Genomic DNA, 144,179 nt, shown 5'->3' with positions numbered 1-144,179 from the left:
ACTCGGTCTTGGTATGGTCTTTATAAATTGTTTATTTGTCTGTTGATAACTAAGTAAGAAAAACAATCATATTAATGCAGGAGGAAAAAAATACCGTGATACCCAGTGGTGTTACCAGGTTGCCAAGTGTGGGTGGGCATTAGTCTTATCTGGGGGTTGGGGGTGGGTGCAAAAAAAAAAGCTACAATGCTCAAGTAGGTCGAAATCCAGCGTAGGGCTACTGCACCTTAAAACATGTTTTGTTTTCTCCTTGAGATAACTGTTGTTGTGATTTGGTCGAAACAAATAAAGGTTGATTTGATTTTATTTGACTTAGAACACCTCCATAACTGAATGGACATGCAGGTGACAATGTTTTCTTTAGGCAACTTATTGTGGTTCCTCGGTTTTATTATTATTATTAATATTATCATTATTATAGTTATTCTTTGTTCCGCAGCCCCTTTAAGCTCAATTTGACCCCCTTAGAATGCTTCAAAATCAGAGGTGAAAGTGGTTAGAATTTCTTGCCGGAACTCCCCGACGTGAAGGTCGCCACGGTGCCAGAAATTGTATTTATTTATTTATTTTGGGGTAAAACTACTGAAATGCAAAGAAAACACTTTTTTGGTCAGTTATTGCTCTAACACATACAAAAACTGATTTTCATTCAAAATTGTATTTTTTCAATGATTTGCGAAATAAAAGTTAACAAAAATAGCTATAACCCCAGCCTCCATCTCTTAATTTTTATTTTCCCTCATTTCCCCTCATACTAAATGCCAAATCTCAATGTTAACTACTAAGGAACATAGGATGTATATTAAAATTAAAGATAATGTAAACATTTACTTTTTTTTTTTTTTTTTTTTTTTAAATAATAAAGATATAAGTAACATACATTCAGAAAAATAAGTACAAATGACTTGTATTATGCGGAGTGAAATGGAATATATTTTGAAGATCGTGCAAAAATTGACTTTTTTAAATCCAAAGGAAATGAATAAGTAGCCTAACATAAATGAACAAATATAAGTCCAAAGTGCACATTGACAGCTAAGATGTTCTGAAGTTCCCCATCAGAGCAAATAAAACTAAATATGATAAATAAGCCACCTTAACGCTTTCCTTGCTCTTAAAGATTTGATCCATTTTCTGTTGCATTGCCCTTTTTTTTTTTTTTTTTGCTGTTTCAGAAAACATGCACATTTGAACCAATCAGAGCTAACTATCGCTGGTGATCACATGTCAGTATGTCAGCCAATTGAACGGATAAATGACGTGATACATTAACGTGACTCGTCATCGTCAAACTGAGATAACTGCAGTAGCTGGGGAAACCTCCATGCTGTCCGTGGAATAAAATAAATAATCAATATCGGTGGAAACGGCTTACGCTACGCAAGCACTTTATTATGCTTGTTGTTAACACTTGTGTATGTAAATCTGATTGCTGTAGATTGTTTTCTTCTTGGAGATTAAATGCATGTGTAGCAACTTTGTATTTATTTGTTTTCTTTACATAGCGTTTTGATAGTTGCCGTCATATTTTCCGAATCAAAGCACCGTATACCGGAACGACGTTCCGGCCCTGAATCTTGTACCGGAAATGCGTTCCAGCACTGAATCTTATACCGGAACAATTCAATTCAGTTTTATTTGTATAGCCCTTGATCACAACAAAGTTGTCTCAAAGGGCTTTGCAAAGGCAATATGACACACAATCAGAAACAGCAAATGAAGCAACAAGGATGAATAAATTAATTCAAGTCCTGGGTACAGCGTTCCTGACCGTTCACGCCCACTTTCACCCCTGTTGAAAATGCAGCAAAATCGGCAGGCAGGTCAAGACGGGCAATCTTTGATAAAGTTTAAAGACAAATTCCAACTACACTATGTAGCGCCCTCTAGCAGTCATTCTTTGTCCTGCCGACGCTTTGAGCCCTACTTTGACCCCCTCAGAAAGCATCAAAACTCACCAAACTCAATAGCCAGGTGAACACTGGTGCAAACTTTGATAAAATGTAAAAAAAAAAAAAAAAAAAAAAAAAAAAAATCAATATGCGTAAATGTGTGTAGCGCCCCCTAGGAACAAAACCAACATTTCCTTTCATTTTTTTTTTAAGGTGAAAGAGGAAGTAACAATGCAAAGGATAAAACTTAGAACACATCAGTATTATATGAATGGGATACCATACGCAGTGACCAGACTGCCATTAGTACTACATCCAGTTTTCTTTGGGTGGGCAGAGCGTGTCTGTAGGTGGGCACTGCGCCCCCCCGGTAACGCCCCTGGTTGTACCTCAACATACACAGTTAATCTGTTCCAGGACCTTGTTTGTAAGTCGAAATGGTCGTATGTTAAACAGGATTTTCCCATAAGAATACGGTAATTCCATTCCATATGATAATTCTATTCATTTGTTCCACAGCTCAAAACATACACTAAATCATTAATAAATACTGCTACTATTACAAATGGCAATAACACATAGCAAAAGAAATATATTATTAATACAAACCGGAATACGAAAATAGTAATAATAATTCTTGTAATAATGTAATTAATCAGGTTCTAATGTGATGGAAGTGTTTTGCGTGCTGTACCTGAACGCACCGCGTCGCTGACGTGACAGAGGGAGAGGTGCAGTTGAGATTTTACTTTCTCTTTTAATGTTTTGTTGAGAACACCGTCAACTGCGGCGGACAGTAGGCGTGTTGTGTTGCACAAGTTCTGAAAGAAATTATTAAAAACCTGATGAAGCTGGCAATTTCTTTGGTGATGTTACCACAATAATAATTGTCACCTTGACTTATAAAGACTGGCGAACAGAGGTCGGAGGAGGACCGTGGAGATTGTAGACATTTACTGTCGTATTGTTGAGCCAGTTCACGGATGCGCACCCTACGCTCATATTTTTCTGTCATTTCCATCTTCATTTCAATGGTAAGTGTAACCATTTTGTTTCACCACCTGTACTGACCTTTTTAGAATCTGTGTTGTTTTCTCTCACAAGAAAATCCACCGTGAGTCCATCTGCGGCACTGTCATGTCGTCGGATGTAGAAACAAATGATGAGTCAAATTTCACGTCGGATGTCGAAAAGATTGTGTGTCGAAGCGATCGTATGTGGAGGTACCACTGTATTTTTTAATAGTCATCAGTTAAAATAACACTAGATAACTTTTCAGTTTTGGTCAATTTTAGTGATGCAAAAAAAGTGGTAGTGTTTTGCCTTACAGTGCGTATGACAGGAGAAAAAAAATCTTAAAAAGGATTATTATATGAATTAGAATCATATTTTGAGACGATTCGACTATATACAAAAATCTAGCAAAGCGCAGATGACGAGAAATTAGTCTTTTAGTCTGCCGGTTAGCCACGCCTACCATTATAGGGCTCTAGCGTCCCCAACATTTGGTTGATGTCAGCGGAGTCACGATTTCATCTGATTTAGTATGCAGCCCACTGAGGGGGAATTATTCGCAACGAGGAAAACGCGACAAAGAGAGCCGCAAAATGTCATTGTTTCAGTCTCTCTACTCCAATATTTTTACAGGATATTCTTTTTATCCAAGTATTTTTCCCCAATAACTAAATAAATAGCATGGTCATGACAAATAATAGTCTTGTGCTAAATTGAATATGAAATAATAAAAATGCATTTATTCAGGACGACATGACAAAATTACTCCATAATGGTCAAAACTGTCGACTTCGCCTTTACTGTCGCACCTCCCGAACGATATTTAATGCCACCTAAATTAGGCTTATGTCATTTCCCTTCCCCGACTTCGGAGAATGTAAACAAACCAAGAGGTGTGACAGATAGCCGACATGCTAACCCGAACCGAGTGATGTTTCAAAGTCTCCGAAGCGTAAAATCACACATAACTAGCCCAGATCATTTCACATGACGACTGGGTTGTCGATTGTCTTCGCCGATCGGCAAACCATCCGGCGGAGAGCAATTTACAGCTCGTTCCCCTGCTACTACAGACAGGAGAGCTCACCGGGAAAGCAGCTGGACAACAAACTGGACGACGTCGGAGGAGCGTGTCGCTGCCAAATGGTCAACACGAATATGGCAAAATAATAAAGTCGTAAACAGTCGAGGAGGGCGGCTGCAGTTGTTGTGTAGCTAACGTGCAGCTAATGTGTATGAGGAGAGCTTTTTACATGCTCATCCATGATCAAACGTAAGTAGTCCTTTATTTAAATAAAGTTTGTAGTGTTTACTCTGTAATCGCTGTATTCGCGGCTATTTTTAACTCAAAGTTGCAATTTCTGATCGGTCGAAAAATAAGCCATGTATAGCCACCGGTCGTCGGCTAAGGGGACAAAGAGCATGTCAGCCGCAAAATGCAAGCCACCTACATATTAAAATCATCCCAGTATTTGACATAATACAAAACACGATGTTTACCCACTTCCTCGTAAGTCCCATGGTCCCACAGTAGTAGGGCTTGTTTTGGCCAATATCCACCGGTGAATGGGAACCTTTTGAAACCGAAAAAGGCGCACACGCCTCTCCCTCTACAGCAAGATTTTTCTGCAGCCGTTTGGCTGGCGTGATGCGAAAAATAAACGTATTAATCCGCAAAATCAGCTGAATCCTTAGTCCTTCTCATACAACAGTACGGCTGTATAGTGAAGAGGACTCCTTCCTCCGTACACGTCACAGCGCCCTCTTTCTCAACTCGAGACTGTTGCCGGAAGTCACAAATTTTCATGGCCGGGATTCAAAAAACTAAATAAATACAGCGATCGCTTCCACACACATCCAAGCAGTCCATTTCATTCAGGGGCATAAAAAAACGCGTGTATTATGAAATAAACATGCTTTTTCGTGTCACAGGCACTTTAAGGAAGACGTTTCCAATGAGGACCAGTGCACACCCGCACAGTGTCATAAAATCATGATCTCTCTGTCGCCTACAGATGGAATAAATGATACTTCTGTTCCCAGCTGCTGTGTTAAGGATGAATAGTAATAGGGTAATGAATCCAGTTGTAGCAAAACAATAGCATATGGCGGTTAGCAACTGTGTGGCTTAGTGTGGCTAAACCACTCACCCCACCCGAACTTGTCAGCGTTGCCGACTTTGGATGAGGGAGGGGCGTCACGCCAGTGAGTGAAAGCCAGGCCAATTTTTATTCTTGAAGATCCTGGTAGCCTCCCTTTTTTTCCTCTTCTCAGACAAAACTTTGTGTCCCTTTTATTGCTCTGCCATCAATGCAGGATTCATGCGGAAGCATTCGCATCAACTTCCGTCTTTATAATTAATGAGGAAAGGGGGAAATGACATATGCTGTGAAGCAGCCAGCACATTTGTAGTTTTTGTGTGTGGCAGGGTTCCTGCCAGCCTCCTCAAAGTTAATAAGTGCTGGTGAAAGTGATACAGACCCCCTCAAAATATAAAAAGGTGTCATTCAACTAGCTGTCAGTTGACATTTAATCACAAATGTCAAAATGTTTTATAAAGGTAGAAAGGTTACCTAGTATTGCTTTATCTCATTGCTTGCCAATGACAACAGTAGACGTCCAAATTCATTTACACTTGGAAAACTGGCTGTGAATGCTCATGCTTCAGCGTCAATGATCAGGCTTAGACATTGACTGTCTGGGAGAGCTTGCAGCGATCATCCTCTGACAGTCAAAATACAGTGGATGTCTAGCAACGTTAAAGACAGCCAACGAGTTAATTTTAGTTTTATTTTATTTCTATAGTTGATAGTTATGACTGCATCAGTCTCAGACATTTTTAATGGTGTGGCCGTAGGAAACATGAATACTAAAAATGACAGAATTAAGTTTCCATCAATACTCCAAAAGTACAATTCCAAAATATTTTATGCACCGTCCATGCTCACACAAATCCTGAAGAAAACAAATGAAACAATATATAACAAGAATGAAAGGAGAGAGATGTGAGATGAGACAAATTAAAGTCCCCTGAAAGCTAAATACGTAAAATCTGACTAAGCAGATATCACTTGGCTTCAATGTGACTACGGTGGGAGACGAGGAACGACCGTTATGTTTACAGAGCTGAAAGGTAAGATAAACATGTTAATTATTTCTTCTTGCAAACCGTTCTTTGTATGGTTTTAGCTATGTTTGAGTGAGCAACACTGACAGTATAATTTTGGCCTAAAATGAAATGATAGCCAATGAAGCTCGCCCGGAGGCCTCCAGACACAAATCAAAGGGAAACAGATTGTGCAATTTAAAGTGTCTCATAAGTCATTCACCACTGTAAAAAAAATAAAATAAAATAAAAATAATAATAATAATAAACTGACTTTTTGTGTTTTTCTGCAGTCTGGATGTGTTGTGCCCCGATACTGTCTCTTACAAAACTGAACCCCAGTTGAAGAGGGAATGATAAACGGCATCGTCCCCACATGTGGGTCACAGTATAAAAAAGATTTACAATATTCTCTACCATGATTTTCAGAAACATAAAAATAATTTAAAAACCACGAAAATCTACCATGAATTTTACAGTAACCAAAGCGCTATACAGTTTTTATATGTATTTCACGGCATTCCCATTTTTATGGTAAAATTCAGGGAACTGGCTGTCAGTATGTTACCCCGTTATCATTATTATTTTTTACAGCGTTTGTTAATAAGCTGAAAACCTGTGTGATTATCCTACTTTTAGAATCAATCCCAGGGGCTACTTGTGGTTCCTTAGACCATACCTGTTGTTATGGTTTCTATCAGAGGACCATCATCACTATGAAACAAATTTTTACATATAACCCAAAAAAATAAATGATACCTCTAATGATATGATACGAATGATACCTTGCGAAATCAGAAATCAAATGTTGCATTTGACAATTGACCCCGAGCACTTCCACATCATAATGCGTCATAGGATGGGTAGCTGCATGCGCCCCTCCTTTCGCCTTGTTTTCACTTTTCCACTTAAGAACTCATGCCGTTAGCAATATAAACTGATGGTCTGCCTGGATTTGCTATTTTAGTAAGAAACATGGATTTATTTAATTTGCATTTGCGGGCCACACAAAATGACCCTGCAGGCCAGAGCTAACCCCCGGGCCTCGAGTTTGATTCCAGTGCCTTATACCTATAAGCCGTTTTTTTTTTTTTTAGCTTATGAAATTAGAAGGCTAACAACCCTGTGTAATTATATTGCATGTACACACACACACACAGGCTGTGGGCCTTGGCAAATGCCACATAGTTTTTTAATTGTCTGCACCCTGAGAGATCTGCAGGGTGGAAGGCAACATAAATAGTCTGAAATATCAACAAATCTTAGCTGCCTCTTACATTCCTAACCATAAAAAGGGACAAATTCTGCAGCAGGATGGTGCTCCATCGCATACTTCAATCTCTACCTCAAAGTTCCTCAAGGCAAAGAAGATCAAGATCCTCCAGGACTGGCCAGCCCAGTCACCAGACATGAACATCATTGAGCATGTCTGGGGTAAGATGAAAGAGGAAGCATGGAAGATGAAACCCAAGAATGTTGACGAATTCTGGCAGGCATGCAAGACTGCTTTCTTTGATGTTCCTGATGACTTCATCAATAAATTGTATGAATCCTTGGCGAACCGCATGGATGCAGTCCTTCAAGCCCATGGAATTCATACAAAACATTACATTTGGATCTCACAGCACCACTAGTTCATTCGCTTATGTTATGTAACATATTTTTGTATTTGAAGTACATTTTTTTTTTCCATTTTCACACTACTTTCCGTCGGCAACAAAACTTTTGTATTGCCAAAATTTGCCCTTTATGTCTTCATTAAAGGATACATCTTTTTTCAGTGAATCAAATGTATTTTTGTACATTCAACATCATTTGGGAGGGTCTTAGCTTTCATATGAGCCATTTCTGAAACCAATTGAATAAATAAAAGTCAAGTTATTAGCCATTGTTTCTACAAAATGGATAAGCACTTGGACTAAAATGGACAAGACTTTTGTCAGGGACTGTATATATGCATATATGCTGAGGGGATCCTTAAACAATAGGTTGGTGCGGATGTCATGGGGTATTCTCTAACTAATTATATGTTTAAGCACTTATCCATCCTAGTGTGGATGTAGCCTGAGGATACACGCAATAATGTATGGGGACTTTGACATAGTGAATTAGGAGGAATGCAAGGGAATGGCAGGGGGGCGGTTAGATGCGTGCAGAGGAAAGGCAAGCATGAAAGCTCCTCTGGTCCCACACGTGAGTGTGGGGGGGGGGGGGGGGGGGGAGCAGATGTGCACAACATCTGGATTAACAGAGAATGAGAAATAGAGCTAAACGTGCACATACGCACACATTGTAATCACTGTACAGTGCCCCAGCAACAAGCATGTTTTCACATCCGAACACCACCGCGCATGCACCTGCCTCCAACACCTAAGCACCATGTGCTAAACACACTGTGCCTGTGGCTCTGCATGCTCGCCCACATAATCGCTGCTCTATTTGCTCTATTTGGTACTGTTAGTGTGAAGGATTTTTCGCAACAAATATGAAAGTGACTTCCGTTGCAGCCAAATATGATTTTTTATTTTATTTTATTTATCATTTTTTGTTTGTTTGTTTGGGTTATATGCAAGATTACATTGTCAATCTAAGTGATATGTACAATTTCGGCACAAATTGTAATTACATAGTGAATTTAAGATTAACGGGAGCTGATGGGCACTAGTATAATAGCGATGGTCACCTGACTGCCCCACTTCCACCAGCAGTTTGGTTACGTAATGCGCTTCTAAAACGTGACCGCATGATAATTCTCTCCGAGTGTGAGGGAGTAGGCGTCTTTGGTGCACAGAAGTCCAGGTTTTGCGTGTCAAGTTGCGCATCTGAGGGTTTTCGTGCAAAGCTCGCGCCAGCTCTCGTGTGCACACGCGAGCAAGGATGAGACAGATGGGTGGAGAGTTTCGCCTCCCTTGAAGTTGGACTGTATCTGAAGGGTTCTTAATCGCACTGATTTTTATTACAAACATCGCAATTATTGGTCCGTTGATTATTCAACGTTAACATTTCAAGTAGCGTGCTGTGCACAATCTGAGAAGTGCATATGCGTAAAAAAAATACAACAACAAGGACACATTTGCTGATTATTGCGAGCCCTATGTTATCTCAAAAGGAAATGCAATATCCTGTTCGCTGTTGATACCATCTAGTGGTTCATCCCGAAAGCCTCTACTGCACCGCATACATGAGTATGAGTCATCAGCAGAGACGCTGGTGTCATGGCTGCATAGGGAGGCACACTTCGCCCCCGTCTGGTGAAAAAAAAAATGCCTTAGAATATGTTTATGAATGAAACGCAGGTGCTTTACAAATTTGCACGTTCTTTACTCGTCAACGTTAAATTGTTGCTACCGTCTCTGACATAAGACACACTTCCTAAACATGTATGGGTACTGGAAAGTAATTTCCCTGAGGGATATCTCACAAGCGATAAATAAAGTTTATTGAATTTCTAACAGTTTAACGTTACAGTAGAAAACACAAACAGAAGGGCAATTATCTCTACGCAGTTTCCTACTCGAGTTTTGCTCGTTAGCAAGTTCACACAGTTTAATGTTACGCTAACTCTGATGCAGGTCTGACTTTTGAAGGAATTCACCCCCCCCCCCCCCCAAGCAGCGGAAACGGCGACAGCCGAACTAAGTGCCGCCCTGCTGATGCCGCTTCCGGAAGCCAACCGGGAGGTCCGCCATTCCACGTGTTCCCTTCCTGTGTTAACCCTTTGTACTGACTCAATGTTCCAAAAGTTCGAAGAAGACTCACCGAAAACAAGTTGACAATTTATTCGTCGACAATGGTCAAAAAACAAGGCAAAAACAGACGATGGAGGGACAATTCTGGATCCAGGGTCGTCAAAACAACAGCTACATAGCAATATTTCCGAGCAGTGAAAAACATTTGTTATCTCAGTGTCCAGTCTTTTTGAAGTCTGCGGTGGAGTGGGCCGGGCCGAAGGTGTGGCTGGGTGTTGTTTTGGGATCATCCCTCTGTGGCCGGTTTTGGGCGGTTAGGTTCATGAGTCCTCCGTTGAGGCTGGAACGTGGTTGCCACAGCGACCGACGCCAGTCTTGACGTCCCAAGCGCCCGCTATCAACTTGTTATCCGGGCTGGGCGAGACGCTAGTTGTTTTAGGACAGAGCGCCCTGCTGGCCGGGAGAACTGATTGCAAGAGTTGGTGCGTCAATCTTGCTCGTGACGCACACGTTAGGCTTCTGTGATAAGATGGCGTTATGTATCCATTCTGCTTCTTTTCATTAAACTTGGTGTGCTATTTATTTTAGGTGTGTTAGAGTAGTACAAACAATCCTACAGTACATATGAGAAACGGTACTATTCCCTGATTGATTATATTAAGTGTGTTAGAGTAATGCAAACAGTTATATGGCGTGTGCGAGAAAGGTACAGACATGAAAATGGGTCAGGGGTCAAAAAGGTGTGGAGGAAATACGTTCCGGCGTTCTGCCAAAATGTCCTTCGTCGGCGAAACGTCCTACATGTGGTGAATTTGACAATTTTAATTTTTCACATAAGGCTTAATATTCGAGGTAGCGGGGGTTTAATTAGTTGAAGGAGTTGATTTCAACCACCATTGACTCGCGCTAGCTTAGCATCTCCGGAGCCCTGAAACTAACAAATAACTGGCAAACTGCACAGAATTTGTTCAAATCAACTCCAACGACTAATTAAACCCCGGCTAACTCAAAGATTAATCCTAATGTAAAAAATTCTGAACTTCCCCTTTAAAATAAAGACCATTGAATATGGCCATTAAAATGTTGTCTATAAAAGTTTTAGAGCAATAAAACAAACAACAAAAATGAATGAAATGGACAAGAATCCTTCAAAGTATTTCATAAGGGGTCCAAACTATTTTTCGAACAGATCATGTGACTATAGCACCTTAGAGACAGCCGTTTGCATTGCTTAGCCAAAACTACAGCTAAGGAGGCAAGATGGATATTTAGAATTTCTTTAAACCTAAGCTTTCAAAACCTTCAACAACAACTGAGCTTGAACCGAGGATTGAGCACGAGCAGTATCAAAAAGTCCTGGCTGTTGTGTTACCTGTTGTGCTGTAATTCCAAGTGGTGCTTGAATTGGATGCTTATAGCGGTCGACAGTCTTTTTGAGCCAGCGCAAAGTTCGCAGCACACGGAGATATTTTGGTCATTTTCATTAGACAAAAATGTGAAGTAATGGCTGTGTTTTCAGTGTGCAAATGCAGCCATTTGTAGTATATCTCCTGCCCATTTCATTGCATCCTGGCGAGGCAGCAAGGCTATGTTGTTTGGCCGCAAACTCCCAGCGCTCACGGCTCACGAATCATGGTAATACACGTGACCCGTTTTTTTTCCATCCCCGATTAGAAAATGTGACATGTGATGTCACTCCCATAACTACAGTATTCTTCAGTCTACATACATTATGGGGCAATAACAAAATAGTAACGCACAGGCATCAAGGAAAGTAATTTTAATCAGATTACTGATTTAGAAAAATGAACGCGTTAGATTGTTCTTCACTGAAAGACAGTAATCAAACTACAGTTACGCATTACTCACATAACGCTTTACTGACAACACTGCTTTTATATTACCGTTAAATACACAAGCTTAACGCTACCTTAACGGGAGCTATTTTTTCACCGGACGCTCTGGCAGTGTTCAACGCAAGCTGCAACGAACAGCAGTAACTTTGTCATACCGCAAAATATGAAAAAGATCCATTACTCACCAAATTTAATATGCTGGCAAATGCATTAATCTAAAAAAAATTGGGAGTGAGACCTCACCTCGTCCAGCGAACGTGAATTTGTGCATAGGACAACATCATCTGTCGCTATTAGCTATCTTTGAAGCTCTTTTTTTTTTCCTCCCCGCATACAAACTTGTTTCTCTCTCAGCGGCTGTGATTAACCTCAATGAAGTTGCTCTCCTAGCTAAGCCTTGTCTATCATTCGTCTTTGTAAGTTTTTAGTAACTTTGTGTATTGAATTTGAAAGGAAAATGTGTGTTTTGTTTTTGCCGAACTTTTTCATGAAGCTAAACTGTTGAAGCTACTCACACGGGGAAAAATACGATTGTACAACGTTTTAAATGTATTCATTTGGTATATTTCAGTTACCACGATTTGAGAGATCAATAAATTGAAGAATTTATGCCTTGTGTTTGGAGTGTTTGTATTTGGGTTTGCTGGAATAGCGTCACCGACACACGCAGCATCAAACAGGGGTAGGGGTAAGCGCTGCCGCGCCAAGCCACTTCTGGCTGCATTTTCGACATATGAAAAAGAAGGGATACGTACTACTGTATGACGGAAAATTTTAGTGGTTTTGTAACTGCGACGTTTTCATAGCATGGTAAACCGTGAAGGCAACCGGCACATGGCTACACCCGACACCCCCACCTCCCTCAAAAAAAATTTCTCCTCGGATCTATAATTTCTCCTCGGATCTACACGATTCACGTAGGTCATTTTGACTTCAAAACGGCAAATTTCGCCGAAAGGTGAGAGATTTTCATGCCTAAAGGTAACTATTCCCTTCACTTTCAGTAGCATAATTAGTGGTGTTTCCCCCACCTCCACAACATTGACGTCTTTGTAAATTACTTACAGTAGCTGTTGCTGGTCAAAAAAAAACTTCTAACATCCGTTCTCTTCGAAGGGGGGCGGAGGAGGAGCATGCGTGTGTCGGGGTTGGGTCAAGTCATCAGCCAATCAAACACATGTTTGAGGGGGAAAAAAATGGACCGGCACATTCAGCACGTGAAAAGGGGTGAATGTAAGTTTGAACATAATGAAAATAATTCACTTAATAATGGTAGGGTCAAGTCTATCCTTGCAAACATATGGGAAGACATTCTAAATGACCTATATAACTGAACTCATTATATCATGCATACCCGTATAAGGTTGCTTAAAAGTTGGTGGGGACAATTTGAGCATCCTGAAAAGTTGGTCGTGTCGTGTCCCTACCTTCCCTATGTGAACCTATGCCCTTGATTTGAACTGTACCTCTAGTGGATTTAAAAAAAAAGTTGATGTCAGTCAGTGTTTTGCGTACAATGAAAGGAAGCCCGCATAGTTAGTACTTAAACCATTGCTTTAATGCAAATCGTCTGAGCATTAGCGACCTGATTGTCTGTCAAGACATGCTCAACACAGGTATAACATCTGTAACTGATTCAGAGTGTTTATTCAGATACAATTAAAAAAAAGTAGACTTATGAGAAAAAGTAGAAATTGGTGGAGAATAGCCTACCGCCAACCTCTAATGACTGAGGCCATTGAAGTAGGATTTCTCCCGCTCACTCATCACATCGAAGTGAAGAGGCTGCTGACAAAAGTTACACTCGGCTGACAAGTGTGGCTGCAACTCCAAGCCCACTTCTTTCCAAGTTTTTACTAGACAGTCTAAGGAGAACAATCAGACAATGAGCACCAATTTTCGCACATTATTAAGCATGAAATAATACTGCATATGCAGTTCTTAATTTTAACAATTATACTACTACTGTATACTAAATAGACATACGTAAATATGCAGGGCTACATACACCAATGTGCACATACCAACAAAGTAGCGCATCATTTCGGGCGTGTGGTGTGGCGTGGGGGCAATGCGGAGAAGTTCCTCCCCTTTAGCCACTGTGGGCCAGTTGATTGCCTGAACATAGATGTTATAACGGGACATCATGATGTCACAAATCTCTGTATTCTTTTCTGCATCTGCCACCTGCACAGCCATGTGTCACAATCAACTTACAAACGATCGGGTGATTGGGAGTCATTGCATCTTTCAAAGTTGTCCATTACATTTTTTATCTGACTATGAAAGGATTTAATACACCGTGTCAACATTACAAAAGAACCAAAATCTTTTTAGTGTGGTACATTAGTGAAAATTTGTTCATGTATCCCTTGGCAAATATACGATCATGAAAAAATATTAGACTACCCTTTTTTTGTTCATTTTAAATGCTAAGTACAACGAAAGGTAACATTGTTTTTAGACAAATACAATGACAGTAAACATAGCTCATGAAATTTTACTTCAGAGCTAATATCCAGTTTTTTTTAAATAAATTTTTTTATCTGATCTTAAGTTTGAAGGTTGAGGTTAATGCAGGGATTCTACAGGTATCAGCAAATCACATTTAATACTTTTTAATGGCACTTTTAACTAATTTAATGCCCATGCCCAAATGCATTTAGCTTCACTCACACAAACTGCAAATAGAGTTGTCCGATAATGACTTTTTAACTGATAACCGATATCCCGATATTATTCAACTCCAAAAATCCAATACCAATATCAAACCGATACCAGTATATACGGTCGTGGACTTAACATATTACTGCTAATTGAATTGTGGTGCCCCACTGGATGCTTTAATAATGATAAATGTAACAACTTCTAAGTTTTCCAATTACAATTCTATGAAAAATAAGAGAACTTCAACTGACGTTATGGAAAAATTCCTTATATTGCACCGCTATATTTATTATTGAAATCAAAATAGTGCAAACATCAGCTTTTTGGATCCAGTGCAAAGTTCTAATAAGGCATTGGCATATCTCATATGGCTCACACAGTGCTTCTGGCTCAAAATGACAAAGGCACACAGCTTCAGTACAGTGAATGACATACGTAATGAGGTTCTTTTTCATTCTTTTTCTATGCCGCTTTTCCTTACGAGGGTCGCGGAGGTGCTGGAGCCTATCCCAGCTAACTACGGGCAATAGGCAGGGTACACCCTGGTTGCCAGCCAATCACAGGGCACAATAAGACAAACAACCATTCATGCACACACTCACGCCTATGGACAATTTAGTGTTCAATCAGCCTACCACGCATGTTTTTGGGATGTGGGAGCAAACCAGAGTCCCCAGAGAAAACCCACGCAGGCACGGGGAGAACACGCAAACTCCACACAGGAAGGCCGGAGCCCGGGACTGAACCCTTGAGCTCAGAACTGTGACGGGGATGTGCTAACCACCGCCTGTTTCTAATTCTAATTCCCCCCAAAAAATAATAATAAAATACATTATAAAAAATTATTTTTCAACCATTTATTGTTCATTTAATTCTTGTACCATAAAGGCTTCTACATTTAGGTTAGAGGCAATATGCATATTGGCCTAAAACCGATAATGAAAAACCAATGTCGATATTTATAGGGTATCAGCTCTCTTATCCCGTAATGATCTTATGTTCTAATATCCCGTCGAGTGGATAATATCAGGCTATAATAACTCTAACAGATAATGTTTTTTTTTTCAACTAATGCCTCAAACATTTTGTTTAATGCTTTTTAAGGCCTAAATTTTGACAAAATCCATGTAATGACTTTTAATGGTTTTAAGTGAGCCGCATCAACCCTGTAATGATTATTTCAGGAACTTTTATTTCTTCATACCTGCACGGGAATGATGTGGCTTGGGCAGTGGACCACAGGAAGGCCAGAGTCCATCAGTAATTGTCGCAGCAGCTTGACGCTTATCTGGTGTTTCCTTCTGAGTATCTGGCCCTCCTCACTTTTAAGAATCTTGATGGACTTTGTGGCCCCAGCCAGTAGCATGGGAGGCAGTGAAGTAGTGAAAATGAAGCCTGCAGAGAAGCTACGCACTGTGTCCACCAAAGAATTGGTGCTGGCAATATATCCACCCATGCAGCCAAATGCCTTGCCTGAAAGATATCAACAAAATACGAAATATCCAACTCGAAAGGGGAGGCTTCCCCTCACAGTAGTTGGTGAACTTACCAAGAGTACCAGAGATTATGTCCATCTTGTGCATGACTCTGTCTCTATCTCCGATCCCTCCTCCTCTGGCCCCATATAGGCCGACTGCGTGCACCTCATCCACAAAGGTGATGGCCCCAAATTTGTGGGCAACATCACACATTTGCTCCAGTGGACAAACTGCCCCTGTTAAGAACACAAACAACTGGGGGCTCTACACTCACTAATAATGCAACCTGGTGAGCTCTACTTTGAGAAGAAACAAAAAGTCTTAAAAGCTAACCATCCACTGAATGCACAGTCTCAAAGCCCACAATCTTTGGTTTGGAGGGGTCAGACCTCTCTAACAGCTCTTGCAGGTGACTGACATCATTATGACGGAAAACAAACTTCCTGACACAGCTGTTTCGTACACCTTGAATCATTGAGGCATGGTTGCCTGCGTCAGAGTAAATTTCACAACCTGGTGAGGACCACAATAAAGTGTGTTAAACTGATCAGTGTAAACACAAGCAATGATTTCAATACAATTTAAAAAAATATTCACCATACCTGGTAAAACTTTGGCCAAAGTGAACAATGTGGAGTCATTAGCTACAAAACAGGAAGTGAAGAGCAGTGCGGCATCTTTGCTGTGCAAGTCAGCAAGCTCATATTCCAGATCCATGTGGATTTTACTGGTCCCTGAAATGTTTCTTGTGCCTCCAGAACCAGCACCATGTTTTTTCAAAGTATCCCTTAGAGATGAATTAACAGACTCAGTATTTGATTGCCTTTTAATACTTATTTTGTGACTCTTAAATTTTCTAAAAGCAGTTCAGAAGACTCACAGGATAGCATTGGTGACTTTGGGGTGACGACTCATGCCGAGATAGTCATTGCTGCACCATACTGATACATCTCTTTTCACATCACAGGGATCTGAGTAGATGTCCGCCATTGGGAAAGAAACTGCATTTCGGTTGACGGTCTTAAAAATTCTGTAGCTGTGATCCCTTTTTTTGCTTTCAATTTTGTCCTCAAAAAATTCATCATACTTAAAGGCTACATCTAGTGGAAAATAGAAGCTGTGTTAAAAATCTTTGCAAAGAGTGTTGTTAAGTTAAAGAAAAGAGGATTTCTAACCTTCTGGAAGATTGTCATTCAGAAGGTGTGATACATTGGAAGACGTGTCAAAATGTGCCTCCATAGTGGCTGTGGTCGACACATCCAGGTCAGGTTTTTATGTTTAACAACAATAAGCACAGCTGAAAAGCTACAGTTTATAAATAAACTTTTAGCACAGTCTCACCAGTTTGAATTGTGACATCCTCCCGCATTTCCCTGCTGGCCTCCATCACTACTTTACTGTTTTTCTGTACCAACTCTGAATCCAAGAAAGGGCACCTGGAGATAGCGGTCCGGCCAGTCGGTACGATAACATGACCTGGAATTGATTTTAACTCATATTTGGAGTCTGATGAAAACATGTATTAAAGAATGCTTACTACTTATAATCACACAAATGGTGCATTTGAATATTTAGCTTGCACTCACCAAGATGTTTGTTGTTGCACAAGAAGGTTGAAGAGGACGGAGCTTGGTCAGAAGGACCCGTCATCACAGAACACTTTAGGGCAATATTTAGCAGTGATGACTTCCCGTTTAAAAAACAACTAGGAGCAAAAGAGAGGATGGGGCACCGGCGAAACACTGCTTCCATATGAGATACTCTCAACCTAAACAGAAAAAACATAGAAGGCATAAGTTTGACCATTCAAATAAGTGTTACACCACATTTGCTGTGCAATTTCATGTATGTATATCCCTTTACTCCCACTGTAAAATAATGACATTACAACAATTAAAGACATAGAAAGATCGATTCCTTTTGGGTCACACTTCCATTTTTACCTGAGAACATCCCAGTCCACTTTCAAGTTAGAGGTGAAAAAACCCTTCCAAAACATGACCATACTCTGCCAAGACTGGACTGTGACTGAAAAAGGATGCTGGAACCACTAACGTTTGTTTACTTGGCAGCAGTCAGCTGGTCATGACAAGCAGTAAGGGGAAGGCTTCTCAAGGACTTACCATCCTATTAAAGCTCTATCATGGTCTTAAAGACATCCCCATCATTATACACATTATAAAACAAAATGGTCTTTAAAAAAAAAAGTCTTGAGTGGACCTACCATGAATGGGTGTACTTTGTGGCTGTAATCAGTCAACCATATGATTTGTATTATAGGTAAATGTACAGGGGGAAAAAAAGTGAATATGATTTATTTTATTTAATGATAACATTTGAAAACAAAGGAAGAGGGATCCATTCACTTTTAACATATTTTTAAACGAAACTGGATAACGCTTTTACAGATATAATCTGTAAATTGTAACAATCCACAAGATTGCATGTTTAACTTTACCACACCTTTTCCAACGAAATAACGATTTTGTTTTTGGTTTTAGGTAATTCGTCAATGCAAAGGAAATAAACGACGTGTATTCTATCAGCAACGGTCAAACAGATCGGTTAAACATGGGGTTTTCCATTTTTTGTCACTTAGTATTTTATTCCGCTAGGTGGCAGCATTGTGCTCATAGCCAGCCCCCATAGCGTAGCTTGTTGGGCAGGTAGATGTTGGTGAGAAAGTCTGGACCAATGGCTGTCAGCGACTGTATTTCTGCTTTGAGTTTATTCTTCTGCATTAACTCCATCTATAAGAACGGGGGGAAAAGGCTTGGATCAAAGTCCTTGTCCTTGAGTCACATGGGTAACGCATCAAAATTAATTATAATATCATAGAACAATATAGAATAATATGAAAGAAATTACAACAGTTTGAATGTCAATGATCCTTTTCCTCACTTTCTGTGATAAAAGTGCTAATGTGCCAAAGTCAATGTAAAAACAGTTCAGTTTTATAGTATATCTGTTTTGTCCTTCACCATCAACGGCAGCCAATGTCTTTTTTGCTTTCTGACCTCTTTAAGCCACTCTGGTTGATCCATTACATAGGGCCTTTTAAGCAGGCTCTTGAGTTTGTTTTCGTCAGTCTTGGTGAGGGGGATCAGAGCATTCCTGGGAACCTGCAGCCTGTAGAATAAAAAAGGTTGTTTTACCCTAAGCCTGTTTTTTAGCGTGTGTAACAAAATATGATAGCATTTTTAAAACAAACAAAAAAATATTTCTTAAAAGCTGACAAACTGAAGACAGATTTCGGCAAATGTTTTAAGCTGAAAAGTATTTTTCCGAAGGGGGAAAATATGAAGATATATACATACAGTGGGGCAAATAAGTATTTAGTCAACCACCAACTGTGCAAGTTCTCCTCCTTGAAAAGATTAGCGAGGCCTGTAATTGTCAACATGGGTAAACCTCAACCATGAGAGACAGAATGTGGAGAAAAAAAACCAGAACATCACATTGTTTGATTTTTAAAGAATTTATTTCCAAATTAGAGTGCAAAATAAGTATTTGTTCACCTACAAACAAGCAAGATTTCTGGCTGTCAAAGAGGTCTAACTTCTTCTAACGAGGTCTAACGAGGCTCCACTCGTTACCTATATTATTGGCACCTGATTTAACTCATTATCGGTATAAAAGACACCTGTCCACAACTCAGTCAGTCAAACTCCAAACTCCACTATGGCCAAGACCAAAGAGGTGTCGAAGGACACCAGAGAAAAAATTGTGGACCTGCAGCAGGCTGGGAAGACTGAATCTGCAATAGGTAAAACGCTTGGTGTAAAGAAATCAACTGTGGGAGCAATTATTAGAAAATGGAAGACATACAAGACTGATAATCTCCCTCGATCTGGGGCTCCATGCAAGATCTCACCCCGTGGCGTCAAAATGATAACAAGAATGGTGAGCAAAAATCCCAGAACCACACGGGGGGACCGAGTGAATGACCTAGAGAGAGCTGGGAGCACAGTAACAAAGGCTACTATCAGTAACACAATGCGCCACCAGGCACTCAAATCCTGCACTGCCAGACGTGTCCCTCTGCTGAAGCCACTACACGTTCAGGCCCGTCTACGGTTCGCTCGAGAGCATTTGGATGATCCAGAAGAGGACTGGGAGAATGTGTTATGGTCAGATGAAACCAAAATAGAACTTTTTGGTAGAAACACAGGTTCTCGTGTTTGGAGGAGAAAGAATACTGAATTGCATCCGAAGAACACCATACCCACTGTGAAGCTGGGGGGTGGAAATATCATGCTTTGGGGCTGTTTTTCTGCAAAGGGACCAGGACAACTGATCAGTGTAAAGGAAAGAATGAATGGGGCCATGTATCGAGAGATTTTGAGTGAAAATCTCCTTCCATCAGCAAGGGCATTGAAGATGAGACGTGGCTGGGTCTTTCAGCATGACAATGATCCCAAACACACAGCCAGGGCAACAAAGGATTGGCTTCGTAATAAGGACTTCAAGGTCCTGGAGTGGCCTAGCCAGTCTCCAGAGCTCAACCCCATAGAAAATCTGTGGAGGGAGTTGAAAGTCCGTGTTGCCCAACAACAGTCCCAAAACATCACTGCTCTAGTGGAGATCTGCACAGAGGAATGGGCCAAATTACCAGCAACAGTGTGTGAAAAGCTTGTGAAGAGTTACAGAAAACGTTTGGCCTCCGTTATTGCCAACAAAGGGTACATAACAAAGTATTGAGATGAACTTTTGGTATTGACCAAATACTTATTTTCCACCATGATTTGCAAATAAATTCTTTAAAAAAAAAAAAAAAAATTGACCCCCCCCCACACACACACACATTCTGTCTCTCATGGTTGAGGTTTACCCATGTTGACAATTACAGGCCTCTCTAATATTTTCAAGTGGGAGAACTTGCACAATTAGTGGTTGACTAAATACTTATTTGCCTCACTGTACATACAGTATATACATGCACCCATGCAATTCTGTCAAATAATGCTCAATTTCTCCCAGAAAATGATTGCAAATACAAATGCTTTGGTAGTAATATCTTCATTTATTTTGCTTGCAATGAAAAAACACAAAAGGCAATGAAAAAAATATTAAATCATGATCATTTTACACAAAACTCCAAAAATAGGTCGGACAAAAGTATTGGCACACTTCGAGAAATCATGTGATGCTTCAGTAATTTGTGTGATTAACAGCACCTGTTACATACCAGTGGCACATAACAGGTGGTGCAACAACTAAATCACACTCGCAGCCAGTTAAAATCGATTAAAGTTGACTAAACCTCTGCCCTGTGTCCTTGTGTGTACCACATTGAGCATGGAGAAAAGAAAAAAAGATCAAAGCACTGTCTGAGGACTTGAGAAGCAAAGTTGTGAGGAAGCATTGACAATCTCAAGGCTACAAGTGCATCTCCAAAGACCTGAATGTTCCTCTGTCTACCATGCGCAGTGTCATCAATAAGTGTCTCCCTCAGAGGTCATGGGTCTTCCAGCAGGACAATGAACCAAAACAAACTTCATAAAGCACTAGAAAATGGTTTGAGAGAAAGCACTGGAGACTTCTAGGGTGGCCAGCAATGAGTCCAGACCTGAATCCCATAGAACACCTGTGGAGGGATCTGAAAATGGCAGCTTGGAGAAGGCACCCTTTAAATTTCAGAGACCTGGAGCAGTTGGCCAAAGAAGAATGGTCTAAAATTCCAGCAGAGCATTGTAAGAATGTCATAGATGGATACCGGAAGTGGTTGTTCACAGTTATTTTGTCTACCAAGTATTAGGCTGTGGGTGCCAATACTTTTGTCTGGGCCATTTTTGGAGTTTTGTGTAAAATGATCATGATTTAATTTTTTTTCATTCTCTTTTTTGTTTTTATTGCAAGCAAAATAAATGAAGATATTACTACCAAAGCATTTGTAATTGCAATCATTTTCTGGGAGAAATTGAGCATTATCTGGCAGAATTGCAGAGGTGCCAATACTACCTGGGTGTGATGAGCATACAGTATACAGGCCCCTCAAGACGATGGTCCGGTGTGTCTGTGTGTGTCGGGGGGTCAGGTAGAAATCTTTTTGCTGACCCCTCTAGACAACCGGCCAAGTGGGCAAATATACAGTATTTTAACACTTAAAACACTATATTACAGCTCTGCACATCATCTTACCTTTCTGCTTTACCTTCCCCTTGCCCAACCACGCCCACTTTACGCCCGCAAACCAATCCCCTTAGAGGCCCAGGCCCGCCTGCTATCGCACCCCCAGAACCCCCCTAAATTCCACCCCTGTATATACATACATACATACATTACAAAGTAACGGAAATTCAACTAAATAGGGAAATGTGGCATGAGAGTTGATGTGAGTCCATACCTCTCGAGGTCTGAAGGGAGGAGGCCTAACCAAAGGACACTGGGGATGGTCATGTTTTGGGCCTCAAATGACATGGCCTATCAAAGAAGTCACAGGAACAAATGTATCCATACATTGGATTATTAGCTAAACCCTGTTACTGAATTCTGTATTATCTCAGTCAATGTCCATGTCGTGGAAAAAAGCAAGCATCCTCAGCTGTTACATACATTTCACATCAGTTTAAATCTTTTAGTGTGGATGATTGGTCTTTTAATTAAATGGTCAAAAATTGGAAGCTGTCAGTTTATTGACATCACCATCATGGTGGGGTCAAAAAGGTTTTTAAGTGATTGTTTGATAATGTAAATGAAGAGATTAGTAGAAATCAAGTTTTTCCACATTGATATTATTATTGAGAAATTATTAACATGATTGGTGACTTTACATAGAAGAAAACATTAATCCGTTATATGCTCAATGTCACATGACCAGAACTGAAAACAGGTAAGCAATTAGGAGAAGCATAAAAAAGGGGTTTCTGACATGATGGTTTAAAGCCCAAATTGCCAAAATGATTTTTTTCTTAATGGCCTGTGTACATAAATCAGGCATGAAAATGGGTCAGGGGTTAAAAAGGTGAGAAGGGTGTGGAGGAAATATGTTCCAGTACACTGTATTGTACACCCCAACAAAATATTGAGCTCTGTCGACCCACACTGTGTTTCAGCAGGGCCATGCAGAGACCGGTGGAGGGGTGGGTGCTCGTAGATCAAAAGGGGCACATGAACAAGTATTTAATACACCTTAAAACAACATAACTTAAATTTTAACCAGCTTTAGATAATAATTGGCTGCGACTGTGACATACTTTAATTGGGAGGGGGCAACAGTGAATGGAAATCAAAACTGTCATCAACACTTTCTGGCTGTGACTCAGTCAGTCTGCCTCTTTTCTTCCTTCAACCTCTGCATCAAAACTTCCTTCCTCAACTTGTTCATCTGAGAACAAACCACATCAGATGGTCACTGAGCCACCAACAGCACAGTTTTCTTAAAACTATTATTTCATTATTATCCATACTTAACAACTCTAGCACCTAATGATTAATAAAGCAATGACATAAAAATAACATTGTAATTGTGTTTATAATTGGATTTAATACCCGACTATCCTTGCAAAGTTGTTCTTACCAGGTCTGCTATTCACCCAGCTGATGAGGTATCCACTGCCTTTAGCAGCCTCATCTAACTCCTTTTTTTATCCCTCAATCTCCCTTCCCTACGACGGATGTCTATGTAATGAAATATAAATATTTAAAAAAACAAACAGACTCCCCGGTGGCTTTTAGTTTTAAAGCTTTCTTAATTTCTTTCTCACTCAGTAACGATAGAGTTAGATTTGTGTTTTTATTATTCAATCAAAAAACAAAGTTACTTCTATCAAAAACAAAGTTGCTTCAATCAAAATACAGTATATACTTTTAATCCCAAAAAGTAGCTTCAATAAAAAAAAATGTTTTTGATTGCAACAATAAATTTGAGACAAAAAAAGCATTTGAAAACTATTTTTCTTGATTCGCGGTTTTCACTTATTGCGGCGGGTTCCGGTCCCCATTAACCGCGAAAAACGAGGGGTCCCTGTATTTCTGAAAAGCTTTAAGAAGCAGGACTCATTCCCACCACTCGTCGGGCCGGTGTTGTGCCGACACCGGCCGTCAGCTCAAATCCAAGCCGAAAATAACGCGTCTCCGGCGGACGACGGGAGCGATGTGAGGCGCCCCCTCCATCCGAGAGCATGCCGCTTAATTTGACTCAACAGTGTGTTTCTTCGTTTATATTACCGCTAAATACACAAGCTTGACGCCAATTTAACGGGAGCTATTTTTTTTCATGGGAGATTTGGCTAGCTCTGGCAGTGTTCAACGCAAGCTGCAACGAATGGCAGTAACTTTTTTATATCGCAAAATGTGAAAACGATTGAAACCATTACTCACCAAATTCAATCTGCTGGCAAATACAGGCAAGTGTGTATGCTGCGCTCTGGTCTGCCCCGGTGTGGATAAGGCCTGCTTTTTGTTTTCGCAGCTTTGCAATGCAAACAAAGGCTCTCCGAGCACTCCATTTACAGTAAGGAGTGCGTGCGTTTGGAATAATGGAACGCAGCTTGGGCCGATGATTGGTTCTCGTCAGCGAAGCATCTAGAAGGATTTGCTGACTGTGTTCTTAAGTGCTCAGTTTACGTACTAAGTTAATCACATGATGATAATTATAATAATAATTAAATAAAACCTCCCGACCCCCCCCTCCGCCTCCCAAAAAGAATTTCTCCTCGGATCTACGCAATTCACGTAGGTCGCCCTTTTTGACTTCAAAACGGCGAATTTCGCCGAAAGGTGAGAGATTTTCATGCCTGATAAATGAACAAAACCTTGGTTGCTCTGTGGTAACATATTGGGCTATTTTCCTGTTCAGACTTGCGCAATGTCGCACTTGCCGAGTAGGTGTGAAAGTCTTGGTTTTAGTAATTTGGCAGACGCATGGAGATAAAATAAATAAAACACTGGGTATTTTCAGCCCAAGCAGCCAGCTTTATATTCCCTTTAGTGGTGCATCGATTGTAATTGACATGTTCAAAAATAAGCAAAGCTGGTAAACAACAGGCCTTATCACTAGAGCCAGAATGGTGCTGTACTTGGCGAAATAAGACTCACCACTGATCCATACTTGTAGATGCACATGATCTCAATGCCTGGCAAAATCAGACAGAACAAGCCACGATAAGCAACATACCAGAGCAATTACCCTAAAAGATGTGCAGCAGAGCTAACAGCAAAGTAAAGCACTGATACATGTTTTTGGCACGCAACAGAAAAAGGGACAAATGTCTGGTTAGGATTACACCAAGTGGACATTTAGCTGGAAAAGATGCCCTGAGGCAACGAACAAGCGGGTGCTTTGAGTCACAAACTCTTTAGTAGTATGAGATGTAAAATTGGGTTGCACTCAAGCAGATTTACCATGTGGGTCAGCATCCACCAGAGTGAAGACTGGGACTTGCAGCACATCCCAGAGCTTTCTCACCATCAACCTGCTGTTCACATCTGGAAAGCCTTTACCCTTAAATGAAGAAAAAAACATGTGTTTGCTCTCAAGAAAAAAAAGAACAGCTGTGCTTTGAGGACATTAAGATGAGAAGGTTATTATCTAAGTGAGGTTGAACATAAAAAGAAACTTTGACATACTGTGATCATGATACATGGAGAAAGAGTGGTGCATAAGCCATCTTGAAGAAGCCGCTGAAATGTAGCATCCTTCTCAACTACTAGGATAAACCTGGCAGATGATACAATATCTGTACATGATTAAGGCAAAACAGTCCCTGTAGCAAATTAGCAAAATTCCCATACAGTCAAGTACAAACATGAACAGTAACAATCTCAAAGGATACTTCGGATGCCTGCAATGTTTGATGAAACCGCAACAGCCTAAAACAAACACATGTAACTTTAGTGGCAAAATTAATGTGTCATACTAAAAAAAATGTATACTTGTGTCTGATGTAACCACAGATATTGTCATAATATCCATCCAATTTTGTCTATTATTTTTGCTTCGACTTCAATATCCCAACTGCATCACAATGAAGAAAATGGAAAGTTTAAACCATAGAGTCAAAGGAACTTACAGTGGAACTTGAATTACAGTTGATCCTTGTACCGTCCTCCTCCATGTAACAAAGATCACCTGAGATTAAACCTTTGGACGTGGCCAACTGTTGATGTGAATATTAAAACTTTGCGAAATCAGACGAATTTCGATGCAAGTACACCAACCATATGTTCTTGAAATTTTCCTTATTTCAGGTTAGGGGTTAGAAATTAATTTAAAATGGGTGAGGTCATATTTTCCGAATTGTGAAAAATTATAGTTGTTATTAAAAATATGAATTGGTGCCTTTAGAGCAGAAACAAAACAAAGGTGAGTTAAATATTCTGTGCAATGAAAAGTTTTCTGAATCTGCAATCACATACTGGGCAAATTTTTCAGTATCCCTCCTCCCCATATGGTCATCATGAATTTCCTTAAAATATTGCAATATAATTTGCAGGCTATATTGGCACCATTTCTAACATAGGTGTAATGTTATCAGTCCGTGTATAAATGTTCATGGATAAGGACGCACTCACCACGTGTAGAGCTCTTCGAGGCATCTTTAGCATGCACGACACATCATCCACTATTTGATCAACTGTTTTCTGTGAGCCAAACAGCTGCGGATGGTTGTAATAGATGTCTCTGTGGAAGGAAATTTAGGGAAATAAAAAGCAGACAAGTTGTTTGAGGATTTGGAGCCTATTAGAAAAACGTTATGCTGAAACGATGACCTTTTTGTGGCATACGAGTTGCTCTGCACGAGTGTATAAATGACAGAAAGGAGCTTGAGAATCTGGGCTTCAGGGGAGAAACAACGTTCAGTATGGAAAAACTGGGAAAAGAAAAAACTTGAATGATTTTTTATAAGAATGCAAGCCATCTTACAAAAGTATTGAGCAGTTTTTGGGCAGTCACTTCGGATTGCCTTGACAGCATTTGTTGAACTCATCTGAAGCCCAACGGCACTGTCAAAACTTAAAGAGGTATTGAGCTTAAGTTATCAAGAACAGATTAATGGTTTAAGAAATTTAAAAAACTTTCAGTAAAGTACAATATTGTGCAATATTGATTTAAATAACTTTTCTTGCATTGAAAAATCTGCTCTACCACATGTAAGCCATCAAGAAATCTCCACAGCCTGAAGGATACATGAGGGTGCGAAGACCCCCCCCCCCCCCCACCCACCACCACCACCACCACCATCATACACACATACACAGTGTGTGTACACAGAGTGTGCTTTGCTGAACAGCTTAGCCACATTAGGCTCTGTGTGTTTTTTAATCACTCAGTCATCTTTTAAGCAGCAGGAAGTTATTTCAGCCCCAGTCTTTGTGTTACAAAGCACATTTTTTCCACTGCTAACGCCTTTATTTTGAACTTTCTGCGTAAATTCTGACAAGGCAGTTTTTTCCTTCTACAAATGAAAATTCACCAACTAACTGGCCATCTTGTGTGGCCCAACTGCCTGGAAAAATAACAAGAAGTAAATGTTGATTCTTCAGCACATCATTTTTATATTGGGTTATTTTATATGGACTTCTCATAGTATGGGGTACGTGCCAGGTGCGGGATGCCAATCTATTTAAATGAAGTCACCTGACATTGTCCCAGCTGGATCTGTTAGGGAGCAATAGGGTTGGTGCCTCATTCTTCGACAGACGAGTCACTATTTCCAGGATTACTCTTTCAATGCTGTTCAAAACTTCCCTAGATATCCAAGAACAATTGATCATGAATGCAATCAAACAAATTTACCAACAGATGTTTTGTTTAGAATTGTTTTGAATTGTCTACAGGAACTTAAATAGAGATTATGAATGTTTTTCTACCGTCATTTTGACTCATTGCCTGCCATTGGCATCGATGGACATCAAATCTATTTCAACTCGAACGTTGGGCAATGACTGACCATGTTTTGGTGACATTGATGGCGACAGACGTCCAATCCATTTGGATTGGGAGGGTTCGCAGTGATTATTAATGGCAGCCAGTGCTACTTTCTGAAATTAAAATCATTATAGCTGTGAGTGGTAATAAGCCATTGTTACTAAACTGTTATTTTTTAAACCAACTCTGATTCGTCTATCACTGTCAATGACAGCCAATGAATTGTATATATACACGCAGGCCAGGATGTCCCAAAAACATGTGCTGTAATTTTCACATTATAAGGCGTACCTGATTATAAGCCCTCACCCACCAAATCTGACATGAAAATGGCATTTGTTCATAGATAAGCCGCACTGGACTATAAACCGCAGCTGTCCTCACTGTATTATGGGATATTTACACCAAAAAATTTTAACTAATAACATTTTATTTGACAGTGGCACCATACGACTATCATAAGACCAAATCAACCACCATGAAACTTTGGACCAATTGACTGCAAAGCTTCTTTGCTTCAAGAAGCTTCATTAGGCAATAACTGTTCTCTTGGGGAAGACAATCAACCTCTGCTGCCACCTCCTGTCAACACGGTTGTCGCCCAACATTCGTTTCAGTGCTAAATATGTAAATGACAATCAAAATTCATGTTCTGTGCTAATTTTTTCTTCAGTTACTGTTCTATTTGTTTTATTAATAGCTAGTTATGGAATTTTTAAACAATTTATTTGACAGTGGTGCCATAAGACGGTCATAAGACAATTATAATTATGACATGACACTGGCATGAGCATTAATGAATGCTTATGCATAGACTTGCTTATGACAGACATCATTTTGTGTCATCTGGCAAATGATTTCACTTTTGAATGAATGTAGTAAAAGATCCGAGCTGGACATAAATTGAGTTATTGACATAATTTACCGGATAACACTTAATGACATCTGTCATAAGCATTCATTAATGCCCATGATAATGTCATGTCATAACTATCTTATGGCAGTCTTGTGAAGCCGCTGTCAAATAAAGTGTGACCTATTAACCCAAATAAATCAACAAATAAGCCGCACTGGACTATTAGCCGCAGGATTAAAAAGAGGGGGAAAAAGTAACGGCTTATAGTCTGAAAATTATGGTATATACTGTCTATGGATGTATTTGAAGATTAAACCCATTGAATCAATGATAGCAGCCAGAGTAAACTTTGAAGAAAGGAAAATCATTCTGAACACACACACATACATATATATATATATTAGGGCTGCAGTTATTGATTATTTTAGTAGTCAATTAATCGATTAACTAGTTTGTTCGAGTAATCGAGTAATCGGATAAGGAACATGAAAAATTGAAATACCTGAGCTGAGCCTCAAACAGCATAAAAAATAACTAAATAAGGATCTATGTACAACAAAAGAACAATTGGCTAACTTACATAGCAACAGTCAGCTAGCTTAAATGCTATAAAACGCAAAAAAAAAAAAAAAAAAAAAAATCTTATTGACAACGCTCTTAACAAATGGTTCAGACACATATTCCCACAAAAAACAGCTAAATATACCTATAAAATAAATTACAAATGCATTAAAAAAAAAAAACAGTTCAAACAAAAACTTATCTTATGTTGGTCTTAACATGGAGCAGCTGGATTCAGCCATGTGAAATGAGGCAGACTAGAAGGCAGTGTATCCACCCAAATCAATAAAACTAAATGCAAACACTTTCAAAATAAACCATTACAAAGCCACACGCCACTTTAATTAAACAAATACTTGAATCTTTTTTTTCAAATCGAATACTCGAGTTAATGGATTAATCGTTGCAGCACTAATATATATATATATATATATATATATATATATATATATATATATAATGTATATACACACAATGCAATGTTGAAAGTAAGGATGAATTCGTCAAGTGTTTTCTCATTTGTTATTTCCAAAGCTGCAATTCATATTAACTCAAATAATCCACACATGAAAATAAATCATAACATATGAGTCCATAAATAATGATTATCTGGAATTAAAAGCAAAAACACAAGAAAAAAAGGATTGAACACACCTTGGAAAGGCCGTATACGCACGAGGGCTAGGAAGTGCCACCTGAAATCTATTAGTAATTATTATTTCTACATCCAGTCTGTGCAAACCAACATTAGCGATTATGAATTTCAGTTGAGTTAGGTTTAAAATGAACTGTAATGAAAAAATAGTTGACGCGCTCAATACTTATTTTGATTTTCACCTTATATATATACACACTCAGTATGACTGATCTTGATCTCAATCACATAATAAACGTCGTGTCTAATAATACAGCACAGTAAAACCTACAGAGAGCACATAGCATCAAGCTCAGCGACCCGAGAAAGATTGATACGCACAATATCTCTATTTCTCTATGTCATAAATGTAGGTTTGAAGCCAATACCATACTGACAATGTCTTCTAATAGGTGCGCGAGTGAGCACGTTTGTCTTACAAACTACTTTCGAAATCTTCACGTTGGTGGTCAGCCATGGCGCTGCGTTATACATGCACGAAATGGCATGAAATTTAGTGGAAAAATCTGCTTCAAAAGACCGCAAATTCACGTTTCCCGCTAGAGTGAGTCAAATGGTAGGGAACATTTAGCCCTCAATTCTGTCTCCCAGGTATGACTGCACGTTGGTTGTCTTGTTTTATTGTTTTTATTCGCTTTCGATTTAAGATGTGCTCTTTTACAGTTGAAGAAAATGGTGTTATTGTGGAACGCTTTGCAAAGCTCCGTTGGTATTTATTATTTTACCATTGGTATTTATTAAATTTGATTAAAAAAATTTTTTTTTTTAAATCCTCGAATTGCCTTAAATTTAAAAGGAAGTCCTCCAAATAGTAAATGAAATGACGTCACAAAGCCCAAGATGTACAGAAGTGAGCCCTGGTCTGAAGTTAACAAGGAAGTGACCCAAAATTAGAACCATTAACAACCATTTTTTGTATATTTGTTTGCTTCTTTAAGTGTTTTATCATGTGTTTAGTGTACTCCCATTGTTATTATTTTATTTATTAGGAGAAAGCAGAGGACAGAAAATGGTTTTAAGGGAACTGAGAGAAAGAACAAACAAACAAACAAATGCATGCTACCTATTATAGCAGTGCCACCATGATCTGACTGTAGTTAGCAAAGGAAACCATTGCATTATAATCGAAGGATAAGAAGAGGGAAGATAGGTCAGATGGGGGTGTGATTGCACAAGCAATGCCAGTAATATGGGGACCCAGTTTCATCTATGAGTATAAATGAGTCAACATCCTACTTTTTGCTATCTAATATCTAGTCCTGGCAATATAGGCATGTGCTGGACTGGTATGAGATTCTGACAGTATGATGACCTTAAAGTGCCTGTGACACGAAAAAGCATGTTTATTTCATAATACACGCGGTATTTTATGCTCCTGAATGATATGGACCGCTTGGATGTGTGTGGAGGCGATCGCTATATTTATTTAGTTTTTTGAATCCCGCGCCAGGAAAATGAGTGACTTCCGGCTTCGGTCTTGCATTGAGGAGGAGGGCGCTGTGACGTGTACGGTAGAAGACGTCCTCTTCACTATACAGCGTACTGTTGTGTATGGGGACGAATGATTCAGCTGATTTTGCGGATTAATACGTTTATTTTTCGCATCACGCCAGCCAAACGGCTGCAGAAAAATCATTCTGTATGAGGGAGAGGCGTATGCGCCTTTTTGGAGTTTCAAAAGGTTCCCATTCACCGTGGATATTTACTGTGGGACCATTGGACTTACGAAGAAGTGAGTAAACATCTTGTTTTGTATTATGTCAAATACGAATACAGCGATTACAAAGTAAACACTACAAACTTCCTTTAAATGAAGGACTACTTACGTTTGATCATTGATAGGCATGTAAAAAGCTGTCCTAATGGTCATTAGCAGCAGCCCGTTAGCTGCACAACAACTCCAGCCACCCTCCTCCGGGGAACGAACTGTAAATTGCTCTCCGCCGGGCGGTTTGCCGATCCGCAACGACAATAGACAACCGGGTCGTCATGTCAAATAATCCAGGATAGTTATGTGTGATTTTCCGCTTTGAAGACTTTGAAACATCACTCGGTTCGGGTTAGCATGTCGGCTAGCTGTCACGCCTTCTGGTTTGTTTACATTCTCCGAAGCCGGGGAAGGGAAATGACATATGTCCGATTTAGGTGTCATAAAATATAGTTCGGGAGGTGCGACAGTAAAGGTGAAGTCGACAGTTTTGACCATTATGGAGTAATTTTGCCATGTCGTCCTGAATAAATGCATTTTTATTATTTCATATTCCATTCAGCACAAGACTGTTATTTGTCATGACCATGCCATTTATTTAGCAATTGGGGAAAATACTTGGATAAAAAGAATATCCTGTAAAAATATTGAAGTAAAGAGACAGAAACAATGACATTTTGCCGCTCTCTTCGTCGCATTTTCCTCATTGTGAATAGTTCCCCCTCGACGGGCTGACTGGTACTTCTCAAGCCATTTATATAGCTATTGGGGAAAAATACTTGGATAAAAAGAATATCCTGTAAAAATATTGGAGTAGAGAGACTGAAACAATGACATTTGGCGGCTTTCTTCGTCGCGTTTTCCTCGTTCTGAATAATTCCCCCTCAATGGGCTGAATAGTAAAATTGATGAGACCAGTCTACCGCTGACGTCATCCCCCTGTTGGGGACGCTAAAGCCCTATAATGGTAGGCGTGGCTAACTGGAAGATTAAAAGGCTAATTTCTCGTCATCTGTGCTTTGCTAAATTGTTGTATATAGTCGAATCGTCTCAAAATATGATTCTAATTCACATAATAATGCCATTTAAGACTTTTTTTCTCGTGTCGTATGCTCTTTAAGCTAAAATATCACAGTTTCACAGTATTGCTATTACAGCTCTAAAATGTGTTACTTTGAGATATCTGGGTTTAAAAACCAACAAACGTTTTTTCCTTTGAAAAGGATTTCTATTTTTCAAAACATATTAGCAAACTGGAACATAAGTATAATGTTAAGTTAGAATAAATACAAAAATAACTGAAATATTCTACCGTAATTTTCAGACTATAAGCCGCTACTTTTTTTCCCTCATTTTGAGTCCTGCGGCTAATAGTCCAGTGCGGCTTATTTGTTGGTTTATTGGGTTAATAGGTAACATTTTATTTGACAGCGGCGTCATAAGACCGTCATCATTATAACATGAAACTATCATGGGCTTTAATGAATGCTTATGACCGATGGATCTATTACATCCATTCAAAAGTAAGATAATTTGCTGAATGACACAAAATGACATCTGCCATGAGCATTCATTAATTCTCATGGCAGTGTCACGTAATAATCATGATAGTCTTATTATAGTCTGATGACGCTAATGTCAAATAAAGTGTTACCAAATACCATTACTAGCAATTAATGAAACAACTGGAAAAGTAACTGAAGAAATAATTAGCACATTCATTAGGGCCCGAGCACTAAGCGTGCGAAGGCCCTATTGTTTTGCAAAGGATTATTTTTATTTATTTTATTTTTTTTTTTCAGGGCAAATGAAAACTGCCAATTTGGAGGCCTGAACATGCATGAAAAGTCACCAAAATTTGCACATACGTGCGGAAAATTGTAAATTTCGATAATTTTTCAACGTTGCAAAAAAATATAACAAAATGGCTCAGTGGCGCCCCCTTGGAATTTTAAAATTGGCCTATAACATTAGGGTCTGTCAGCGTAGAGCAATGAAATTTGGGGGGTCTATACCTTGTCCAAAACCACTCCAAAAAAGCATTTACACCCATATTCCAAACCCAACAGGAAATAGGTTATTTTGGATCAAATATGAAATTTTTATCGATTTACAGGGTACACATTTGAGACCTTTTCGCCGAGGGAGTTAGTTGGATCATCTTCAAAATTGGTGAGACTGTTCAGGAGACATATGAGATCTTAAGTTTTTAAAATGGTGTGTTTTCATTCACGGGTCTGACCTGGGCGTGGTGCCAAAATCGGCCATTTTTTTCGGCAAAATGACAAATTCAGTAAATGACTAATAGTTCCTTGACACAACGTTCAATCTTTTTCATATTTGGCATGTATGTGCGGTATCCCACCCTTAACACGAGTGCATTGAAATATTACCCATTAGAACTAGCGCCCTCTAGTGAGAACAGGAAATGCCTTTTTTTACGAGACAGGTTCCTCCTCCAAGGGAAAAAAATCTGTTGACCTCAAACCTGCATAAGGGGAGCCTTAAGACCTGTGTTCAGGTGCCTGATGAAAAATATTGAGGTTTCGTTGAGGCGGAGGGGTCCAGACAGGAAAGTGAAAATGACCGTCAACAATTTGTCACGCAAAAAACTTTGAACAGTCATAACTCAGCAGATAAACAACATATCTGCGCCAAACTTCCCGTGCTTGTTGAGAGTCATACCCTGAAGGGTCTTGTAGGGATCATTTGCATCAACTCTACAGTGCCAACTAGTGGCGACCAGTGTTGTTAATAACGGCGTTACAATATAACGGCGTTATTTTTTTCAGTAGTGGGTAATCTAATTAATTACTTTTCTCATCTTGGCAACGCCGTTACCGTTACCGTTACTGAGGACGGAAAGGCATGCATTACTATGCGTTACTATATTGGTCGAAAAGTCTGAGGGAGAAGGACTCACCGAGACGACAGAGCAGAGCAGGAGTAGGGAGGAGACAAGAAAGTTGTGACGCCGAGCAAATGCGATGCTAGGTAGCTCCAATAATACATGTTGTAGCCGATAGCTAGTACAAACTATGCCCGCGTGTTATGGTAGATATGGTAGACATGGTAGATATCACATGCACTGTACATAGATATAACTAGATGCAAAATGACAGACATGGCACTAAATGAGTTAGTGGACAGCCGCCATCTTAAAGCAGTAGACTTTTTAGGACGGCTCTCTTGTAGAGATATGGTTGTAATGTGGCTGTGAACAAAATGTAAACAGGACAAGAGTTGTTGGAGAGATGCTACTTTGCTTATTTGCTATCTTCTAGAGTTCCTGACAAAAGTCTTGTCGCTTATCCATTTTGTAGAAACAATTGCTGATAACCTGACTTTTAATTATTCAATTGGTCTCAGAAATGGAACATATGAAAGATAAGACCCTCCCAAATTATGTTGAATGTACAAAAATATATTTGTTTCACTGGAAATAGATTTATCATTCAATGAAGACATAAAGGTCAAATTTTGGCAAGACAAAAGTTTTGTCGCCTACAAAAAGTAGTGTGAAAATTGAACAAAAAATGTACTTCAAATTAGGGCTGTCAACAATAACGCATTAACGACCATGATTAATCTGGAAATATTAACGCATTAAGAAAAAATAACGCAATTTACGGCTCACACTAAGTTTGGCCACAACTGCCTCCCGTAGTCCCACACGGTTATGTTTACATTCACCGCGCGGCAATGCAGGACAAAATACAGCCAGCCACGATGACTGAGGATGATGACCCAGGACTCCTTCATGGCAAATTCCGTTTTAAAAAGCTGCCTAATGGAAATCTACATAAAACAAAAGTTGTGTGCACATACTGCTGTGATGAACTGTCCTTCCATCGAAGCACAACCAGCCTAAAGTACCACCTTCGGGCAAAGCATACCTTCGCTAGTGTTAGCAATGACGCTAACACCGCAAACACAAGCCGCAGTCATCAAGCTACACTGGCAGAGTGCGGACTCGGACTTGTCAACAAAAGGACAACAGGTAGGTTGACTACTTCTATCGCTAGATGGGTAACCAGAGACTGTAGACCCATTAAGTTAGTCGAAGACAAGGGCCTTGAAAATCTCATCCAGATAGCATCGGTCGACCCAACATACAGAACACTTTCACGGGCAACTATTGTCACAAAAATTCATGAACTTTTTGAAAATGAAAAGGCAACGGAGGTGGAGCAACTAGCCAGAGTTACGTTTGTTGCACTGACAGGAGACCACTGGACAAAAAAAAGGGTATGACTGGCTAACTTAAGCAGTGTTTCTAAACACCTTTACACACATTTTAGTGTAATGTTTTTTAGTTAAGTGTGTGAAAATTGACAAATTCTTATTATTTTTCTAAATCTCACACAGCTTTCAGGCCATTTAGTGTAAAACTGCAAATGCTGCATTTATTTGTGTGAAATGCTTAATTTAACAGACACGTGTTTTACACACATACAAAACCCGTGTCAACCCGCTAACAATCGGCTTTTGGTGGCAGTGGGAAAGGTGCAGCGACCCGCTTCGACCCGTGTCAATCGACCCGCCAAGTGACCCGCGTTAAAATCACCTCGGGTCTGATCGCCATGCAGTGTGAAAGCAAAACCCCGGTCAACAGTCAACACGCTAATCTACGTGGTGACGTAGGCTAGTACGTGATGCGTTATAACAAAAAACAAAAACCATGTGCTCTAGCCCGGATCCACATACAGCGAACAGTCGGTGTAGCAGCGTTAACAATAACCATAACAGATGAAACAAAGGCTCTTCTCCTCCTTCTGTGACGTACACGACTCCTTTCAATTTCAAGCCAAAATTCACATCGCCTACGTTGCCTCAGCACAAGCAGAGTGTTGATCCTTTGCTGCATTTCGACCATTTTGAGGGCAGTAAAAAGCATGAAAACAGAGAACAAAAACGGAAAGGAGGCTTCTGTGTTGCTTTGCATTGTTTACTTCCTTGAACTGAATGAATTCGGTCGTACTTGTCGAAGCGCATCTTAGCGTGGTGACGTCACGAACCTTACGCACGGATGAGGAGGGGTGGGGGGGTTAGATGGGTGAAAAAAAAAAAAGACACGGCTTTTTTTGTCAGTGGGAAAGGTGCCAAATGCCAATTGCTAGTGGGTTGCATCGGCTTGGAAAAACGCGCGTTGACCCACTAGTTTCAGTGGGAAAGGGGCATTATAGTATTTTCCTAGATTTTTTTTTCTCCTGAAGAGTAACTTTATTCATCCCGAGGGAAATGTGATTAATCATGATTAATCACACAGTTGACATATGATTAACTAGATTAAAAAATTATTCATTTGACAGCACTACTTCTAATACAAAAATACTGTATGTTACATAACAAGCGAATTAGGTATAGGTGCTGTGAGGTGGACTTGATGGACTGCATTCATGCGGTTCGACAAGGATTCGTACAAGTCATCAGGAACATCAAAGAAAGCAGTCTTGCATGTCTCCCAGAGTTCATCAACATTTTTGGGTTTTGTCTTCCATGCTTCTTTGCATCCTGACCTTCTTTGCCTTGAGGAAGTTTGAGGTAGAGATTGAAATATGCGATGGAGCACCCTCCTGCTGCAGATTTTGTCCCTTTTTATGGTTAGGAATGTAAAAGGCAGCTAAGATTTGTTGATATTTCAGACCATTTATGCTGCCTTCCACCCTGCAGATCACTCGCACACCATCATACTGGATATAACCCCAGACCATTATTTTGCCACCCCCAAACTTTACTGTTTTGTGGCAAAAGGTGGATTTTTCAGATGAATCTTCCATTGAATTACACCACAGTCGCCGCAAATGTTGCAGGAGACCTACTGGAGCCTGCATGGATCCGAGATTCACTCAGAAAACAGTAGGCGACAAAACTTTTGTCTTGCCAAAATTTGACCTTTATGTCTTCTTTAAATGATAAATCTTTTTTCAGTGAAACAAATATATTTTTGTACATTCAACATAATTTGGGAGGGTCTTAGCTTTCATATGAGCCATTTCTGAACCCAATTGAATAACTAAAAGTCAGGTTATTAGCTATTGTTTCTACAAAATGGATAAGCAACAAGACTTTTGTCAGGGACTGTATGTGCCCATATAGCAAGGCAACATCCCCAGCATCCCCCCGAGGTGCAATGCTCTGTGGGTGTCCCTTACACTGTGACATTTCTCTTGCATGCTTTCTTAGGATGTGATTTTGTTCTATGTTCCTGGTGTGCAGAGCAAAATTTATAGAGACTTTTAAGATGAGGATGATGAATAATATGATTTGAAAAGATTAAGGGGCCGTTTACATAGTGACTCTACGAGAATACGAAAAATTTCATATTTGCATTTGCGTCTCCATTTGAACAATGTCGCAATTCCGCATGAAAACGATGTAGTATTCATGCCAGGCCCTAGGGGGCAGTGCAGATTTACAGGGTGACAGAGAATGATGCACTTTGACCCCACCAAGCTCCCTCAGCCCAGAAAAAAAGATGCACGCCCACTCAAAGCAATGGTATTTTTCTTTTTTTCAAAAAGGCACAAAAATTGAAACATTCAACATATTTAATTAAAAAATATTATCAAAACAGTAAATTAAAGCCGACATTCCGCCATATTTGCTGTTTTTAATGTTTAGTAGCACCGCTGCGCACGCCCAATGTGACTTGTACGAGTGCTAACGTTAACGTCGCGGTCTCGCGCCGCGGGAGCCTTTAATATGCATAAACTGCCCCTAAATTTGAGGCTACAGTACTCCTGAAAACTTCACACTACTTTATTGACAAACTTTATTTGGTCCCCTGATGGACCATTCCTGTTACAATACTTAAATATTAATACCATCGTGTTAAAATATGTCAGCTTGCTTTGCATTCACAGTGCCACTGCAGTCCATCTTTCAAAGTGTGAAGGCCTTGACAGTGTGTGAGAGCCTGTGTCCCTGACCTGACCCTGAATATCTCCTAATGTGCACCCTTACAAATAGAACCCGTTAACTCTGAGTGCCTTTGACAAGCAGCTTCCGTAGTAATGGTTCTTAATTTCTGAGTAATTGCTATCTCTAAGTGATGAGGGACAACCTCCTCACCCAAGCTGGGAAAAAATCGTGAATGTGAACGACCTCAGGTTGTGGGGGTTCTTTTTCATGAGCTGCAGAAAGACTGAGCCCCCTGCTGTTTCCTTTGCCCAGGAGAGATTTGTGTCGAGTGCTAGGCTCTAACCTGAGGAGACAGAGTGCAACGAGTCATGTGCTTGTCTCGGGATGAGTGTTTGTACTGGGCAGGAGTGAGAGGGGCACAGGGGAAGTATAGGGGGAAGTTGAGGGGTGCAGGGTCAGAGGAAAAGAGAAGAAGGAGGGGGTGCACTCATTGCAGGTGAGGGGGATTAACTGCAGCTTGGCCTGGAGAAACTAAATACAAATCTGTCAACCTAATCCTCACAAATAGAAAACAGAGCTGCCCTCCATTCAGAACCTCCGCAGTTCACCAAATCTACCTCCCACTCCCCCATCTAACCCCCTACCTTTCTCCTTCGGGCTCTCTGGATGCTCTGTTTCTCATCATCTTTTGGACAGTCTGACGATGCCGCCTCAACACTAATGGCTTCTTGGTCCCGTATCCCCTAAAGAGGGTCTGACTGGTCACCAGAGGACCTCCCTGATTGACAGGCTTAGGGAGTGATAAAAGAAAGGGTGCAAGGCCTTCCAGGGAAGAGAAAAGAATCTAAATGGGGCCACTGCCCATAGACGTCCATGTGAATGGACAGACCTTTATCAGGAACTGACACCTAAGTAAAGCCTACCGATAAGCACGAGGCTGGGTGTGGAGATCAGCCCGGTGTCAAACTGATGACACAGGTGCCTGAATGATAACATCCTGTTATGGCTAAAGCTAAGTCTGGCATTAAGAGAAAGCTGAGAACGATACCACAGACTCTCAGTGACAATAGATAACAAATCCATGAATCCAATTATTGCTGTGTTCCTGCATGACATATTAAACTGCAGGTGAATGTACTAACAAAACAACTGACAGAAATAAACCACAAAATGGCTTCAATTGCAACTTTTCCAAAAAGATAATCATGCTATCATGGAACTCATTTGTCACAGTGATGCAAACTTAGCCATTGTGGAAATCCTGTAAAGAAGGGGATAAAGCCTCAGTTTGATCCCAAACGGAAATTGAGAATTCCCCAAAACTATCAGCAGTTTGTTTTCATTCCGTCTAGTTTGCTTGAGCCGTTAAGTCTTTGAACCATAAGAGGCAGATATTAAAGTTTGATAGAAAAGACAATGCCATGTAGGCTTCTGGATTTTAAAACCATGCTAAATTATATCAAATACCAGGACCAGCATGCATGAAACGTTAAACCTAAATGGATATTAAAAGTGTTCTATATTCCCACCCCCTTTCGTTTGCTTGCATAACAGCTGTGTTTCATATGTTCATAGGGCCCCTGGAAGTGCAACACACTAGTGGAAGCATTTACTGCTGCAGAGTATTGTTTCACTTAAGAGTTAAGGGAACAGAGACAAACAACAGGTTAGTTCTTTGTAAAAAAAAAAAAAAAAAAAAACTGTTTCCCACTATTCTTTCTCCTGGATTAGGCTCGTATTTAGGGTTCAGTTTAGACCGAATAAAGTTTTACTGTATTTACAGCGGGTCTCCTTGCTTGTTGAAACCCCCACTCCCCCTTCTTCCACCCACCTTAATGGACCTCATCCACCTCCTTCGGTCCAATGGTCTTCAAAGGACTCCCACCTGCTGTTCTCTAAGGCAACACATGAAATAAATATTAATCTTGCCTCTGATCATACGCTCCAAGTCTCTCAATGGGCGCAATACACAAATGGGCAGTGTATCATCAATGGTGGGATTTAAAAAATAATATTATTATTGTCTCCTATTTGCTGCCTTTATTGTGTGTTCTTTAAATTAAAAACAGTAGATAAATTACTACAGAAAAGACACCAGCATCCAACGTTTCATCTATCCGCAAATTACATCTGTTACCATGTGTTACTTTCTACGCGCAACCGTCCCACATTTTCTCATGTGATTGCACAGTAGTGGCTTTACAGGGAGTGGCATTACTAGTTTAATTGCTTGTATTAATAGCTTTCCAGTGGTGAATCTTCTTTTATGGCCACAAAATGTGGTAGCATTCAGAGGAGCTACATTTCTCAAGACAATTCAAAACCTTAAAAGAGCATACGACAGGAGAAAAAAAGTCTTAAATAGCATTATTATGTGAATTAGAATCATATTTTGAGACGATTCGACTATATACAACAATTTAGCAAAGCGCAGATGACGAGAAATTAGTCTTTTAATCTGCCGGTTAGCCACGCCTACCATTATAGGGCTCTAGCGTCCCCAACAGGTGGATGACGTCAGCGAGTGACTGGGCTCATCGGTTTTACTATTCAGCCCATTGAGGGGGAATTATTCAGAACGAGGAAAACGCGACGAAGAGAGCCGCAAAATGTCATTGTTTCAGTCTCTCTACTCCAATATTTTTACAGGATATTCTTTTTATCCAAGTATTTTTCCCCAATAGCTAAATAAATGGCTTGAGAAGGACCAGTCAGCCCGTCGAGGGGGAATTATTCACAACGAGGAAAACGTGACGAAGAGAGCTGCAAAATGTCATTGTTTCTGTCTCTCTACTTCAATATTTTTACAGGATATTCTTTTTATCAAGGAATTTTCCCCAATTGCTAAATAAATGTCATGGTCATGACAAATAACAGACTTGTGCTAAATGGAATATGAAATAATAAAAATGCACTCATTAAGGATGTCATGGCAAAATTACTCCATAATGGTCAAAACTGTCGACTTCACCTTTACTGTCGCACCTCCCGAACGATATTTTATGACACCTAAATCGGACATATGTCGTTTCCCTTCCCCGGCTTCGGAGAATGTAAACAAACCAAGAGGCGTGACAGCTAGCCGACATGCTAACCCGAACCGAGTGATGTTTCAAAGTCTTCGAAGCGGAAAACCACACATAACTAGCCCGGATTATTTGACATGACGACTGGGTTGTCGATTGTCTTTGCGGATCGGCAAACCGCCCGGCGGAGAGCAATTTACAGTTCGTTCCCCGGAGGAGGGTTGTTGTTGTGCAGCTAACGTGCTGCTGCTAATGAGCATTAGGAGAGCTTTTTACATGCCTATCAATGATCAAACGTAAGTAGTTCTTTATTTAAAGAAAGTTTGTTGTGTTTACTTTGTAATCGCTGTATTCGTATTTGACATAATACAAAACAAGATGTTTACTCACTTCCTCGTAAGTCCAATGGTCCCACAGTAGTAGGGCTTGTTTTGGCCAATATCCACGGTGAATGGGAACCTTTTGAAACTCCAAAACGGCGCACACGCCTTTCCCTCATAAAGCAAGATTTTTCTGCAGCCGTTTGGCTGGCATGATGCGAAAAATAAACGTATTAATCCACAAAATTAGCGGAATCCTTCGTCCTCATACACAACAGTACCGCTGTTTAGTGAAGAGGACGCCATCACCCGTACACGTCACAGCGCCCTCCTCCTCAATGCAAGACCGAAGCCGGAAGTCACTCATTTTCATGGCGCGGGATTAAAAAAACTAAATAAATATAACGATCGCTTCCACACACATCCAAGCGGTCCATATCATTCAGGAGCATAAAATATCACGTGTATTATGAAATAAACATGCTTTTTCGTGTCACATGCACTTTAAATGTGCTTCTGCCGTTTGACATCAGTGTAAGGCAAGATGCCGGTGACTTGTCAGATAATATGGAGACACCAGCAACGCTAAAAGAGGAGACATAGATGTGTAATAAAAAAAATCTAAATATGTATTATAAAAGAATTACATGGAGTATATAATAGCCTGCAAGAGACAGTGTGTTTTGAGTAAATTGTGGTAAATATGAGGTCAAACAAGTAAATTTTAGAATGGTAAAACACTCACAGTTAAGGCCGAGTTATGCTTCCACATTAGACCTGCGCCATCAGGGAAGACCCGATTTACAACCATGCACCGTAGCCTGACATGTTCCTATTGAATTTTCAAACCCTAGCGTCGCGTCGACGTATATGACGTGGCGGAAGTGGACTGTGATCGGTCCCCTCAGGCTGTTGTTTCCAGTTCAGCGCGAACTCTCCGCCATTGTAGAATAGAATCAAACATTATTTTTCTACAAGTAAAAATGGACCAAGCCTACAGGAGTATCATCGAAGAGCAAGTCTTGTCAAGACATCATAAAGATTGCCAGATGGCAAGGTCAGCGATTGAATTAAAAAAAAAAAAAATGGAAGAACAACCGAGACGTGTGTGTTCGGAATCGAGTGGCCACAAGAAGCGGTGACCCAGTCGGCCAAAAACTGCCAGCTTTTTATCAGTTTTTTATGTCATATTTTTGGTTGGTGCACTTCATCATTTATTGTGTACATATGTTTGCTGTCAGTCTGTGACTTATTTACGAGTCACAATTCAAATATCTGAAGTATAAAGCACAAAGAGTTGTTTTGATATTTAATTTTCAACAACAGACAGTTCACACACGATACATCATCACTGATTGAGAGTGCCTCGGTGCTTTTATGATAACGTTAACATCAAGGTTTTCAAAGCAGGTTGGGAAGTTCCATAGACCCAGAAATCTGCTATGGCTTCCCACTGGCTGGTTGTAGAACCCGGCAAACAAATCGGGCCGTAGGGCTTTGCAGACCTCGCACAAAACACTGGACGCAGTGCTCGATGCCAGTTTGAAGCTAACCGCCACAGCTAGCTGGTCTCCTCCCGAGTCTAGAACTCTCTGTGCAGCACCAAAAGTCGTCCAGACCGCCTCGAAACTTTCTTCTGCATCGCCTGCCGCTCAACATTTGTATGATCAACATTTATTCAATGTTGATGAGCTGAAGATTTACACTCAAGCGATCTTGCATTGTTTATTTTTTCTCCGTTAAACTAGACTAGCGGAAGTCAGCAAGCATGGCCCAAAACCGCACAAACATAACGCCACACCCCTCTAGTGGCTTGGCGGTGAATTACAGCGCAACGTGTTCCCTCAATGCAGAACTATCGAATGCTCATTGACGCCGTAGTCACTTCGCCGTCACCGCAACGCAGGAGCATAACTCAGGCTTTACTGTACACGTGCTTGTTGCATGAGCATGTGTACAACATCCAGCCTGCAGCCTGTCATTTCTATACAACTCTCTGCTGATGAATAATATGAGATAACATCAGCTCTGTGAGTGAAATGATGACTGGCTGAAAATGAACGTGTCTGTGTTCAATTTGTGTGCTGTCTTGCCCGATAATCTGCCCACAGCCGAAAAGATAATTTGTGACAGAGGACAGTCCAGTTTGTAATGCAGCCCTACCCAGTGTTTTGAGGGTTGTTGATAGAAGCTTCAGATGCAGTTTCCTCTGCTTTTCTGCTTTCTGTCCCCCTGTCAAGGACCTCTCAGTGAGTCTCACTCACTCTAGCATGAGCCTTGTGCCCACTGTTTACTGTGAATGTCACCAGGCTTGGTGAGTTGCAAACAAAGGGAGGTCTGTTCTTTTTGTCCTGTCCGTGATTGTCATCGCCAGGCTTGGCTAAAACTAAGCCAGAGACTGGAGTAGTTAAAGGTTTACTCTCAACAAGCCAACACGAGAAGGAATAAGAGAGAATTCAAGAATAAATGAGAACGCGATTGAACCAAAGATGTATAACAGACCCTTGTTGTACTGTTTGTACTCTATAAACATCTTTAGCAATTCCGTGGTAATGGATACAAGTGTTTATCCATGGTATGCTACTTCTGAATAACTATTTGAATTAAATTGAAAGGCCATTACAAGCACACAATGAGTGAGGATGATCTATAAGACAGCTATTCTAAATTCTGGCTAGGAAAGGACATGCAAATACTTTTGCATAGAGAACAAAAAGACACATATTGAGATGTTGGGAAGGTGAGCCAAGTGGACAGGACTCTAAGACCCTCTTTGCCTGCCCTCTCTGTTTACAATCATAGCTAAAGCTGTCTGGCAGCCCCGCTTGCTGTGCGATTGAAGTTCTAATTTTATTGTTATAAAAATCTTCTGGCGAGCAGCAGCCCTAAAACATCTCTAGAGGAGCCTTTGAAACTCCACTCTTAAATGTTTTAGGAGTTTAGTCCTGTAAGAGCCATCTGAAATATATTCAACTGTGTCAGTGAGAACAGAACTCACGAGAGGGTCAGCGGTGCTCCTTAAAGTTTGGTGTTTAAGAGGTGCTGGGGCACTGGGGGGAGATGGAGCGTGGAAGCAGCTGCCAAACATCTGCAACCCTCCTTTGTAATCTGTGGCTGTTCGCCACTCCCTTTGTCACTAACTTATTGTCACAGTTTCGAAGAAAGTGTGGAAGTGGTAAAAAAAAAAGTATTTCATTGTAATTTTTTAAAAAAGAAATTCCAAGTAGACTATTGTTAATATTATTATTTTGAAAAACATTACTGCCCTTGTCAGCAAAAGCAGTCCAATCCATAGAAGCTGCATGGCACCGAACAGTTGCTGCAAGCCCTCCCAGTCAAAATGAATTGGACATCTATCACTGACAATGGCTGCCAGTGAGTTAAAAAGGAGAGACTACAATTTTGTTATGACAATTGTAAAAAGTGAAATTCAATCAGTAATGTCAATGACAAGAGTGTTTTGGGCATCTGATTATTTTGTTGATAAAAAAAAACTTTAAACCCTTTAACATTTTTACATTTGATACACAAATGTGACCTATATGACCCAAAATGTGATGTCCACATACAGTATGTGGGCACCAGGTCTCAATTATAATTATTTTAAAATTTGTAGTAATTATTCTTGTAGAAAATTTTATGAATGAATACATTTATAAGTTAACACAATTTTTAATAACTACAAAATTTACAATACAAAAGATTTAATTTAAAACAAACAAAAAATATATATATGTTAGGCTGTTGTTAATGGTGATAGAATATACATTTTGAATAGAACTTATTTTTCTATTTTCACATTTATAATAATAACAATAACTCAATGGCCTCCATTGACGCGCTAAGTCAGTAAGTCAGTAAAAAAAACTACTGCTTTTGTCCATAAACACAGCTAAACTCAACAACAACAAAAAAAAAAAAGAAAAAAAAAAAAAAAAAAGAAAGCTCCTTTGGGCTGCTTTAAGACCAATTTACGTAAAATAAAAATGAAAACTGGGGAGAAGGGGGTTAACCTTGGTTCACTAAATTTCTTACAGCTGAGCAGAGTTTATTATATTTCTCACAGTTTAATTAAAGTTAACATATTAGAAAACACGTACAGGAGGACACTTCTCCTATAGCAGCTTCCCCAGGTTAGCAAGTTCACACAGTTTAATGTAATGGTATTGCTAACTCTGATGCAGGTCGGACTTTCAGTAGGAAATTTATTGGTGCGTTTTCCACCTTCCCAACAATGACTTTTTACATTACTTACAGTGGCTGCTGGAAAAAAACAAAAACAAAAACAAAAAAACTTCAATTATCTCTCCTCTTCGAAGCGGGTGGAGGAGGCGGCATGTGGACATGTAATGTCATTCAGTGCTGTGAGAGTGTGTACGTGTGTGTGTTTGGGTGGGTGGGTGGATTGTCAGAGTCATCAGCCAGTCAAACGTGTGTTTGAGGAAAAAACACAGGATTGCACATTCAGCAAGTGATAAAAAGGGATAAATGTAAGTCTTAACACAATAAAAATAATTCACTTAATAATGGTAGGGTCAATTCTATCGTTACAACGTATAGGAAGACAATCTACGGAACACATTATATAATGCAAATAAGGTTGCTTAAAAGCTGGTGGGGACAATTTGAGCATCCTGAAAAGCTGGTAGTGTTTTGTCCCTACCGTCCCAATGCAAACCTACGCCCTTGCCCACAACCCTTGCAAGGATAAGCGGTATGGATGTGAATGGACGAATAATAATAATAAAATATATATTTTTTATCATGTATATAATAACTCATTTGTTTGGCTACACTTTTTTCAATATTTATTCAATAAATTCACGTTTTAAAAAAAATAGTTAGAATGGATTGGACGTCTAGCGCCGTCAATGGCAGCCGATGAGTAACATGAGTGTGCTATTAAGGGTTAATGTCAGGACTGTTTATACCAACTGTTACTCATGTGCAATGATCAGAACGTTGTTTGTGAACGAATTTCCCATGTCTTCATTCATCCACCACCCTCTTTATCTCTCTCTCCTGCTCCTCCCCTCTACTTAAGTAGTACTCTCCTGCTTAAAGGCACCAGCTTCCACTTTGCACTTGTAGTCAGCGGCAAAGTAGTCACAGAGGTGGTGTGCCCCCCTCAGCTTGTGAGGAGGACGAGCGACAGATGACCACACGCGCATGGTAAAACGGACAAAGAGTCGATCGTCGATGATCGGGAGATTTTCCCTCAACGTGATGGCGGCTGATTCAGGATATTGAACAGGGTTGCAAAAGGTGCTTTTAAAGTTTGGACGGTTTGGCAGCCGCGTGGAAGACTTTTACGCACGGCATTGTTTGCGATGGCACCGTTTTTGGATAGACGCGCTCCCGCTTTGCTCTTGATCTGGAGTTACTGCGTCGTAGCCGACGCGACTTTTACAAACTTTTCCGTGGACAACGAGTTTCATTCCAGTTTCATCCACCGTCGGCTGAGGAGCCAGGAGCGCAGGGAGATGCAGCGGGAGATTCTATCCATCTTGGGGTTGCCGCACCGGCCGCGACCGCATCTTCACGGCAAGCACAACTCTGCCCCCATGTTTATGTTGGACCTGTACAATGCCATGTCAACAGAGGGGGACGACGACAGGTACTCCTATCCATACAAGCCCATCTTCACCACGCAGGCACCCCCCATCGCCAGCTTGCAAGACAACAACTTCCTGAATGATGCAGACATGGTCATGAGCTTTGTAAATCTAGGTAGGATGTCTTTTGGTTTATTTATAAAACAGTTATCTGCATATTATACACATTCTAGTGATGGCCAACCTCGAGGCCACCAATTGTGTCACTTCTGAATCCACAAGCACATGACTCACAAGTAGGGTGGCCATTTCCACAACACCAAAAAGGATAACATTTTGTGGTATTTAGTGAAGAAAAATATATGACAACATCCAACTTAAGCATACTCCCAAAAATGAAATTTTTGACATGAAAAAATTAATTCCTTCATTCTCTATGCCACTTATCTTCACAAAGGTCACGGGGGTGCTGGAGTCTTTCCCTTCTGACTAAATTGGTCGGCAGTCAGTCACATAACAGTGGTATCATAATTCATTCTTAAGATACGTTGTCTGTCTCAAGACAGTTTCTGTATGATATAGTGCATCATGATGTAGGCCTATGCATAACAGAAAAAGGGGAAAAAAATGAAGGCGGATTTCATTTGTTGACAATGTTTTTGTTTTTGCGAATTCATCCCTCTTGCTAAGTGCAGTGCCATAAAACAGAACATTTATGGATTGCAACGAGCACTCGCAAACACTGGAGTGTAGTGTGTTCAGATGCAACTCCAAAAAGAGGACAGAGCTGCACAGGACAGAGCATTTAATGTGCTTGCGACAGCATAAAAAAAAATCTTAAATAGCATTATTATGTGAATTGGAATCATAGTTTGAGACGATTCGATTACATACAACAATTTGGCAAAGCGCAGGTGACGAGAAATTAGTCTTTTAATTTGCTGTTTAACCCTGCCTGTCATTATAGTGCTCTAGCGTTCCCAGCTGGAGGATGATGTCGGCAGGGTCACGATTTCATCTGATTCAGAATTCAGCCCATTGAGGGGGAATCATTCAGAATGAGGAAAATGCGACAAAGAGAGCATCAATATATCATTGTTTCAATCTCCAATATTTTTACAGGATATTCTTTTTATCAAAGTATTTTTCTCCAATTACTAAATGAATGGTATGGTCATGACAAATAACAGTCTTGTGCTAAATGGAATATGAAATATTAAAATGCATTTATTCAGTACGACATGGCAAAATTACTCCATAATGGTCAAAACTGTTGACTTCTTGCACCTCCTGAATGATATTTTATGCCACAAAAGTTAGTCTGGCTTTTGTCATTTCCCTGCCCCGGCTTTGGAGAGCGTAAACAAACCAAGAGGCGCGACAGCTAGCTGACATGCTAACTCGAACCGAGTGGCATTTCAAAGTCTTATTCTCGCCTTTTGAAGCAAAAAATCACGCAAAACTACCCCGGATCATTTCACACGGCAGCGGAGTAGTCAGCAAGGGTGGTGAGCAAGCTAGAGCTTGTCGTTCCCCTGCTGCGGGCAGGAGAGCTCGTTTGCCGGGGAAGCAGTTGGAGATTGACCAGCGGACAAACCAGTCGACGTCGGAGGAGCGCGTAGCTGCCCGAGTCCAACCTGAGGATAGTGGTCTATTACCGGGCACAGGAAGAGGGCAGAAGGGGCTGGAAGTCTGGACGATATGGCGAACCGCACGAGCATAAGCCAAGTATAAAGGTCTCCCGGCAGGCTCGCGAAGAGGACCGAAGCTGGTGTGCGACAAGCTGCCGGTTGTCGGCCAAGTGGCATCCTCGGTGGTCAAAGAGCATTGTCAGCCACAAAATGCAAGCCACCTCCGTATTAAAACGTGTGCATGATCACAGTTTTTGACATAACACAAAACACGATGTTTACTCTCTTCTAGGGCTGCAGCTATCGATTATTTTAGTCGTCGATTAATCGATGAACCAATAGTTCGAATAATCGAGTAATCGGATAAGGAACATGAAAAATTAAATTACCTAAGCTGAGCCTCAAACGGTATAATAAATGAGGATCTATGTACAACAAAAGAACAATTGGCTAACTTACATAGCAAAAGTCCGCTAGTGTAAATGTTATTAACTTTTTTTTTACAGTGCTATTAACAAATACTTCAGACACATTCCCACAAAAACAGGCTAAATATACCTATAAACTAAATTACGAATGTATTTAAAAAAAAAAAAAAAAAATAGCTCAAACAAAAACTTAGCTTATGTTGGTCTTAACAGGGAGCAATTGGGTTCAGCCATGTGAAATGAGGCAGACTAGAAGGCAGTGTATCCACCCAAATCAATAAAACTAAATGCAAACACTTTCAAAATAAACCATTACAACGCCACTTAAATTAAACGAATACTCGAAGCAGCAAAATCGAATACTCGAGTTAATCGATTAATCATTGCAGCACTACTCTCTTCCTCGTAAGTCCAATGGTCCCACAGTTGTCGGACTTGTTTTGGCCAATCTCGGTGGGGGTTTTTGAAACCCAAAAAGGCTCACACGTCTCTCCCCAGTGGAGCAATAAAACCCTGCAGCACATTTGGCTGGCGTGATGCGAAAAATAAACAAATTAATCCACAAAATCAGCTGAATTCGCCGTCCATCTGCAGGCTATAAAGCAATGCTGTATTGTGAGAGGCTGACCTGGATGGCGTCACATTCTCATTCCTTCTCAAAACAGGAAGTTATTCATTTTCATGGCGCGGGATTCAAAAAATTGAATATATAATCGCTTCCGGTCCATGTCATTCAGGAGCATAAAATACCGCGTGAAATATGAAAAAAACATGTTTTTTGCTGTCATAGGCACTTTAAATGAAGACTGTCCTGCATGAAGCAAGACGCATGATCATCCCACCTGCAAGTCTGCATGCAGCTTGCCATTTATCTCAAGTTGACTGATCACTATCTTCGTGCTACCATTCAAACTTATTTTTTAAGTGGTGTACACTGGAGGAGAGCAGAATCACTATCACAAAATGCAGTTAAGCTTTGCCGCATCAGCTAATGTTTAGGTGCTGGCGCGCCGCTATGGATGTTGAAGCAGGTCTCTTCTATGTCCAGCATGGATTTTCTGAAGAATGAGAGAGTCAAAGCAAAATGGGATCAAAGTGCAGCGGGTGCTCCCTTTAAAATCCGATTCAGAGGCGCCCCAATGAGTACCCTAGCAGCAGAACAATGGGCATTCAGTTATGAGCCATGCTTAATTGAGTCAGATGCAGTTGGTCACACAATGAGTCTGTATGCTAAGAGGATACATTTCTAACTCAATTAGAACTTCAGTGCATTTCTATAACATTTCTAAGTCAACATAAACTAATTGAAGCGCAATTGAGAGTTTTACACTCCTGGAAAGAATCATTGTTGGAGCGTCTTGGCAGGAAAGAGGGAGGTGACACTGGCTCCTCTGCTGCACTGTGCAATTACTGTGGGAGCTGCTGCATTGTGACTATTTTCGACAGGCTGCAACACAGATGGATTTGACCACAAAGACTCCGAAAGTCAAAAGGCCTCGCAAAGTGTGCAGCCAAGGGCGAATGCAGCAAGATGACGAGGAAGAAGGAAACTTTTGTTGGAGAGAAATAGACGCAGGGGTGAAAGTGGGCTGGAACGGTCAGGAACGCAGTTGCGGTATAAGATTCAGGGCGTGAACGCAGTTCCGGTATAAGATTCAGGGCTGAAACGCTGTTCCGGTATACGTTGCTTTGATTCCGAAAATATGACGGCAACTCTCCAAAACGCTATGTAAAAAAAAAAAAATACAAAGCTGCCACACATGCATTTCATCTCCAAGAAGAAAACAATCTAGCAACATCAAATTGACAGACACAAGTGTTAACAACAAGCATAATAAAGTGCTTGTGTAGCGTAACCCGTTTCCACCGATATTTATTATTTATTTTATTCCACGGACGGCATGGAGGTTTCCCGAACTGCTGCAGTTATCAGAGTCTGACGATGACGAGTCACGTCACTGTGCGAATGCACACAGCAAAGCAACATGCCTGGACTCATTTATCCATTCAGTTGGCTGACATAATGACATGTGATCACCCGAGATAGTTAGCTCTGATTGGTTCAAATGGGCATGTTTTCTGAAACAGCTAAAGAAAAAAAATGGCAATGCAACAGAAAATTGATCAAATCTTTAAGAGGAAGGAAAGAGTTAGGGTGGCTTATCTATCATATTTAGTTTTATTTGCTCTGATGGGAAAGTTCAGAACATCTATATTTGTTCATTTATGTTAGGCCACTTATTCATTTCCTTATGATTTAAAAAAGTCAATGTTTGCGCGATCTTCAAAATATATTCCATTTCACTCTGCATAATATGTCATTTGTACTTATTTTTCTGAATGTATGTTACTTATATCTTTATTATTAAAAAAAAAAAAAAAAAAAAAAAAAAGTAAATGTTCACATTATCTTCAATTTTAATAATCATCCTATGTTCTTAAGTAGTTAAAATTGAGATTTGGCATTTAGTATTTGAGGAAATGAGGGAAAATAAAAAATAGGAGATGGAGGTTGGGGTTATAGCTGTTTTTGTTAACTTTTATTTTACAAATCATTGAAAAAATACAATTAGAATGAAAATCAGTTTTTGTATGTGTTATAGAAATAACTGACCAAAACAGTTTTCTTTGCATTTCAGTAGTTTTGACACCGCCCAAATAAATAAATCAATAAATAAAATCACGTCGGGGAGTTCCAGCAAGAAATTCAAAACACTTTCACCCCTGAATAGACGTGAGAAGTGTCATGAACAACGTGCATTGGTCACATTCACCTTTCATTCAGATATTAAAGCAACGCTTGGTAGCTTTTCAACCCTCATGAAATATTTTCATAACATTTGTGGTGATATGTCGACTGACAACTAGTTGAATGACACCTCTTTTATACAGTGCCCTCCATAATTATTGGATTCAAAATAATTATGTGTTTTTTAGCTTATATTTTTTCTAAATAATATCGGACCTTAATGGAAAAAAAGAGAAAAATCCAATCTTCAATACAAGTGCATTTATTCAGTGGGGAAAAAAATCCCACATAAAGAAATCATTATTTGACATCAAATAATGTTGTCACATTTATTAGCACCCCTGGTGTTAATACTTTGTACAAACCCCTTTTGCCAATAAGACAGCACCTAATCTTCTCCTATAATGTTTCACAAGATGGGAAAAGACAGAAAGAGGGATCTTCAGCCATTCCTCTTTGCAGAATCTCTCTAAATCATCCAGAGACCTGGGTCCTCTCCTCTGTACTCTCCTCATCAGCTCACCCCACAGGTTTTCAATGGGGTTGAGGTCTGGGGACTGAGATGGCCATGGGAGGAGCTTGATTTTGTGTCTGGTGAACCATTTCTGTGTAGATTTGGCCATATGTTTAGGGTCATTGTCTTGCTGAAAGACCCAATGACGACCCATCTTCAGCTTTCGGGCAACAGATTTTGATTTAAAATGTCCTGGTATTTCAAAGCATTCATGATGCCATGCACCCTAACAAGGTTCTCAGGGCCTTTGGAAGCGAAACAGCCCCACATCATCACTGACCCACCCCCATACTTCACAGTGGGTATGAGGTGCTTTTCAGCATGCGCATATTTCGTGGCACGCCAGACCCACTTAGAGTGTTTGTTGCCAAAAAGCTCAATCTTGGTCTCATCTGACCAAAGCACACGGTCCCAGTTGAAGCCCCAATACCACTAGGCGAACGCCAGACGTTTGCGTTTATGATTGTGAGTGAGGAAAGCTTTTCTCCGTGCATGCCTCTCAAACAGCTTGTTGGCGTGTAGACAGCACCTCATACCCACTGTGAAGTATGGGGGTGGGTCAGTGATGATGTAGGGCTGTTTCGCTTCCAAAGGCCCTGGGAACCTTGTTAGGGTGCATGGCATGATGAATGCTTTGAAATACCAGGACATTTTAAATCAAAATCTGTTGCCCGAAAGCTGAAGATCGGTCGTCACTGGGTCTTTCAGCAAGACAATGACCCTAAACATATGGCCAAATCTACACAGAAATGGTTCACCAGACACAAACTCAAGCTCCTCCCATGGCCATCTCAGTCCCCAGACCTCAACCCCATTGAAAACCTGTGGGGTGAGCTGAAGAGGAGAGTACAGAGGAGAGGACCCAGGTCTCTGGATGATTTAGAGAGATTCTGCAAAGAGGAATGGCTGAAGATCCCTCTTTTTGTCTTTTCCCATCTTGTGAAACATTATAGGAAACGATTAGGTGCTGTTTTGTTGGCAAAAGGGGGTTGTACAAAGTATTAACACCAGGGGTGCTAATAATTGTGACACACATTATTTGATGTCAAATAATGATTTCTTTATGTGGGATTTTTTCCCCACTGAATAAATGCACTTGTATTGAAGGTTGGATTTTTCTCTTTTTTTCCATTAAGGTCCCATATTATTTTGAAGAAAAAAAATTTTAGAAGCTAAAAAACACATAATTATGATAAATCCAATAATTATGGGGGGCACTGTATCTCGAGGGGGTTTGTATCGCTTTCACCAGCACTTATTAACTTTGATGAGGGTGGCAGGAACCCTGCAACACAAACAAACTACAAATGTGTTGACTGACTAGGGCTTACTGACACTATTCTTCAGTGGTTCACATCCTATTTACATGATAGGGATTTCTTTGTGTCAATCGGAAATTATCAGTCAGAACGAACCAAATTCACTTGTGGAGTCCCTCAAGGGTCAATTCTTGGACCACTCTTATTTAACATCTATATGCTTCCGTTAGCTCAGATAATGGAACAGTATGACATCTCCTATCACGCCTATGCAGATGACACACAACTGTACATTTCTGTGTCCCCACATGATTATAGTCCCTTAGTCTCCCTGAGTAAATGCATTCATCAAATCAATGAATGGATGTGCCAGAATTTTCTCCAGTTAAATGTGGAGAAAACAGAGGTGATCATTTTTGGGCCAAAAAAGGAAAGGTCAAAGATAAGCAGCCATCTTAGCACAATGTCACTTACAGCTACAAATCAAGTCAGAAACCTTGGCGTAATTATTGACTCAGATCTAAAATTTGATAGCCATCTAAAGTCCGTCACTAAATCCGCTTATTACCACCTAAAAAATATAACCAGAATTAAGGGGCTTCTGACTCAACAAGACATGGAAAAACTTATGCATGCATTCGTTTTCAGCAGATTGGACTACTGCAACGTATATTTACAGGTCTTGATAAAAAATCAGTCAGGAAGCTGCAGCTAGTACAGAATGCTGCAGCCAGAGTCCTCACAAATACAAGGAAGCTGGACCACATTACACCGGTTTTGAAATCGCTACACTGGCTTCCAGTGAGTCAAAGGATAGACTATAAAATACTACTGCTCGTCTACAAAACACTTAATGGCCTTGGACCAAAATACATGCTTGACTTGTTAGATTCCTATGAGACATCTAGACCCCTAAGGTAGTCTGGAACGGGTCTTCTGCTTGTTCCAAGAACAAGAACCAAGCAGGGTGAGGCAGCATTTAGTTATTATGCTCCTCACCTCTGGAACAAGTTACCCGAACGTCTGAAGTATGCTCAAACTGTTAGCTCCTTTAAATCAGGGCTAAAAACGCTTTTGTTTAGCACTGCATATCCATAACTGTCTATATATTTCAATCTACCTGCCTTCTATTCCTCTTGTGCTTATCTCCATTGCTGATTTCAATGATTATTAGTAGTAGTAGTTTTTGCTTTATTTCTATTTTTGTTTTATTTTTATTTATTTATTTTTATTCTGTGATTAAATGCGATCTTTTGTCTTGGTTTTTACGTTGTGTTGATTTAAATGTGATTTTTATGGTTTTCATGTGATGTAAAGCACTTTGAATTGCCTTGTGTTGAATTGTGCTATATAAATAAATTTGCCTTGCCTTGCCTTGCTTTACGGCATATGTCACTTCCCTCTTTCCCCATGCGATGCAAACGCTGGCAGAGCAAAAAAAGAGACAAAAAGTTTTGGAGGGCCAGTGGGAGAATACGGTACAAAATCAAACATTTCTATTTTCAACCCTATAACCCTATATGCTATTGTTTAGCCACAACTGGATTCATTACCTCATTACTATTCATCCTTTACACAGCCGCTGGAAACAAAAATGTTGTTTAATCCATCTGCAGGCGACCGGTAGATCAGGATTTTATGATGCGCTGGTCCTAATGGGAAACGCAGTCTTCCTGAGGCAAAACATTACTACTTTCGTCCACCTGTGTTGCTAAAATCAACCAAAACTGAAAAATTACCTTGTGTTGCTTTAAGGTGTAATTGAGTAGAAGTCAATATAGAACCCCTGAAACCGTCTGGCTGTGACGTGATCATTTAGGAACAAATTATGTACTCCCTAATATATAACATCTGCCAACAGAGCTCTGTTGCCACTTGTGATAGCATCAGTTTCCTGACAGCTTGATCAGAAGCAGCAGGTATACTTTGTTTCTTTGCCTTCGCATAAGCGCAGAGGAGAATCAGATGGATTGTCCATTTCCTCTCCAAATTCCTTCCTTTCCACATTTGCTCATTGTGGTTTTTATTTTTATTTAGGTCGCCTGAGAATAGATTTAGTGTGGCTTTTGTTTAAAAACAGTCCCCTGGTTCTCTGCAAGTCTCTGGGGCCTCTGTGCCAAGGTGCATTAACCTATTATTTCCTTAAAGGCCTTTTTTAAATACGTTGGTTTATATAAATGTTAGTGATATTAATGTTAATTCACAATTGATGATACCAAATAAACAGAATTTGTAGTTATTCATTTATTTATTTTCACAATATGTTGAAGTGTACTGCACAAAATCCTTCTCATTCTTCCTTATCAATTTCAGTTGTCACCCAGAGGAGTTAGAATTCTTTCTAGTCCGCTTGCGTGAGAGGCCAGCCAGGGTTGGTGCGGGCTTTGGGAGAGACCCCCCATCCAGGGACGTCCTCTCGCTGAGTCACCCCCGTTTCAAAGGCCAGCTGTGTAAATGGCTTACAGCATACGTTTAGAATGCGCAACGCTATGCACGCAGCCCGGGCCACCCAAACACGTCGTGCATGTTGCACATGAAACTAAACGAGGGCACTTTGAAAAGCATACCTCTGCTGTGTCAGATACAGAGACATACAATGGGTCAAATAAGTTTTTAGTCAACCACTAATTGTGCAAGTTCTCCCACTTGAAAATATTAGAGAGGCATGTAATTGTCAGCATGGGTAAACATCAACCATGAGAGACAGAATGTGGAAAAAACCCAGAAAATCACATTGTTTGATTTTTAAAGAATTTATTCGCTAATCATGGTGGAAAATAAGTATTTGGTCAATACCAAAAGTTCATGTCAATACTTTGTTACTTACCCTTTGTTGGCAATAACGGAGGCCAAACGTTTTCTGTAACTCCTCACAAGCTTTTCACACACTGTTGCTGGTATTTTGGCCCATTCCTCCATGCCTCCTCTAGAGCAGTGATGTTTTGGGGCTGCCGTTGGGCAACAAGGACTTTCAAGCCCCTCCACGGATTTTCTATGGGGTTGAGATCTGGAGACTGGCTAGGCCACTCCAGGACCTTGAAATGCTTCTTACAAAGCCACTCCTTTGTTGTGTGTTTGGGATCATTGTCATGCTGAAAGACCCAGCCACATCTCATCTCCAATGCCCTTGCTGATGGAAGGAGATTTTCACTCAAAAATCTCTCGATACATGGCACCATTCATTCTTTCCTTTACACAGATCAGTCGTCCTGGTCCCTTTGCAGAAAAACAGTCCCAAAGCATGATGTTGCCACCCCCATGCTTCACAGTGGGTATTGTGTTCTTCGGATGCAATTCAGTATTCTCTCTCCTCCAAACACAAGGACCTGTGTTTCTACCAAAAACTTCTATTTTGGTTTCATCTGACCATAACACATTCTCCCAGTCCTCTTCTGGATCATCCAAATGCTCTCTAGCGAACCGCAGACGGGCCTGGACGTGTAGTGGCTTCAGCAGGGGGACACGTCTGGCAGGGCAGGATTTGAGTCCCTGGCGGTGCATTGTGTTACTGATAGTAGCCTTTGTTACTGTTGTCCCAGCTTTTTGTAGGTCATTCACTTGGTCCCCCGTGTGGTTCTGGGATTTTCTTGTTATCATTTTGATGCCACAGGGTGAGATCTTGCATGGAGCCCCAGATCGAGGGAGATTATCAGTCTTGTATGTCTTCCATTTTCTAATAATTGCTCCCACAGTTGATTTCTTTACACCAAGCGCACACCTATTGCAGATTCAGTCTTCCCAGCCTGGTGCACGTGTACAATTTTGTCTCTGGTGTCCTTCGACAGCTCTTTGGTCTTGGCCATAGTGAGGTTTGGAGTGAGACTGACTGAGATTGTGGACAGGTGTCTTTTATACCGATATCGAGTTAAAACAGGTGCCATTAATACAGGTAACGAGTGGAGCCTTGGTAGACCTTGTTAGACCTCGTTAGAAGAAGTTTGACCTCTTTGACAGCCAGAAATCTTGCTTGTTTGTAGGTGACCAAGTACTTATTTTCCACTGTAATTTGGAAATAACTTCTTTAAAAAGCAAACAAATTCATTTTCTGTTTTTTTTCCCACATTCTGTCTCTCATGGTTGAGGTTTACCCATGTTGACAATTACAGGCCTCTCTAATCTTTTCAAGTAGGAGAACTTGCACAATTGGTGGTTGACTAAATACTTATTTGCACCACTGTAACTGCAGCAGGACGTACTCGCTATGTTTACATGGACAAAATTTCTTAAAATCGATCATCGTTCGTATGCCCTGTTTTCATGGACACTTTGGCATCACACTTTTGGTCGGAACAACTTATTTTGACAAGCGCAGATTGACCAAATATACCGGAAATACAGTGCCTTGCAAAAGTATTCGGCCCCCTTGAACCTTGCAACCTTTCGCCACATTTCAGGCTTCAAACATAAAGATATAAAATTTTAATTTTTTGTCAAGAATCAACAACAAGTGGGACACAATCGTGAAGTGGAACAAAATTTATTGGATAATTTAAACTTTTTTAACAAATAAAAAACTGAAAAGTGGGGCGTGCAATATTATTCGGCCCCCTTGCGTTAATACTTTGTAGCGCCACCTTTTGCTCCAATTACAGTCGCTTGGGGTATGTTTCTATCAGTTTTGTACATCGAGAGACTGACATTCTTGCCCATTCTTCCTTGCAAAACAGCTCGAGCTCAGTGAGGTTGGATGGAGAGTGTTTGTGAACAGCAGTCTTCAGGTCTTTCCACAGATTCTCGATTGGATTCAGGTCTGGACTTTGACTTGGCCATTCTAACACCTGGATACGTTTATTTTTATACCATTCCATTGTAGATTTGGCTTTATGTTTTGGATCATTGTCCTGTTGGAAGATAAATCTCCGTCCCAGTCTCAGGTCTTGTGCAGATACCAACAGGTTTTCTTCCAGAATGTTCCTGTATTTGGCTGCATCCATCTTCCCATCAATTTTAACCATCTTCCCTGTCCCTGCTGAAGAAAAGCAGGCCCAAACCATGATGCTGCCACCACCATGTTTGACAGTGGGGATGGTGTGTTCAGGGTGATGAGCTGTGTTGCTTTTACGCCAAACATATCGTTTTGCATTGTGGCCAAAAAGTTCAGTTTTGGTTTCATCTGACCAAAGCACCTTCTTCCACATGTTTGGTGTGTCTCCCAGGTGGCTCGTGGCAAACTTTAAACGAGACTTTTTATGGATATCTTTGAGATATGGCTTTCTTCTTGCCACTCTTCCATAAAGGCCAGATTTGTGCAGTGTACGACTGATTGTTGTCCTATGGACATACTCTCCCACCTCAGCTGTGGATCTCTGCAGTTCATCCAGAGTGATCATGGGCCTCTTGGCTGCATCTCTGATCAGTTTTCTCCTTGTTTGAGAAGAAAGTTTGGAAGGACGGCCGGGTCTTGGTAGATTTGCAGTGGTCTGATGCTCCTTCCATTTCAATATGATGGCTTGCACAGTGCTCCTTGAGATGTTTAAAGCTTGGGAAATCTTTTTGTATCCAAATCCGGCTTTAAACTTCTCCACAACAGTATCTCGGACCTGCCTGGTGTGTTCCTTGGTTTTCATAATGCTCTCTGCACTTTAAACAGAACCCTGAGACTATCACAGAGCAGGTGCATTTATACGGAGACTTGATTACACACAGGTGGATTCTATTTATCATCATCGGTCATTTAGGACAACATTGGATCATTCAGAGATCCTCACTGAACTTCTGGAGTGAGTTTGCTGCACTGAAAGTAAAGGGGCCGAATAATATTGCACGCCCCACTTTTCAGTTCTTTATTTGTTAAAAAAGTTTAAATTATCCAATAAATGTTGTTCCACTTCACGATTATGTCCCACTTGTTGATTCTTGACAAAAAAATTAAATTTAATATCTTTATGTTTGAAGCCTGAAATGTGGCGAAAGGTTGCAAGATTCAAGGGGGCCGAATACTTTTGCAAGGCACTGTAGTAGCAGAAGAAGAAGCCGGAGCGACTTCCGTGTCAACTAAAACATCAATCTGTCCATTTCAGCTTTAAAGCTTTAGCATCAACGATATCTCGGTTAGCCCCGCCGCCCGCTCCTCTCGGAGGGCTCCGGTTGTACTCATCGCATACGGGCCCTGATCAGATTTATTCTGTCAATGCTCTGGAGTATAAGTCTCACCCCTTTCCAAAGTATGAAAAAAAAAACTGTGATTCATAGTCTGAAAAATACAGTAACTTCGTATGATTGCCTAAATGTGGCAGCATTAGAGCTAACTTCACTGTACAAGTATTAAAGTATTGAAAAAGTATTTCCTCCATCACAAATCTCAGCTTTGGCTGTTTAGACAGTTCACTGAATTGGAGTCAGGCTAAGCTAAATTAGACTAAGCTCAGATTTTGAATGCCCAGCTACAGTACCAAATACGTATGTGCAGAGTTACAGTTTTGTCATCTGACTTTGGTGTCGGATTTTTGCATCTTGGATGACTGAAACAGAACCAAAATGATTGTGTCTTAGAGGGGAGTGACAAATATCATAGATTTTTACTACGGGACATTAACATTTAGTCACAGCTGTCATGTAAAATTAATGCGGAATTGTGGTAACATGCCTAGTAGGAGCGGGAACCTCTTGGTACCTCACGATACGATACAATTTGCGATACAAAGCTCACGATAACGATGATCTGAAGATATGATGATACAACAATTATCGATACATTGGTCAGGAAATCATTCTAGGATATTCTACAAAGAACTAATAAACAGAAAAACAAGCTTCTGCTGTGAATTGGAATGAGTTCATCACTAGCAGACGTCCAATCCATGTGAACTGGGAGGATTGAACATCTATGGACGTCAGTGGCAGCCATGTCAGGCAATGAGGTAATTTTGGGCCATTTAAGGTCATTTACCTGTTGATTTTCAGTAACTTCCTGTTGATTTTGGGGTATTTTATGGGTCACTTCCTGTTTATTTTGAGTTACAGAACAGGAAGTGACCAGGGAATCACCCAAATGAATAGGCAAACTCAACAGGAAATGACCTTTAAATGCCCTAAAATGAACAGCAAGTGACCTGTTAATGCTCCGAAAATCGGACCGAATGACTGTGAATGCTCTGGTTTTGAATGGACGAACGTTCCCAGTCCAAATGGATTAGGCGTCGAGCACAGTCACTGGCAGCCTTAGAGTAACTGCGACACTATTATGGTGGAAGATTTTGGTAGCAACTTGATGGTTCTTTTAAAAAAAAAAAAAAAATTTTTTTTTTTTAAAACATTGACACCTCTATAAAAAGATATCTCGATTCTTGACAGGAGCATATCGATAACCTTTTGGGATAAAAACTATGACGATATATCACCATTTCGATATTTTGTCACGCCCCTAATGCCTAGTCACTAATCATCTTTGTCATCATTCGCCATTAAATTTCTGAAGTAATGTAATATTTTGGTTATGAAGTTTTTCAGAAGTAAAGCCCAACTAACCACAAACTCTCCTTTGCATTATGTACATCTCTGAATTTAAATTCAATAATGTGTCATGTAGATTTATTTTGTTACGGTCGCTAATGTTTTTGTGTGCGGCTGTGCTCGTATGTGTCTTTGTGTTTGGGATCTAGACAAACAAAGCGGCGTGTGTGTCTGCACTCTCAGCGGGTGATTTGTTTTCCAGAACAAGCTTTTTAAAAGTTCTTCATCATTGATCATGTCATCACACTATAAACAGGAACAAGTGGTATTTCTATGTTGTATTGCTGTAATCAATGCCAGATGTGATATAGAAAGCAGCTGAAAAATGATTTAAATGCACTTCTCTGTTGTTATCGCAAAGAGCTAATTTGCATTGATGAATTTGTCTGGAATGACGTGAGTGTGTTGTGACAGAGAGGAAATGCGCAACTTCTGCTCACCTGGTAATTATGTTTTGACGTTACCTAGGTGACTTAATAGGGCACCACCTGGCAATACTATAACACTCTCTTGGATGTCGGTCTTCCTTTTATTCCTTTAGCATAAAGCTGTTAAGAACCATGCAAAAACAATTCATAACTAGTGACTTTGTTGAGATTACATCAAGGTTTTGGGCCTTCCGTCATTATTGTGTCACCAGTGCAAAGAGCTGCACACTCCAATCATACCAGAGTCATGTATTCATCCACTCTCTCCCCACCTATGTGCCTATTTCTCCTTGCATTCCTCCGCAGTGGGCTGCACGTGGAGCAGAGGTTAATATAGATGTTTCCCACTGTCTGCAGGCCAAAGCAGCTGTGCAGAGAAACTGGATATTTTCTGAGTCCCTCACTGCAACCTCCTCTATCATGTTTGGCCCTGTCTCCAATTCATCCCGCACGCAAGACTATATGACACCGCATCTCCCTTGTTTTCTTCCTGAAAATGCAATATTGATTATCAGCACTGGCTCAGTCAGTTAATACAGTATATGAAGTCTCCGATGGGATTTGTTGTATTTAGTCTCTGGCCGTCATCAGGTTTAAGTCTCTTGTGCGCTCAGATGTAAAACATTTCAAGACTTTCTTTTGTGTGTTTTTCCACTCCCCACCTTTTTTTCTGGACACATCGACACACCTTCTCAGAACCCAAACATACACACCCTTGATTTTTCACTTTCCCACCCTCATAAACACCAACATATTTCAGTTGATCTAGTTATCCAAATGTTCTTCCCTGGGTTCAACTCTAGGTTGGCTCTCCTAATGAAATGCACACTCACACACAAACACACAAAATATGCCGAAGGATCGCCATTCAATATTGAGTGTACCTGACAGTAATAGTGGCTTTTCTTCAGTTCAAGAAAATGGTTGGAAACCTCTTCAAATTAAGCTAAAAGTAACATTTTTTTCCCAGACTGCAAGGCATAGTTTGGCTGGGCCTGCGGGTTATACTTGAGTGCAACTTAAAATATATGCAATTCAATTCAATTTTATTTTATTTGTATAGCCCTGGATCACAACAAGGTTGTCTCAAAGGGCTTTGCAGAGGCAATATGATACACAATCAGAAACAGCAAATGAAGCAACAAAGATGAATAAATAAAGTTCAAGTCCTGGGTATCCCCCATCCTTAGACCCTCCATGTCGGCAAGGAAAAACTCCAAAAATTCCAGAGTCTTTGGGAGAAAATGAGAAACCTTGGGGAGTACCACAGTCAGGAGAGATCCACTCCCAGGACGGATAGACAGGAAGCCCCAGGACTGCTAATGGGAATTAGCAGGTGAAGTTACAGTCCGTAAAGATGCAGTGGAGTAAAGGAACAAGTAGAGGTCCATCTAGCCCAGTGCTTCTTAATTATTTTCTGTTACGCCCCCCCAAGGAAGACCTAAATGTTTCGCGCCCCCCCAAACTCTGCCGCCACTGTAAATAGTATCATTTGTCTATAATATTACTATTATAAGTACGCCTCTGCCTAACATTGTCATTTTTTTTCTATTACAGAAAATAACAGAGATCAACTTATAAAGTATAACTTTATCAACATTGTTTTTGTTTGTAACAGAAAAGACTTAACGCACATCAATTTGCCTGAATTTAAAAAAAAAAAAAAAAAAAAAAGTCACACCCAAACTGTAAAAATACTCAAGGTACATTTTTAACATTTGATACTGAAAAATAAAATCAGTAAATAATAACAAATTCAAATTGATTAGAAACATTAACTCATGAGGACAATGTGCCAAAAAATTTGACCGAAAAAACAAAACCGAATAGAAGGGAAAAAGAGTGTCTTCGGACAAAAAGACAGTTTTTATTTTCGCTGCTCGCCGCTCACAGTATCACCTCCAGTTTGCAATAGCGTGGGGTTATTTTCCACTGAGCATGCTAACAGTGCTCACAGGTTTACTTATATAACACTGACAAAGCGGGACGATTATTGGCAATATTCGGCCCGTTTTCGCTGAAAAACAACCAAGCGGCTTATCATTGAGATTGGGGTCTAATGTCTTTAAGTGGCGTCTTAATTGATTTGGCTTCCGGCTGTCCGCTATAATCATTTTTAGACACAGTAAACAGTGGTCTTTCCTCACCTACCACTGTATTAAATGTCAAAGCCAAAAGGCAAACGGCCCGAAAAAAGCGCATACTCGGCGGCCGAGGGAGAACCGTGGGTGACGGCGGTCGTCGTGACGATCCCAAGCCGAAAATGGCACGTCTCGGGCGGACACGTGAGAACCGGAGAAGACAGTGGGTCGCTGCGTGTATCCGGCCGGAAAACGGCTTTCGAAAACGGCGCAAAGCTCTTCATATCTCTCGTCTGTGTGCTGTTGCTTACTTAAAAAATACTGCGTGCACTTTAAAAATGAGAGCGCCACTGCCACCCCACTGAGTGGATGTGCAAGTACACTTCATTCTAGTATGGCAAAAAAAGAAAAAAAAAAGCATGTTCCCCAAGGTCACACACGCCACCCCTGGCATCGCTCTGCGCCCCCCTGGGGGGGCGCGCCCCACTATTTGAGAAGTACTGATCTAGCCAGATGAGACGGGGGTAGCAACGAGGACGTCCATTCAGCCAGGGGTCCGGACAGTCAGGAGGCTGCAGCTGAAAAATAGCCCCTCCCGAGGGGAGGGGGAAAAGGGGAAACCGGGTGACTAGTGATGAAGAGACTAGACAACTAGATATTAACATTGGAAAATAGAAATAAAGTAAGACAAGTGGTAGGTAGAGTGAGAAAAAGGCGATAGAACTCAGTGGCTGTACTTCCCCCAGCATTATAGCTTCTAGTTCACCTTAGACTAAACTGTGAGTCTACTCCGACTTCAACTAGCCTGACCATAAACTTTGTCGAATAGGAACGTTTTTAATCTGATCTTAATTGTGCAGACTGTCTCGGCTTCTTTAATATTAGCTGGAAGCTGATTCCATAAAACAGGGGCTTGGTGGCTAAAGGCTCTAGCTTAGAAACCCTGGGAGCTACCAGTAGACCTGCATTCTGAGAGCGGAGTGTTCTGTTGGGGCGGTATGGAACCAGAGCATTGGTGAGATAAGATAGCCCCAACCCATTAATGGTCTTAAATGTAAGAAGGAGGATTTTAAATTTAATTCTAAACTCGACTGGAAACCAGTGAAGGTCCTGGAGCACAGGGGTGATGTGCTCTCTTCTATTGGTTCCTGTTAAAAGTCTTGCTGCTGCGTTTTGGACTAGCTGAGGACCTTTTAGAGAACTTTTAGGACAAGCTGCAAGTAGGGAGTTACAGTAATCCAATCTCGATGTAACAAACGCGTAAATTCATTTTTCTGCATCGCTTTTAGATAAAATATTTCTAATTTTGGCTATGTTGCGCAGGTGAAAGAAGGCCGTTCTGCAGGTTTGTTTAATGTGAGCTTTAAACGAGAAGTCAGGGTCGAATAAAACTCCTAGGTTTTTAACTGTGGTGCTGGAGGCTACACTTACATTGTCCAGAGTGACTATCTGTGCAGCTAAAGAGTCTCTCAAACTTTTCGGGCCTATTATAAGGACTTAAGGGTTAAGTAGAAGATAGTTAGTGCTCATCCAGGTATTTATATCTCGGACGCAGGTGCTTAGTTTGTTCACTTGCCTGCTCTGCTCAGGTTTAATTGATAAATACAGTTGTGTGTCGTCAGCAAAACAATTAAAGTTAATGCTATGTTTTCTGATGATATTACCTAGCGGAAGCATATACAGTGTAAACAAGATGGGCCCGAGGACCGATCCTTGCGGCACACCATAACTAACTCTAGAGTACGGTGATGATTGCTGGTTTACATTGACAAACTGGTACCTATTCAATAAATATGATTTAAACCAGCAGAGGGCTGCTCCTCTAATGCCTATGTCACATTCTAGTCTCTGCAATACGATATTATGGTCGATTGTGTACAGTACAGTCCCTGACAAAAGTCTTGTCGCTTACCCATTTTGTAGAAACAATTGCTAATAACATGACTTTTAATTATTCAATTGGTTTCAGAAATAGCTCATATGAAAGCTAAGACCCTCCTTAATGATGTTGAATGTACAAAAATATATTTGTTTCACTGAAAAAAATGTTAATCATTTAATGAAGACAGAAAGGTCAAATTTTGGCAAGACAAAAGTTTTGTCGCCTACAGAAAGTAGTGTGAAAATTGAACAAAAAAATGTACTTCAAATACAAAAATAGGTTACATAACATAAGCAAAATAAGTAGTGGTGCTGTGAGATCCAAATTTAATATTTTGTATGACTTCCATGGGCTTCGGCAAGGATTCATACAATTTATTGATGAAGTCATCAGGAACATCAAAGAAAGCAGTCTTGCATGCCTCCCAGAGTTCATCAACATTCTTGGGTTTCGTCTTCCATGCTTCCTCTTTCATCCTACCCCAGACATGCTCAAAGATGTTCATGTCTGGAGACTGGGCTGGCCAGTCCTGGAATAACTTGATCTTCTTTGCCTTGAGGAACTTTGAGGTAGAAATTGAAGTATGCGATGGAGCACCATCCTGCTGCAGAATTTGTCCCTTTTTATGGTTAGGAATGTAAGAGGCAGCTAAGATTTGTTGATATTTCTGACTATTTATCTCTCAGGGTGCAGAAAATTAAAAAAACGTGTGGCATTTGCCAAGGCCCTCAGCCTGTCCAAAGGATGAACGCTAGAAAAGTGGCAAAAGTGGATTTTTCAGATGAATCTTCCATTGAATTACACCATAGTCACCACAAATATTGCAGGAGACCTACTGGAGCCCGCATGGATCCGAGATTCACTCAGAAAACAGTGAAGTTTGGTGGTTACATCATTACCAAAATCATGGTCTGGGGTTACATCCAGTATGGGGTTGTGCGAGAGATCTGCAGGGTGGAAGGCAACATAAATAGTCTGAAATATCAACAAATCTTAGCTGCCTCTTACATTCTTACCATAAAAAGGGACAAATTCTGCAGCAGGATGGTGCTCCATTGCATACTTCAATCAAGATCCTCCAGGACTGGCCAGCCCAGTAACCAGACATGAACATCAATGAGCATGTCTGGGTCCGATGAAAGAGGAAGCATGGAAGACGAAACCCAGGTGATGAAAGAACACCTTATTCAAAGAAAAACCTACAGAAAAATTTGGCGGCGGATCCATCATGCTGTGTGGCTGTGCAGCCAGTCCTGTGCCAGTACTGTGAACCTTGTTCAAATTGGGGGTTGCATGGATTCCACTCAGTATTAACAGATTCTTGACAATAATGTTCAACAAACAGTCTCAATATTGAAGTTACACAAGGGCTAGATATTTCAGCAGTGACACACAACATTGCTCAAAATCTACTCTTGTATTCATGTTCTAGGTGGGCCATCCCAGTCCCCAGCCCTGAATATTGTTGAAAATCTTTGGGTTGATTTGGAGTGGGGTGTTAACTCAATGGGAGGAAAGGTCCCAGATAACTCCATACAGTATCCAGAAACTCATTGGAAAATATAGAAGCTGTTATTTTGACAAAGCAAGATCTATAGAATATTAATTGATTTTTTTCTGTCGAGGTGCCCAAATCTTGATATCCTGCATATTGCCCATCTTCCATCAGTTCGACTTCTGAAATATTACTCTGTCCATCAGTATATACAGTCCCTGACAAAAGTCTTGTCGCTTATCCATTTTGTAGAAACAATTGCTAAGAAACTGACTTTTAATTATTCAATTGGTTTCAGAAATGGCTCATATGAAGCACCAAACCTCACTGTTTTGTGGCAAAAGGTGGATTTTTCAGATCAATCTTCCATTGAATTACACCACAGTCGCCGCAAATATTGCAGGAGACCGACTGGAGCCTGCATGGATACGAGATTCACTCAGAAAACAGTGAAGTTTGGTGGTGGCAAATTATGGGCTGGGGTTACATCCAGTATGGAGGTGTGCGAGATATCTGCAGGGTGGATGACAACATAAATAGTCTGATATATCATCAAATCTTAGCTGCCTCTTCCATTCTTAACCATAAAAAGGGACAAATTCTGCAGCAGGATGGTGCTCCATCGCATACTTCAATCTCTACCTCAAAGTTCCTCAAGGCAAAGAAGATCAAGATCCTCCAGGACTGGCCAGCCCAGTCACCAGACATGAACATCATTGAGCATGTCTGGGGTAGCATGAAAGAGAAAGCATGGAAGACGAAACCCAATAATGTTGATGAACTCTGGGAGGCAATCAAGACTGCTTTCTTTGATGTTCCTGATGACTTCAACAATACATTGTATGAATCCTTGTCGAACCGCATGGATGCAGTCCTTCAAGCCCATGGAAGTCATACAAAATATTTAAATTTGGATCTCACAGCACCACTACTTAATTCGCTTATGTTATGTAACATTTTTGTATTTGAAGTACATTTTTTGTTCAATTTTCACACTACTTTCTGTAGGCGACAAAACTTTTGTCTTGTCAAAATTTGACCTTTATGTCTTCATGAAATGATAAATCTTTTTTCAGTGAAACAAATATATTTTTGTACATTCAACATCATTTGGGAGGGGCTTAGCTTTCATATGAGCCATTTCTGAAAGCAGTTGAATAATTAAAAGTCAGGGTATTAGCAATTGTTTCTACAAAATGGATGAGCGACAAGACTATTGTCAGGGACTGTATACTCAATTGCGGCCTATAATCCGAAAAATACTATATATGCGTTAAAGTCTGCGCTTGGAAAAAACATGCTTGCACTTTTCGGATGCCCAAAAGGAATGTTCCTGGAGCTAATTAGTGTTATTCAGTCCATGTTTTACTGCCTTGTGAAGAGCAAGGGAGTGAGTAGATGCAGTGGAATGTTACAGTTGGTAGAGATAGCCATGCCTTCCTGTCAGGTCATTCCTTTTAATGCCCGCCATGATTTGATTTATTATACGGTGGGCTGGAAGATAAATGAATACCAGAAACAAAGAAAAATAATCTTGCATATCTGACAGCTTCCAAAATAGTTCCAGGAAAAACTCTGCACTGGAAATCTGAGATTCACCTGCTGAACCCAGGAGTTGGAAGTAAGCAGCAGCTTCTATGCACTTTTGGCCATGCTATGGCACTCGCTGGGAAGAATGATGAAACACTTGGGTAGGTGGGAGTTTACAATAGGGCAAGGTGTCCAAAAGCCCGGATGCACGAAGCAGTGGGTGTTCTGGCTTCACCGCTGTGATGGTCATAGCTTGTTCATTGCCAGGAATTTTGTGCTCATTTTGATTATATTGCTGTTCTGCAGCACTCATTTTGCAATAAACTGTAAAGTTTGTATTTCCAGAATTTGTGAGCTTCATTTTTATTTTATGTTTGCAATAAATATTTATTTAGACCTGTTTTGCCGCATTTCTTTCGTCTGGGTTACTCTGGCCTTGTCTTATCAGCGACTAGCAGCACATCACCCTCCCCTGTGCTTCAATGAGTACTAAAACTGATAGAGGAGCTCTTAGATGGCAGCGAGGATTGGGGTGGGTAAAAAACCAGCAGACGTATCAGAAAAAAATAGCAATTGTGTTCTTTCAAAGCAAATCAGGCCCTGTTTGAATCCCCATTCCTTGTGGGAACAGGATGTGCTTTTGCATTTATGTGTTTGTGCATAGTAAAACGCTATTTCAGAGCCACTTTCCCTGGCCAGTCACTCACATTGTGTGATGTGTGTTTGAGCTCCTAGCAGAGCACTGCCTCAGCGGAAACCCTATAATACCAACCAGACTCTGTTGGCCAGATCAAAGGTTGCAAAAGCAGCAGCAAGTGTTTTTATTGTATGGCGAGGAAACATTTGGTTTGGGAGGAAGTATGCACAATAATTTAGAAAACAACTAAATACATATCACAATGATCCTCATTCCCATGTATCTTAATATACGTTGTGAGTAAACTGAAAATTACCAGGACTGAATTCAGTTGAACTGTTGTGTTGCATTTTATTCAAAATCATTTGGGTTCTTTCTCAGGGTTGAATAAAGTATGTATTTGGATTAGGGGTGTCAAACGATTAAAATTTTTAATCGAGTTAATTACAGCTTAAAAATTAATTAATCGTAATTAATCGCAATTCAAACCATCTATAAAATATGCCATATTTTTCTGTAAATTATTGTTGGAATGGAAAGATAAGACACAAGATGGATATATACATTCAACATACGGTACAAAAGTACTGTATTTCTTTATTATAACAATAAATCAACAAGATGGCATTACCATTATTAACATTCTGTTAAAGTGATCCATGGATAGAAAGACTTGTAGTTCTTAAAAGATAAATGTTAGTACAAGTTATAGAAAGTTTATATTAAAACCCCTCTTCATGTTTTCGTTTTAATAAAATTTGTAAACTTTTCAATCAAAAAATAAACTAGTAGCCCGCCATTGTTGATGTCAATAATTACTTACACAATGATCATGGGTGCTGAAGCCTATAAAATCAGTCGCACCCAAGCGCCAGCAGAGGGCGGCAAAACTCCGAAAAACACAACAAGTACACCTTTCACTGTGCTGACATTTTAATAAGCGGGGCATTTGTGCGTTAATTGCGTCAAATATTTTAACGGGATTAATTTAAAAAATTAGTTACCGCTCGTTAACGCAATAATTTTGACAGCCCTAATTTGCATAAATGAAAAGAGGAAGAGTTGGCTACAAGTATAAGAGGTAGCGAACATGAATGAAATGTATCCATCTGTACATTGCAGTACATTGTAAAATATGATCGGTTGACTTTACTTTAAAAAATGCGAACTTGCTACCTTGGAAAACCTATTTTATGTTACTTACATTAATTAGATTCAATTTACTTAATTATTTTAAGATTTAAAGTGCCTGCGCGGTATTTTATGGTCCTGAATGAAATGGACCGCTTGGATGTGTGTGGAAGTGATCACTATATTTATTTAGTTTTTTTAATCCTGCGCCATGAAAATGAGTGACTTCCGGCAACAGTCTCGAGTTGAGAAAGAGGGCGCTGTGACGTGAACGGAAGAAGGAGTCCTCCTTACGAAACAGCCATACTGTCGTATGAGGACTAAGGATTCAGCTGATTTTGCGGATTAATACGTTTATTTTTCGCATCACGCCAGCCAAACGGCTGCAGCAAAATCTTGCTGTAGGAGGGAGAGGCGTGTGTGCCTTTTTGGGGTTTCAAAAGGTTCCCATTCACCGGCGGATATTGGCCAAAACAAGCCCGACTACTGTAGGACCATGGGACTTACAAGGACGTGAGTAAACATCGTGTTTTGTATTATGTCAAATACTGGGATAATTTTAATATGTAAGTGGCTTGCATTTTGTGACATGCTCCTTGTCCCCTCGGCTGACGACCGGCGGCTTTTTGCTGCCCCCCCGCCCCGTCTTCATGTGCCCGGTGTTCTGTCAAATTTTCCAACCGATAAGAAATTGCCACTTTGTGTTAAAAATTGCCGCGAATACAGCGATGACAAAGTAAACACTACAAACTTTCTTTAAATAAATGATTGCTTACGTTTGATCATGGATTGGCATGTAAAAAGCTCTCCTCATGCACATTAGCTGCACATGTTAGCAGCACAACAACTGCAACCGCCCTCCTCCACGGAGTCTCTCGCTGTTTGACTTCGCCGTGTAGTAAAGCATTATTTTGCCATATTCGTGTTGACCGGCTACACTCTCCTCCGACGTCGGCCGGTTTGTTCAGCGGTCATTGTCCAGCTGCCTCCCCGGAGAGCTCCCCTGTCCGTAGTAGCTAGGAACTAGCTGTAAATTGCTCGATTGAAGACAATCGACAACCCAGTCATCATGTGAAATAATCCGGGCTAGTTATGTGTAATTTTCCGCTTCGAAGACTTTGAAACATCACTCGGTTCGGGTTAGCATGTCAGCTAGCTGTCACGCCTCTTGGTTTGTTTACATTCTCCGAAGCCGGGGAAGGGAAATGACATAAGCCCGATTTAGGTGGCATAAAGTATGGTTCGGGAGGTGCGACAGTAAAGGTGAAGTCGACAGTTTTGACCATTATGGAGTAATTTTGCCATGTCGTCTTGAATAAATGGATTTTTATTATTTCATATTCCATTTAGCACAAGACTGTGATTTGTCATGACCATGCCATTTATTTAGCATTTGGGGAAAAATACTTGGATAAAAAAATAATATCCTGTAAAAATATTGGAGTAGAGATACTGAAACAATGTCATTTTGCAGCTCTCTTCGTCGTGTTTTCCTCGTTGTGAATAATTACCCCTCATTGGGCTGCATACTAAATCAGATGAAATCGTGACTCTGCTGACGTCATCCACCTGTTGGGGACGCTACAGTCCTATAATGGTAGGCATGGCTAACCAGCAGATTAAAAGACTAATTTCTCGTTATCTGCGCTTTGCTAAATTGTTGTATATAGTCGAATCGTCTCAAAATATGATTCTAATTCACATAATAATCCTATTTAAGACTTTTTTTCTTTTATTTTTTACCTGAAATAATTCTGGAATATAAACTGCACATGCTAATTTCATTACAAACACATTTTCAAACATTAATTACCCTGCCCCCAAATAAATGGAGGGAGAACATTCAATGGATTAAATCAGGGGAATTAAACTATTTTAAAATGCTCAACAATACATTTAAGACACAAGAGACATTAGCTCTTGACACGCTGCTGCATGTTTTGCTAATGCTTGGTGTGACATGAACAATCAGTGGGCATTAGTCTTACTTGGGGGGGGGGGGGGGGGGCAAAAAAAAAAAAAAAGCTACAATGCTCAAGTAGGTCGAAATCCAGCGTAGGGCTACTGCACCTTCAAACATGTTTTGTTTTGTCCTTGATATAACTGTTGTTGTGATTTGGTCTAAACAAATAAAAGTTGATTTGATTTTATTTGACTTAGAACACATCCATGACTGAACAGTATGGGCATGCAGGTGACAATGTTTTTTTTTTTAGGTAACCTATTGTGGTTCCTAGGTTTTATTATTATTATTATAGTTTATTCTTTGTTCCGCAGCCCCTTTGAGCTCAATTTGACCCCCTTAGAATGCTTCAAAATGCACCAAAATCGTCAGACAGGACAACACCGGTGCAATCTTTGATACCGTGTAAAGACAAATTCCAAATACATTTTGTAGCGCCCCCTAGCAGTCATTCTTTGCCCCGCCGACGCTTTGAGCCCTACTTTGACCCCCTCAGAATGCTTCAAAACTCACCAAACTCAACAGCCAGGTGAACACTGGTGAAAACTTTGACAAAATGTAAAAAAAAGAAAAAAGAAATCCAAATATGCGTAAATGTTTGTAGCGCCCCCTAGGAACAAAACCAACATTTCATTTAATTTTTTAAATTTTTTATTTATTTATTTTTAAATAAGGTGAAAGAGGAGGTAACAATGCAAAGATTAAAACTTAGAAGACATCAGTACTATATGAATGGGATAGGATACGCGGTGCCCAGACTGCCGTTAGTACTACATCCAGTTTTCTTTGGGTGGGCAGAGCGTGTCTGTGGGTGGGCACTGCCCACCCCTTTCCCCCCTGGTAACTCCTCTGGTGCTCATTGTTTTTTGCTCCAAGATCTACTTTTCAAGAGACAACGTCCTGCAATCTACCTGAGCAGCGGGCTGTGTCTATTTAAAAAAAAAAAAATAAATGGACAAAGTTGATTATATGAGGTTATGTTGCTGACACAACACTATATCTATGTGCATTTAATAAAAATAAAAAATAAAAAAAAAATAAAAAAGATTTTGTGGAGTGGAAGAAATGCCGCGAGCTAATCACACTAGCGTCGAGACCGACATAATGGGCACCAGCATAAACAGAGCTCTCTTCAGCACCTTCACTTAATTCACATCAATTTGGTAAGTGAATATTGTGGCCAGTGATGTGGAAGAGAATGACTGAGACTGACTTTTGTTTTTAATACTCTTCCCCCATACATTGAATGACTCCAAGAAACAACACACTTTATTAAACAGAACATACATGACATAACAACAGCAATCACTACTCTCAGTCGTGGTTGTCACAACTCCACATTATCCATTGCGGCGGGACGGACAAATAACAGTCGTGACAATAGTTTCTTCTTTTTAAAAGAGTAAAATATTTCCTTAGCAAGTCGATGTGAAGTAAGTGAAGGTACTGAAGAGAGCTCTGGTTGACGGTTTGGTTCACTGTGGATGTGTGCGTGAATGTTTTTGCGTCAGAAAAGTAGATCTGCGCATGTCTGAAAGAACTCTCAAAGAACACTGCGTACGAAAAAAATATTTTTTCTAATTTGGGTTAGCTGAGATACATCAAGTTAGGTATGTTTTTCAGCCCCAAATTACTACTTATTTATTAAAAAATAGTGCTCACACCAGGTTGATAAAAATGAGTTCACGCATCATAATTAATTGTATATTAGCATTTACAGTGTAGGGGAGTGTGTGGTGAGTTGTGTTAGTTTATATTTAAACTGTCTTTAACAATAGTATGACAGTAATGGCTCCAACTGAAATAGGTACATTGAGTTTAGAATGTGGTGTATTCTTTGAAACAATCACATTGAATCTTGAATAAACAGTAAGTGAAGTATAGCTTTAGAAAAAGTAAAAAAAAAAAAATTGGTCTTGTGGCACTTTTCCCCATTGTAGTGTGAGGTAAGTTGTGCTATTGAGAGAAATACACTGGTGTGAGTTGTGCCATTGATTATTAAAGCAAAGCAGATAATTTTAATCTCAGAAATGGTAGTGATCTATTTAATCAAGATTAAATTGAACATTACTTCGAATGACTTTGCAATTGATCTCATCACCCTTAACGCTCTTCACCATTCCAAAATAGTCATAGGATTTGTTTCTAAATGCAAACTTCACAATGTCAAAGTCACAAGTAGACATTTCCTTGTCAACCTGGCACAACGTACCGCAGGCCCTGTGGCACAAGCTCGCATCATGTTAACTGTATGGACCCATAGTGTAGCTAACTAAAGCATTAAAACATATGTGGATTGCTTGACTTAAATTGTTAAAATATGGCAATAAAAAAAATATTGATCATACTAATTTTATTTTGAAAAACCAAAATTAAAAAAAAAAATTAAAAAATGAACAAACATATATTAAACTTAGATGGGCTTACCTCTCATAACTCCCGTCTTTGCAGGAAAAATAAAACGAGTTTCCCTCTCAAAAATGGGATCACACCAACTTGACACACATATTCTATGGTTTTATGAATAGCAGCAGTGGCACTACTTTCCCTCCTGGCCCAACCCACCCCACTTTCCTATTCTTTAACATGTGAAAGTGATTCAATGAATGTGCGTGGACCAGTTGATTTATGTATAGCATGTCTTTGTGGGGCATTTTCTGTCACCTTGCTGACTGACTGAGTTGCGTCCGACCATTCATTTTCTTTACTTCTCATCCTGTTTCGGGTTACGGGGAGCTGGGGCCTATTCCAGCTAACTTGATAGACAGACCATCCTATAGTGTTTACCAGTCAATTACAGGGTAAAACTGTATAGAAAACACAGAATTTATTACAATGCTTCCGAATGCTGCCTACACGAAAGTCAGTTGAATCATGAACCACTGCACCACCAGTTAAATAACTGAGGAAATTAACATGTTGATCTGATTTTTCATCGAACCGAATATGTTGCAATCTGGTGTAAAGTTCTTAGAATGTTGTGTTTCATGGTGAACCACCAACAGCTTTGCTCACATTTTATGCGTCGAACCACAGACTATTTGCTTTGTAAAATAATGTTGCCCATTTGTTGAACATTTAGGTACAATTGGAAACATTGCTCACATTGCGTCATAGGGGTTAACATATGGCTCCTGGAGTTTTCCCAAAACAATGACGGATGTTGGTCACCAGCAACTTAATGTGACAGGTCGGTAAGGGGAGGTGTGGTTGAACAAGTGGTGGGTGATGCCGTGCTGCTGCTAAACTGACTGAGAAAAGTGTTGTGTTCCACTTTGAAGAAAGTTGGTTCGTTCATCTTCACCGCTCTAGGATATTTCCGTCTAACTGGTAGTGCATGACAAGATAAGCATGCGCAAACAATGTCATGACACAAAATCGTGTCATTCTACTTGTTGTAAATTTTTACTCACTTTCTTGGAAATCTCTCTATCCGTCTATTTAAAAATTTTTTTTACTGCTAACATTAAAAGACGATATTCAAGTCTTTAGCCTGAGCTATGCTCCCGCGTTCGACATTCGATGGTTCTCCGGCCAGGTGAAGCATTGCTCCGTAATTCACCGCCAAACCACTAGAGGGATGTGGCATTATGTTTGTACGGTTTTGGGGCATGCTTGTTGACTTCCTCTGGTCTAGTTTAACGGAGAAAAAAATAAATAAACAATGCAAGATGGAACGCTTGAATGTGGATCATCAGCTCATCAACATTGAATAAATGTTGATCATACAAATGTTGAGGCGCAGACGACGCAGAAGACTGTTTCGAGGTGGTCCGTCTAACTTTTGATGCCGCATAGAGAGTTCTAGCTTCGGGTGGAAACCAGCTAACTGTGGTGGCTAGCTTCAAACTGGCATTGAGCACTGTGTCTATTGTTTTGTCCAAGATCTGCAAAACACTTCAGCCCGATTTGTTTGCTGTATCCTACAACCAGCCAGTGGGAAGCCATAGCAGATTTCTGCCGTCTATGGAACTTCCCAAACTGTGTTGAAAGCCTTGATGTTAACGTTATCATAAAAGCACCAAGGCACTCTCAATCAGTGATGATGTATCGTGTGTGAACTGTCTGTAGTTGAAAATTCATTAATTCACATCAAAACAACTCTTTTGACACCAAACCTATGCTTTATTCTTCATAAATTTGAAGTGTGACAGGTAAATAAGTCACAGACTCACAGCAAACATATGTACACAGTAAATGATGAAGTGCACCAACCAAAAATACGACATAAAGTGATAAAAAGCTGGCAGTTTTTGGCCGACTGGGTCACCGCTTCGTGTGGCCACTCGATTCCGAACACACACATACTTGTCTCGTGGTTCTTCCATTTTTGTTTTTTCAATCGCTGGCTGACCTCCAGGCCCGTATTTTCAGCAATCTCCTCCCACGAATTGCTTGCCATTTGGCAATCTTTATAATGTCTTGACGAGACATTGTAGAAGTTGTCGTACTTACTCGTCGTTGATACTCTCGTTGGCTTGGTCCATTTTTGCGTGTAGAAAAATAATGTTTGACAATGCCGGTCATTTCACGCTGAACCGGAAACAACAGTCTGAGCGGACCAATCATAGTCCATTTCCAACACGTCACACGCGTTGGCGCGACGCGAAGTGAGGAAAAAAGGAAGGAGCCAGCGAGGCTACGGTGGAGGGTCGTAAATTGAGTCTTCCTTGACAGCGCAGGTCTGACGCAGAAGCATAACTCGGCCTTTTCAATGCAGTAACGAAGCCACTGATTTCAATCACATTTCAAAAGTATTTTGGATTGTTTTTTGCTGTGTATTTTGCAGCAAAAACTATATCTTGAATCACTGGTGTGCACACAGAGATGCCAGGAGGTGCTCTTAACTGTGCAAGTGCCTTATCAAGGTTATTAAGTCATGATAATTATTATGTTAGTAATGCGTGGGCCCCCCAAGCGCCACAGCCTCTGTACTCCAAACATGGAAACACGCCACAGCACAGTACTAAAGCTTCCATCCACGCCCTCTCCTCGCCTGCAGCCCCTACGCAAGAAATAATTTGTATGTGCCTTTATACCTGTCAAGTTGTACGGTTTCGGCGTAATTTGCACACGTGAGCACTGATTTTTAAATGTGTACGCCGTACGTTCAAAATCTGTACGTTTTTCGTGCATTACGTTTTTTTTTTCTCCGTTCGGATTTTGTCACCGTTTCGGCAACGAGACAATGTGCGTTACTATGCGTTACATTGGTTGAATGACGCGAGAAAAGTCAGAGACACGGAGAGAAAAGAGTGTTTGTTGTGACGATGTAGCAAGCGCGATGCTAGGCTAGGTGGCTCCAATATTTCCTGACTGTAGCCGACAGCCTACAACTTACGCCTAGATATCACATGCATATAGAACTACATGCGAAATGACAGACTCGGCGGCGTTGGTAAACAGCCGCCATTTTAAAGCAGTAGACTTCTCAGAAGGGCTCTGTTGTAGTGAACCTTCCTAGCTAACCTAAGTAACTTTTTATCTAAAATACTCCTAAATCGGCAAAATCTTGAATCTATCTTTAAATGATGAAACAGTTTTAAAACTTTCATATGTCGAAAGTAGACAGAAGGGAACCAATGCAAAAACGGGAGCAAATTTAACAACTTTAACGGTTGATTCACAATGTTAAATGACTTCCCAACATAGCAAAGGTTACTATGTTTTTTTGTTTTGTTTTTCGTCTGTATTTTGAAAAATGAAAAAACAAAACAAAAAAAAAACATGAAAGGTACCGTATTTTTCGGACTATGAGTCACAGTTTTTTTCATAGTTTGGCTGGAGGTGCGACTTATACTCTGGAGCGACTTATGTGTGAAATTATTAACACATGATTATATCATTTCACATGTTATTTTGGTGTTTTGGAGTGACACTGATGGTTTGGTAAACTTGTCCGGGAAATTACGGTAATTCAGAATTTTGAAATATCTTTCGTCAAAAAAAACCTAATGCATCTGCATGTTCCATGAGAAAAAAAAAACAGGATTTAGCAAGGGCTATAGATATTAGAGGGCTTATTACACATATTATTATTTTTTTCTTTTTTACAAATTTGAAAAAAAGGTTTCATTAAGACCTTATTTTTAAAATTTTGTGATTCTCTGACAATTGCTTCATATTTCAGGCATTTAGGGGTTTAAAAAAAAAAAAAAAAAAAAAAAAAGGATCAACAGGAAGTAACTGAAAATCAACAGGTAAATGACCTTAATGGCCCAAAATTTACCTCATTGCCTGGCATTGGCTGCCACTACCGGCCAAAGACGTTCAATCCGTTTGAAGTGGGAGGGATGGCAGCGAATGAACCCTCCCAGTTCAAATGGATTGGGCGTCTACTAGTGATAAACTCATTCCATTTCACAACAGAAGCTTGTTTTTCTGTTTATTAGTTGTTTGTAGAATATCCTAGAAAATTTCCTGACCAATATATCAATAATCGTTGTATCGCCATATTGTCAGATCATCGTTATCGTGAGCGTTGTATCTAGCGCTGCAACGATTAATCGATTAACTCGAGTATTCGATTAGAAAAAAAGATTCGAATTAAATTTTGCTGCTTCGAGTATTCGTTTAATTAAAGTGGCGTTGCAATGGTTTGTTTTTGAAAGTGTTTGCATTTAGTTTTATTGATTTGGGTGGATACACTGCCCTCTAGTCTGCCTCATTTTACATGGCTGAATCCAGCTGCTCCCTGTTAAGACCAACATAAGCTAGGTTTTTGTTTGAGCTAGTTTTTTTTCAATGCATTCGTAATTTAGTTTAAAGGTATATTTAGCCAATTTTTGTGGGAATATGTGTCTGAACCATTTGTTAAGATCGTTGTGGAAAAAAAAAAACGTTAGTATTTTATACTATTTAGACTTTTGCTGTGTAAGTTAGCCAATTTTTCTTTTGTTGTACATAGATCTTTTATTTTTTATACCGTTTGAGGCTCAGTTCAGGTATTTTATTTTTTTTATGTTCCGTATCCGATTACTCGATTATTCGAACTAGCTAGTTCATCGATTAATCGACTACTAAAATAATCGATAGCTGCAGCCCTAGTTGTATCGCAAGTTGTATCATATCGTGAGGTAACAAGAGGTTCCCACTCCTAATGTGGAGTATAGACCCTACTCACGTGACGTCACAGCCACGCCCCCGCGCCATGTTGTCCGTATACTCGTCATGTTAATGCATTACCGCTTCGTAAATTCCTCCTATTATGGCGTGTTTTTCTGCTCGTTAACATTAATAATCAAAATGGTGAAGGCGTGTGTGGCGGTCGGTTGCAAAAACAGAGAAGATAGACGGAGAGACTTGGAAGTTTTACCGTATTCCGAGAGACCAGGGGAGTAGAGCGAGATGGACTGCTGCAATTCGACGAGAAAACTGGGCTCCAAACGACTACCACAGATTATGTAGTAGTCATTTTATATCTGGTAAGATGCATTTAATCTATATTTAGAGGGTTTGGGGCTGACAACCACAATTAAGATCCTTGCTAGGCTAATCACCGACAACATACAGTTTCAAATTCAAGATGCTTATTTGTTCCACCATCTTTATTTTTTGAATAATATTTAGTTGGTAACAAGTGAAAGAAGCTTGCCTCGTCTACGGATCATCGGTTAAACAGGGGTGTTCAAACGTTTTGCAAAGGGGGCCTGATTTGGTGTGGTAAAAATGTGGGGGGCTACCTGGGCTGATTTACGTAGAACAATACATTTAAAGAAATGTTAGCAAGCCCTTCTGTGTGTCACATTTGCTTTATTATTATTTTTTTTAAATACATAATTTCAACAGTCTCGTCTTTGTGGCGTTCTCTTTCGACACTCGGGCTCTTGCGAAATACTGCTGCTTTGCTAGCTTCAAGTTGCTATAATTTCTCGCTGCGTATCTTTCCTGTAATGTTGTCGTACATGTCAGCGTGTCTTTTTATTATCGCGCACATCAAACTCTTTGAAAACAGCGACTGTCTCTTTGCAAATGAGGCAGACACCGTTGTTGCGTGTTTTATTGAAGAAATAGTCCAATATCCACCTATCCTTGCTTGAAGCGTCGGCCATCGCAGTCAACTTTTTTCTTTTTTTGATTGTCGCCATTTTAGAAATCACACAGGGTAATGTTGCTTAGAGTGCTGCTCTTAATGTTTTTCAAAGTTTCGTGAGAATAGGCCGAGTTTCTGTGGAAAAGATAGTTGTAGATATCAGGCTAGCAGATGTCAGGCAGAGAGGGCGAAGACAGCGGGTCGAAAAATATCGATTTAGGCATCAAATACGGATCTGGCGAATGGATAAACTGAAGCTTTTCCACGTAACGCCTTTTATGCAACGCATCCAATGAGTTTACGGCGTCAGATCACACCGGGGCTTCCATGAATTGCTGTATAACTTGCACGACTAATTGAAAACAATGAGAATAGGTCTAAAAAATAGGTACAATATGGCGGCCGGATACAGCGACACGTCGTTTTGTGACGTAGGTGAGTAGGGTTTATACCATACTGTAAATCATTAGGTGGAATCGAGTGCTATGCCTTATGGCTGCAGAGGGAAAGCATGTTTTGACTGCACTGACAGACAAGAAAGGGCAAGACCTGTGATCTACAGACAGCCTGCAGGCTTAAGAACTCATAAAGGTTTGGTTTGACCACAAGTAAAGGACTCTTCTTCCTGTGGTTACTGCTTCAACTTGCTCATATGCAGTCTGAGTGGCACATGCGCACCCTTAGGCAGACACACACACGCATGTGTGTGAATAAGCTCGTGTGGCAGCAAGCTATTTAATAATTGTTAAGTGTGACTAAGTTTTAACGTGAAACTCTGTTGACCTTTTTCTAGTATAAATACATCAGATGGGCATGATGTCATCAGTAGACAGCAGCGGGCAGGAAGTTTCTTGACATAGTAATCGCCCTACTGTGGTTAGCCAGGAGAGAGCAAACCCTCTTTAAGCTTTATGGGATAAACATCTTGAGTAACTTGTCCCTTCTTTGAAATTCCTATTTCTTCCCCAAGCTATTGGAAACTATGACTACTACTTGTTTCCTGGGCTGTAATTAAAACATTGTCAAGGCAACTGAGTAGAAGAAAGAAGGGTAGATCATTATATTGTGTCAATCAAATACACATGGCTTGTGAATTTTCCAGTTCCGGCCACCCCCCCCCCAAAAAAATCTACATTTAACTGATCACTTCTGTCATTAGAATCGGTTGTATTGTTGGATTTAATGAACTCTGCAGGGATGTTGTGGAACAGGTATCTCAAGGGATCAAAAGGCATTAAAAGAGTGTGGGGTGAAGATTAAGCCGGAGTGCAGCAGTTGCCAGGGGTGAGATCCCCCGATCCCCTGCCATGCAGCGGAAGTGTTCAAGGTGCTACTGAGGGGTGTGATGGTGCTGACCAGACACTTGAGCTAATGTGAGCCGTCAGATCGGTCTGCTGTTGCTCCGAGGCCGAGGTGTCTTGAATTCTTCTTGGGTCTGGAAGACGAGGCAGGGAGGGGTGAGAAAGGGAATGGGCAGAAAATATGAAACTGACAATATTTGATATTTTGTTATCATTAGAGGAGAACAGATCAAACGGATAACATGTCATCAAATTGCACAAACAAGCCTTTAAAAGTTAGTCTGATCTACTTTTAATGAGAATCTTATTTTTTTCTTTTCAAGGACCCAATGGATACTGCCGTTACCACCGGTGGAGGATTAAATTAGATCAGGGCCCGGGTGCAATGAGTCCGACTGGGCCCCCCCTCGCAGAGATATTTTGCTGAAAGAAATCATTTCCTGCTACAATTCTGCAATCATAACTCGTGGCGTGAAGTGGGGTGCTGAGGGTGATAAATACATTAAATAAAAAATTGAAACGTTAGCGTATTTAACTTTGGGGATTAAATATATACAGTCCCTGACAAAAGTCTTGTCGCTTGCATACACATGGACCTGAAGTGTCCCTCTAATATATTTGTAATCTATATTTTCTTAGAAGAAATGGATCATTTTAATCCCATCAGGTTTTGGAATAACATTTCAGTGCCAAACAAAACTGATGAAAAGTGTTCTGATGTTTGCAGCTTGGTAAAGCCCATTGAGTCAATTTTTGCAAAGACATACGTCTTGTCGCCTTGTCAAATGATGCACACAATCCCAGATTGGAGCTTCACCTGTTACCAATTATGGATCAATTAACTCTCAGGTGTGTATAAAAAGAACCCCAGTGCACTAGACTGCCACATCAACTGCAACCTGACGAATTCTGTCTAGAAATGGCCTCCATGGTCGAATGAGTGCCCAGAAACCAGCATTAAACAAAAGACAATTAAAAAACAGTGTGCCATTTGCCAAGGCCCACAGCCTGTCAAAAGAATGGAAGCTGGAAAAGTGGCAAAAGGTGGATTTTTCAGATGAATCTTCCATTGAATTACACCATAGTCGCCGCAAATATTGCAGGAGACCTACTGGAGCCTGCATGGATCCGAGATTCACTCAGAAAACAGTGAAGTTTGGTGGTGGCAAACTCATGGTCTGGGGTTACATCCAGTATGGGGTGTGCGAGAGATCTGCAGGGTGGAAGGCAACATAAATATTTTGAAATATCAACATATCTTTGCTGCCTCTTACATTCCTAACCATAAAAAGGAACAAATTCTGCAGCAGGGTGGTGCTCCATCGCATACTTCAATCTCTACCTCAAAGTTCCTCAAGGCAAAGAAGATCAAGCTCCTCCAGGACTGGCCAGCCCAGTCACCAGACATGAACATCATTAAGCATGTCTGGGGTAGGATGAAAGAGGAAGCAAGGAAGACAAAACCCAAGAATGTTGATGAACTCTGGTAGGCATGCAAAACTGCTTTCTTTGATGTTCCTGATGACTTCATCAATAAATTGTATGAATCCTTGCCGAACCGCATGGATGCAGTACTTCAAGCCCATGGAAGTCATACAAAATATTAAATTTGGGTCTCACAGCACCACTACTTAATTCGCTTATGTTATGTAAAATATTTTTGTATTTGAAGTACATTTTTTGTTCAATTCTCACACTACTTTCTGTAGGCGACAAAACTCTTGTCTTGCCAAAATTGGACCTTTATGTCTTTATTAAATGATAAATCTTTTTTCAGTGAAACAACTATATTTGTGTACATTCAACATCATTTGGGAGGGTATTAGCTTTCATAGGGTTAGTTTGAAACCAATTGAATAATTAAACGTCAGGTTATTAGCAATTGTTTCCACAAAATGGATAAGCGACAAGACTTTTGTCAGGGACTGTATGTTGAATTTTTTTTTTTTTTAAATAACATAGTCACCACCTGACACCTTGCTTGCTACCAGGTCACGTTGAACAAGGTGCTACTTGTGAAAGGGGGCGTTAAACCGAGACTTATTGGACATTTTAGTTTTCATGGCGTGGCTCAGTTGTAAAGTAGTTGTCCCTCAACCCGGAGGTTGTGGGTTCAATTCTCCGCCCTGATGAACTCGTCTAAGTGTCCTTGAGCAAGACACTGAACCCCACATTGCTGCGTCACCAGTAGGTGGATCGCGAGATAGTGTAAAGCGCCTGGAAAGGTGGAAAAGCGCTATATAAGTATAACACCGCCAACACCATTTCGAATATGTTGATGTGTCATTGAGCTGTGTAGCTGCGGGGAATTGCATTAGCATACACATGTGCTTTTATTTCCAATACAAAAACTCCAACACACACTGTAGGTGAAATAGAACTCTGTCTTTGTAGTAGCCTAGTAGTAGTACGTAAACTATCCAAGCATGCGTGTGTACTGCCATTGTGCACGCCTTTTATGGCTAACAAATATCCTTAGCTCCTCCAGCTGTGAGTGACTTCCAGCGCCCATGATCATTGCTACGTTGATACATTGAACTACACATTTCTTGACTGAATTAGTGGGAGGGTTATGGCAGAGTGTTTTTATGTCAGTTGTGATATGTACGCCTGCTTAAACACTATTTTATACCTCCCACGCATACATGATTTTTACCCCTTCTACGCCTGTAAACCGAGCCCCCTCGAGGCCCTGGCCCAGGTGCACTGCACCAGAGCACCACCAAGCTCCTGGTTAGCACACATCTGTGTGGCTTATTTTAGCATTCTTATTGGGGTAAATTGCAATCTTCAATGGTAGTCGTCAGCCTTTTGTAGACATACAGAAAATATACATTAAATTAATAATGAAATAATGTAAATTTTAAGTATCAGGCACAGTGCATGTACAGTGATGTGAGTTTTTGCTAAGGAAATAAATGGACAAACTTTCTCCATTAATCTAGGTCCAATATGGATTTCCTGTTGAAAGTTGTGGATTTAGTACACAGATTGTAACTGGAATTGGTAATTAACTTCACTCAGAGGGAGACGGGATGTGATTAATATCCTTTAGAACTGTGATTCTGAACTGATGGGTCAGAACCCGAAAGTGGGTCATGGCCACATTATGAGTGTGTTGCTGACAGTAAAAACTGTCAGTTCAGGTTTAAGTTTTGGCTAAAGAACTATTCAAATGCTGCTTCAAACTGCACAAACTCAATGCACCTTAATATTAGTTCAGAATAATTGAGATGGAAAAGCAACATGTCTTATAAGAGTTTTGCTGTTCTCGAACTGAAAGGGCGGGTCGGGTACTTTGGGAATTGAAACTCCCTATCGGCTGTTTCTCAAGGGAAGTGCACCTGTGTTGGGGAGCTACGGATAAGAGATGTCCGGACAAAAATGAAGCTTTGAGCTTTGCATAGTTTTGCTACAATCTGGAATATTTACATCTTTTAGATATATTCATTTACTTTTCTGCTTCACATTTACAGCAGATTTCAACTTTCAGTGTCCAATCATCATATTTTTTGGCAATTGCTAATTTAGAGTCACATTTAGGATGTTAGGATTTTTTGGTGTGTGTCTATTTTATTTTTTTTACGTTTCTGATTGAACGTTTTCTGTTCGAGATCATTTTGATGTTTGGGCTTCTTTTGCTTGAGTCGTTGGTGGTGAAACATACGTACAGTGGGGCAAATAAGTGTTTAGTCAACCACTAATTATGCAAGTTCTCCCACTTGAAAATATTAGAGAGGCCTGTAATTGTCAACATTGGGAAACCTCAACCATGAGAGACAGAATGTGGAAAAAAAAAAACTGAAAATCACATTGTCTGATTTTTAAAGAATTTTATTTGCAAATCATGGACGAAAATAAGTATTTGGTCTATACCAAAAGTTCATCTTAATACTTTGTTTTGTACCCTTTGTTGGTAATAACGGAGGCCAAACGTTTTCTGTGACTCTTCACAAGCTTTTCACACACTATTGCTGCTATTTTGGCCCATTCCTCCATGCAGATCTCCTCTAGAGCAGTGATGTTTTGGGGCTGTCGTTGGGCAACACGGACTTTCAACTCCCTCCTCACCCCGTGGCGTCAAAATGATAACAAGTACGGGGAGCAAAAATCCCAGAACCACACGGGGGGACCTAGTGAATGACCTACAGAGAGCTGGGACCACAGTAACAAAGGCTACTATTAGTAACACAGTGCGCCACCACGGACTCAAATTCTGCACTGCCAGACGTGTCCCCCTACTGAAGCCAGTACACATCCAGGCCTGTCTGCAGTTCGCTAGAGAGCCTTTTGATGATTCAGAAAAAGACTGGGAGAATGTGTTATGGTCAGATGAAACCAAAATAGAACATTTTGGTAGAAACACAGGTTCTCTTGTTTGGACGAAAAAGAATACTGAATTGCACCATACCCGCTGTGAAGCATGGGGTTGGAAACATCATGCTTTGGGGCTGTTTTTCTGCAAAGGGATCAGGACGACTGATCTGTGTAAAGGAAAGAATGAATGGGGCCATGTATCGAGAGATTTTGAGTGAAAATCTCCTCCTTCTCCTGCAAGGGCATTGAAGATGAGACGTGGCTGGGTCTTTCAGCATGACAATGATCCCAAACACACAGCCAGGGCAACAAAGGAGTGGCTTCGTAAGAAGCATTCCAAGGTCCTGGAGTGGCCTAGCTAGTCTCCAGGTCTCAACCCCATAGAAAATCTGTGGAGGGAGTTGAAAGTCCCTAGTTGAAAGTCTCTAGATAGTCTCTAGCCTCTAGTCTCTGCATGGAGGAATGGGCCAAAATACCAGCAACAATGTGTGAAAAGCTTGTGAAGAGTTACAGAAAACGTTTGGCCTCCGTTATTGTCAACAAAGGGTACATAACAAAGTATTGAGATGAACTTTTGGTATTGACCAAATATTTATTTTCCAGCATGATTTGCAAATAAATTCTTTAAAAATCAAACAATGGGATTTTCAGTTTTTTTTCCACATTCTGTCTCTCATGGTTGAGGTTTAACCATGTTGACAATTACAGGCCTCTCTAATATTTTCAAGTGGGAGAACTTGCACAATTAGTGGTTGACTAAATACTTATTTGCCCCACTCTAATGGTTAGCTGTATTCTGACGATTGATCGGCTTTCAAATGACAAACCCTCCTTAATCCTGGACCTGATGAAGAGTAATAGTCAATATTGACAAAAAAAAAAAAAAAAAAAAAAGTTACAAGGGAGCACAATGTACCATGTTATTGAACACACCTGATAAACAGTTTATAGCAGGGGCAGTGAGAAAAGGTAAAAGTAAGTCATCAGGGTTCTAGTAGGTAGTAAGCCTCTTTCAAGAGGATTTGTAAAGAAGTTGCGAATGAAGATATTGCAGGAGCTGAGCTGTGCTTTTTCGGTCAAAGTGCATACAGAGTGACCCAAAAAAAAGTTGACACTCAGTTGACTGCTTGTTTAAAAGTCATTGAAACATATCTAAATAGGTTGTCATGCTTAAGTGATTCATTAAGGTCATTCAATGCAGCTGGTAATCTCTCGTCTCTACAATTCCTGTGCTTCTGCTGAAAATGAAGAAAACTTTAGCTGTACCTGAATTGCTGCGTGCCGGTCTGACACCTACTGACATTGCAGCAAATCTGAGAAAATCCAGATGTGCAGTCTACAAAGTTAAAAAGAAGCTGAGAGATACTGGAACAGCCTCACGAAAACCTGGGTCTGGAAGTGCCGATCTGTGCGGACCAAAAAGTTGATTGACAAGGTGATATGTGGCCACCCCAGAGTCCAGATCTCAATCCCCTGGATTATAGCATATGGGCAACTGTGGAGGACAGTGCCTGTAAGAAGCCACAAACTTCTGTGGTAGCCTTGGAGAGGTCCATTGTTAGATCTTGGGAAAAGATGACAGCATCCTACATAAAGAAGACCCGTCAAGCGTTCCGCAGGCGCCTGGAGGCTGTTGTGACACTTAAGGGAGGACACATTGAAAAATAGAGTGTACTGTACATGTTCTTTACAATAATGTATAATTTGTGATTAAAATGTAATTCTAAGATGAATAAACATGGCATTTAAGTTGTATTACGGCAGTGTAAACTTTTTTTTGGGTCACCCTGTAAACTACAAAAGAAAATGGAAAAACGTTGCTGATCAAACAAATGTTATGTGATCATGACAAGTTTGTATGAATTGGCTCACTGAATACCCTGCCTTACTGCTGATGGTTTTAAGACTCAGTGCCGAGAGACAGCAGCCAAGCTTGACTGCTGGAACTACACAAAACAAGCTTGTCATGGGAAATATGCTTGCCACACATGGCAAAGGCTTCTGCAGGCAGAGGAGTGTATCAGTGCATTTGCAACAAATTGGAAAAAAAATGCGTGTCCAATTTATTCTGACATTTAACCAATACAAATATTGTTGGTTACCCTAATTGACCTCAAACATCTGGGTTCAACTGTACATACAGTGCCTTGCAAAAGTATTCGGCCCCCTTGAACCTTGCAACCTTTCGCCACATTTCAGGCTTCAAACATAAAGATATAAAATTTTAATTTTTTGTCAAGAATCAACAACAAGTGGGACACAATCGTGAAGTGGAACAAAATTTATTGGATAATTTAAACTTTTTTAACAAATAAAAAACTGAAAAGTGGGGCGTGCAATATTATTCGGCCCCCTTGCGTTAATACTTTGTAGCGCCACCTTTTGCTCCAATTACAGCTGCAAGTCGCTTGGGGTATGTTTCTATCAGTTTTGCACATCGAGAGACTGACATTCTTGCCCATTCTTCCTTGCAAAACAGCTCGAGCTCAGTGAGGTTGGATGGAGAGTGTTTGTGAACAGCAGTCTTCAGCTCTTTCCACAGATTCTCGATTGGATTCAGGTCTGGACTTTGACTTGGCCATTCTAACACCTGGATACGTTTATTTTTGAACCATTCCATTGTAGATTTGGCTTTATGTTTTGGATCATTGTCCTGTTGGAAGATAAATCTCCGTCCCAGTCTCAGGTCTTGTGCAGATACCAACAGGTTTTCTTCCAGAATGTTCCTGTATTTGGCTGCATCCATCTTCCCGTCAATTTTAACCATCTTCCCTGTCCCTGCTGAAGAAAAGCAGGCCCAAACCATGATGCTGCCACCACCATGTTTGACAGTGGGGACGGTGTGTTCAGGGTGATGAGCTGTGTTGCTTTTACGCCAAACATATCGTTTTGCATTGTGGCCAAAAAGTTCAATTTTGGTTTCATCTGACCAGAGCACCTTCTTCCACATGTTTGGTGTGTCTCCCAGGTGGCTTGTGGCAAACTTTAAACGAGACTTTTTATGGATATCTTTGAGAAATGGCTTTCTTCTTGCCACTCTTCCATAAAGGCCAGATTTGTGCAGTGTACGACTGATTGTTGTCCTATGGACATACTCTCCCACCTCAGCTGTAGATCTCTGCAGTTCATCCAGAGTGATCATGGGCCTCTTGGTTGCATCTCTGATCAGTTTTCTCCTTGTTTGAGAAGAAAGTTTGGAAGGACGGCCGGGTCTTGGTAGATTTGCAGTGGTCTGATGCTCCTTCCATTTCAATATGATGGCTTGCACAGTGCTCCTTGAGATGTTTAAAGCTTGGGAAATCTTTTTGTATCCAAATCCGGCTTTAAACTTCTCCACAACAGTATCTCGGACCTGCCTGGTGTGTTCCTTGGTTTTCATAATGCTCTCTGCACTTTAAACAGAACCCTGAGACTATCACAGAGCAGGTGCATTTATACGGAGACTTGATAACACACATTTGGATTCTATTTATCATCATCGGTCATTTAGGACAACATTGGATCATTCAGAGATCCTCACTGAACTTCTGGAGTGAGTTTGCTGCACTGAAAGTAAAGGGGCCGAATAATATTGCACGCCCCACTTTTCAGTTTTTTGTTAAAAAAGTTTAAATTATCCAATAAATGTTGTTGTACTTCACGATTGTGTCCCACTTGTTGTTGATTCTTGACAAAAAAATTAAATTTCATATCTTTATGTTTGAAGCCTGAAATGTGGCAAAAGGTTGCAAGATTCAAGGGGGCCGAATACTTTTGCAAGGCACTGTATGTGTTGTACACAAAATACTAAATATGACTTGATTGACTGTCGCCTAAAGTCACAACGGACAAGCTCCAGCTAACTCCTGACCCTCATTGGAAGAGGCTGTACAGAAAATGAATGAATGGATGAAATTTAGTCTGACGGTTGGACACGCAATGAAAAAATGACCTGGAAACCATGAGTTCGGGAAGAGCCGATTCACAGTGTTTGTGTGGGTGAGGTCTGCCTGATAGTTAATCACAGAGGTAAAGTGGATGGAGATGGGGAAACTAATAGAATGTGTATGTTTTTGTTATTTTTTTTAGCAGTTAGTTAGTCAGGTCAATAAATATAGGGAAACAAGATATGTATTATTTTTACTAATAACAACTTCTGAACTGATGGGTGAAATCCAAAAGAATACCTAGGCCACTGATCCCTTCGCAAAATGGGCCAAAGACCCATGAGAATCACTAATACTAATACTAATACTAATACTAATGCTAACGATAATGCTAATGCTAGTACTCATACTAATACTACCGTATTGGCCCGAATATAAGACAGTGTTTTTTGCATTGAAATAAGACTGAAAAGTGGGAGTCGTCTTATATTCAGGGTCTAGACATTATACCCATTCACGACGCTAGATGGCGCCAGATATCATTGAAGTGAATGCTGAACTTGAGTAATGTTCTGTCATGACAGATCTCAGCTACTCTCAAGTTTAACCAGTTTGCATTTTTTTTTTTTTTTGCAATGTTTTTCCTTATTCAGATTTGTTTCAAGACTACAGTTACAGTTAGACCTCACTTTGATGGTTAATGCCGATATTGCAATTTTGTTGTTTCATCACAATAGATTGGTTTATTTACATTTGGTTTATTTACAAACCAGAAGCCATTAATTTACTTATGTGATTGCACTTTAGTTTACATATTTAAATGTTCAGATATTAAGATTTGAATGAGGCAAAATAAGATTCTCTCAAATATATTGTTATAATCATTTGTTTCAGATGTACTGTAATTATTTTCTGTATGAAAATTAATTTGGTGTTCAAAAAGTATTTTTTTCAAACTTGAGTCTTGAAAAAGAAGGGGTCGTCTTATAATCAGGGCCGTCTTATATTCGGGCCAATACAGTAATACTAATACTAATACTATTCACAAAGCAATAAGATAATAATAAAAAGAAGAAAAAAGGAAGATACAAGAGTTTTGCTCTATGCAACATTACAAAAACACGGAAAACAGCAAAATCGTAAATAAACACCACTAGTAGGAAAACGTGATGCTGGCTGTCATGGGATGTTAACATTCAGATAGCATCTCACAAGCATGATAAGTGAGTTAGCATAACATTAAACTTTGTGAACTTGCTAACCTGCAAAACTCAAATAGGAAACTGCTTAGAGAGAAGTGTCCTCCTGTATGTGTTTTCTACTGTTAATTAAACTGTGAGAAATGTAGTGAACCGAGGTTTACTCCCTTATCCCCAATTTTTATTTTTATTTTATTTATGTGGTCTTAAAGCAGCCCAAAGAAGCCTTCATTTTTGTTGTTGAGTTTGGCTGTGCTTGTGGACAAAAGAACTAGTGTTTACCTCAATTTTTATTTATTTTTTGTTATTGCCTGACTAAGAAGTTTTTTTCAGTTACATTTAAATTTCTTTATTTAGAGAGACAATGTTCAGTGGTCTTAAGAAAAATGTTTATTTTTTTGGATTCCTGGATAGGTAATAGAATCTTAACAACGTTGTATTTATTGTGTATGTTAATATTATTTATGTTCTAATATTGCAATTTGAATTTAAAATCCAGACATTTATTCTGGAAGTTTTCTAAATTTTCTTTAATAGTTTTTGAAAAACAAAGGTTTGAATCGAACGGTTTATCACCTGAACCAATACACATGAACGTTAGTATAAGTCAATACAGATTTATGTTGTATTGATCATTTTGCCTATCAATTCGGTAGGTTCATTTTTGTGAGAAATGTAGCCCTGACCCCCGTTCACCCAATCTATTTGGTCTTATTAATGTCCTGTCCCCAGCAAAGTGTACATGTAGATCAGGGTCGGGAACCTATGGCTCGTGAGCCAGATATGGCTCTTTTGACGGCTGCATCTGACTCACAGACATATCTTCAAGTATTAACAAAACAAAAAAAAAAGTTTGTTATCTAATCGGAAGGGCGCTAGGACCTCAGGGAAAACCTTGTGGGCTTAAGGGCCACAGGGGAAGCGTTAAAAAGAGCAACCAGTAAGGGGCGCTCACATTTTTTTCATTGGCAAGCCAGCGATCAGGCGAAATTCAAAACAGTTGCGGCGGTGGAGAACGTCTGAAAAGTCTGATGATGCGTGTGACGATCGGTTGAAATAATAGCTATGCATCTGTAGTGTGGTGCAGACAGTGATTGAATGCTTCAGTCTGCTGCTACACATTTAATTTTATTTTCACTTTTCTTGTACAGCTGAAACAAGAAAAAAAACAATGTCCGTCTCGCTTTGCTGCACACAGATGGCTCATTTCTTATTCGCTCTAAAATGTGAATTCTTGTATAATTATATTAATAAACAAAAAAGGTTTTGTGACAAAACATTTAACTTCTGCATTTTAGACACCACTAGCATTCACTCGTCGTCCGCTCACCATTACGAACACATCTGCAGTCATACATAAACATACTTAACGATTAACATATTTCTGAACTATATTAACACACAGTACACATCACCATCATCCTAAATTAAAGCAATCCGCTAATAAACACAGTCAAATTCTACTCTTTTTCTCACCTGAAACAAGAAAAAAATACTAGTTTACAAGGTCCGTCACACAACAAAATATTAAAATATCTATTTTAATATGAATCAATTATTATTCATGATTAAATTATTATTATTTATATATCAATCAATCAATCAATCAAATTTATTTATATAGCCCTTTACAAAAACCCGAAAGGCCCTCAAAGTGCTTTACAACAAAACATGGCTCAAGATAAATAAAAGGCAGGAAAATATTATACAATGACATTTAAAAAATAAAGTAAAACAAAGAGCGCATCACAATAAAAGTCCAGCAAGTAAAACAATAAAACCGATAAAATCGAAAAACATAAAAAAAAGTCCTTAAGCTAATAAAACCAGGCTATCCTAATCTTTGTAAAAGGCGAGTCTAAAAAGGTGCGTTTTTAGCCGAGACTTAAAAAGACCTACATCCGTGGTGGTGCGGATTTCGGAGGGAAGGCTGTTCCACAGCCTGGGGGCAGCAACCGCAAAGGATCGGTCTCCCCACTGTTTAAGTTTTGACCTCGGAACATCTAAAACAAGCTGGCCGGTCGAGCGAAGAGTTCTGCCAGAGTTACGAAAAGTTAAAATTTCCGATAGATATGATGGAGCCTGGCCATAAATAGAATTAAAAACAAACAGTAAAAGTTTGAAATCAATTCTAAAATGGACTGGAAGCCAGTGGAGTGATGATAGCACGGGGGTAATATGCTCACGTCTAGGTGTACCTGTTAAAAATCGAGCAGCAGCATTTTGAACAAGTTGCAGCCGAGAAATCGAGGACTTGGGTAGGCCAACATAAAGTGCATTGCAGTAGTCCAGCCTTGAACTTATAAAAGCGTGAATTGCTTTTTCAAGGTCGTGGCGACTAAGAAAAGGCTTCACTTTGGCTAAGAGACGGAGCTGGAAAAAACTTGCTCTTACAACAGAACTAATCTGCTTTTCAAAGTTAAGCCTGCTATCGAATATCACTCCGAGATTTTTAACGTGCGTCTTAAAAATGTCAGCCGGAGCACCAGAGTTGGGCTCAAGGGCTTTCATCATGGAAGGTGTGCCAAAAGTAATAAATTCAGTTTTGCTCTCGTTAAGGTGTAAAAAGTTTTGTGCAAGCCACTGCTTCACATCAGATATGCACTCCATCAATTTAGCAAGAGCAGTTTTTTTGTTAGGTCTCAGGGGCAGATAAAGCTGCAGGTCATCAGCATAAAAATGAAAAGTGATATTATGTTTTTTTATAATTGATCCTAAAGGTAGGAGATAAAGCGCAAAAAGAACAGGCCCTAAAATAGAGCCTTGCGGTACCCCGCAAGACAGAGAAGATTGTGAGGAGGAAAATTCCCCAATCATTACCGAGAATGTTCTATGTTGTAAATACGATTTAAACCATTTTAAAGCGTTACCACGGATACCTACAAAATGTTCTAAACGAGATACAAGGACTGAATGGTCAACTGTATCGAATGCTGCTGTGAGGTCCAGTAAAACAAGGATAGCCGGGTTTCCATTATATTTGTAGATTATGCTTTTATATGGTCCCTACCAATTTTGAGACCAAACCTATGCCCTTGGTCTGAAGTATGAAAATATTTTATATTTATATTAGCTTTTTCTCCTCCTTAATAAATTGCGGAGATATCGGATTGACAAAATTAGGTGACCCGGACTCCAACTCGGGTCTTAAAATATGTGATAGGGACCATAATCAATATATAACAATACTTATAATATATACCGTATTAAATTAATTACTCTACACTTATATAGTTGTAAGGTGCAGGCAATGTTTATGTTTTCTTACATTTTGAGTCATACCAAAGTTGACTGGGTTGACAGAGCAAGCAGCAGGTGCACAGTAAGTAAAACAACTATACAGGCATGTGTCAGGCATGTGTAGTGGAACATACGTAATAATGACATCATTCCACCTTCATATCGCCAACAGCTGCTTTAAATGCTTTCAAACACATGTGCTGTCATCAGACGTTCTCATTAAAAGTGGGGTGCTTATGTGCCTTAGCGTGAGTACGATGCCGGGTAGAAAAAATAAACCGCCCTGTGTTTTTTTTACCGTATTTTGCTGAGCAAGCCATTGAGTAGTACAGAACATTTGATGGGTGGAGCAAAAATCAACACTGAGAGGCAGCCGAAAAGATCATACCAAATTGAAAGTTAGAGCAGAGGTCGGGGATATTTATTTATTTTTAATTCCTCTCAAATGAATGTACTGCACATATTCAACAAGCACATTGTGTTGGCATAATAGTTTGAGGATCATTTTAATATGCAGCAATTTCCAGATGCCTGAAGGTGATATTTCTGTTTATACAATTATACACAAGTATAAACATGATTGTTCAGCCATCATACAACTGTGTAAAAAAGAAATATTGTCCAATTTATTCTGATATTTAACCAATACAAATATTGTTGGTTGCCCTAATTGACCTCCAACATCTGGGTTCAACTGTGTCAAGGGCGTAGGTTTGCATAGGGACGGTAGGGAAATAACACTACCAACTTTTCAGGATGCTCAAATTGTCCCCACCAACTTTTTAAGCAACCTTATTTGCATTTTATAATGAGTTCAGTTAAATAGGTACATATTTAGATTGCCTTCCCATATTTTGTAAGGATACAATTGACCCTACCATTATTGAGTGAATTATTTTCATTATGTTCAGACTTATATTTAACCCTTTTTCACTTGCTGAATGTGCTAGTTCATTTTTCCCCCTCAAACTCACGTTTGATTGGCTGATGACTTGACCCCCCCCCCCACACACACACATACGCACACAGGCACTGACCTAACGAAAATACAACATGTAGCCAACATTCCGCCGCATCCGCCCCCTTTTTTCAGCCAGCAGCAGCCACTTTAAGTAATGTAAAAAGTCGGGCTGTCAAAATTATCGTGTTAAAGGGCGGTAATTAATTTTTTATATTAATCACGTTAAAATATTTGACACAATTAACGCATATGCCCTGCTCAAACAGATTAAAATGACAGCACAGTGTGATGTCCACTTTTTTTGTGTTTTGTCGCCCCCTGCTGGCGCTTGGGTGCAACTGATTTTATGGGTTTCAGCACCATGAGAATTGTGTAATTATTGACATCAACAATGGCGAGCTACTAGTTTATTTTTTGATTGAAAATTTTACCAATTTTATCAAAACGAAAACATTAAGAGGGGTTTTAATTAGGGCTGTCAAAATTAACGCGTTAACGCGCGGTAATTAATTTTTTAAATTAATCACGTTAAAATATTTGACGGAATTAACGCACATGTCCCACTCAGACAGTATTTTGCCTTTTGGTAAGTTTTACAGCAAGGCTTTTTGTGCTGTCTAACAGCGAACTCTTGTGGTCGCTTTGCGACATGGTTTATTGTTTTCTTGCCAGTTCAATATGGTTGCACGACGTCTCTGTTGTGCTTATATGATCCTTGGACAAGATTTGTCCGTAAGTACGGTTGTTGTAAAGAATGTACATATTATGTTAATAAGTGAAATGTTATATTTTTTGTATGAGACACCTTTTGTTTATGTTTAGTGAACCTGTATAGCATGCTAAGCTAACGTTGTTGCTAATGCAATGCTTGTGTACTTTTTTTTTTGTAGTTTTACGACGGTCTAAAGAGGACAATGGTTTGAGGCCATTTTATTAATAAATCAGATGAAAAAGGAAGAAGTCTGATTATTAAGGCGTCGTTCACTAACTGTCTAGCTTTGGAAAAAGTAGACGCTTCGGAGTGAGGACAGCATAGACAGATTTAAATGACAGTAGAGTGAAATGCCCACTCCAGTCCTTATGTACCGTATGTTGAATGTATATATCCATCTTGTGTCTTATCTTTCCATTCCTACAATTTATTTTACAGAATACATATATAATTCACAGAAAAATATGGCATATTTTATAGATGGTTTGAATTGCGATTAATTGCGATTAATTACAATTAATTAATTTTTAAGCTGTAATTAACTTGATTAAAAATTTTAATCGTTTGACAGCCCTAGTTTTAATATAAAATTTCAATAACTTGTACTTACATTTATCTTTTAAGAACTACAAGTCTTTCTATCCATGGATCGCTTTAACAGAATATTAATGTTAATGCCATCTGGTCGATTTATTGTTATAACAAACAAATACAGTATTTATGTACAGTATGTTGAATGTATATATCCGTCTTGTGTCTTATCTTTCCATTCCAACAATAATTTACAGAAAAATATGGCATATTTTATAGATGGTTTAAATTGCGATTAATTACGATTAATTAATTTTTAAGCTGTGATCGATTCAAATTTTTAATCGTTAGACAGCCCTAGTAAAAAGATGTCAATGTTATGGAGGTGGGGAACACACGACTAAATTTGCTACAGAAATTTTGCTACAACCTGCATCAGAGTTTGCATAACTTTAAACTGTACGAATTTGCTAACCTGCAAAACTTTAGTAGGAAGCTGCTTAGAGAGAAGTGTCCTCCACTTTTGTATGTATTTTCTGCTGTTAACGTAAATTAAACTGAGAAATGTAGTTAACCGAGGTTTACCCCTTCTGCCCAATTTTCATTTTTATTTGTTTATGCGGTCTTAAAGCAACACTTGGTAACTTTTCAGTTTTGGTCGATTTTAGCGACGCTGGTGGACAAAAAAGGTAGTTTTTTGAAGACTGTGTTTCCCATGAGGACCAGCACATGAGCGCATAGTGTTTTCCTTGACTCTTGCCTAAAGTCACAACGGACAAGCTCCAGCTAATTCCTGACCCTAATTAGAAGAGGCTGTACAGAAAATAAATGGATGGATGGAATTTAGTCTGACAGTTGGACATGCAATGAAAAACTGACTAGGGAACCATGAGTTCGGGAAGAACTGATTCACAGTGTTTGTGTGGGTGTATGACGTCTGCCTGATAGTTAATCACAGCTGTAAAATGGATGTACAGTGTATCACAAAAGTAAGTACACCCCTCGCATTTCTGCAGATATTTAAGTATATCTTTTCATGGTATAACCAGGGGTTAAAGTGGGCTAGAACAGTCAGGAATGCAGTTTTGGTATAAGATTCAGGGCAGGAACGCAGTTCCGGTATAAGATTCAGGGCCGGAATGCTATTCCCGGTACACGGTGCTTCAATTCTAAAAATATGACGGCAACTGTCAAAACGTTATGTAAAAAAAATTGTTTTTAATGCTGAGCTGCCACACATGCATTTCATCTCTAAGAAGAAAACAATCTACCAACATCAGATTTACATGCACAAGTGTTAATAACATGCATAATAAAGTGCTTGTGTAGCGTAATCCGTTTCCACCGATATTTACTATTTATTTTATTCCACAGACGGCATGGAGGTTTCCCTAGCTGCTGCAGTTATCCGATTCTGACGATGATGAGTCACGTCAATGACGAATGCACACAGCAAAGCAAAACTCCTGGACTCATTTATCTGTTCAATTGCTGACATACTGACATGTGATCAGCAGAGATAGTTAGCTAGTTAATGCATGTTTTCTGGAACAGCAACAACAATAAAAAAAGCTTGATGCGACAAAAAAAGGGCGATGCAACAGAAAATTAGTTTGGCTACTTATTATTTTCCTTCTGATTTAAAAAAGTCAATGTTTGCGCGATCTTCAAAATATATTCTATTTCATTCTGCATAATATAGGTCAATTGTATTTTTCTGAATGTATGTTACTTATATCTTTATTATTAATAAAAAAAAAAAAGAAAGAAAGAAAGAAAGAAAGAGTAAATGTTGACATTAACTTCAATTTTAATATACATCATGTGTTCTTAAGTAGTTAAAACTTAGATTTGGCATTTAGTATGTGAGTAAATGAGGGAAAATAAAAATTAAGAGATGGAGGTTGGGGTTATTGCTGTTTTTGTTAACTTTTATTTTGCAAATCATTGAAAAAAATACAATTTTGAATGAAAATGAGTTTTTGTATGTGTTATAGAAATAACTGTGCCAAAACAGTTTTCATTGCATTTCAGTAGTTTTAGGAGGTTTGCCCCCCCCCCCCCCCCCCCAAATAAATAAATAAATAAACAAAATTTCTGGCTCCCTCGCAACCTTCACGTCAGGGAGTTCCTGCAAGAAATTCTAGCCACTTTCACCCCTGGGTATAACACTGACAAAATGACACTTTGACACAATGAAAAGTAGTCTGTGTGCAGCTTATATAATACAGTCCATTTATTTTCCCCTCAAAATAACTCATAATATAGCCATTAATATCTAAACCCCTGGCAACAAAAGTGAGTACACCCCTTAGAAACTCCGTACATTCCTAAATGTCCAAATTGAGTACGGCTTGTCATTTTCCCTCCAAAATGTCATGTGAGTCATTACAGGAGTGCTGTCAGCATTGCTGCAGAGATTGAAGAGGTGTGGGGTCAGCCTGTTAGTGCTCAGACCATACGCCGCACTCTACAAGAAAGCCCGCAAACAGTTTGCTGAAGATATCTCAACAAAGCACATGGATTACTGGAACCATGTCCTATGGTCTGATGAGACGGGCGAGCTTTCTTATATACCGTCTTCAGAAGAGGCTTCCTCCTGGGGTGAGAGCCATGCACACCAATTTGATGTAGAGTGCGGCGTATGGTCTGAGAACTAACAGGCTGACACCCACCTCTTCAATCTCTGCAGCAATGATGACAGCACTTCTGTAACGAATCACATAACATTTTGGAGGGAAAATGACAAGCAGTACTCAATTTGGACGTTTAGCGATGTACGTCGTTTCTAACGGGTGTACTCACTTTTGTTGCCAGGGGTTTAGATATTAATGGCTATATTTTATGTTATTTTGAGGGGAAAATAAATGAACTCTAATATACAAGCTGCACACAGACTAATTTTTATTGTGTCAAAGTGTCATTTTGTCAGTGTTGTCCCATGAAAAGATACAGTGGGGCAAATAAGTATTTAGTCAACCACTAATTGTACAAGTTCTCCCACTTGAAAATATTAGAGGCCTGTAATTGTTAACATGGGTAAACCTCAACCATGAGAGACAGAATGTGGAAAAAAAACAGAAAATCACATTGTTTGATTTTGAAAGAATTGATTTTCAAATCATGGTGGAAAATAAGTATTTGGTCAGTACCGAAAGTTCATCTCAATACTTTGTTATGTACCCTTTGTTGGCATTAACGGAGGCCAAACGTTTTCTGTAACTCTTCACAAGCTTTTCACACACTGTTGCTGGTATTTTGGCCCATTCCTCCATGCAGGTCTCCTCTAGAGCAGTGATGTTTTGGGGCTGTCGTTGGGCAACACGGACTTTCAACTCCCCCCACAGATTTTCTATGGGGTTGAGATCTGGAGACTGGCTAGGCCACTCCAGGACCTTGAAATGCTTCTTACGAAGCCACTCCTTCCTCCATTTTGACGCCACGGGGCGAGATCTTGCATGGAGCCCCAGATCGAGGAAGATTATCAGTGGTGTTGTATGTCTCCCATTTTCTAATAATTGCTCCCACAGTTGATTTCTTTGCACCAAGCGTTTTACCTATTGCAGATTCAGTCTTCCCAGCTTGGTGCAGGTCTACAATTTTGTCTCTGGTGTCCTTCGACAGCTCTTTGGTCTTGGCCATAGTGGAGTTTGGAGTGTGACTGACTGAGGTTGTGGACAGGTATCTTTAATACCGATAATGAGGTAAAACAGGTGCCATTAATACAGGTAACGAGTGGAGCCTCGTTAGACCTCGTCAGAAGAAGTTAGACCTCTTTGACAGCCAGAAATCTTGCTTGTTTGTAGGTGACCAAATACTTATTTTCCACTCTAATTTGGAAATAAATTATTTAAAAATCAAACAATGTGATTTTCTGTTTTTTTTCCACATTCTATCTCTCATGGTTGAGGTTTACCCATGTTGACAATTACAGGCCTCTCCAATCTTTTCAAATAGGAGAACTTGCACAATTGGTGGTTGACTAAATACTTACGCAGAAATGCGAGGAGTGTACTCACTTTTGTGATACACTGTTGATGTTGAGAGTTGAGGCCCTATTCCCTGACACATCTTGCTCGGACATAAGAGGTATATGCTGAGGGATGGTGAGGGCAATGTGGGGGGTCACTTCCCAAGGGGGCTACAATGGAGTGGTTAGTGTTGTGGAGATGATTGCAACTATTTACTCCAAACACTGAGTCCCGACTTACGAGAACCAGATGAGGGGTGGACTGGATGACTCTCTGGGGCTGAGAAGAGAGAAAATGTTGTAAACTTTTCATAGTGTTGCCTGCATCTTCATCTTAGTGTTCACCACATGCGAGCTTCTAATTCCTTATCAGGACAATGCGCCTTTTGCACATGCTCTCAATATGGCACGAACTAGCTTCCGAACAGCAATGATTTATAAACAATAAGTGTCACTTGAAACACAATTCCTTGATGAATGTTTTCGCAATGATGGGTTACTTAACAATAATCTCTGAATCCATCTTTATTTCTTTCTCACAGTGGAGCACGACAAGGAATTCCTGCCAGTGCGGCGGCATCATCGAGAATTCCGATTTGACCTGTCCCAGATTCCTGACGGCGAGGCGGTCACTGCTGCTGAGTTTCGTATTTATAAAGACTTCATCCAAGAACGTTTTGATAACGAAACATTTCGCATCAGCATCTACCAAGTGCTGGAGGAACATTCTGATAGGTGAATATGTCTTGGGTTTTATTTCAAAGTATGGTAGAGTTGTATTTACTGGTGCAAACAACTAGCAGAATGAGCATATTTGAATTCACCTGTGTTTAATTGGTTGCTGGAGTTGGTAATGTGGCACACTCCGACTGGTTGTTCCGTATTGTTATTTTTCCGCTACAAATACATTACACATATCAATCTGGGAAAAATTCAATTGAGACCTTTTTCATGGGAGGAACCTTCAAAAAATATGCAGCTGCTGATTGGATGATGGCCCCTCTTGTCATACTCATCACCGACCAATCCATATTAAGCCAAAGTATGACAAATATTGGCAAAGGCAAATTTACTTATATAGCACAATTCAACACAAGGCAATTCAAAGTGCTTTACATCACATAAAGATCATAAAAATCACATTAAATCAATAGAACTTAAAAACAAATACAATCGAAACAGGAAATAAAATTATACATAAAAATCGCATTTAATCACGAATAGAAAAAGAATTAATAATAATGATAATTTTAAAAAATACTACTACATACTACTACTACTGATAATAATTGAAATCCGCAATGGAGATAAAACACAAGAGGAATAGAAAGCAAATAGACTGAAATATATAGACAGTCATGGATATGCAGTGCTAAAAAAAAGCGTTTTAGCCCTGATTTAAAGGAGCTAACAGTTTGAGCATACTTCAGACCTTCAGATAACTTGTTCCAGAGGTGAGGAGCATAATAACTTTTGTATTGGCCCGAATATAAGACGGCCCTGATTATAAGACGACCCCCTCTTTTTCAAGACTCAAGTTTGAAAAAAGCCTTTTTTAACAACAAATTCATTTTTATACAGAAAATAATTACAGTACATCAGAAAAAAAATATTACAACAATATATTTGAGAAATGAGAGATGCATGTTATTTTGCCTCATTCAAATCTTAATATCTGAACATTTAAATATGTAAACTAAAGTGCAATCACATTCATAAATGAATGGCTTCTGGTTTTTGAAATGTAAATAAACCAATCTATTGTGATAAAACAAAATTGCAATAACTGCATTAACCATCAAATTGTAACTGTAGTCTTGAAACAAATCTGAATAAGGAAAAACATTGCAATAAAATAATGCAAACTGGTTACACTTGAGAGAAGCTGAGATCTGTCATGACAGAACATCGCTTCAATGATATCTGGTGCCATCTAGCATCGTGAATGGGTATAATGTCTAGACCGCGAATATAAGACGACCCCCTCTTTTTTAGTGTTATTTCAAAGCAAAAAACACCGTCTTATATTCGGGCCAATGCGGTAAATGCTGCCTCACCCTGCTTGGTTCTTGTTCTTGGAACATACAGGAGACCGGTTCCAGATGACCTTAGGGGTCTAGATGTTTCATAGGAATCTAACAAATCAAGCATGTATTTTGGTCCATCAAGTGTTTTGTAGACGAGCAGTAATATTTTATAGTCTATCCTTTGACTCACTGGAAGCCAGTCTAACAATTTCAAAACTGGTGTAATGTGGTCCAGTTTCCTTGTATTTGTGAGGACTCTGGCTGCAGCATTCTGTAGTAGCTGGAGCTTCCTGACTGATTTTTTTATCAAGACCTGTAAATATGCCGTTGCAAAAATCCAATCTGCTGAAAATGAATGCATGCCTAAGTTTTTCCATGTCTTGTTGAGTCGTAAGCCCCTTAATTCTGGCTATATTTTTTAGGTGGTAATAAGCAGATTTAGTGACTGACATTAGATGGCTATCAAATATTAGGTCTGAGTCAATAATTACGCCAAGGTTTCTGAATTGATTTGTAGCTGTAAGTGACATTGTGCTTAGGTGCCTGCTTATTTTTGACCTTTCCTTTTTTGGCCCAAAAAATGATCACTTCTGTCTTCTCCATATTTAACTGGAGAAAATTCTGGCACATCCATTCATTGATTTGATGAATGCATTTACTCAGGGAGACTAACAAGTATGACAAGTATTGTATAGTAATGGTCAATGAGAAGCGTGAAAACATTTTTATCAATCAAAAAAAGCTTTTAGTGATGCTGTGTGTTGCACTTTTAATAAGGAAATCAATCATTTATTTCTGACAAATTGACCTTTCTACAAGAACTGCTTTCCACTCCACCATTATTTCCAAGCAGATAGTCACTTCCTGGTCACGTCTAAAGCTCAGGCCTCTTTTCCCTGATTAGTTCGGCATCAGAAAGCGACCAATCAAAATTAAGCCACAGCATGACATATTGGACAGGAAAAATGCAAAAACATGGTTTCCTGTCCAAAAAAAAAAAAAAAGTGACTTTCTTTGCTCTCTTTTAAATGAAGAATTCGGTGTATTTCTGAAAAAAAATCTTTGGAAAATTAGCTAGCTGGTTGAACAATTTGCCTTACCCCGCGCCATTTTGTTGGCTTCTTTTCTCACAGAATTGTACTTTTTCTGGCTAATTCTCTTCTTCCGTTTTTTGACGTTAGGAGTCTCGTTGTTGCAAAACTTGAGCCCGTGGTGAAATGTGTAGAGTGTACTAGTAGCCTGTCATTTATGAAGCTATTATTGTCAATTAAAGAAATGAATTGTTCCTCTTGACCTTGCCATCTGGAAAACACTCCTAATTTTGCTGACCTTCCTCTTCACCTGAAATTCAGCCAAATCCCTCTGCTGCTCCTTGTGATCGTTTGGTTGTCACACTTTTACCTTCTGCTCAGGGAGTCTGACCTTTTTCTGCTGGACTCACGAGTCATTTGGGCTGCAGAGGAAGGCTGGCTGGTTTTCGATGTGACGGCCACCAGCAACCACTGGGTCCTCAACCCAGGAAGAAATCTGGGTCTGCAGTTGGCTCTGGAGGGCACAAACGGTGAGTGTCATAATCAATCAGAACTGAGAAGCTTGAAAAGAAATACACTAGCTTACATCAGTGGTGTTACCAGGATGCCAGGTGTGGTCTGCACCTTAAAACATGTTTGTTTTCTCCTTGAGATAACTGTTGTTGTGATTTGGTCTAAACAAATAAAAGTTGATTTGATTTTATTTGACTTAGAAGTTGGACACATCCATAACTGAACAGTATGGGCATGCAGGTGACAATGTTTTTTTTAGGTAACCTATTGTGGTTCCTCGGTTTTATTATTATAGTTATTCTTTGTTCCGCAGCCCCTTTGAGCTCAATTTCACCCTCTCAGAATGCTTCGAAATGCACCAAAATCGGCACGCAGGTCAAGACAAGTGCAATCTTTGATACTGTGTAAAGACAAATTCCAACTACAGTATGTAGCGCCCCCTAGCAGTCAATCTTTGTCCCGCCGACGCTTTGAGCCCTACTTTGACCCCCTCAGAATGCTTCAAAACTCACCAAACTCAACAGCCAGGTGAACACTGGTGAAAATAAAATGTAAAAAAAAAAAAAAAAAAAAAAATCAAAATATGTGTAAATGTGTGTAGCGCCCCCTAGGAACCAAACCAACATTTTTTTTTTTTTTTAAAGGTGAAAGAGGAGGTAACAACGCAAAGGTTAAAACTTAAATTCATTTTTTATATAGGTGGGATACCTCCGTGAAGTTGCCCCCCCCCTAAAAAAACAATGTTTAATGTTTAACTACAAAACGGCAGTTCAAACAAAAATTTTTACAGCACAAACCAGCACTAACGATGCAGAAAAAAATGGCATCATCGCGGTTCCATTCCACCGCAGATGGGGGTGCTGCACGTGACGTCATCACTATACATTATTATGAATATCTCGAAAACCGTAGCAGTTCAAACAAAACATTTTACAGCACAATCCAGGACTAACGAGGCACAATCAAATCACACCACTGGGGTTCCTTTCCGCCGTAGATGGGGGGCTGGGTGAACTCTGGAGGACCTAAAAAACAATATTGAAGAACTGCAAACTGATGTTGGCACAAACGAAACTTTTTGCAGCACAAACAAGCACAATCATAGCACAAACGATTTACATTGTTATATAAATTTGCGTCTGATGGGGGGCCAACTTCACGGAGGTGAATGGGATACCATATGTGGTGCCCAGACTACCGTTAATACTACAGTGTATATCCAGTTTTCTTTGGGTGGGAAGAGCCTGTCTGTGGGTGGGCACTGCTCCCTCCTAACCCCTGGCTCACAGGCACCAATTTTGCACACCAAATTAAAGCGGGAGTTCATTTTTGACAATAGGCTTAATCTTCGAGTTAGCGGGGGTTCAATTAGTTGGTGGAGTTGATTTCAACAAATTCCGTGCAGTTTGTAACTTATTTGTTAGTTTCAGGGCTCCGGAGTGGCTAAGCTAGCGCGAGTCAATGGGGCCAACTTAGCATGCTGATAAAAAAACGATAAAGATCTACAAACCGATCCAACATAGTCAAATAAATTCAAAATGCAGATCATCGTTCCGAAACACCCATGCGGGCAAAACAATATCACAAAAAAACGTCCGTAATTTACTTTATTCTTCAGGACAATTATTTTAAATGTGTAATATGACCACAATTGAGAGGAGTGCTTCGGCCACTTGTGCTCACGCTACATTCAAGGAAGGTGGGAAGTCGGACTTATCCCTTTTGGAGGTTACCAGTTGCAACCGCAAAGTGTTCCAAGCGAATGTAAGCAGCAAAGATGGCTGATCGCGACAAGTTGTTTTTTATTTTGGCCATCAAAAGACATTATGACCTGCAGCAAACCTGCCTTCTTGTAAGCGATCAAATAGTGGAGGCGTTCCAATGATATTTATTTATCTATTTATTCATTCATTTATTTATTTCATTGGGAAAGTGCACATTGATTAACATCTAAAAGATTAAATTATGCCAGAGTGTCGCAAAAAATGCTAATTTACATCAGCAGTCCCTAGGCAGGTAACACAAAGACAAAAAAAGACAAAAAAGAACAAAAGATTACAATAAAACAATACAGTACAATAGGTTACCAAGAACTTGACAGTGATTGCAGGACTGGTTTACTTTCAACCACTGCTTGAGCTGAGTTTTGAAGGTTCGTATTGTTGGACACTCCCTGATGGCGAGGGGTAAACTGTTCCAAATTTTAATGGCCTTTACAGAGAGAGAATTGTGACCAACGGCAGTTTTTCTGATTGGGACCTCACAGTCCCTTCTTTAGGAGGCCCTGGTCCTGAGACTGCTGTGAGCCCTTTTTTATTTTTTTTTTAAAGTCCAACATGAGAGGTGGAGCAAGTCCATGTTACACCTTGTAAATTAGATGAGTTGTTTTAAACAAATTTAAATTCTCAAGGCTCAATAAATAGTACTTTTTAAAAATGTTACTAACATGGAATGACATTGGTTTTCCGGCAAAGACCTTTAACAATTTCTTGTAGAGTGATTCTATAATACTGCATGTATTTACACCTGATCGGAGGTTGGAAACTCTGAATTCCCACCTTCCTCGAATGCAGCATCACTCTGCTGAGTTAATTAACGGCAGGCAACATGGCGAAATGTGCATTTAGAGGCTGTGGAAACAGACAGATGAAATGGGCAAAGGAAAGTTTCCAAAAATTCCCTATGAAGAACGAGGAACAATATAAAGTGGTTCCTTGCTGCTGGCTACGACATAAAAAATCAGCGGTGAAAAAAAAAAAAACAATGTGATATCACTCCGCCCTGCTCCTCTGCAGAGCTTCTGGATTACAAATGTTGCTGTTCATGCCGCAGTTATTGACATTAATAACTTCATCCCGAAAACATGGCTACCACCACTGATTGCATGGGTCATTGAAGATGTTCATGTGTGCATATGTTGTTTTTTTATTGGCATGTCAAATCAGCCCACTTGACTTGTGCTAGCTTAGCCACTCCGGAGCCCTGAAACGTTCAAATAACTATGAAACTACAGTCCCTGACAAAAGTCTTGTCGCTTATCCATTTTGTAGAAACAAATGCTAATAACCTGACTTTAATTATTCAATTGGTTTCAGAAATGGCTCATATGAAAGCTAAAACCCTCCCAAATGATGTTGAATGTACAAAAATATATTTGTTTCACTGAAAAGGATTTATCATTTAATGAAGACATAAAGATCAAATTTTGGCAAGACAAAAGTTTTGTCGCCAACAAAAAGTAGAGTGAAAATTGAACAAAAAATGTACTTCAAATACAAAAATATGTTACATAACATAAGCGAATTAAAGGCCAAATGTGAAGTAAGGTAATAATAAGATCATAATAATAATAAAGTAATAATATCAATGGCTAAACAATTACAAGCATATTTTCGTTATTTTTTTAACACAACCCTTCCAGATTCTTTGTTTAACCCATAGCAACGCCCTTGACAACAAAAATGCTTTTCTTCGACAGTCTTCGGAAATCTTTGGAATTGACGTCACACCGAGAACTGCGAGGGAAGTCCACCATACACACAGTATTGTTGCATTGCCTACAGAAAGTAGTGTGAAAACTGAACAAAAAATGTACTTCAAATACAAAAATATGTTACATAACATAAGCGAATTAAGTAGTGGTGCTGTGAGATCCAAATTTAATATTTTGTATGACTTCCATCCGGTTCGGCAAGGATTCATTCGATTTATTGATGAAGTCATCAGGAACATTGTAGAAAGCAGTCTTGCATGCCTCCCAAAGTTCATCAACATTCTTGGGTTTCATCTTCCATGCTTCCTCTTTCATTCTACCCCAGACATGCTCAATGATGTTCATGTCTGGTGACTGGGCTGGCCAGTCCTGGACGATCTTGATCTTCTTTGCCTTGAGGAACTTTGAGGTAGAGATTGAAGTATGCGATGGAGCACTATCTTGCTGCAGAAGTTGTCCCTTTTTATGCTTAGGAATGTAAGAGGCAGCTAAGATTTGTTGCTATTTCAGACTATTTATCTCTCAGAGTGCAGACAATTAAAAACCTGTTTGGCATTTGCCAAGGCCCACAGCCTGTCAGAAGGACGGACGCTGGAAAAGTGGCAAAAGGTGGATTTTTCAGATGAATCTTCCATTGAATTACACCTCAGTCACCACAAATATTGCAGGAGACCTACTGGAGCCTGCATGGATCCGAGATTCACTCAGAAAACAATGACGTTTGGTGGTTACATCATTACCAAAATCATGGTCTGAGGTTTCATCCAGTATGGGGGTGTGCGAGAGATCTGCAGGGTGGAAGGCAACATAAATAGTCTGAAATATCAACAAATCTTAGCTGCCTCTTACATTCCTAACCATAAAAAGGGACAAGTTCTGCAGCAGGATGGTGCTACATCGCATACTTCAATCTCTACCTCAAAGTTCCTCAAGGCAAAGAAGATCAAGATCGTCATGGACTGGCCACCCCAGTCACCAGACATGAACATCATTGAGCATGTCTGGGGTAGGATGAAAGAGGAAGCATGGAAGACAAAACCCAAGAATGTTGATGAACTCTGGGAGGCATGCAAGACTGCTTTCTACGATGTTCCTGATAACTTCATCAATAAATTGTATGAATCCTTGCCGAAGCCCATGGAAGTCATACAAAATATTAAGTTTGGATCCCACAGCACCACTACTTAATTCGCTTATATTATGTAACATATTTTTGTATTTGAAGTACATTTTTTGTTCAATTTTCACACTACTTTCTGTAGGCGACAAACCTTTTGTCTTGCCAAAATTTGACCTTTTTGTCTTCATTAAATGATAAATCTTTTTTCAGTGAAACAAATATATTTTTGTACATTCAACATCATTTGCGAGGGTCTCAGCTTTCATATGAGCCATTTCTGAAACCAACTGAATAGTTAAAAGTCAGGTTATGAGCAATTGCTTCTACAAAATGGATAAGCGACAAGACTTTTGTCAGGGACTGTACACCGAATTTGTGGAAATCAACTCCACCCTTTTAAATTTAAGATTAAACCCTCTCTAACTCAAAGATTAAGCCGGATGTTAAAAATTCTGAACTTCCCCTTTAAACTCAATAAATATTGTCCGTAAAACAAACACTTTTGAGAGTAGATTCTATTGTTCGGTGCATTTGGTACTACTTTGAATATGACTGGTTAAGTATGAAAACAGCTATGTGCCAGTCGTAAAAGGGTGTGATAACTGCGTAAATATCTAAGCTGTTTTTTCCTTTTCGTTTACTCACTCGAGATTATGTGCTTTTTTTCCCCCCAAATGAAGTCGTAAAAAGTTATAGGTCCAATAACGCTGGAAAAAACTTTGCTGATTTAACTTGGATTATTAACATTTAAGCACGTGTTATAATCTATTCGAATGGATCATATCTATGCTACTGTGGCAACGTAAGATAATCACACTTTTAGTTTCCTGACGGTGAATCATTACCGGAAATACTCCTCCATATATACATCTCCACCATTCGTGATACTAGCAACACGGTTCACAGGAAGTATGTCACGTTATCTGATTTTTCAGAATGACTGCTAAGGTTGTCATCACCAGGCTTATTCGTTAGTCTTTGGAAGAGATTATCAACAAACAGCGTTGATTAGAAGACTGTGATTAACAACATGATCTGTCAGGCCGGCAAGATGTTACACGCTTGGCCAAAAAAAAAAACAGATGCTTTCATGTAAAAGGAGGGAACGACGAAACTATGAATGTGTGTTTAAGTGCCCATGAGGGGTTACGGGTGAGCATGTGCAGACAGGCACAAAGGACGGTCTGCCGGTAGCGACAACTAGCCTTGATTTACCACCAAACGGTGATCAGACGCACATTCTTCTGTGCAAGCACAGGGCCACACACGCGTGTGCCAACACACCCACACAAAGCACACAAACAAAAAAATCAAGGCCTTGATGTTCACTGCTTCTTCTTGATATGGTAAAGATGATGAGGGTAGAGAAGGGTCAATTCTGGCATCAAAGGTTTAGGTGGTGCTGATGTATCAGGCATGAAAGATAAAATTAACTGTTTTTTTAATTAATTTATGTATATTTATTAATTACAGAAAAGCATAATATTTGCATGTGACTAAAGAATACAACGTAATAAAAGTTAAGTTGAGGCACGTATTTCACTAAATTTCAGTAATTTTCACACTATAAGGCGCACCTGACTATAAGCCGCCACCCACCAAATGCGACACGAAAACGGCATTTATTCATAGATAAGCCGCACTGGACCATAAACCGCACCTGTCCTCACTGTACTATGGGATAGTCACACCAGAAGATATTAACCAATAACTCTTTATTTGACAGCAGCATCATACAACTGTCATAAGACCAAATGGACCACCATGAAGGTTTAACCATTTGGCTGCAAAGCTTTATTGCTTCAAGAAGCTTCATTTGGCCATCACTGCTCCCTTGGGGGAGACAGTCAACCTCTTCTGCCACCTGCTGTAAACACTGTTGTTGTCCAACATGCCTCCTAGCATGAATTGCAGCGCTACAGATGTAAATAAATCCAAAATTCATGTTCTGTGCTAATTATTCATTAGGTTACTGTCCCAGTTGTTTCATTAATTGCTAGTCATGGTATTTGATAACCCTTTATTTGACAGTGGCGCCACAAGACTGTTATTATACAATCATAACTATGACATGACACTGTCATGAGCATTAATGAATGCTTATAACAGATGTCATTTAGTGTTATCCGGCAAATTATCTCACTTTTGAATGGATGTAAAAGATCAAAACTGGACATAAATTGGATTTAGTAACATAATTTGCCGGATGACACTTAATGACATCCGTCATAAGCATTCAGTAATGCCCATGATAGTGTTATGTCATAAATATGACCGTCTTATGATAGTCTTATGACGCGATTGTCAAATAAAGTGTTACCAAATGCCATAACAAGGAATTAATAAAACAACTAAAACAGTAACTGAATAAATAATTAGCACAGAACATGAGTTTTGATTGTTATTTACATCTGTAGCGCTGCGATGCATACTTAGAGGCATGTGTTGCCTATTGACCCAAATAAATTAACAAATTAGCCGCACTGGACTTTTAGCCGCAGGATTCAAAATGAAGGAAAAAAGTACTGGCTTATAGTCCGAAAATTACGGTATGTGGAAAACAAACTCATTTTAATAGAGCTGCACATATAACTGAGATGTTTTTTTTTAAAATTTTATTTATTTATTTTAAATGAGTTCTAAAAATACCCAATTGCTCTATGGAACTTTTATATCAAATGTAAAACAAAACAAAAAATCCTCATGTAAATAATTTTAATTCTAACATATAAAATTCTCTCTTTGTCCTAATAAGAATTAAGGCCAATATTAAGGTGCTTCCAGGATGTTAGCTTGGCAGTAGCATCTTAGCCTTAACTCATTTACTACCATTCACAGTGATAGATATTCAATCCATTTGAACTGGGATGGCTGGCATTAAGTGATCATGTTTTACTGTCATTGATGACGCTACACGCCCAATTTAATTTTACAGGGGGGCTGGCAGGGATCATTCGATCAGCCCTCTCAGTCAAAATTGATTAGATGTCTTGTGCCGCACATAAAAAAAAAGCTAGCTTACCTCTTTCCAATACAAAAAAGGGACAGTTATGCTGTCTAATGATGATAGTTTGTTATTGACTGTTATAAGTTCAAAAATACACATCTGTTTTGTGGGAAGAGTGTATTTTCATTGTGAAAATATATTTCAACCTAGTATTGCATGGTTATACCCTTGTCTCAATGTCTAGAAATATAAATACAATGACATAACATAGGCATAACAATGCATTATTAACTACTACTTAATTACAATCACAAGACATAACTAATTTCCCCAAAACTAATTTCCAATTTGACACTTGCACTTCTTTCTTTGTCGCCCCCTATAGGAGACAGCATAAACCCACGCGCGGCAGGGTTGATCGGTCGGAGCGGGCCGCAGAATAAACAGCCATTCATGGTGGCCTTTTTCAAAGCCACTGAGGTGCACTTGCGAAGCATTCGTTCTGCACAAGGAGGTTCCAAGCAGCGTAACCCTAATCGTGCCAAAGGGGCAAAGAGCCAAGAAGCCTTGCGAATGGCCAACATTGCAGGTAATGAAGAAAATTCTTCAAGAGGAAGGAATAAACAAATACAGCAATTGTTATTATAAGTTACAAAAAAGCCTTTTGTGCCCATTGTACAATGTATACGAATCTCTTTGCCAGCAGCAGTCAATTTTTATTTTATCACATTTAAATCAGGCCTAAAGAGGAAACACAGTGACTGGTTAGTCCATTCAAAATGGCCCCCAATGGCGTACCGCAAGCAACACGTCACTTCCGCTCATTAATATTCTTGACATTAGCTACTGTTGCTAAGTAAGGACAACCCACCGTTCGTCCCTAATAGGAAATGAATGGAAATCGTGTACGAAGGAGATGTTTACAGAGCTAAAGCTACTAATTCTCTCCGAAAATGGTGTGCCTGCTGCCAAATTCATTGGCAAAGATGTGGAAGAACATAAAAATGTTCAGTTAAAGAGATGGCTTGAATGTCGAAGGCTGAAAAAGACGATAAAAACAAGCCGACCTAAGCATAGCCTTAGCTTTTTTATCGACACGACTGAAAATGACATTCTCCTGTTTCAACAAGCTATCCTTTACCTTCAGCCCTGTCTTTCTTATATATCCTCTGGTTGTCCTACGTCTCTGACTGTTCTTGGGGGTAATTTAGTTAGCTTTGAGTAGCGATCGCAAATGCTACTCAGTGACAGCCAACGAAAACTTAAAATTTTTTCATTGATAACAAATCTTAATTCTATAATTTATTTACACTTCCCCCTTACTTTAATATATATATATATATATATATATATATATATATATATATATATATATATATATATATATATATATATATATATATACGGTAACAGTGGCAGTCAGATACCATTGTAATTCTTTTCAGGTCATTCATTGTCAGACAGAAGCAGTACGGCACAACGTTACGCTAAAAAAAAAAGTTAAAATTATAAAAATGGCTTACCTTGTCCTCTGAAAGACCATGCCAACCCAACAAAATGTTTACTGCATATGAAGTGTGAATGGATTCACCGAGCTGGTGTTAAAAAGTCCGCGCAAGTTGATTCGGTCTTCACATTTTTTCCTCCTGAGTTTTTGGTTTCCGGAAACGTATGAAGAAAACATCCTTCATGTGAAGTAATGTCTAGAGCAGGGGTGGGCAAACCGGTCCTCGAGGGCCGCAGTGGGTCCTGGTCTTTGTTCCAACTGATTCAGCACACACAGTATAACCAATGAGGTTTCAGTGGAAACAAGGAGCACCTGACTGCAATCAACTGATTGCACTTGTAAGAAACCAGATTTGTTAAAGCCTGTCCTCATGATGGGTATGAACAAAAACCCGCACCCACTGCGGCCCTTTGTGGAATTAATTGTCCACCCCTGGTCTAGAGTCATGTCTACAAGTTCCAAAAAAGCAATGCTTGATCGGCATGTTCGTTTTTGAAAGATTACCGGCGAAAAGTAGCACTTTTTACGTTGGGTCTATGCCAGGGCGGGTCTATAATGTCCCACTTCGGCTTTACTTCCGCTTTACGATGCGACGTCACGGTCTAAAAATAACATGCGTGCGGTACGCCATTGAAGCTAGGCAAAATTAAATGGCAGAGGTGGGTAGTAACGCCTTAATTTACTCGGTTACAATGTATCACAAAAGTGATTTCTGCAGATATATATGTATATCTTTTCATGGGACAACACTGACAAAATGACACTTTGACACAATGAAGAGTAGTCTGTGTGCAGCTTATATAATAGAGTTAATTTATTTTCCCCTCAAAATAACTCCGAATATATCCATTAATATCTAAACCCCTGGCAACAAAAGTGAGTATACCCCTTAGATACTACGTACATCCCTAAATGTCCAAATTGAGTACTGCTTGTCATTTTCCCTCCAAAATGTCATGTCACTCGTTACAGGAGTGCTGTCAGCATTGCTGTGGAGATAGAAGAGGTGGGTGGGGGGTGTCAGCCTGTTAGTGCTCAGACCATATGCCGTAGTCCAGGGGTCTACTTCCGGTACCGGTCCGTGGCGCATTTGCGACCGGGCCGCAAAGAAAAAATAATTTAATAACGACCGCATTCTGGCCGAATTAACCCTGTGCCCCTGCTTAACACACCAATATCTCTGTCTACTCTAGATATAATAGTACGGGATAGATTACAATGTGGTCATAGAAGTCCATTGATTAGACTGCTAGCAGTACATCTTGTTTGCTTATATAATATATCTATGTGCGCTTGTCCTCAATAATAGCGTATTTCTAGGCCGCGGCGCAGCACATTTGTTCCCGGAAATAATTAGCCCCCACATGAGCGAAGATAACAGGAAAACAGACGTCTTTGGAAATATTTTTACGGCGAAAAGGGCACCTGACGAGCCTACAACCTCGAAGACCCCCGAACTGCGAAGGAGTGGATTCGTGACCCGTTTGTGAATAAACAGAGGGATCGCAAATGACGGTGACCTTATTAAACGTACATTTGAGACAACAACTCTACCGAGGTTCTGGATTAAAGTAATTCTGGAATATCCTGACATCGCGACAAGAGCGTTGACAACCTTGCTACAATTTCCAACATCGTATCTTTGAGAAGCGGGCTTCTTAATTCATGTTTAACGACAATGCGAAGTCGTTAATGGTGTGCGCGGTGTGCAGCTGCTCTGTGAAGCTTACATGGCAGGATGAATCTGAGGAGAACTTTTCTACAAGTCCTTCCTTGGTCAAACGTAAGTTAATATTCCTTTTTTCATGAAAGTTTGTCGTGTTTACTTTGGAATCGCTGCATTTGCGCATTTTGCGGCTATGTTTAATGTTACGCGCATGCGCAGAACCGCATCGTTGCAATTTTTGATGGGTTGTAAAATTTGTCAGAACACCGGTCCATGAAAAAAAAGACCCATATGACACCGGTCCGTGGTGCAAAAAAGGTTGGGGACCCCTGCCGTAGTCTACATCAAATTGGTGTGGATGGCCGTCACCCCAGGAGGAAGCTTCTTCTGAAGACGTACACAAGAAAGCCCGCCTGTCTCATCAGACCATAGGACATGGTTCCAGTAATCCATTTGCTTTGTTGACATGTCTTCAGTAAACTGTTTGCGGGCTTTCTTGTGTACCGTCTTCAGAAGAGGCATCCTCCTGGGGTGACAGCCATGCACACCAATTTGATGTAGAGTGCGGCGTATGGTCTGAGCACTAACACATACATTATGAGGCAACAACAAAATAGTAACGCACAGGCTCTAAGAAAACTAACTACTGACAACACTGCTTACAATCCATCTGCCAGGAAGCCTAACAATGTATGAATTTTTTAATCATTTAAATTGATCTAAACTTCTTACAAAATGACAATACCAATCATAATTATAAATAACAAACAATATTAAAATTTGAACCTGACAAAACATGCAGTCTATATTACATGACCTTTCATTGGAGGTGTGAGGTTTGTGTTTATGTGAACTGCTGAAACATTAGAACGTAATGCCAGAGCTTTAAGAATCCCTTGGCCATCTTTGTTTATTTACATAAGCATTACAAGAGCAGTTGGGCCCATGTTCCCTACGAGGAGGTAAAAGGCTTTTATGGCAGAGCACATCTGGGGTGTGCTGCAGGGCAACCGGAGCCACAAACATATAAGCCTATTTGGAAATCTTCCCCTTAAGTGAATGATGAGAACCAGTCGCTCGTGATCACTAGCAACTCGGATCCTTATTGGGCAGAAATGCAGCAAAATCAGTGGGGTTCACTAGAAGATGAGAGAGAGAGAGAGGGGTGACCTTTCAAAATGTAGCTATCGTTTGCTGAGCTGGGTGGCTTGTTAGCAAAGTCCTGCTGGATCTGGAGGTGATTTCCGATAGAGACTGTTGAAAGGCCTGTGTTTGGTTTTGGACTATGTCCATTTGGCCTAATTGTTGTTTGAGGATGACAAATGTCCCCCCCTCTTCTTGCTCAGAGAACAGCAGCACTGATCAGAAGCAGGCATGCAAGAAGCACGAGCTGTACGTCAGCTTCCGAGATCTCGGGTGGCAGGTATGAACGAACTCCTTACACAGAATGTCATGTCTCAGCCTCCCTTTTGTGTCTGCTTTGTAAATGAAACTCCTCTCCTATGCCCAGGACTGGATTATCGCCCCAGAAGGATACGCAGCATACTACTGTGAGGGCGAGTGTGCCTTCCCACTCAACACCTACATGAACGCCACTAATCACGCCATTGTGCAAACACTCGTAAGTAACTATGGTTTGCTAATCAGCTTTGACACAGGTGTCAAACTCTTAAGCCCGGGGCAACATATGATGTCATTTTTTTTGGTGGCATTAATGCTTAAAGTGCGTACAACAGGAGAAAAAAAGTCTTGAATAGCATTATTATGTGAATTAGAATCATATTTTGAGACGATTTGACTATATACAATAATTTAGCAAAGCGCAGATGACGAGAAATTAGTCTTTTAATCTGCCGGTTAGCCACGCCTACCATTATATGGCTCTAGCGTCCCCAACAGGTGGATGACAACAGCGGAGTCACGGTTTCATCTGACTTAGTATGCAGCCCATTGAGTGGGAATTATTCACAACGACGAAAACGCGACGAAGAGAGCCGCAAAATGTCATTGTTTCAGTCTCTCTACTCCAATATTTTGAGAGGATATTCTTTTTATCCAAGTATTTTCCCTAATAGCTAAATAAATGGCATGGTCATGACAAATAACAGTCTTGTGCTGAATGTAATATGAAATAATGAAAATGCATTTATTCAGGACGACATGGCAAAATTACTCCACAATGGTCAAAACTGTCAACTTCACCTTTACTGTCGCACATCCCGAACAATATTTTATGCCACCTAAGTCGGGCTTATGTCATTTCCCTTCCACAGCTTCGGAGAATGTAAACAAACCAAGAGGCGTGACAGCTAGCCGACATGCTAACCCGAACAGAGTGATGTTTCAAAGTCATCGAAGTGGAAAATCCCACATAACTAGCCCGGATCATTTCACATGATGACTGGGTTGTCGATTGTCTTTGCCGATCGGCAACCCGCCCGGCGGCGAACAAGTTAGAGCTCGTTGTTCCCCTGCTGAGGGCAGGGCGAATATGGCAAAATAATGCTTTACTACACGGCGAAGTCGTAAACAGCAAGCGACTCATAGGAGGGCAGCTGCAGTTGTTATGCAGCTAACATGACAATATGGCTACGTCCATACTATAGGTCTTAATGCACGAATCCGATTTTTTCGTGTTTTTCCGACTCGAGTGAGGCATTAACTTGACGGTCTGAACGTGACAAGTCGCATAGAACTGGACCATTTCAAATCCGATCTGGGTCACTTTCGTATCCAATCTGGGCCACATTTTTCCAGACTGTCGCAGCGGTCTGTACGGTCCAGTCTCTCAAATCGGAATTCAAGCAGCAATTACATCATCAAAAAGCGAGAGAGACGCTACGGTAGCGGTGCAGCTGTGCGTCATTAGCGCCTAGCTTGCCTTGAACACGGCTTTTTAGGAAGGGTCGGACTTGACAACAGTTATAAAGAAAATAAAAATGGGTTGAGGATAAGCCTGTGAATGATCGGTTTTCTGTCTGCTCCATATAAGCAATATTTCAACATTGCTTACACGGCCGAGAGTTGGGGCAAACTGCCAGTATATGCGTGTGACATGCATGGACAGTGCGTGCATGCTATCGATCCATATACTTTGAATATAAGCCTAAAATGGGATTATTTATGTCTGTTATTTGTGTCCACTTTTTAAAAAGCAAAATAGGACATCCCTGGAATGACGGATGACAGCCAGCATGTGTGGTCATTTGTTTTGATGCTTCTGCGCATGCGGGTCGTCTTGCTCAGCGCCTGTCGGACTGCGAATTAGTGCGCATGCGTAATACTTGAATGGTCTCAATGGACAAAGGCAGTCTGAACGGGCACGCCAAAAAAAACAGATATGACAAAAAATGGGATTTGTGCATTAAGACCTGTAGTATGAACCTAGCCTATGTGTATGAGGAGAGCTTTTTACATGCCCATCCATGATCAAAACTAAGTAGTCCTTTATTTGAATAAAGTTTTAGTGTTTACTTTGTAATCGCTTTATTCACGGCTATTTTTAACACAAAGTTGCAATTTCTGATCGGTTGAAAAATTTGACAGATCACCCGGCACATGAAGAGGGCAATAAGCCGAGTATAGCGTATAGCGGGGGAATGTGCGACAAGCCGCCGGTCGTCGGCCGAGGGGACAAGGAGCATGTCAGCCACAAAATGCAAGCCACCTCCATATTAAAATGATCCCAGTATTTGACGTAATACAAAACACGATGTTTACTCACTTCCTCGTAAGTCCCATGGTCCCACAGTAGTAGGGCTTGTTTTGGCCAATATCCACCGGTGAAACCCCAAAAAGGCTCACACACCTCTCCCTCCTACAGAAAGATTTTTCTGCAGCTGTTTGGCTGGCATGATGCGAAAAATAAACGAATTAATCCGCAAAATCGGCTGAATCCTTAGTCCTTCTCATACAACAGTACGGCTGTATAGTGAAGAGGACTCCTTCTCCCGTACACGTCACAGTGCCCTCTTCCTCAATGCAAGTCCGAAGCCGGAAGTCTGTCATTCTCGTAGAGCGGGATTCAAAAAATTGAATAAATATATCGATCGCTTCTTCACACATCCAAGTGGTCCATTTAATTCAGGAGCATAAAATACCGCGTGTGTTATGAAATAAACGTGCTTTTTCATGTCACAGGCACTTTAATGTTAATTTTTTTCTAGATAGATTTTCTGCTGTCGTCGATGAAATATTGAGGGCTACAGAAGTCAGAGAATATTCATCCCCCTCACCCCCACACTGCCCATAGTTAGCTGGGATAGGCTCCAGCACCCCCTCGAGTCCCGTGCGGATAAGCGGCAGAGAAGACGAATGAATGATTTTTTTTTTTTAAATAAATATAATACAAAAAGAACATGAACAAAAATGAAATATTTACCGTTTCCCACCTTTTTTGTCTTAATTCATAAATTGAAAATAAGTCAAAATAATTACACTACAAAGAGAATATCTACTTTGTTTTAATTTTAAAATTAGAATGAAACAAATTAAAAAATAAATAAAAATAGAACTACTATTTCCCCCAATTTTTCTAATTAAAAATTGTAAGTAGGTTAAAAATTCTAAAACTTAAAAATATAAAAGGGAATATTTGCTATCAAGTAAGCCTGAAAGATATATCGTTTAAACATCGCCATTGTGATGTGCACGTGCGCGATAGTCCCATCGCAAGCACATGCGATAGTTTTTTAAAATTTTTTAAATCCATATACGCCTTGCTTTCTACTCTGCGCACAGCCTCACACCCTCCCTCTCCCAGCCCTTTGTTCCTCTCAGTCACTGCGGCACTTGCTTATTAAAGTTAACGATGGCTTAGATCTGGCCAAAGAAGCCGGGCAGCAATCTGTCAATCATCGTTTAACTTGCTAAACAGTTTCTGCAAGGAAGCCGCGTTGGAATGAATGTGTGTGTGTGTGGAGAAGTTAGAGACATATAAATGCCAGAAGTGATCAGGAGGAGTTTGAAATTTCTACATGTCACTCCAACAGTCACAGCTAAGGTAAATAAACAGAAGCATTTAATAAAGCCAAGCATTTATCTACTACAGTACTTTATTCTTGTTAAAAAATGATTTGGTTGGATAGTTAACACCTAAGCCTATTTTGGCCAAATTTGCATGCATTTGATGTTGCCTTTATATTTCAAAGAAAAATTTGTTTACAATGGCCAAGTTGGGTCCCTTCTTTCAGGCCACCTTGAACTTCATGTCCAAACTTTTGTTTTCTTCACTGACCAATTATGATCCACATTTTGGACCCAAAAAGACAAAAAAAAAAAAAAAAAAATCTTTTTTCAAAATTTGTAATGTTGATTTCCCATTGACCACCAAACATGCTCAACCAAACGTTTTGAAGCTTGATAATATTTATTCAACTTCTTAGGATAAACATTCAATAGAAAAATATAAGATTGAATAGTTTTATGTTTGACAATTCAACACAAACAGCAGGTATGGTCATAGGCGTTTTTGGCCTTTACACATACTATGGTCAAAACAGGTTATATACAGTGCAAAACAGTGAGAAAAAAGAATTATATACATCATCTAACACAAAAAGGGTTTGGAGGATATCTCTTTGTGAAGTTAGGTGTTGTACCCATTACCTTATCAAAAGTACATATGTACATGCAATCAAGCTTCTCGAATACAGATCTACATAAAAATTGAAAAGATTATAGTGAAAAAAATATATATATAACATTGAAAGAAAGTATTTTAAAAAATATTGACAAGTAGTTCAGTTCAATTCAATTTTTTCAGGCATGCGACCCAATAAATTTTTGTTTTTTGTTTTTCTTCGCAGTCAATAAAGCTTCTTCCTGAACAGGTCACGGAGCTGCGTCACACACAACGTCTCACAGCCTACTCTTTCGCCATTTTCGCGCTGCTGTCACTTCTACTCGCCGAGACGCGACTCATCCAAAGAAAACAACGACAAATACGACTCATCTTCTTCCTTGAGTTAATGAAATAATGCATTAGCTTGCGCTAAATGTAGTTTTAGATTCATTCTGCACGTTTCAAAGTCGCTCGCTCAAACCAACCGGCCGTTGCTTGCTTCGCATGCCTCCCTTTCATTAGTCGGCGCCTCGCTCGGAAATGTATTAAAAAATGATCACATTCGGTTCCTCCTTCTTGACATCACAACAGCTCTTGGGATATGTCGTCTTTTGTGCTGCTTTCGGTTTTGAAAAAGGACAAGAAATGATGGAAATATGGAGATAGATACATGGTCCATGCAGCGTTTTAATGCATATTTATGAGTGCAATGAAACTATAAAACTCAAAGGACATTATCTCCCGTTTTTCTTGGTTGATTGACCTCAAATAAAAACTGGTGTGGACATCAACTTCCGCACTTTCAAATGAGAGCAACCAGCGGCACGTGGGTGACGTAATTACAGCGTGACAAAGCTTCTAAGACAATATGCGTAAACGCGTCGCTGCCGACCCGTTCGGTGTTAAATGGTTAAAACTGATCATAATTTTGACATATGAAGTGCTTAAAAAACATCTTACATATATTTTTTAAATCACTTTAGAGGAAAAAAGTGAGAAAAACATGTCTTTTATGTATCTCTTTCCAATGCTAAATCTGAATAAATACATTGAGCACAAAAAACACACACAAAAAAAAAAATTGGAGGGGTGCGCTACAACGCGGTTTTTCACTTATCGCGGCGGGTTCTGGTCCCCATTAACCGCGAAAAACGAGGGATCACTGTACACTGTGGTGATGTTGAGTCATCCAAAGTCTTTCCAAACAGCTATTCAAGCCATCAAGTGAAAATTTCTTTAATAAAATATATATATATATATTTTTTAATATCGCAATATAATATCGCAATATATCGCAAACCCCCCAAAAATCGCAACAATAGTTTTTTCCAATATCGTTCAGGCCTACTATCAAGAGTAGGGCTGTCAAAATTATCTCGTTAATGGGCGTTAATTAATTTTTTAAATTAATCACGTTAAAATATTTGACGCAATTAACGCACTCCCCCCGCTCAGACAGATTTAAATGACAGTACAGTGAACGGCTTGTTAATTGTGTTTTATGGAGTTTTGCCGCCCTCTGCTGGCGCTTGGGTGCGACTGATTTTATAGGCTTCAGCACCCATGAGCATTGTGTAAGTAATTATTGACATCAACAATGGCTACTAGTTTATTTTTTGATTGAAAATTTTACAAATTTTATTAAAACGAAAACATTAAGAGGGGTTTTAATATAAAATATCTATAACTTGTAATAACATTTTTCTTTTAAGAACTACAAGTCTTTCTATCCATGGATCGCTTTAACGGAATGTTAATAATGTTAATGCCATCTTGTTGATTTATTGTTATAATAAACAAATAGTCCTTATGTACTGTATTTTGAATATATATATCCATCTTGTGTCTTATCTTTCCATTCCAACAATAATTTACAGAAAAATATGGCATATTTTATAGATGGTTTGAATTGCGATTAATTGCGATTAATTACGATTAATTAATTTTTAAGCTGTAATTAACTCGATTAAAAGTTTTAATCGTTTGACAGCCCTAATCAAGAGACTCAAAAAAGATCGTTGTCGATTAATTCGATCATCAATTCGTTGTTTGGTTGTACACGGCTTGGCAGACTAAATGGCTGTCCGAAGAACACATCATATTAAATTCTTGCTTTCTCAAGGTGACCACTTTTTTCTTATTTCGTCACGCAGGTTCACTTCATCAACCCGGACACAGTTCCTAAGCCTTGTTGTGCGCCCACGCAGCTCCACGCCATCTCTGTGCTGTACTTTGACGACAGCTCCAATGTCATCCTCAAAAAGTACCGCAACATGGTTGTCAGAGCTTGTGGCTGTCACTAGAAGCTGTCACCTTTTCACATATGAGCACACACACACCAAGTCAAAAGTAATCAGACAGAATGCTGACAACTTTAGGCATAAGCATATGTGGTCCAAGACAATTCCTGTGAGTAAAAAGCTCTTGTTTCTTCTTCAGGGTTGTCTCCAAGTAAACACTGTGTTGTGTGGCTGAAATGGAATTTTAGATTACATACACATGTACACGCACACCCCTGCATACACACACATTTGTGCTTTCTACTGTGTATATAAGACATTTTAAGCCGTGTAATCATTCTCCATCAACAATCCTGTTTGTTTTCGGTTGTGTTAGTTCCTTCTTTTGCTATAGATGTTTATTTCTTATGAGAGAACCTGGATGCAAGTTAGAACTTAATGAACTCTATGAATGATATGTAAATAATGTTGTCAAACAAAGCAAAAATTGTATTTATTTCCTAAGGTGTCAATCAAGTTTGTGTGTTTTTGACTCTCACTGCTTTCCTTTCCTACACAAAGAATTTTGGGAGGAAAGTAAACATGAAACTGCATTGGGACTGACCGACCAGGGTGTATCCCACTTCTCGCCTGGATGCATAAGCATGAAATGACTATGACGTGAATATGTGCACACTTGTCATGGAAATGCAGTGCAGTGGAAGGTGCTATATGAACTTGAAAGATGTTTTCACAAAGTGTCTGAAGGAGGAATAGGAACGGCGTGAAGCGGGGATTTTTCAAGCAGCGTTTTGTGCTCCTGACATGTTCAGGTTCTCTGCTGTAATAAAGCTGTCATATTCAAGATGGTGTTTGTGCAACTCCTACAAAAATGGACGAAAAAAATATATTAATGTGCATTAATAACAGAATTATGTGTGTGTTTTGGGGGGAGCTAATTAGAATTAGAATGTGTATTACAGTTCGCTACAGCAGGCTTGTTTTTTTTCATATATTTGGGTAAGAGATGTGTCTTATTTTTCTGAAGGATATTTGTTTATTAAAAGTACAATTATATTAGTGGCTGAATTTTGCCGCGCTGTAGCCTAGAATGATTCCTCATACTAAGGATGCCTTATTTTGTGATGGACAAAATACCACAGACACCTCTGTACATAACATTTTCAATAAAATATTTCCAGACATTTTTTTTTTTTAAAAGACATATTTTGATCTTAAGAAAGATCATGGATTGGATAATTTTGGGTTGTGTATCTACAATGTAATTAGGGGTGTCAAACGATTAAAATTTTTAATCGAGTTAATTACAGCTTAAAAATTAAGTAATCGTAATTAATCACAATTAATCGCAATTCAAACCATCTATAAAATATGCCATATTTTTCTGTTAATTATTGTTGGAATGGAAAGATGAGACACAAGATGGATATATACATTCAACATACGGTACATAAGTACTGTATTTGTTTATTATAACAATAAATCAACAAGATGGCATTACCATTATTAATATTCTGTTAAAGCGATACATGGATAGAAAGACTTGTAGTTCTTAAAAGATAAATGTTAGTACAAGTAATAGAAATTTTATATTAAAACCCATCTTATGATTTCGTTGTAATAAAATTTGTAAAATTTTCAATCAAAAAAATAAACTAGTAGCCCGCCATTGTTGTTGCCAATAATTACTTACACAATGCTCATGGGTGCTGAAGCCTATAAAATCAGTCGCACCCAAGCGCCAGCAGAGGGCAAAACAACTCTGAAAAACGCAACAAGTACACATTTCACTGTGCTGTCATTTTAAGTCATTTTAATGTTTGAGCGGGGCATGTGCGTTAATTGCTTCAAATATTTTAACATGATTGAAAAATTAATTACCGCCCGTTAACGCGATAATTTTGACAGCCTTAAATGTAATATTATGGCGGATGTGTATAGGACAAGGTGACCCTAAGAAACGGGAACTTTTTAGCAATCCAATAAAACCAAGAATGATGGAAGAAAAATATATTCATAATAATTGAAAACTTTAAACATGCCATTTAAGAAACAATGATGGAATTTTCTTTCTTTCTTTTTTCCATGCATTCTGATGGCATTCTTGAAATCTGCTCTTGACCACTTTTGGGGAAAAAAAAAAAAACAACAGAATTTTTGAAGTACATATTGGCAGACATGAGCAAGTCATAGCCTCGCGAGACACTGACCCTGAGCAAGTAAAAACTCTGTCATTTTAGTAACCATGGTGAATTCAGGAAGAAAAAAAAATCCCACTATCCCAGCTAAGATGTTGCAGCAGTCAATGAGGAACCTAAAAAACAGATTCCAAGAATTCATTTGGAAAGGGGGCGCTGCCAGGGATTTTGGGCCTCATTAAACGATATCACTTTGGGTACCACCACCAGTGCCGGGACACAAACACATTTAGAGTATGAACTGCGTAATTTCCTGCATTTTGGTGAATCTTTACAAGCTGATTTGTGCATTTTCTGCATTAATTTAAGATGAAAATATATTTATGTAAACATACAGCGTATAGAGCAATAATGAATAGACTGATATCATCTATAGTAAATGTACTGAAGGCCATCTTTTACAATCTATTTCTATTAGAAATATTCTCAAATCAAATACCGTAATGAATGACATAAGATAAATGTTTCATTTGAACTTAACTATACTACAGTATACATTACAGTATACAGTATACAACTGTTTTGGTATGAAGAGATTGCTAAGAGATTGCCTGCTGTACTGATTAAATGTAAGCTAAAAGTGGAGCAAACACTAGCTAGCAAACAATTACAGTATTTCATTATGGAGTAGGCTTAGCCTCATCTGGAAACTCGCGATCTCCACTATAGGCTACAGCTTTGAAGTGTGGTCCCTTGTTAACAGACTAAATTCAATTGATGACAAACTAAAATTCAATAAATTCTTGACAAACTGGATTAAAGCCGATTTTAAAAAAGAACATTTCCACACCAACTTTCAACATCTGTAGGATACGAAAAAATGCCGTCAATATTTGGAATTCATGTTTTTGAATAGGTACATGTTGCTCATTGAGGCCGGTAAAATCACGTATTTTTTACGGAGTGAGCTGGGACCTCGCTTCGGAGCTAAGATAACAGGTTCATTTTAGCACCTCACTGACACAAAACACCAACCTTCCTTTGTGATGTACTTTGTCACATCCTGTTGGCCTTTTCTACCCATCTCCTGTTTTGCTTTCCTCTTTTGAAAACCCGATTTTTGTTTTGAAAACATTTCTGCACTACTGCGCACTCATTGACTTGTGTAAATGCACACCGCTGCTCCCGGTCTGATCGAAGGAAGGTCGGGCCAAACCATTTAATGAAATTCCGGGGTGGGGGGGTTAGCTGACAATACATATGCTCTCTGGGCATTTACTTTTTGCCAAATAGAAAACAAGAAAACGGAACCCTTTGTTTTATTCCTATTAAAATTATAATGATTAGGTAATCTTTTGCAAATTTAAATATTAATGTTCTAATTTTCTTTGTGGGCCCCCATCAGGACATGTGCCCTTAGAATCAGTATCACTTTTCACCCCTATACGGCGCCCCTGGGTACCTCAACATATCATCGCTTCAGCACACGATCTTTTGGACATCCGAAGTAAAATTTGAGTCGCCATTTGTTTCTACATCCGACGACATGCTCGAAATACGACAAGTTATGATAGCGCTGCAGTTTCTTTGTTTTCCCGCAAGACGCACGGCGGATTTTGTAGTGAGAAAAATCAACATGGGTTCCAAGAATGTTAGTGCAGGTGGTGAAAAAAGGAAAAAGGTGACGCTTACCATTGAAAAGAAGATGGAAATGACGGAAAAATATGAGCGTGGTGTGCTCGTCAGTGAACTGGCTCGACAATATGGCCGTAGAATGTCTCGACAGTTCTCCTCCGACATACGTTTGCCAGTCTTTATTAGTTAAGGTGACAATTAATTTGATTGTAACATCGCCCAAAAAAATCGCCAACTTTTTTAATCATTTATTTCAGAACTTGTGTAACACAAGTGTCTGCCGCAGCTGAACAGGAAAAGTGAAAGTAAAAAGTCCTCTCTCACTCTGTCACGTCAGCCACGCGGTGCGCTCAGGTACATACGCAAAACACATTCGCCATATTAAAACCCGATTTGTCACATTATTACACAATATTATTATCACCTCTATTATTATATTACTATTCCTATTTTCATTCATAATTTATTTGTTTTGCTCTGTGTAATTGCTATTTGCAATAGTACCAGCAATATTTATTAAGGATTTAGTGTAGGTTTTCATGCTGTGGAACGAATGAACAGAATTATAATGTATTCTTATGAGAAAATCCTGCTCGACATGCGACCATTTCAACTTACAGATAAGGCATACCTGTTAAGTAGTACGGTTTTGGCGTAATTTGTACAAGTGAGCACCGATTTTTAAATGTGAACACCGTACGTTTAAAATCTGTACATTTTTCGTGAATTATCATTTTCTTCTCTGTTCGGATTTTGTCACGATTTTGCCAACGAGACAATGCACCGAATTATTGTGCGTTACTACGTTGGTTGAATGACACGAGAAAAGTCAGAGACATGGAGAGAAGAGCGGGAGTGGGAAGGAGGGGAGAGTGTCGTGACGCTGTTGCAAACGCGATGCTAGGTTAGGTAGCTCCAATATTTCCTGACTGTAGCTGACAGCCTACAATCTACGCCCACTTGATGCTACGCTAGATATCACATGCATATAGAACTAGATGTGAAATGACATACTCGGCGGCGTTAGTAAACAGCCGCCATCTTAAAGCAGTAGACTTCTCAGAAAGGCTCTGTTGTAGTGAACCTTCCGAGCGAACCTAAGTAACTTTTTATCTAAAATACTACTAAATTGGCAAAATCTTGACTTGATCTTTAAATGATGAAACAGTTTTAAAACTTTCACATGTCAAAAGTAGACAGAAGGGAACTAATGCAAAAACGGGAGGAATTTTAACAACTTTAACGGTTGATTCACAACATCAAATGACTTCCAAGCATAGCAAAGGTTACTATGTTTTTTTTTTTTTTTTTTTTTTAAATGGAAAAAAAAGCATGAAAGGTAACACCAGTTACTTTGCCAAGTAACTAATTACTCTTACAGTTAGTAACAGGTGAATTACTAACTCAATAACTTTTTGGGAGAAGTAATTTGTAACTGTAATTAATTATTTTTTAAAAGTACGATTAACAACTCTGGTCATAAAGATGAAGTCTGCAGAATGAAAAGTGACGAAAGTGGAGATTTTATTCTGCCAATTTGTTGCCGAACACAATTTGCCTGCAACTATTGCTGATCACTTCTTAGAATTAGCAAAAGAAATGTTCCCTGACTCAAAGATTGCATTGGTAAGTTAATTTTATCAATTGACCTTTTTGATTTATAATTGGACACACTAACGAACTACCTTCAAGTCAAACTGAATTGCGAGCTGAAGTGCCATGAAGTGCCAGATAGAAATTGCCAAAAGTGCTACATACAATTATAAGAAAAGTCGCTGTTAAATTTTAGTAATCATGATGTAGCTGAAGATATTGATTGTTCTTTAATTGCACCAGGTTATATGTTACAATATTACCAATAAATTCATATTATTATACGTATATACATACATATATATATATATATATATATATATATATATATATATATATATATATATATATATATATATATATATGAGTTATGCAGGTAATTTAGAATTTCTTCCCATATGTTGTAAGGATATAATTGACCTTACCATATTTAAGTGAATTACTTTCATTATGTTCAAACTTACATTTACCCGTTTTCACTTGCTGAATGCAGCGGTCCATTTTTTCCCCCCACTTTGACCCAACATACACACAATCTCACACTCACACAGCCCCGACAGAAATACATGTCGACAACATGCCGCCTCCTCCGCCCCCTTTGAAGACGAAGGATATTAGAAGTTTTTTGTTTGTTTTTTTTCCGGCCAGCAGCAGCCACTGTAAGTAATTTCAAAAGACGCCAATGTTGTGGAGATGGGAAACACACCACTAATTTTGCTACTGAAAGTCCGACTAGCATCAGTGTTAGCATAACATTAAACTGTGTGAACTTGCTAACCTGCAAAACTCAAGTAGGGAGCTGCTTAGAAGTGTCCTTCTGTTTGTGTTTTCTACTGTTAACATTTATTAAACTATGGGAAATGTAGTGAACTCTGCGAAAAACATGAGCAAGAAGCTACACATGTAATGTACATATGTATGTATGTATGTATGTATGTATAAGAAGCCTCATATGTTGCTCACACAACACAACATACACACAACTAGGCATGTGCCGGTATGAGATTTTGACGGTACGATAACCTTGAGGAAAAATACCGCGGTTTCACGGTATCACGGTATTGCAATTATAGCTCCAAAATGTGTTACTTTGAGATGTACGGGTTAAAAAAAAGACGTTTTTTCAGGATTTTTTTTTTTTCCCAGAACATATTTTCAAATTGGAACATGAATATAATGTTAAACTAAATAAACAAAAAAATAACAAATATTTTAAATAAAATTAAAATCAATAGAACTTATAGATTAACCACAGCCACAGCTCAGGTTGCTCAGGATTAGAGCAAGAACAAAAATAATTGCTATAAAAAAGTGAAATCACTTTTAAAAAAAAAATATATATATATATTATAGTATATCTACTGTACGACTCAAGTGAAGTTTCACCATTTTCAGCCACTGTGTCAACTCTAGTCTACATGTCATGCTGTTAAAAAGACATAAAGAATTCATAAGCTATTGAGTTAAAAATGCCCCGCCAATACACTTCTGGCTGCATTTTTGGGAAATGTTTAATAGCGAATACCGTATTACGGTATGACGGAAAATTTTAGTGGTTTTGAAACCGTGACGTTTTCATACCACGGTAAACCTTGGAACCGGTAACCGGCACATGCCTACACACAACATAATCATAATCAACTATATACATAAAAACCAATAAGAGTTTTGTTTGGGGGATGTCCCGAGCTACCCACACTAGCGTTGCGATCGACTGGTCGATCGTTATCGACGTAATGAGAACTCCTGATTTAGCATATCAATTAATTAGGTTCATATTGGTGAGAAATGTAGCCATGACCCCCGTTCACCCAATCTGTTTGGCCCTATTAATGTCCCATCCCGAGCAAAAAGTGTACAAGCAGGTTATGCTGTTATAATCTTGAGACCAAACCTACGCCCATGTGTTACAGTGTTAAGGTTTCAATTAGTACAAATAAAATATTTGCCTCCATCACTTTTGGTTTCATTGGATTGTTAAAAAGTTCAGTTTCCTTTTCTTCTTGCACAGTATTTTTTCCCTTTCCCCCATAACACCTCAACGTTTAACGTTTAACTAGAAAGGCATCCTCCACCCAAAAAATTGCATTTTCTGTTTGCAGGGAAGCACAAAGGGCTCAACACTGCTCTCTAAAGGCCAAACCATAGATTGCGTATGCCTAAATAATACACAGGCATCTCATTTGCCCAATTTTAATGACGGTATCACCGCTTTTAGGGTCTGAATGTGAAACCTAGCACAGTAATGTATTAATTATTTAGCATTTTACGGGTGAGTATTCCACCCAATTACAGCCCCCTACACCCTTCCGGAACACTCACAAGTTATAATAGGGGAATTAATATCACATTATCGAATGATCTACGATGCTATCTCCTTGCTGTACTGCACGTAGGTTGCGGCGCAAAACTTTCTTTGCTTCCTGATATTTGAGCTCTTGTCGGTGCAGTCTGCTGGAAATGGTTAAAGGTCGTTTGTGCGAGTTAGAAACCGAAAGTAAGTGCTTGGATAAGCTTTCGCTTTCTGTTATTAGTGTGCATATCAGTTCTGCACGTTTCTCTTGATTTCTTTGCCTTTTTTGTTTTGTTTTGTTTGTTTGCTTATTTTTAAGTCCGTCAGCTACATTGTCACTACGTAGGAGTGCGGTGCTGGTAGCACGTCACTTTGTTATTTAAACTGTCCTGGACCGAGAAATAACGAGAAGAGTGATGAAGAACGAGGAAGGGCCGAAGTCTCACTTGAAAGAGTGGCTCATCGCTCAGGTAGACAGCGGAGCGTACGAGGGTCTTTGTTGGGAGGACAAAGAAAAAACCATGTTCAGGATTCCCTGGAAACACGCAGCCAAAAAGGACTACAAGGAGACGGATGATGCTGCTTTGTTCAAGGTGACCTTTCGTCAACTTTCACCTATTACTCAACTATTAGCATGCTACTCTACCCCATAGCTACTCCAATGAGAAAACTTTGTTTCCATTGTTTTGAAAGTTTATCTGTATGAGATACTGTATATGCTAAGTCCATACATAATAGGGGTGTGACAAAATATCGAAATGGTGATATATCCAGGGGTGAAAGTGGGCCAGAACGGTCAGGAACACAGTTCCGGTATAAGATTCAGAGCCAGAACGCAGTTCTGGCATAAGATTCAGGGCCGGAATTCTGTTCTGGTATAAGATTCAGGGCCAGAATGCTGTTCCGGTACATGGTGCTTTGATTCTGAAAATATGACAGCAACTGTGAAAACATTATGTTAAAAAATTTTTTTTTTTAAATGTTACGCTGCCACACATGCATTTCAGCTCCAAGAAGAAAACATCTACCAACATCAGATTTACATAAACAAGTGTTAACAACAAGCATAATAAAATGCTTGTGTAGCGTAATCCGTTTCCATTAATATTTATAATTGATTTTATTCCACGGACGGCATAAAGGTTTCCCCAGCTGCAGCAGTTATCGGAGTCTGACGATGATGAGCAGCAAAGCAAAACGCCTGGACTCATTATCCGTTCAATTGGCTGACATTCTGACATGTGATCAGCAGAGATGGTTAGCTCTGATTGGTTCAAATGAACATGTTTTCTGGAACAGCAACAAAAAAAAGCTTGTTGAATTGATGCGACAAAAAAAAAGGGCAATGCAACATAAAATGGATCAAATCTTTAAGAGCAGCGAAAGAGTTGAGGAGGCTTATTGATCATATTTAGTTTTATTTACTGTGATTGGGAGGTTCAGAACATCTTAGCTGCCAATGTGCACTTTCGGCTTATATTTGTTCATTTATGTTAGGCTACTTATCCATTTCCTTGTGATTTAAAAAGTCAATGTTTGCGCAATCTTCAAAATATATTCCATTTCACTCTGCATAAAAAAAGTCATTTGTCCTTATTTATATAAAAGAAGTAAATGTTTACATTAACTTCAATTTTAATATATATCCTATGTTTTTCAGTAGTTAAAACTGAGATTTAGCATTTAGTATGTGAGGAAAAGAGGCAAAATAAAAATTAGGAGATGGAGATGAGTTATTGCTGTTTGTGTTAACTTTTATTTTGCAAATCATTGAAAAATACAATATTGAATGAAAACAGGTTTTGTATGCGTTATAGACGTAACTGTGCTAAAACAGTTTTCTTGGCATTTCAGTAGTTTAAGAGGTTTGACACTCCCCCCAAGCCACCCCCCCCAAAAAAGAAAGAAATCAATAAATGACTAACATTTCTGGCTCCGTGGCGACCTTCACGTCGGGGAGTTCCGGCAAGAAATTCTAGCCACTTTCACCCCTGGATATATCGTGATACTTTGTATCCCAAAAGGTTATCGATATGCGCCTGCCAAGAATTGGGAGGTATCGTTTTGAAAAGGTGTCAATGTCTAAAAAACAAAAAAGAGCCAACAAGTTGCTACCTCAGTTAACTCTAAGTCTGTTTTGACAGTGCTCAACGCCCAATCCATTTAGACTGGGAACGTTCGTTCATTCGAAACCAGAGCATTCGCAGTCATTCTGTCCCGATCTTAAGGGCATTTACAGGTCACTTGATGTTCATTTAAGGGCATTTACAGGTCATTTCCTGTTGAGTTTGAGTCACTGAATCCAACTGCTCCTTGTTAAGACGAACATAAGCTAAGTTTTTGTTTGAGCTTATGTTTTTTAATGCATTTGTAATTTAGCTTATTTGTATATTTAGCTGACCTTTGTTGGAATATGTGTCTGAACCATTTGTGAAGAGCATTGTAAAAAAAGTTATTGCATTTAAGCTAACTTTTGCTATGTAAGTTAGCCAGTTGTTCTTTTGTTGTCCATTGATGGTTGCCGATCGAAGTATGGAAGCGTGTGGCAATCTCATCTAGGAGTACCTCACGATACAATACGATTTGCGATACAAAGCTCACGATAACGATGATTTGATGATATAGCGATACAACGATTTTCGATACATTGGTCGGGAAATCATTCTAGGATATTCTCCAAAAACTAATAAACAAAAAAACAAGCTTCTGCTGTGAATTGGAATGAATTTATCACTAGTAATCTATTTGAACTGGCAGGGTGAACAGTGTGAACATTCGTTCATTCGCTGCCATCCCTCCCACTTCAAACGGATTGAACGTCTATGGCTGTCAGTGGCAGCCAATGCCAGGCAATGAGTAATTTTGGGCCATTTAAGGTCATCTACCTGTTGATTTTCAGTTACTCCCTGTTGATTTTGGGGTATTTTATGGGTCGCTTGCTGTTTATTTTGCGTTACAGAACAGGAAGTGCCCTGGGCATCCCCCAAGTGAATAAGCAGTGACTCAAAATCAACAGGAAATGACCTGCAAATGCCCTAAAATGAAAAGCAAGTGATCTGTAAATGCCCCGAAAATCGGATCGAATGACTGTGAATTAGGGCTGCAGCTATCGATTATTTTAGTAGTCGATTAATCGATGAACTAGTTAGTTCGAATAATCGAGTAATCGGGTAAGAACATGAAAAATGAAAATACCTGAGCTGAGCCTCAAGCGGTACTTTAAAAAAAAAAAAAAAAAAAAAGGAGCTCGGTACAACAAAAGAACAATTTGCTAGCTCACATAGCAAATGTCCGCTAGCTTAAATGCTATAAAATGCTAACTTTTTTTTTTTTTTTTTTACAATGCTCTTAACAAATAGTTCAGACACATATTCCCACAAAAACGGCTAAATATTCCAATAAACTAAATTATGAATGCATTAAAAAACATTAGCTCCAACAAAAACTTAGCTTCCGTTAGTCTTAACAGGGAGCAGTTGGATTCAGCCATGTGAAATGAGGCAGACCAGAGTGCGGTGTATCCACCCTAATCAATAAAACTAAATGCAAACACTTTCAAAACAAACCATTATGACACCACTTTAATTTAACGAATACTCGAAGCTATAAAATTTAATTAGAATATTTTTTTCTAATCGAATACTTGAATTAATCAAATAATCGTTGCAGCACTACTGTGAATGCTCTGGTTTTGAATGAACGAACATTCCCATTCTAAATGGATTGTGCGTCTAGCACCGTCATTGCCAGCTTTTTTTTTTTTTAATTGACACCTTTTTAAAACGATATCACGATTCTTGACAGGAGCCTATCGATAACCTTTTGGGATACAAAGTATCACGATATATCACCATTTCGATATTTTGTCACACCCCTAATCTCATCATACTTTGCCGGCAAACACTCGGCTTGGAATGACGAACCTGGGCTCCAAATGACGAAGCAGCCGCCTGAATCCTATGTCCTCGATGAGGGAAAAGGGTTGGCCATCATTTCTTTGATCATGTTTGTGATCGCTATAGCCCACGGTCATCTTTGTGAAACTTTTCAAAGGCCTCGCTAAATGGTACAATCCCGGCTTTCTTAGCTGGCTTTGGAATTGGATGGGGAGCTTCATTCGCAGCTCTGGCATCCTTGTACTCTTTTAAAACACCATCGAAGTGACTGTGATCTTTTAAGTGGCTTATTAAGATGTGTTGTAGCTCGACACTTTTTTTCCTTCCTCGGCTTTGTATTTGTTACAAATTGCGAGTGAAGCGTTTTCCACTGACAACTTGAAAAAATCTCACACTACCGACGCCGTGCTGCACACTGCCGTCGTTTGAGCGTTACTTCACAAAAAAGAGATGATTTGTGGCACAGCTCCCTCATCCTGCACCACACACAGTCACTGATACACTGTATTGGCAAAACAGGAGTGGGAACGAACGCAATCCAATCCACGGACACCACTCCAAAAATATTATACTGTATATTATCGGGCCTATCAATAATGTTATTGTTTTTATTGGGATGACGTCATAATTCCTATTATTGGCCAGATAATTATCAAACCAATAATTATTGTGTACCTATAGTGAGGAGAAAGTGGCTGTTGTGAAAAAATGCAATGTAAGAAGGCGCCATCAAACGTCTCACAAAGAGAAAGACATTATGAACACAGAAGAAAGATTGTGGAAGGTGGAAGAATTGAAACAAGTTCTTAAGAAATATTGCTTTTTTTCATTTAATTGCGAAAGAATATACCGTAATTTCCCAAATATAAGGCGCACCCATGTATAACGCGCACCCCAAAATTACTTGTAAAATCTAGGGGAAATTATTGTACCCGTTTATAACGCGCACCCTAATTTTAGCACCAATAAATAGAAGAATACAAGAAAACAGAGCTCGTGTACAGATACAGAAATGTCATTTTACTGACTGGTGAAACACAGCAAAAGCATAGCACATTGGTAGTTCAAAACATTACCGTAAACTGACAATATGTACGGTAATATTTAAAGATGTCATCCCGATCGATCGGGTCCGATCACGTCATTTTCAAAGTATCGGAATCGGCAAAAAAATATTGGACGTGCCTTTTTTTTAATATATCTTTTTTTTAATCAAATCGTTTTCTAATTGTATTTAACGTTACAGACAAAATGTCTTAAACTCATCCAGAGTCTTTAGTTTTGGCTTAAAGTAGGGCTATCAAATTTATCGCGTTAACGGCGGTAATTAATTTTTTAAAAAACTAATCACGTTAAAATATTTAACGCAATTAACGCAAGCGCTGCACGACCCACTCACGCATTGTCGCGTTCAATCTATAAAGGCGCCGTTTTACCCGTATATAGAGCTAAAAGACAGCATAAAATGAGTAGAGTGAATTTTGGCAGTCTTTGGAGCCTTTTTTTAATTGGCTAAAGCCTTACAATCCCTCTCTCATCAATTAGAAATATCGTGAGAAGCAATGTGGGGAAGAAAGGTAGTAATTGATCTATTTCTTAACACCCTATGTTATTTCCCAACGCAGAGAAGATATATCAATTGGTACCACTACGCACAGTCATGGTTGCACTTCCCATCATGCATTTGGGCTGAACAGTTAAATGGCTACAGTATCATTTACTGAAAGCTCAACAAATACATTAGATGGCAATATTTAGCCACAATATAAAAAGTCACATTTATCCTTTAAGAATTACAAGTCTTTCTATCTGTGGATCCCTCTCACAGAAAGAATGTTAATAATGTAAATGCCATCTTGAGGATTTATTGACATAATAAACAAAAACAGTACTTATGTACTGTATGTTGAATGTATATATTTGTCCGAGTTTTATTCATTTTTTTCTTAATGCATTGCCAAAATGTATATGATCGGGAAAAATTATCGGGAATGATTGGAATTGAATCGGGAGCAAAAAAAAAAGCAATCGGATCGGGAAATATCGGGATCGGCAGATACTCAAACTAAAACGATTGGGATCGGATCGGGAGCAAAAAAACAGGATCGGAACAACCCTATCGAAAATCGTACCGAACTGTGACCTAACTGTATCGTTGCATTCCTATGCAAAACCATAGCAGAAGCTATGAGGGGAAAAGTTTTCGTTTGCCTAATGCTTAAGTTATTAAGTGCAGTTTTATTTTTTTCTTGAAAAACATATTTTATTTATTCTGTGTTTCTGTGCGGTATTAATATTGTTGTCTTTTACGTAAGCGGCATTGTCTATTGTTTTTAGTTGTGATTTTTTAAAAAGTATTTTTGAAATCAAGAGTAAACATTTATCGTGTTTAAATGGGTGTACTTGATTTATTAATAGATGCTGTATTTTCACTGTGTTATTGTAAATTGGTTTTTAAAAAATGGGGGGTGGGCGCAATAATATCGCATGTCGCAATAGTTTATGAGATAAATTATCGCACAATAAAATTTGTTATTGCGACAGGCCTACACTGGTAGGGTTTGGTTCAACAGGTTATGTGTAATCACTGCAATGTTTTATAATAAAGCCCTCAACATATTATGTGTATTTATTTGGGATTGAAAATAGGTGGGGAAAATGTATTTTTCTTATTAATAACTAATTAAGCTAAAAACATACAGGTCCGGCCCTCTCGAGATCTAATTGCCATGAATGTGGCACGTGAACCAAAATAGTTTGACACCCCTGCCTTATTCCATGTGTGCTTGTAATTGCCTTAAAACATACAGTATCTTATAGAGGTGTGCAAAATTTCCGATTCTTAGATTATTCGCGATTCGGCCGTGGAAGATTCGAGAACGATTCACAAACATCCAAATTCCGATTATTGAAAAATGCCAAGTAAAGCGGAAGTACAACACACTCAGCGCGCCGCACGGTCTTCGGGACGGAACGGAGCAAGAGTAGCTAAACATAATGCTTCTCATTACCCGGCCCCTCAGGTAATGCCAATGCTCAACTCACGGCTCTAGCTCAACTCATGCCACGAGATAAAAAAAACACAACAAGATATCTGACTGCTGCCGAAAAGCTGCTACAAAGTACAGCCACATAATGTTACGATAGATATCATTTATATAGGACTAGATGCATTATAGGTCCGGTAGCGTTAGCAGCACATCTACAAAAAGCTAGATGCGGGCGTTAGTAAACGGCCGCCATCTTAAAGCAGTACACTTCCCTGCAAGGCTGTTGTAGCGAACCTTCCAAGTAAACCTAATTAACTTTTTATCTAAAATACTCCTAAATGGGTAAAATATTGACTTGAATCTATCTTTAAAATAGTTTTAAAACTTTCTCATGTCGAAAGTAGACAAAAGCAGAATTATGGAATAACGGGAGTAATTTTAACAACTTTAACGGTTGATTCACAACATTAAATTAATTGAATGTAGTTTAAAGCTGCTGATACAGAATGGGGACTGGAGTTTTTTTATTTAATGTTATCTTTGTATATTTGTTTACTGCTATATGCTAACTTGATACTGAAATAGTAGTTTGGTTTAGCCTGAGAGTATTTTTGAACAATTTTGAAAGTAATGTACAAAACTTTAAAAAAAAAAAAAAAAAAAAAAAAGGAGGGGGGTGCATCAATAATCGTTTTATAATCGAATCGGAGCCTCTGAATCGTAATCGAATCGTTCGGTGCCCAAAGATTCCCAGCTCTAGTATCTTATAAAAAACATTGTCAATGATCTAAAAAAAAAAAAAAAAAAAAAAAAAAAGATTTTCCAAATTAGTCAATACCACAACTTAACTAATTAACACTTTCGTGTATTTTCTTCTCACGTCTCTCAATGTGTTCAGGCCTGGACTTTGCACAAGGGCAAATACAGGGCAGGGCAGGAAAAGGACAACCCCACTGTGTGGAAGACCCGCCTGCGATGCGCACTAAACAAGAGCACGGACTTTCAAGTTGTCCATGAACGCTGCCAGCTGGATATCTCTGAGCCTTACAAAGTTTATCGAATCCGGCAAGATAGCGCAGTGGCCCCCTTAGTTGGTAAGGAGAATATTACACCGACATGCAATATTTTAAATGAAATGAGACTGTAGCAGAAACTCCTAATTGCTTATTTGCAGAGCGTACACCGAGAAAGGGCCACATGATCATCCAAGTTAAGACATCACCAAAGAGCCCTGGTTTCCAAGACAAACAGGTTAGTCTTGGTGAAAAAACAACTGCACAAAAATGACAAAAGTGCCTGGACTTGGCTAATCCAAACATTCACCAAAACCTAAGGACAAAATCAATTATTTGGAATGATGTGCAATTATTTGGCAGGGACGATTCTCACAGAGACAACAAATATGATATATAAAGGTAGATTTAAATATATTTTCTTGGGCTGCAGCTATCGAATATTTTAGTAATCAAGTAATCGACTGAAAATCCTATCGATTAATCGAGTAATCGGATAAAACATTTTTTAGGTAAAGAGCAATTATAAATATACATGAGAAAACAAGACATTTCATGTATTATTGAACCATTTTCAGTCAATCAATGTCTTTATTTTCGATGTACATTGTTGAAAACAGCCAACAATTGCCTCTCAGATGTGACTAGAATAAAAAAAAGACCAATTCACTGCTTTCACTCAAAAAACTTTTAGATCTTATCAAAAAAATATGTATTTCATACCTAAAAATGCCATTACGCTTGATAGCACACATCACTTAAAAGTGATGTGTTTTTCCACGTGTTTCAATTGAATTTCGATTTGTGTCAAGACATTTTTAAGTTCTAGTTAAGTTTTAAGTTAGTCTAAACTGTAAGTCCTGATAGGATTTTGAGTTTTTGCAGTGTTCAAAATAAATGTATTGTAACATATCAGGTTATAATATGGCGGGGATATTTGCATGCGTTCTTGAATGCACCGCGTGACGTGCGGGGGTGAGGGAGGTGCGGGAGAGCGAGAGACGTGCCTTCCTGTTGTTGTTGTCGTTTCACAAGTTCCCAAAAAAGAAATAATTGCAACCTAATGAAGCGGGTGACTCTTTGTCAACGTTACAGTATGATACCTGCTTTATTGGAGCACATTAGGCGCCAGTGCTACTTGGTGTTTTATCCAGCAATGACTACTGAGCTAAAATTGACAGTTAGCTTTATCATATTTTCATTTTACACCCTCATCACTCTACAGCGCTATGTTTCACAGATTAAATGAAGCCTGTATGTAAGACACGTTAGCCACGCATCGACAGTGGTCTTAATAGAAACCTAGCCCTCCGCAGGTCTAACGTTACGTACGTGAGCGAGTGACAGGAACGTAAATATTATTTTTTAGCGCTGAGAAGTATACTGCTTTAAGATGGTGGCTGTTAACTAATACAGCTGACTCTGTCATTTCCAATCTAGTTCAACATACATGTGATATCTATGAGACGCATCAGATGCTACCTGCTACCACCGCATCATGCGGGCTAGTTTTTAGCAACGACGGCGTAGTTTGTAGCGGCTGTTGGCTGCAGAAAGGTTTTTTTATTATTATTATTATTATTTTTGCTTCTTCCTTTACACACGTGACATCAGCGCGTTATCCCGCATTAAAAGTAGTCCGTAGTGTTGTATCGGTCGCGAACGATTCGTTCTTTTTGAACAAATTGTTTGGGTGAACGAGACCGAACTAATCACCATCTGCACTGATTCGTTCTATGAAGTTGGTGGCGCTTGTTCGCTGCGTGGGAGGGCGTTGAGCAAGCGGCAGCGTCTTCTGACATCGCACACGACCAATCAGACGCCAGCCTCATCGCGGGCAGGGGAGGGAGCGGAAACAGAATCAAGGCGTCTGTCACTCATTTCCACGTGTGGCCAATAAGCAGCCAGCGTGCAGGCAGGGGGGAAAGACTGAGTTTTGTCACTTCCCGTTCAGTGATTCGGTCCTCCGGTTCCTGACCTAGCTTGCTGCTAACTTGACTGAACGAGTCATAAAATGAAAGGAAATGACTTTGTCACATATTTGTTAACGTGGAGCCTATCAAATGCTGCTCAAACAGACAAAAACACCACACAAATCTAGCGAGCATGGTTTAGTGTTCTACTTTTCTCAACAGACTCGGGACTGTACCTATGACGATATACTATCAATTTTACAGTAATTTAAACACGCGTAGCTACGAGGCAAGCAAAAGCTGAGCTGCAGTCGCGTGACGGCAGTGAAGCGGGCAGAGAACTGTCACTATATGGAGGCTTCATTGCAGCGATATTTACCTCATATGTGCACAGAAAAAAAAGAATATCTAGTATGATCACCATAATACTGATTTGCAATGAAACTGTATATACATGTCAATTTTTTCCGAGTGTTTTATTATTTTTTTTTGTGTCAGAGGGTGTCGGTTGGTTTGACAAATTATGTCAATCCGTCCATCATGTGCTAGTCAAGCGCCCAAAAACAAAGCGCGCGGACACGGGAGATGTCGCAATATGTCTACATTTTTCTTAACAGACTAATGAGAGTAGAAAGGCGAAATCATAAAGAGCAAACAATTATTTCTCGTCAGCATTTGACGATCTGAGATGCGGGGACGACAGGGGAGCTGACCGGATTATTTTATTTATTAATACCAGTGCAAAAATTCAATACGATCATCTTAATAATAAAAAACAAAAATACAACAGAGCGAGAGGTTAATATGATGTGTTGGTCGTTCCATATTTAGAAATGAAACTTTCGATTTATTTTTATTTTCGTGACAGCAAGCATGCCGCGTTGGCTGGGAGCAGCAGCATTGGATATGTGAGCAAGATCATGCTAAAGAAAGTCCGTGCGCCCCCGACCCCAAACCCCTACTTCCCCCTCAAAAGGAAAATGTTTAACCGTGTCCTAAATCGAAATGCAAGCACGAGCCATGACTTTGAGCCCATAGAACTAGGACAGATGACACGGAAGTTCTCCCTCGCTTTTGCAGCAGCGGGAGGGAGACGAGGCTGTCTGTGAAAGCAGAATGATATCGCCTGTCACTCATTTCTGAAACTACGACGAGTGGTCAATGTGCAAGAGAGGGAGGGACCAAGCAATGTCACTTCCCGTTCAGTTATACTGCGAAGCGGTCTTTGGTGATTCGTTCGGCAACGTCACTTCCCGTTCACTAACCGAACGATTCATTTGGGCGGGGAGGGAGATGAGGGGGGCGAACGATTCGGTGAACGATTCGTTTGAACGAATCTTTTTACCGAACGAACCGGAATGGATTCGTTTACTCAAGTGAACGACAGATCCCGTCACTGGTAGTCCGGGCAAAACGTGATGCTTAGAGCTGGCAAAATTAAATGATTCCTCGAGGTGAATAAAATTATTGAGTAAGCCAATAAATTGAATAAAACTCGGCTCACTTTTTAAACTCGAGTTACTCGAGTTGCTCGAGTATTCGTTTCAGCTCTAATATTTTCATTGTCACTGTCAAAATGTCACTGTCAGAATAGTGATCACATTATAAGGCGAATTATCGTTATTGCTCTGCTGAAAACATCTTATGGGTTTCACAGTTTGAACCAGTTTTTTGTTGTCATGTTCTTTCAAAGGAACCAGCTTGTGAAGAAGAACAAAAAGAAGAAGAAGAAGAAGAAGAAGAAATAAAACAACCCCGTAAGAGCTTGACTGCTAAAATCACATATAAAAAAACACACACCCCTTATCTTAAGGTAAAAAAGTGTCAGTTGCTGAATGGCATAAATGAGTATTCAGAATGTGAGTCTCAAAATGTGCATAATACAGTATTTTCATCTCCGAAAACTTTATTTTTCAGTAGGCATATTGCGAATATGACCTTTATGCTGGTAACTACAGTGCATACAGTATATGTGTTAGTTGGTCTTTTTCTTGGTATCATTGATCAGATTAATAAATAAGTAGTTAAAGTTAGTAGAGTAAGTAATTTTGTACATGAGCAAAGACATGGACCCTCTCCAACCAAACACACGCACATACAAGCTATCTGTAACGACATATCCCAAACAAGATGTGGCACCCATACTGACCTATCTGAAGCAGTGTGGTTCCACAGGCCACAAGAAGAAAGGTGATCAAGATTAAAGATGAATTAGGTTCATCATAACTAGGGTTGGGCATTGTTTGAAAGTGATTCCACGTTTCGATTCCGGTTCCGAACGATTCTCGATTCCGATTATTTTAAGAGGCAGAGTAAAAAAAAATTGCATAGTTTATATTAATGTCTTAAGTTCACAATGATTTTTTAAAATAATATGAACTTCTTAAAGGGTTATTTTTAACTTGTATAGAAATATCAGTCTTTCAACTTGAATGTGACAAAATTTCTTTCCGCGGGAATGTACTTCCGCATAGATGTTTATTTTTCAAAAGCTCACGGAGAAAACATTTACACATATTCTTTTTCCATACATGTTAAAATTAATATTAAATATTAGAGAGGCCTGTAATTGTCAACATGGGTAAACCTCAACCATGAGAGACAGAATTTGGGGAATAAAAACACAGAAAATCACTTTGTTTGATTTTTAAACAATTTATTTGCAAATCATGGCTCATCTCAATACTTTGTTATGTGCACTTTGTTGGCAATAACGGAGGCCAAACGTTTTCTGTAACTCTTCACAAGCTTTTCACACACTGTTGGTGGTATTTTGGCCCATTCCTCCATGCAGATCTCCTCTAGAGCGGTGATGTTTTGGGGCTGCCATTGGGCAACACGGACTTTCAACTCCCTCCTCACCCAGTGGCGTCAAAATGATAACAAGAACGGTGAGCAAAAATCCCAGAACCACACGGGGGGGACCTAGTGAATGACCTACAGAGAGCTGGGACCACAGTAACAAAGGCTAATATCAGTAACACAATGCGCCGCCAGGGACTCAACTCCTACACTGCCAGACGAGTCCTCCTGCTGAAGAAAGTACACGTCCAGGCCCGTCTGCTGTTCGCTAGAGAGCATTTGGATGATCCAGAAGAGGACTGGGAGAATGTGTTATGGTCAGATGAAACCAAAATATAACTTTTTGGTAGAAACACAGGTTCTCGCGTTTGGAGGAGAAAAAATACTGAATTGCACCATGCCCACTTTGAAGCATGGGGGTGGAAACATCATGCTCTGGGGCTTTTTATCTGCAAAGGGCGGCTGATGCAGGAACGCATTGCCAAGCAGCTAGCAGAAGCAAATGAAGACACTATTCTGAAATAAACCTTCACTTTGGAGTCCAGTTCATAAGTCCTTCTCCTTGGCTGTTGTGGAATAACACATTGGTGCTCAACCATGCAAATACTTCCATGTTGCAGATAACTACTTTTGTTTAGGAGTAATCAGTAACGGCTGATCTGCGTAAAGGAAAGAATGAATGGGGCCATGTATCGAGAGATTTTGAGTGAAAATCTCCTTCCATCAGCAAGGGCTTTGAAGATGAGACGTGGCTGGGTCTTTCAGCATGACAATGATCCCAAACACACAGCCAGGGCAACTAAGGAGTGGCTTCGTAAGAATCATTTCAAGGTCCTGGAGTGGCCTAGCCAGTCTCCAGATCTCAACCCCATAGAAAATCTGTGGAGGGAGTTGAAAGTCCGTGTTGCACAACGACAGCCCCAAAACATCACTGCTCTAGAAAAGATCTGAGATTCGAACGGTTCCAGGAGCATCGGAGTGTTAGAATCAAAGCTCAATGCCCAACCATAATAACAAACACAGAAAGAACGTACTGTACTTGAAAAATTAAAACAAAAGAGGAAAATAATTCATGCTAGCACAAATGCAAATAGAGCTGTCGTTTAGAAATATACCTAAAAAAAAAGCCTACACTATGTAAGTTTAGCTAAAGACGAGACGTCATTTTCAGACACGCTAATTCTGCACATACATTTATACTTTACATCAGATTTTGAAGTGAAGCACAACAGGAGAGTTCTTTAAATTCACAATAATACTGAAGCTCCTAGGGACTCCGAACAGTAATCTCTTGCTATAATTATAGGCCACCGTGAATCATCTCATGCTCCTTTGTCAATATCTGCACAATAGGTGTGCTCTACACAGTAG

General features: G+C 39.6%; 4 protein-coding genes across 8 annotated transcripts in view; 2 read left to right on the top strand and 2 right to left on the bottom strand.

Moving 5' to 3' along the window:
- Positions 1–13,211: 13,211 nt before the first annotated feature.
- LOC130912467 (5-aminolevulinate synthase, non-specific, mitochondrial-like) lies at positions 13,212–17,707 on the bottom strand. 2 transcript variants are annotated; one of them, XM_057830576.1, is made up of 11 exons: positions 17,646–17,707; positions 17,289–17,470; positions 17,044–17,208; positions 16,878–16,946; positions 16,583–16,802; positions 16,305–16,489; positions 16,036–16,215; positions 15,774–15,938; positions 15,429–15,697; positions 13,582–13,744; positions 13,212–13,422 (listed from the first exon to the last, which is right to left on the bottom strand). In XM_057830576.1, the coding sequence occupies exons 1-11, from the start codon at positions 17,705–17,707 to the stop codon at positions 13,280–13,282; spliced, it is 1,803 nt and encodes a 600-aa protein (XP_057686559.1). In that variant the 3' UTR covers positions 13,212–13,279. The 2 variants fall into 2 exon arrangements, with proteins under 2 accessions (XP_057686559.1, XP_057686560.1); XM_057830577.1 differs by having other exon boundaries at positions 17,044–17,178.
- Positions 17,708–18,066: 359 nt separating this feature from the next.
- spo11 (SPO11 initiator of meiotic double stranded breaks) lies at positions 18,067–32,074 on the bottom strand. Of its 3 annotated transcripts, XM_057830578.1 has the most exons (13): positions 30,066–30,158; positions 27,284–27,394; positions 26,570–26,658; positions 26,416–26,482; positions 26,218–26,326; positions 25,716–25,802; positions 25,479–25,515; positions 25,273–25,382; positions 25,048–25,147; positions 24,742–24,779; positions 22,049–22,125; positions 18,720–18,831; positions 18,067–18,452 (listed from the first exon to the last, which is right to left on the bottom strand). In XM_057830578.1, exons 1-13 carry the CDS (start codon positions 30,101–30,103, stop codon positions 18,333–18,335), a joined length of 1,095 nt encoding a protein of 364 aa, XP_057686561.1. In that variant the 5' UTR covers positions 30,104–30,158; the 3' UTR covers positions 18,067–18,332. The 3 variants fall into 3 exon arrangements, with proteins under 3 accessions (XP_057686561.1, XP_057686562.1, XP_057686563.1); XM_057830579.1 differs by lacking the exons at positions 27,284–27,394; positions 30,066–30,158 and adding an exon at positions 31,473–32,074; XM_057830580.1 differs by lacking the exon at positions 27,284–27,394 and having other exon boundaries at positions 30,066–30,112.
- A 14,744-nt stretch (positions 32,075–46,818) lies between these two features.
- Positions 46,819–123,698, top strand: bmp7b (bone morphogenetic protein 7b). Its single transcript, XM_057830150.1, has 7 exons — positions 46,819–47,294; positions 100,971–101,163; positions 103,868–104,016; positions 111,945–112,148; positions 116,079–116,155; positions 116,243–116,353; positions 122,449–123,698. The coding sequence occupies exons 1-7, from the start codon at positions 46,895–46,897 to the stop codon at positions 122,596–122,598; spliced, it is 1,284 nt and encodes a 427-aa protein (XP_057686133.1). The 5' UTR covers positions 46,819–46,894; the 3' UTR covers positions 122,599–123,698.
- A 6,678-nt stretch (positions 123,699–130,376) lies between these two features.
- The window catches only part of irf10 (interferon regulatory factor 10), a 25,577-nt gene continuing 11,774 nt past the window's right edge, over positions 130,377–144,179 (top strand). For both annotated transcript variants that reach the window (XM_057829855.1, XM_057829854.1), the window contains exons 1-4: positions 130,377–130,787; positions 137,979–138,174; positions 138,255–138,331; positions 141,700–141,763. In XM_057829855.1, coding sequence (XP_057685838.1) covers positions 130,611–130,787; positions 137,979–138,174; positions 138,255–138,331; positions 141,700–141,763 — 514 coding nt within the window. In that variant the 5' untranslated portion in view covers positions 130,377–130,610. The remainder of the gene's footprint in view (positions 130,788–137,978; positions 138,175–138,254; positions 138,332–141,699; positions 141,764–144,179) is intronic.

This window comes from Corythoichthys intestinalis, chromosome 2, assembly GCF_030265065.1.
Source record: "Corythoichthys intestinalis isolate RoL2023-P3 chromosome 2, ASM3026506v1, whole genome shotgun sequence".
Lineage (NCBI taxonomy): Eukaryota > Metazoa > Chordata > Actinopteri > Syngnathiformes > Syngnathidae > Corythoichthys > Corythoichthys intestinalis.
This window is presented reverse-complemented; position numbering and strand designations above follow the sequence as displayed.

What these genes read in the sequence shown, in the direction of transcription:
- LOC130912467 (XM_057830576.1), bottom strand. Translation starts at nt 17,707, where the DNA reads ATGGTCATGTTTTGGAAGGGTTTTTTCACCTCTAACTTGAAAGTGGAC. An exon ending in GTGGACTGGGATGTTCTCAG is followed by an intron (nt 17,471 to 17,645) that starts GTAAAAATGGAA and finishes TTTTCTGTTTAG; the next exon opens with GTTGAGAGTATCTCATATGG. An exon ending in GAATGACAATCTTCCAGAAG is followed by an intron (nt 16,803 to 16,877) that starts GTTAGAAATCCT and finishes ATTTTCCACTAG; the next exon opens with ATGTAGCCTTTAAGTATGAT.
- bmp7b (XM_057830150.1), top strand. Translation starts at nt 46,895, where the DNA reads ATGGCACCGTTTTTGGATAGACGCGCTCCCGCTTTGCTCTTGATCTGG. An exon ending in GCGAATGGCCAACATTGCAG is followed by an intron (nt 112,149 to 116,078) that starts GTAATGAAGAAA and finishes CTTCTTGCTCAG; the next exon opens with AGAACAGCAGCACTGATCAG. An exon ending in ACGCCATTGTGCAAACACTC is followed by an intron (nt 116,354 to 122,448) that starts GTAAGTAACTAT and finishes TTCGTCACGCAG; the next exon opens with GTTCACTTCATCAACCCGGA.
- spo11 (XM_057830578.1), bottom strand. Translation starts at nt 30,103, where the DNA reads ATGGCTGACCACCAACGTGAAGATTTCGAAAGTAGTTT. An exon ending in CTCGAAGAGCTCTACACGTG is followed by an intron (nt 25,803 to 26,217) that starts GTGAGTGCGTCC and finishes TCACATCAACAG; the next exon opens with TTGGCCACGTCCAAAGGTTT. An exon ending in AAACATTGCAGGCATCCGAA is followed by an intron (nt 25,383 to 25,478) that starts GTATCCTTTGAG and finishes AATCATGTACAG; the next exon opens with ATATTGTATCATCTGCCAGG.